Raw genomic sequence first — 144,179 nt, forward strand, 5'->3', positions numbered from 1 at the left:
CAACCTCTGAATCTGCACAACAACAATTCTTACATAAATACAGTAATCAAGAGAGTACACCTGGGTACAATCACATATTAAAGCAAAATGAATACAACACAATCATATTCCTCTCTTAGAAAAGATCCAAAGCTTTTAACAATCTTGGAAAATTGATTTGAATGATTTCTCTTGAATTAATTCAGACTAGGAGCATAAAACAACTTATTTAAACTTCAATCAGTTGGTCAAAGCATTTAATGTAAGAGCCAAAACAGTTTTAAATAAGTTAAAATAGATTAAAGCCACTTAACAAAATTTGGTTAAGATTTTCAGTAAAACAATCGATTGAATTGGTTTGACAATAAAGTCAACCAAAGTCAAGTTTTTCAAATCCTTTTCAAAATACAAGTGTAAAATAACTGGTTGAATCGAAATTTCAACAGGTTGATTTTTAACTTTCCTTTGAAAACACATATTTTTCAAAAGGATCAAACAACCTTGAATCATCAATTATAGTGGATTAGCAAATTCAATTACTCTAAACACACACACAACCAACAACAAGGATCTTCATTCATTCCACTTGGATTTGGAGACATAAAAGCACCTTGTTCAACACTAACTACTTATATCATCTTGTTGTAGAGTGTTAACACATGTTAGTTCATGGATAATACCATTAAAGGATAAAAATTTGCAAAACTCATAATTCATATATTCGATATATTTTGATTCTTTTTCAAATTGATTTTTGACAACACAAAAATTTGAAATACGTTAGACTTACTTTTCACAACACATGTTCACGTGACACGAGTACAATCATTAATAAAAATAAGAAACCATTTTTCCCCAAAGATAGAATCTAAAACATGACCACAAACATCAAAGTAAATTAAATCAAAAGTGAAATTAGTCTTTTTATTCATATTGGGGAGGCATGTCGGTGCTTTAACACTTACAAAAAATCATAATTGAAAAACTCAATAAACTCTTTGATAAATAGACTAAGAAACAAAAGTTGGATAAGACTAAGTAAGGAATGTCTAAGCCTTTTATGATAAAGCCATATTTGAAATTTTACCTATGTTTATGTTGTTACTCTTTCACTTATGACTTTCTCTTTTTTTTTGGTCATTGAAACTTAACACATACAACTCACTTTATTCCTTAATTAAAATCGTCTTTCTTATGGTAAGGTCCTAAAGGATACAATATAAAGAGAAAAAACGTTATTAAATAATTTAAGTTTTTGCAAGTTTCCATATAGAAATAGGATTATTATCAATAGCACATATCAAACATCATTTAATTCAATAAATGATTCTAACATTATATTCTCACAACCACAAGTATATCATCATTTATCATTTGCAACTGTAATGACTTGTTCTTTATTCATTTAAACATATGAATAGAAAAATACATAAGAAGCAAATTCATGTCATCTATTACTCTAGAATAAAAAATCCAAACATCCTAGAAGCAAAATACCGCGTACTAAACACATCTTGAAGGCAAATTTCCACTAACTTAGTGCAAATCCATGAAAGAGAACAAGGCAAAACCAATTAAGGCCTGCAAGTACCCATCATATTAGAACTGAACAGAAACTATCACCAAACATGCACTAAATTGCCTAAAAACTGAAAACGTATTTATTTGCAATTATTCAGAAAAAGACTTATTATTTTTATCTTCTTAAAAAAACTTTAAAAAAAATAATCACTTGATAAAATATAAGTATTGTCGTGCATGCACCCGGTTTAGGGGCGGCAAAGTGGTGAGTGCAGATATGATGATTATTATGAGCGAATGTGCCAACAGGGACCTACAGCACATGTTGCCCATTCTCCAACTCATATTAGTAAACATATTCTTCGGGAAGAAAAGGAATATGCTGCTACCTTTTCAAATCACAGTACTCTTAAGAGACTAAGAGTGTGGAGTTTATTTATCTGTAGTACACATAGGATCTTCAATACACTTTCTCATACACCAAGATATAAAGCAACAAATAGTAAAATATGACAAATTGTGGGTTTAATAATTCTTATATCTCATATGGAAACCAAATAAGATTAATAGTACAAGCAGATTATACCTCTAAACTAGCAAATAGAGCAAAAATCAATTATAAGTATACAAGGGCCATCTTAATCCAGGTTCATATACCTAAAAAAAGTTCATCAAGACTCTATAAACAGATTCATATTTTACAGGTATAAGATTTTGTACTCACAAATATTTTTTGTGATGTATTGAGTGTGGGATTTTTTTTTTTTGCAAACACACCACCCAGTCCTCAGTTTTTTTTTTCATCAGCAACCCAGTCCTCAGTGATACAATAAGAAAACTTTGAGGAAGTAAAGCCACCAGGTTCCTTCTTCCTTCATTTAAATGAAGGTTGCAAATGTTTTTCCTCGGTGTAGAAATAACAGGCTTCTTTTTCTAATAGAGTTAAAGCTAGACAAATGATGCAGAAATAAATATAGAATTTTGGACTAAGACACCATCCAAGGCAGAGATAGAACAAAAAGGCACATCTGCACAATAAATCCCTCAAATCCCCATGTGTTTTTTTTATTTATCTTATGAATAACATATCTGAAGATGCAACATTCTCAGGGATTGATCATTTTGCAGTCTGCATGATTCTAGGCTTCTGGCAACAGCATATTAAACTTACACAGAAGATGTTACAGAAAATATACAATATCTTATTCGCCAAATGTTGGTCAGAAGAACAGTGTCTTATTGTACCAGACCTTGATATATAAAAAATATACAATACGCACAAAGAAAAAGATGCACCAGCTCGGCTCAAGGATAGTCACTGTTATATGGATTTTCAAGTAGGTTGATGACGTCAGCCGAAATAGCATACATAATTTATTTGATTATGTGACTGAACCCATAATAGATCCGGTTTCCAATTTAACCGGTTGGACATACATATCCCATCCCAATTTAATACCATTCTTTCCATGTATCTCATGGAAAGAAGAAATAACCTATCAAATTTTTAAAAATTAGTATAATCAAAATTAAAATTCTTAAAAGTGTTATTTCTTCTTATATCTATTGCTTACAGTGATGGTTCTTCTCGCATCATGGAAGTTTAGTTTCAAACTCCTAAATATCGAAAATATAAAAATGTATTTATTTTATTGTAATAAAAAAAATGTATATGTCGTGTTTATATGTGTCTACGTATGAGTAATATTCCAGAGTCTTATTTCAGGCAAACAACTTATGATGATGACATCCCTAAGCATTTGCAGGGGAATTCAGAATAAGCAAAAAAAACTATAAAATTCAGTTCCTCACTAGTGAATAAGCATAAACTGATCCAACATTGATCTACCTTCCCCGAGTTAAATTATGATGACATCAAATGAAAAGACCAGATAGTCAAAGAACCAATTTAACAGCAATTACTGTCAACTATCAGGGAATACTGTTAGGTCTTCACAAGCAATCTATAGAACCTAAGAATTAACCAGATTGATGTAAATATAGCAGAAAATAAAATATTCAAGAAATTATTTTGGTCCAAAAGTTAAGAAAAAAATCACTTCTTTTTCTTAAGTTGTTTAACTTTGGCATTGGCTTGTTCTTTGGTCTTGCGTTTCCTGGTGAGAGCAAACTCTCCGAACTTATGACCTACTTTTCCCTCAGTGATCTTACAGCGGATAGTGGTTTTCCCATTGTAAATCTTGACAGTAGTATCAACAAATTCTGGCAAGATAGTGGATCTTCGTGACCAAATGGTCTTGTTGGACAAAAGACTTGGGTTCTTCTTCATCTTGTACAAGAATGCATCAATGAAAGCAGGTTTGCGTGATACTATAGTAGGTGGGGGAGGCTTCTTGGCGACAGCAGTAGCTGCATCACCAACAATTCCAAGAAACTGCTTGTTCAGAACCTTGAGCATCATTGTTGGCCTCATTCTTCCTGATCAGACACAAACGCAAATCATAACATTAAAATTCGGAAAATCAAACCAATTTGAGGTCACTTACAGATATACTAAAGGAAATGGAGTGCAGTGTTTGCTTCAATTTGGTTTTATCCATAAAAAATAATGGTCAATAGGAGAGGCCTGGGGTAGTTTGTTTAGGGTAAAAGATAAGTTGTTACATAGGGATTCTACAAATTTAATCATCAAAATATAACTTCATGGCGGGAAAACATGGCACTAGCATCCCAATCTTCACTGCTTGAAAGATTTACACTTAATTTAACAGATAGAATTTGAAAGAGAAAGCTGAAGTGGTACTCATATCCATGGCAACCTTGATTCCTAAAACTGACCTGGATCAACCCATGGAAAGCCCCTAGAACATACTCATGGACTACAATCCCTCGGCAATACATGCCAAAATTCATATATTGGTACACCAAAATTTATATCACACCATAATGACAGGGGACCGGAGTAAGTATCCAATCTTGGTTAAAAAAATTGACATGGAATTAGCTTCAAGCACAGCCCTGCAGCAACTTACCCATAACAATTCCCCCATCCATACATAACCAAAATTTACAGCAATAAACAAACCACGAAAACAGACCATCCAAGATGGAAGCAATAAACAAATAAACAAAGAAGCCTAGACTGAAAAACAAACCCACCACAAGGACAAACAAATCGGGCTAACAAAGCTCCAAATCTCTGTCTGACCTTCCAACTCAGTAACAGTAAAGGCCACAACAACACAATGAGATCCCAAATTAGGTCACTAAAGCACATATTTATCAAAATGGGGTCACAACACAACGAAAGTCGCGTCACCAATTTGTACGAATTGACTTCAGAATTCAAAAACTAAGTCATTAGAAATTGTTTTGAAAACTACTTTAACTCGTTAGTCCTAAGAACACGAAGTATAAGAAATGAAAAGAATCAGGACCTGATTAGAAATGGAGCAGCGCTAAACAGCGGCGACAGCGGGAGAAGCCGCCGTAAGGGTTGCCGGCGGGAAGAATCACAACCACGGGGGCAGTTTAGGGTTTGGGATGAAGCAGTGTTTTCATTCAATTGTACACAACAAGGACATTGTAGAGTGAAGTGACGAATCCAAATGCACGTTTAGTTTTGCTTCGGCATTAAATTAAAAGACAAATTATATATAACACGAAAACACTGCAATTGAAAATTATAAAAATAAAATTTTAAAATATAGTTTAATTTATCTTTTATGTTTATTGGATATGTTAAGATTTTTTTTAAAAATATAATAACTTTCAGAAAAAAAAAATCTCTAAATAAATCCAGTGAAATATTATTTCCTCAAATGAACCTGTTTATTGTAGAGATTGAGAATTCAGACAAAACTGAATTTCTCAACTGATTTTTTTTTTTATTTCCGATGTTGAAAATCTCTTCCGAATTTCACTCTACATAAAACGAATTCAGGGAGTTTTTAGTTCTTTTGTTTCTTTTTTCATAAAAAAATTAAAATTAAACAAAAATAATTAACTAAAAATGTTGAGACTAAATTTTAATTGCTTTGAAATAATGAACAAAATAAAAAATAATTTAAGGGTAAATACAGTGGTTTAAATAAAATAAATATCATTTTGGCTGATATAAAAAATTTAAATGAATGTTAATTAATTTAAAAAAAATTATTGATGTGCGTATGATATGATAATAAATTTTTTTAATATTCAAACAAATTTAAAGGAGTTTTTAAACATGTTAAACAATACCTTGAAAAGGTAAGATTATTTGAAATGATGATTAAAAATATACTTTATGATAGGGTAAACTAAAATAGCTACTGTAACTAACAAGTTCTCAAGAATTAACAATTAGGGTAAAGGTTATTCTCTCCTTTATTTCCAAAATACATCACTTGTATAAGTGATCTTTTAGGTTAATAAAACTTGAGCTTAGTGGAGCCCATTTACTTTTACTAATTGCACTACCCTTATTTCATTATGTCGTCATCCATCCATATAGGTTGTTTTTGTTGTCTATTGGGTCTTCCTATGACATTGGGTCTTCTCTAACAAGACTGTTTCTTCCTGCACCTCCATATCTTATTCTTCCACCTCCATACACAATATGAAAATACATTTTTATCCTTTTTTGTCACCCCCATAAACTAGATTCCAGATTATGTAATCCGGAACACATTTGAAAAAAGACTTCCGGATTACATAATCCAGAAGCTAAATAAGACTTCCGGATTATGTAATCCGGAAAGTAATAATGCATATGAAAAAAGGCTTTCGGATTACATAACCCATAAGCTAATTATAAATTTAAAAAATGACTTCCGAATTACGTAATCCAGAATATTATAGAGGGGCAAAAATATATGGAGGTGAGAGAAGAAGGTATGGAGGTGCAGGAATAAGCAGTCCTCTAACAATGTCATTCGCTGAACATTTCCCTTTGTCCTCAAAGTGTGAAGATGCACGATTATGAATTGGGCTTGTGGGGTTTGGGTCGCAATTAGGGTTTAAGTGGGTTTCACAAGTAAGTGTAAGGTTTTGGAGGTTGGGTAACATGTGGGGTGCAACGACCGTAGGGAACAAAGGCACATGACACTTCTTAAATGCATGACCATGTGGCGTTTGCGGATTGGGGGACACATACGGTGGTCTCAATGGGTTTGGTGGATTAGGGTTTTCGGAAGATGGTAAGTTCATAAGTGGAGTTTGAAACTAGAGTGTCCCCCTATTGGTGAGTGATGAAATTCACTGATGATGCGTTTGTGGAAGTCATGAGCTAAAGGAAGAAAAATCTTATGGCGGAAGAAAAAGCAATCCTTGTCTTGTGGGAAATTGATTAGCCAAAGGTTGGTCGTTTGTGTGCAAAAGTATTAAGTGTTGGCCTTCTGAAGTGGTAAAGTATTGTTGCAATTCCTTTAAAATGGTGGGCAGCAAGGAGAAAATGGCTAGGAACAGTGATAGAGGCGGCAACTCCTAGCGGGAGAGTAAATCAGCCACCACATTAGTTTTTCTAGGTTTGTAAATTATTTGAAAATCATATCCTTGAATCTTGGTTGTCCATTTCTATTGGTCTGGTGTTTGAATTGTTTGTGATAATCGTGTGTTGAGGCTTTTTTTATCTGTGTAAATTTTGAAATGGTTTCCTAATAAGTATTGACACCATTTTTTGATGACTTTTGTGATTGCATACATCTTTTTTTTTTTATGAGCAAAGAATGAAATTAAATTAAGAGGGATACAAAAGGGGTATCCCAACCCTTTTACATAAACCAAACCACATTAAGAATAAAGAGATGAACAGACACCCCAGAAGCAATAGATAGATAATGTTTGCTGCATAAGCTAGACATCCTATTCCAGCTAGCACCGTGCTCGTATTGGAATGCTATAAGCACTGCAAACTGCAACTACAAAATCATCAAAATACACCAAAATATTGGTTTTCTCCATCACCTCATTAACATTCCTTCTACCTAGCTTGCAGTGGCACGATTGTAGCACTTGTCACAGAATTAATCACTTCAATGCAGCATCTTCCATTCGCTTCTTTTTGGACTTTGGCTTCCCCCTGTTTGCTCCTTTTAAGCTCACTTTTATCAGAAACCAGCTTCCTACTTGCCAGGGTCCATCTCGCACTTAGATTGGTTGGAGTTTACAACTTCGACTTACACAAAACCCTGAACCAGCATACACCCTGCCTTTATTGGTCTGTTATAAGACACATCAAAACAGAATCCTCCATCATGTCCTTAACATTCCTTTTGACTCCCTTGCATACAAGCACATATGTCATTTCCATCTTGCACCAGCTGCAGGCCGTGACAAACCCACCAACACCTCCAACCAACTATAAATCCAATATAGGCCGTATTCTTAAAACTCTTGGCATCTGAGAGTCCTAATTATAACTTCTAATGCAAAGCATTGGATTAAGAATCCAGTCTACGAAAGAATAAGTAAAGGAATGCACCTTGTGCGTACATCTCTCTAACATGCATGGAGGTTGCTTGGAGGCGGGAACACATTTTTTTACTGAAAAAGGGCGATTAAGTGATTGGCCTGGATAAGCACTACTCCTACAGCGATCGCGGATGCGTCGGTGTCGTTAACAAATGGTTGGTTGAAATCAGGAAGCGTAGATTAGGAACCTTTGTTATTTCTGCTTTCAATGTCGTAAATGTCTGTTGTGTTGTATGTGGCCATGTAAATCTTTAACAATGTAATAAATCAATGAGAGGAGTGGCGGGAGTGACGTAATTACGAACAAATTTTTTGTAGAAAACGATGAGATCGAGGAACGCTCTTAAAGTCGTGAGAGAACGTGGTTGAGGCCATTCTTTGATTGCTCTTATTTTTTCTGGGTTAAGGGTCACTCCAACTAGGGAAATGATGTGGCTCAAGTAACTTACTTTTGTGGTAGCAAAATTACATTTAGAAAGCTTAGCAAAAAATAGTATGGTTTCTAACAAGTTTAGAATAAGGTTCAAATGGGTTAGGTGGTCCTAAATTGTGGGGTTGTAAAAAAGAATGTCATAAAAAAAACTAAAACAAACCGTTTGAGGTAGGGTCATAGGAGATCATTCATGGTTGCCTAAAATGTTGAGGGAGCATTAGTCAAACCAAAAGGCATGACTAGAAACTTATAGTGGCCATCAGTAGTTCTGAAGGCTGTTTTGTGAGTGTCATCTAGGTTGAGCCTAATCTGGTGATACCCTGAATACAAGTCAATCTTAGTAAAAATTGTAGTTGGCCATAATTCATCTAGGAATTCATTAATAGTGGGTATATGGAAGCAGTCACGTATGGTGATTGCATTGAGTGCTTTGTAATCTACATAGAAACGCCAGGTGCCATCTTTCTTTTTTTATGAGAAGTACTGGGGAAGAAAATGGGTTGGTATTAGGTTTGATGAACCTTTCTCTCAGCATCTCTTTAATTAAGTGTGTGATAGTATTTTTTTGAGAATGAGGATAACAGTATGGGCGTACATTAATAGGGGCGGTGTTGGGTAAGAGGGGAATATGGTGGTCATGGGGTCTTGGTGGGGGTACACCTTGGGGTGTTTTGAAGATGGACTAATGTTGGCGTAGGATAACTTGAATGGACGGGGGTAATTGGTATAGTGGGGATGATGGTGTCTATGAGTTGTAGCAGTGAGGGTGATTTGTTTGTTGAGGTGAGTGAATGCAACGTTAGGGATAACAAAATTTGCTTGAATGGGGCCCAGCATGTGCAACCACTCAATTCCCAAAACGACGTCCTCTCCTTCTATAGGTAGGAGAAAGAAAGGTATAGTGAAAACTGATGTTTGAAGAGATATTTGTACTGGGAGAAATGACTTGACATGTTATGAAGACGTCATTACCAGCCATGACTTTAAAAGGTGGTCTGGGTTGAATCGGGAGGTGTAAGTGTTTGGCAATGCGAGGTCAAAGGATATTGTGGGAGTTGCATGAGTTTATAAGAACTGTGACTGGCAAATTGTGGATGAGGCCTTAGAATTTTAAAGTTTGGGCGAAAAAATTCTTGTAAAGGTGTGGGGATAAATGGAAATGGACCATATTTGCATGGTGAATGGGATCAATAGGGTCTTCGAGAACCTCAAAAAATGGTTTTGTGTCATCTAAGACTAGCACAAACCGGGAGGTGGAACATTTGTGACCTAGGATGAATTTCTCATCACAATTATAGCATAGGCCTAAAGCGCGACGCTCTTGCATTTATGTGGGGCTAAAGCGTTTTATTGGGAGGTTACGGGTTGGGGACGGGTAGTGAGTGTATGGGTGGGGTTAAAAACATTGGTGTATGAAGGGGGGCGAGTTGTTCTAGGCTTGGAATCCTTGATTTTGTCTTTAGTGAGTTTAATTAGGTCAATAGTTTGGGAGATGAAATAAGGGTTCAAGATGGTAAGTTTTCTGCGGATCTCAGGGATAAGATCATATATGAAACAGTTGAGAATGGTTTTCGAAGTCAAACCATGTACACAATTGCATAATTTCTCAAATCTGGTTTTGTGGTTTGTTGGTGAAGCTTGAATAATTTTGGTTGGTGGTTTGTGTGTGAGAAAGGGCTAAAACGTAATTCTAAGGAACATGTGAATTTGCAATAGGAAACATTTATAAATGCATAAATTTATTTATTTAATATAAATTTAGTAATTTTACTTTATATTTTTACTCATTTTATATTTTTAATGTATATTTTAAATAATTTTAAAAAAAAATATAATCAATAACAATAGTAGTTTTATAGAATTTTATATTTTCTTCTATATTTCATTTAATTTATTTATGAAACATTATAATAATAACAATTTTTTTTAATTATATTATAAAACTAATATCATCAAAAACAAAATTAGTTTACTCTTAAATTATTTTTTATTTTGTCCCTTCTTTGAACCCATTAAAATTTAATGTTATTATTTTTTATTGATTGATTTAAACTAATTTTCTATATAATAATTCAATCCTTAATATGAATTTTAAAATTCTACTTTATATTTTAACTCATTATATATTTTTTATTGCATTTTTTATAATCTTTTAAAAACTTGTGATCAATAATAACAATAGAGATAATAATAATGTTGTAAAATTTTATACCTTTCTCTTATCTTTCATTCATTTTTTATACAAATCATTATAATAATAAAAATAATAAAAAGTCTAAATTACATTACAAAACCAAAATTTATTCATCCTTAAATTATTTTTTAGTTTGTTAATTCTATCAAAATAATTATAATTTAATCTCAACATTTTAATCAATGACTTAAAATTATTTTTCTTTAATTTTAATTTGATTTAAAATTATTCAATATTCAGAGAGGCGAATTTCAGAGGAATTAAAAAATTGTTTTTTGAAAAAGTATTACTCTAGGGAAAAATAAAAAAATTAATAAAATGATGGCAGCAAAATTAGAGATGCTTAGGTGAGGAAGATGATTCAAAAGTCTTAGTTCAAGTAAATCCATTCCGAAACCTAACTGCTAGTCTTCTTTAATTTTTTTAGTTTTATGTTATTTTTCATACAAATTAGATATGTTTTCTACATGAAAAATTATATTTGAAAATAATTTAAAAATATATATATACATACTTTTTTTATTATATTTATTATTCATTTGCATTATTTATTTTTTACTCTTACTCGCCTAAGGCAAATTATATCAAACTAATATTTTAGGGTTTAGGATTTAATAAAACGATAAAACGAGAAGATACACGAGAGTTTAGGGTTTTATTTACAAATAAAACTAATAATGTTTTTCACTTCAATAAAACGAGGAGATACACATAGATGAAATGATAACAGTTCTTACAAAATTATCTTTATAAAATATGACGAAATTAAATATACATTTTAAAGAATTTAAAAGTACTTATTATAAACTACTATTATTAAAACTACAATATATTTTTCTGTCTTTATTCATTAAAGTTTCATTTCAAGAGAGAGGGAGAGAGAGAACATGGGCGTGTGCCAACAGGGGCCTACAGCACTGTTGCCCATTGACCCAAGAGTAAATCTTAAGTTAAACCCATCAGTTTCAGCACACAATCTGATAAATAGTGGGTTAAATATGAAATTAAAGAAAGTGAGATATACAGATGGGTAATGTACACCCAAGATTCCAAAATTCTTGCATGGGTAAACTAGACTTTACAAACTCATGCTGTGACCTGAACACACTTTTGCGTGTGGGGGGATGGGGAAGAATATAACCAAAACTAGGCTACACTACACCTGAAATTTTAACATTCAACGTGTTCATCTAATCTACTCAACTTCACCTTCTTTTTTTTGGAAGCTGGGTCCCCATATACGAATTGTATAATCATCACTAGCAGATGCCAGCATTTGTGGTATTTTGGGGTTCCAGCTCACACAGTTCACAGTCATGGAGTGTCCGGATAGAACCTCTATCGGTGTCGGATTCCGACGGTTCCAAATGTATACCTGAATTAAACAAAATTTGAAGGTGATTTAACTAAATGTTTACTAACAAATAACAATAACAATGCCTTGCAAAACAGGTAAATGGTTTATAGGGAATGTCTATATAGAACCACAAGAACAGGGGATTACCTGTGAATTTTCACTACCACTGGCGATAAAAGTGTTATTCAATCCACCAAAGCATGACCTTATCACATACTTGTGTTGCTTGTGGCCCTTAAACCTGGATGGCATATCCCATTTCCCATCCACATCCCACATATGAATCTCCTGACTGTTGAGATTGACAATGAAGAACTTACTGTCTCCTGAAACTGAAAGGGATGTGATTGGGTGCTCCTCTGAAATGACTCGCTCTGAATTTGTTCCCATATGCAGAATACGAATTTCTTTATCTAAAAAGATGCTGATAAGATATTCACCGTCTGGAGTAACAGCAAGATCTACGACCTTGGGCATCCTCATTCCTCTCCACGATTTGATCACGTTTCCATCACAATCCCACATGCAAACACCCTTTTCAGGGTCAGAACTGCCACACGCAAACTGTTTTGAGTTGGGAAACCAGGCACAAGAGCTGACAACAAAGCCTTGATTCCCAAATGTACGCTTGCATGTACCTGTTTCAACGTCCCATAGCTTCAAAACTTCTGTGTTCCCACATGTTAGTAACTTGGTGTCATCAGGACTCCATGCTACAAAAGATACAGCATGTTGGTGACCATTAAGTGTATGTTTCAGTGTCAATATCCCATCCTCCAGCACCTGACAGATGTTTTCAGAACATTTGAAATGTTTGAAAGGGTGAGAGTTGTACTTTATTTGAGATGTTGGGCTAAACGCACGTTCCAGTATTGATTGATTGATTGATTTCCAAACAATTAGAGTGTTATCTTAGTTCACAAAACATTAACCTCTTCTATCACGCTAAATAATCAATAATTGATTATTCTAATTAATCAATAAATATAATTAGTTATATTCTAACACAAATGTTAATATTCTAAGAAACTGCACAGCTCCAATGCCAATGAACTTGTCCTTGTTAGACAAACTGTATTCCGTTAAGAAAAATAAACCTATCTTTATAACCATGAAATGAAACTATGACCTGCTTGTTCACGGCTAAAAGAACTACAATAGTGTGCTGTACATCCTCCTAGTATGGGTCAACTGTATTCACAGTCAAATGTCTAAAATGAAATTGAAACTGGAAAATTTAGAGGGCAGAATGACCCCACTTAAAAAAATGTCTTTTAATATTACAAAGTTTCAGCCATTATCAGCATTAGGAAAATTACCATCTGCCCCTACGAGTACTTTATCTGATCTCCAACAAATGAAAGACCCCTTAGACAACTTAAAAGAAAAACAGATTTGTTATAACAGAACTTCAAGCCTTTTTTGGTATTATGCCCAACCCGAGCCCTTACAAGATAGGATTTAGTGGATTGGCTATTGAAACAGACTCAGCAGGTGACCCAAAAAGCATTGATCAATTCTATCCAGTTACTAGTAAAATCAAAACTAGCATTGAACCTCAACCTATTATATAAACCCGTCCATCTAAATTCAAGATCGTATAATTTGGGTGGATATTCGTATATCCATGGATATCAAATCAGATAGGACATCAGTGTTCTAAGATAGATATTGAAGGATATTGCTGAAAGAATTGGTAACAAAATAAGTTACGGAGGATGGCACTACTCTAGTACCCTGTTGTGTGTATTGGGATCCCACATGAGTAATCTTATTGATAACCAATAAGAGATACAATAATAGTGAACAAAATCAATATCTAATAATAAGAAATATTAGTAAGATATTTCTCCATCAAATCATATCATATCTCCCTATTTAATGTAATTGAATCATATCTCTAACATAATTAACTCATATCTCTAACATACATAACTCTGATCTTATAGTATTTTAAGATGTAGAACAGAGACTTAAAATTTAATTTTTCAAATAGGATAGGAAATGTATATTGGTCAGATATCTCAAACACAATATGAACAGCTATAAATCGCCGAATTCTGATATTTCCCTAGCCATCTCTTACAATTAATGAATGTCCTACACCAAAAAGTGAGCCATAAGTATGGGCTTCATGCCAGTAAAGTACCCATGTTAGTTAGGGCTTTATATTAGTCTCACTCCACTCCTCTTTCCAGCCAACTTGTTAGTATAAATAAGACCTTAACTGGCCTATTCCATTCTCGTTTATATTATCTATCTGAACATACAAAAGTTTTTAGGTGTGAAATTGCCAAGAAACTGCCAGCTCATTAATTTTCCATAATTCCAGCTGTAAATGGAAAAAAGGTCACAACAATCTATAAAAATTCCCACCATTTAAATGAAGGTTGCAAATATTTTTCCTTGGTGTGGAAATGACAGGTTTCTTTTTTTAATAGGATAAAAGCTCGACAAATGATGAAGAAAGAAATATAGAATTTTGGATTAAGACATCATCCAAGATAGAGAGAGAGAGAATAAAAAGGCAGGTCTGCACAATAAATCCTTCAAAACCCCATCTATTTTTATTTATCTTATGAATAACATATCTGAAGATGCAACATTCTCAGAGATTGATCATTTTGCAGTCTGCATGATTCTATGCTTCTAGCAACAGCATATTAAACTTACATAGAAAATGTTACAGAAAAGAAAATAACATCTTATTCATCAAATATATGTGGTCCTACAATCAAGATTGTTTCTCTTACATCCAACAAAATAATGGTAATGTCACTCTTAGGGTTCCACCCTAATGTCAATAGTGCATGGTTAACTCAAAATATGGACATTTGGACCAATCACACTCATGTTCACTGCCCTAAAAAAATTGCAAATCCTGCTCCATTAACATTTTCTGAGAAAACACTGTCGCCTTATGGGAACACCTGCAACCTAGTACCACCACATCAAGACCACAAACCCTCAAAAGTAATAGTGATTTATGTACCGGATCAAAGATGCAGGCCATTCCACTTAATAAGGGGATAAGAAAAAGCATTGGAAATTCCTTTTAACTGCATCGTGCTATTCCCTTCAAAATCATCCAAATTCTTCACGTCCATGAGATCCTCAGTTTTACATAAATAAGCACCAGAATAAGCACCTGATTTGCAATCTTCATACCACTGACCATGGACAGCCTTGTCCAATTGAGGAAATAAGACACTTAAAATATAAATTTCAAATTTTGAAGTGATGCCAGTAATCCAGATCCCAAAATCAACAAAATACTAGCGTTCAACTACAATGATTTTGGAGCTTCTATTGATTATTCATTATCTGCCTATGCTATAATAATGAGAACTAAGGCATTCATGGAGCCTTATAACAAACCTCCAGTAACCAGGACTAAGAAATATATGAGCGGACAATGATGTAAAAAATCCATTTCAGTGATGACAGCATCCATCTTTTAATCCTTCCAAATTAGATTCTTGCAAGGTCCTGAAATCCACTTATTTCCTATTCATGTTAGCACCTGTTCTAGCTCAAATTTGTGAGTACTTCTAGTTCAAAGTTGCAAGTACCTTAAGCTAGAGCAGTACCAAACAAAACAAGAAACATATTCTTTCTTCTTTAAATAAATTCCAAAGTCCAGACATGATACTGAACCTTAAGTATCCTTTCCTTCTATAGTTTATCCCTTCCTTTTTTCCTAAGCTCCAAAATATTAAGCTATCAAGCTCAATAGATCAAACAATCTCCAACCATTAGAATAATATTATAAATAAAGTATTTTCCACTCAATCTAAATGATATTTAGGGAGGGTTTGCCATGAAATGAACCTAAATTACAGTGAATATAAATAGATGCGAGTTTGCTGACAAATTTTTTCGTACATATTAGGAGATAAAACACAAATTGACATTTCTGAAGAAACAATTTGGATGAATCTTATAAAGCTAAAATAAACACTTCTTCATATTACAACAGCATGATACCTTCCATATGATGGCTGTGCAATCATTGGATGAAGAGGCTAGGTACTCCCCATTATTCGAAAATTGAACAAACCAAACTTCATTTTTGTGTCCAGTCAATATCTGTAATGATAGAAAGAAAAAATTGTTATTTATCTAAGGCATGCAATATCCCACGTTAGAAAAGATTAATTTGGAATTTATGTTCATGATTCAAAATCTGATTTATCTTCTTTTGCCACGCAAAAAGCTTCCATACTACTCAATCTCTTGGCATATACCCAAAAAGAACTACAAATTAGGGATCAAAATGATCATGAAAACTGTGTCTTATCATACCAGTTCTTGATATATGAAAAACCCGTTACCAGACTCATGGCTGGCTAATACGTATTAAATTCTTAGAGGGGGAGAATATAAAATGAAAAACAAAATCTGAAAGTGAAAGTGTATTCTAATTATTTGATTTGACAAGGTGTAAGACTCTAAGAAGAGTCTGCAACAATCTATAAAATGTGCTGATTCAGAACAGTTACAACAGAAATTAAAAAACCCAACTAACTGAGAGAACAGAACAGTGATTGGTGTGGAGATTATATATCTAACAATATAGATATGGTATAGGAAATGCCAATAAACTATGGTGCAAGAAAAAGGGTGGTAGTTTCGAGTGAGCATAGTATATGCATTTTTCCTTTCCCTTTTATAATATTTCACTGAAACTCATAACGGGGAGTTGGCTTGACCAGCTACAAACTATCCCTCCTCTCCTTTGTATAACAATATTCCCTTTTACATAACTTCTAATGGGAAGTCCGAAAGATAATCTAAGCCCAAAACTGACCATAAAGGCAATAAAAATTAAGATTCTTAAAAACCCATAGCCAAAAAATGATGTAAATAGAACACTTGCACACGTCACACACACACACAACTCACCTGAGTCGTTCTAGTAGGAATCTGATCCCTGCTGCAGCAATGATCCTCATAAAGCGATATCCGATTCGACGAACAATGATACATACACGAATCGACCCAGGCCGTAACAGAAGATTCTACCAAGTGCTCCAGCCTTGCTTCAGGCACTGATATCGGAGGAGGCAACAAATTTTCCAAATCCGCCAACAACTTTCTTCTCAGACCATGTACAACAGCATCGTCATCGTCATCATCATCATCATCAACTGCAGCTAACTCCATATCCTTAAACGAAAGCATGCACATAGCCAGACTGTGAACTTTGCACTTGTCCACATCCAAGGCAGAAACCTGTTTCCTCAACACCCCTAAAGCCAACGCATCTTCACCGCAATTCAAATACTCCATAACACACTGTCTTAAAACAAGAAACATGGCAGATTCCTTTGTTTCCCCCAACACATCCTTTATGGAATTGAGATACTCAATGCCATCGTCCCAATCCCCATTCAATATAAACGATTCAAGCAACTTAAGCTCATTGGACCTGTACGAAATGCCAGATTCTAATTCCAAACAGGAGGCAGAGTTACTGTAACCTAAGGAATACAGACACTGAATTATGATCCTAACAAATTCATGCCTTCTAATCAACCCTTCGGTACCGAGTACCTCACAAGGATTCTCCATACACGAATAAGATGCATGTATAAAACGAGAACAAATCGAAACGCACACAATTTGGTGAAAAGAATTCGGAAAATCGGGAAAAAGAAAAGCAAAAGGTAAACCCTAGATGCTAGATGAGTGAGATGGTTTTGGAAAGGTTCAGAACAGTTGGAAAGTAGAAGCAACGGAACAGAGTATATAAATATACGTGTGCAGAAGATGGCGAAAAGAATCAAATGGAAGCTAAGAATAGGATCAAGCGTAGAACTCCGAAACTTCAAAACCAGAATACAATGAAAGAAATCATAGTTAACGCACGTGGTTCTTTTTTCTCCGGGCTCGGTCTCTCTTATCCGCAAGTGACGTGTGCCATGGCTCCAATCATCCACCACTTCGGATTTTAATTTATTTTTATCAACTAAACTCTAATTGAGTTGGGCTTTATTTACACACTCAACCCCAAAACTTCTATCTAAACCCCTAACTCCAACTACTTTTCTCAATGCATCTATTTGCTAATGATAACATGTGTTAAAATCTCATCTCTTCATTCAATAAGCTCTTGCAATAAATTAGATGTGAATGTTTGGTGAAGATAATCTATGGTGATTTGACTATGAAAGATTCACAATCTTTTATGAATCTAATATATTATCTGTTTTATTTTATTATTTTATTATTATTTCACAATTGCATAAAACTAGTATTTTGTAAGAAAACGCAATGCTTGGGATAATTAAAAGCATAACTCTAATTTGTCTTCAAAATGCATTAAATATATTTTAATGCATGTTTTAATCCATACATATTTTTCGTAGAGAAGGGAATGGATACATGTAAAATATATTTTACCTGACGTGGTTCCTTATTCTTCTGGATAGTTCCCTCTATTATCTTTACACTGTTTTTATCATAATGGTCTCAATCACAAGGCAAAATAAAATTAAATGAAAATAAATAAGGGAAGAGTGTAATAATATCGAGAAAAATATCATAAAATTAAAATAAAATAAAATAGGAAACTAAATCAAACTCATGCAAGAAATAATATAAAACAAAAATTTAAAAAAATCAAAAAGTAGCCTAAGTAAGCAAATTATATTAGGAGTTTAAACCAAAAAATAAAAAATAAAGATAAAAGGACAAACAAGAAAACATTTTCTAATAAGTAGCTTTCAAAAGGACAACAAAGTGAAACGATTGAATCTCAACAATCCAATCAGATGCACCCTTGTTTGCATTCAATAATGGTAATAAAATTCTATGATGGTGTTGCACATCATTATCATTTTTTTATTTAGTTGATCTGTTTTGAATGTCATTTTATTGACTTTCACTCTAGCTTTATGATGACGTATCGATCAACTGGAGGTTTCAACTAATTCATCGTCTTCACTTAATACTTCATCATTTTCCATCTTTTCACCCCATAACTTATAGACAAAATTGACTTCTTCTTAAAAAAATATCAGTCGGGATAGATTCAACTATATCTGCTGAAAAAATGGTCGAACATGACTATTGAGCCTTTTGTTAATCACATGAAAGAGATTCAAAACAATTTTGCAAGACTAAATATTGAATAAACATATTTAGAGTAACATGTTTGCAAACAACTAATTTATGACTTGTTGCATTATATGAAAATTTGAGATGAGAGAATCCTTCTAAAATACTATAATTTTTAGGAGACAGTGAGTTTTTTTTGTAACAAATTGTCTTATTCATGAACATCTTCCGACTATGGAACATAGCAAAAATATCATCTTAAGATCTTAAGTCAACCCATATATTTTCAACTGGTTTCTTAAACTTTTGACTAAGAATAGATGCACTCTCCTCCTAACCAATAACAACTTCAACAAGGATATCAAGATCAATAACAACTCCCTCAACTTCCACCACCCATTCATTACTAATAGTTACATCATATAATTGTACATCTACCGCATAATTTTGTTTATCTGTGAAACCAACCACTTCCTTGTGAGGGCCATCATTAGTTTCTTTTGTTTGTACAGTCACATGTTAATATTGTACAACAATAGATTTGGACAAAACAATAAATGATTTGGTAGTGTTATGGAGATTACCAGGATGTTGTATACATTTAAAAATATCATGTCCTTGCGTGAAGAGAACAAATGGAGGTAACCTCTCAAATTCAATATATGTAATAAAAGCAAAATCATGTCTTTCTACCAAAATTTGATTAGGCAAAGTAGATATCATATCAATATCAACCAACACTCTAGCAAAAAAAAGTCTCTACATTTATTCATGGTGCAATCATAAAGAGAAAGAGGAGTACCAATCTCTCTTGCTATAGAGAAAATTGCTTTTTGTTATCAATATTCCATAGAAAGACTATGGATCTTGATCCAACATTCAACTTTGGTGAGCTTCATGGAATATGACACAAAGGAAGAAAAAGTAAATTCATAAAATGTTTTTCCCATAGGAATATTTTTCCAATATCCTAAAGATTTCCAACATCCTAGATATTTCTAAGCAAGATCCAGTTTTTTGCACCCGTCCATATGAGTAAGAGGTTTGTCACCTTTAGATTTTCATGAAGGTGATTTTTACAATCTCCAAGACCATGAATATTTTTACAATCTTCCATGTAGATATTTACAATCTACGTGAAGGTAAAAAATTTACAATTTTTGCCACTCTTGACTAACCCGCTTAAAAGTATTATTTGAATAACAGTCACTATTGACTAATCAGGTGGTATTATTTTCCAAACAACACTATTGACATAGATAAATAAGTTATTTGAATAATATTCACAATCCACAGGGTTATTTGCTGGAGAGGGATAACATCTTTCTACATATACAAGATTTATGCACTTTCTTTTAATTTGCTAAGTGAACACGAGTAATGTTTTTATGAAGCTTTTTGGGTCCCATAAATTTGACTTTATTTCAATATTATGTATCATGGTCGGAGTGATTCCTCTCATTGATGAATGACTTTAAATAGACATTGAATGTTATAGTTGTTACAAATATGTTTATGTCCATTGGGTAGCTTAATCTCACTTGAATGTCGTACTTACATTTATTGAGCTTGATTGTGAATGATGCATCAAAAAATGAACTTCATGCAGTATTAATTGCTCTTTTTTAATATCCCAATAATTGCACGCACTTATCTCTTGTTGAACAATGTGCATTTGCTTGAATTTTTGTAGAGGTCATAGTCATACAAAACATACCATCTTTCCAAAGTTGACAATGTTAGTGTGAGGGGGATTTTGAAGAAGAAAAAAATTAACTCCTCATACAAGAGATCATTGATCTGATTTGTGTTTAGTTGGTTTTCGAGTACGTGTAAATCATATGAGCATATCAAATGCTTATCATATGTAAACTAAAACTAAACAATGTTATATCATTTGATAGATGAAACACTTGGGTCTTACATGACCATATTTCACATAATGTTGAACTTTTCCCAGACAATCATAAATTTAATTGAAATTCTAAATGATAGAGTTGTATAACAAAAATCAAATTACACTTCACTGAAAAAATGTATTAGTCATAAATTAAAATAAGAAAATAAATTGAGTTAAAAGTTATTGGATCAAAGAGTTACTTTAAACTGTAAAGAAATATGTTAAAGAACAATAAAAAGTAAAAAGACCATGAATTTTAAGACAATTATGAAAAGGGGTTTTTTACCATGATGGGGTTATTTTTTTCGCTTTTTACCAAAATGGGGTCCGTTTAAAAAAAATTACAAATTTAGGCAAGTCGTGCCAATTCGGCACTATTTCATATGCACAAATCGTTCCAATTTGACATGACTCTGCCATGTCATACTAAAGTCGTGCCAACTTGGCACGACTTCTGCCACGTCATAATTTTTTTTTTTAATTTTTATTGTTTATATATTGGGTAGTAAGTTATGTAATGTTAAAAACTAATTTGATACATAATTTTCTAAGAGTGTTAATTTTAAGGAACAAAAAATTGGATAATCATGTATGGATCATGTTTGAATTGAACGAATAAATACATAGATAAAGAAAATGAATGTTCTAAGAGTGTTATGAATGAATAAATACATAAATAAAGAAAATGGGAAAATTAATAATCAAACTTGAATTGAATTTATTATTAAGCTTCTATGTGCGGGCAATTGCTTCTATTGTGACCTTCCGTTCTACAATATGAACATTTTGTTGGCTTATTTGGATTTGAATCATCCATTTTGTTACGAATGCGTTGAGTGTTAGGTCTTCCCGATTGATGTCGACGCATGATGGGGTCAGGTAAGAAATTTTGTCCCGTGTAAGTAGACCAATAATCCTGATTTCAAACTGGATTAAATTGGACCTCATAAGCCTTTAAAATATTGTGCAGACTGTATATTGGGCCACAAATGTCGTTACCTGTAAATGACAAAATGAGCAAACAGTAATTACATGTGAACAGGGCAGATGTAAAGCTTGAAATTCCCCACAATCACACCACCATTCATTTAATTTAACTGTGTATGTCATTGGGTAGCGTCGATGTTCGATAGTTAGCATATCTTCAACGTCAAAGACTGAATTTTCTCGGTCATATCTTTGCACATGACACATAGCAGATTGTGCTTCATTCTTTCATAGCAAATTAATTTTTAACATTACATAATTTACTACCCAATATAAACAATAATTTTTTTAAAAAAATATGACGTGGCAGAAGTCGTGCCAAGTTGGCACGACTTCAGTATGACAGGGCAGAAGTCGTGCCAAGTATGACATGGCAGAGTCGTGTCTAATTGGGACGATTTGTGCATATGAAGTCGTGCCGAATTGGCACGACTTGCCTAAATTTGTAATTTTTTTTAAACGGAACCCATTTTGGTAAAAAGAAAAAAAATATGATGGTCAAAACCCTTGTGAAAAGTGTATTAATAATGAAACTAAATTCAAGTCACAGTAAAAAAAACTTGTATTTATAGTGTATAATAGTAAAAAAGTTGTACAAAGTTAGTCAAGAAAGTTTAGTCAATTTTGAGTTTGTTATCAACTTTTTCACATATTTATTAACTAACTAAATTGGTTATTGTTCCTTAAAATATTCTCTTTAGGTAAAATTATATTCACTAAACTAAGTAACAATTGTAAAATCAAACAAAACAACATATAATTATATTATCTATCAGTTAAACAAACTCTGTTATCTATTAATGTATTTTTGTTTTTTTCATGTACTCTATAAAATACTATATTTATTAGGAATGACAATGCGGGTTAACGGGTTAACTCACCCCGTATAGGTTTGTCCCGCGTTTGGTCCACAAAATGCGAACTAGGTTGTCCTGTCCCGCATAAGGTTAAGCCTGTGGGTTTGTAAGTCAGTCCGCATACAATTTTCTTTTTTTAAGAAATTCAATAAAAATGTTTGTTACTGAAAAAATGAATATAAAATAATTTAACTAAAATATTTAATACTTTTTGCATTGCTATTGAGAAATTAAATAATAAAATTGAATAATTATAAAAAAATTTGAATATAAATTGATTATAATTGAATAAAAAATTGAACTTATGTTAACATTAAACATCAATATTCTTTTCTTCCATTTCAAACATAGTCAAACATCAATAATTCAATTAAGATAAAACATCAAATATCAATATTATTCCATTTCAAACCATACCCAAACATCAAACAACTACATCACTACATTAAACATAGCCAATTCAAAAACATCAATATTTTGTCATTTGAATAAGATTGGATGAATGTTAGTACATTCTTCATCCATTCCAATTCAATTTGCAAATTAAAATTCTGTTGAAAATATATAATAAACATAGAATTAAAATTAATGATTCACTCAATATGGTCATTGTACAAAATAAATGGTTATCATATAAATTAAAACATGATATTAAGGGAGAAAAAAATGATGGTAAACTAGTTCAATCCAATTTGAAGAAACATTATTGACTTTATATTTTGAATGTATTCAAACATAGTTCTTGCGATAAGTACTCCACATTTAATTCATTGTCAACCATTCAATATGTACTACCAAAATCTTTAGAATCATAAAGGCATATTTCAATCAAATTTTGTTTTCATAAGATGTGATACCACGAGGTCATGTTTTTCGTTGTTTAACTGATTATGTAAATTAAAATTAATGTTTCAATCAATATGGTCGTCCTACAAAATAAATGGTTGTTACCGTACAAAATAAAATATGATCTTACTCCCACAATAAACGGGGAGAAAGAAATAATGGTTCAACTATTGACAAGTTAAATTACTGAGCCCTCTCGAGCTTTTTACTAGCAAGCTAAAGGTCGGCCCCACATGACCTGTTCCGCATTGTCATCTAATACTACAACCTCTACTGCAAACACTGCATCACATGTTTTCCGTCCCCGTATCTTTGCCAAACCCATTCATTTCAAACTTGATCATGATAATTACCTAATCTCAAAATAATAGGTGTTAGCCACAATTCATAGTCTTAATCTTTCATCATTCTTGGAACCTCCCATTGCTCCTTCCTTATCCACGGACGTACCCTCTCTTTCTCCCGTTTGTCATCAGCAAGATCAAGCCATAGTCGCTTGGCTTCTTTCTTCCATGACTCATTCGATGCTGACCAAAATGGTTGGTCTCAAAACTTCGTATGAAATATGGCACAATCTCACGGTATACCGCTCCTCTTAAACACGTGCTCGAGTTAAAAAACTCAAAATTCAGCTTCGCACACCAAAGCGTGATTGAACAATGTCTGCATATCTTCTTAATCTTAACACAAAATTGTTGATACTCTCGTTATTGTTGGTTACCCTATCTCTTTTAAAGACCATATTGAAGCAATCTTGGACGACTTGTCTGATGACTATGACTCCTTCATCACCTCCGTTACCTCAAGACTAGACCCATACACAGTTGAAGATCTTGAACCTCTTCTTTTGGCTCTTGAAGAACGTTTTGAGAAAAAAAATTGTCTTTCTACTGAACATCTTATTCAAAGCCATAATACCTTTGTCTCCTTCCGTTTTTGTTCTTATAATAAACAAGGTAGTGAACAGTCTCGTTCGTCTTCTTCCAAACCACCTCAACGTTCTTCTCTCAACACCCATATCATTCCAAGAATACATTGTTGTCTCTTTCTACTTTTTTCAATTTTCCCAAAATCATGTGTCAGATATGCAAGAAATTGGGTCACTCTGTTGACGAATGTTGGCAAGTCAATATGATTATCGTACAAAATAAAACATGATCCTACTCCCACAATAAACAGGGAGAAAGAAATGATGAGTTTAGTCCAAAACATTATTGACGTTATATATATTTTGAATGTATTCAAACATAGTTCTTGACATAAGTACTTCACAATTAATTCATTGTCAATCATTCAATATGTACTACTGTTGGAGATCCCACATCGACTAGAGATTAGAGCATTTCATTGTATATAAGTGGGTGCAAACCTCAACCCTATGAGCCGGTTTTATGGGGTTGAGTTAGACTTAAAGTCCACTTTGTAATATGGTATCAAAGCCATTTCGAGCCTATCCTAGCGAGTGTTTGTGTTGGGCCTATCGTGTCACCCGCTATCGGACCACCCAAAATATATAGTCCCACGCACGAGTTGGCAGTCTCGGCGTAGAATTTGAAAAGAATGCTACTGCACCGAACAGAATTGGAAACTAAGCTAGAAAACACAAGGAAACACTAAGCATTAAGCAACTACCGAATGAAATTGACAAGGGATCACGCCACTTGGAGCCTTGTTCCAAGATAAGTGAAGAAATGTCACTACTTGAAGCTCACAATTGGCACACAAGATAAGGCAAAGGAAGAAGAAGACAACAAGACTCACAATTTCTCTCTAAATTTGAGTATAGTCTCTCTACTACTAATTTCCAAATCTGATTTGTACAAGGGCAGCACCTTTATTTATAGCCTATAAGGTGCTGAAATGCAAAGCCAAATGTGCCTCAAATGACACTCAAATTCGGTGCCAACTAGTGCACGAAGGAAGTGTGACTTTCCTTCCTAGTTTGGCACCTCCTAACTCCTATCTACACTCCCCCTAGCATCCCTTACTACTTACACACCTATTTATTACATCCGCACCCCTACTCTATACAAGAAATAAGAAGAGCCATCTTTTGATACTCTTGTCCCAAAACTCTTGCCATGCTCCTAGTGATTCGTTGGGCTTGGGTCCCTTGTTGGACTTGGGCTTCATGAGCTTGAGCATCCTCTACTTGGTTTTCATCAAGTGAGGACTGTTTTGGTGGTTCAGGGGTGGAAGTTTATTCTCAAAATGAGAACGAGTTCTTAACTGATCCAGGAGAGACGTGAAGGTAAAATGAAGGTGATTGTGTTTGAATGTTGTTGATGACCTCTTCTAGGATTTTGGAGGCTGGTGTGGGAGGCATGATCGTGAATGAAAGCACCATTGTTATAATAGTAAATATGTTTTACGGTGATTAAGTATCTCTAAGTTGTACTACTACTAAAAACTAGGGTTTACTAACAATTTTTCTTCCTCATTCTACTTTCAAAATTCTCTCACTTATATATCTGAGAATTAGGTTAATATAGTTGTTGGGCCTATATGCTATTGGGCCTTTTACCAGGATACTCATGTTGTTGTTGGTTGCTCTATTTCTTTTAAAGAAAATATTGAAGCAATATTGGACGGCTTGTCTGATGACTATGATTCCTTCCTCACCTCCGTTACCTCAAGACTAGACCCATACACCGTTGAAGATCTTGACCTTTTTTTTTTACTCATGAAGAACGTTTTTAGAGAAAAATCGTCTTTCTACTGAACATCTTATTCAAGCCCATAATACCTTCGTCTCCTCCCGTTTTTGTTCTTACAATAAATAAGGTAATGGACAGTCTCGTTCGTCTTCTTCTAAACCACCTCAATGTTCTTCTCAACACACATATCATTCCAAGAATACATTGTCTCTTTCTACTTCTTTCAATTTTCTCAAAATCATGTGTCAGATATGCAAGAAATTGGATCACTCTGTTGATGGGGTTGGCAAGCCAATATGGTTATCGTACAAAATAAATAGTCATCGTACAAAATAAAACATGATTCTACTTCCACAATAAACAGGGAGAAAGAAATGATGATAAACAAGTTTAGACCAATTTGAAGAAACATTATTGACCTTATATTTTTTAATTTATTCAAACATAGTTCTTGACATAAGTACTCCACAATTAATTCATTATCAATCATTCAATATGGACTACCTACATCTTTTGTATCATAAGGGCATATTCCAATCAAATTTTGTTTTGATAAGTAATGATAGCACATCACAAGGTTGTTATCAGTTGTTCAACTGACTATGTAAATTAAAATTAATGGTTCAACCTATATGGTCGTCGTACAAAATATGATCATATTCCAACAATAAACCGTGTAAAAGAAATAATGATTCTAACTATTTCAGTTTAATTTGAAAAAATATGATTGCCTTATTTATCTTTTTATATTTCTATATTTTGAATGTATTCAAACATAGGTGTTTAACATAAGTACACAACTTTGCTTTTTTTTTTGTGCGAGTCAACGGGCCAATCCGCCCTTTCCCGTTGTTGGCCCGCACGGGATGCGAGTTATATGGACGGGCTTAAGCGGGTCGACAGGTTAAATTACTGAGCCCATCCATGCCTTTTGCTAACAGGTTGAAGGCCGACCCACATGACATGTTTCGCATTGTCATCCCGTACTACAACCTCTATTGCAGACATTGCATCACATGTTTCCCGTCCCCGTATCTTTGCCACACCCATTCATTCATAGTCTCAATCTTGCATCATTCTTGGAACCTCCCGTTGTTTCTTCCTCATCCACGGACTTACCCTCTCTCTCCTGACTGTCATCAGTAAGATCAAGCCATAATCTTCCTTCCTCCATGACTCCTTCATTGTTGACCAAAATGGTTGGTTTCAAAACTTCGTATGTAATATGGCACAATCTCATGGTATATTACTCCTCTCAAACACATGCTCGAGTTAAAAACCTCAAAATCCAGCTTCGTACACCAAAGTGTGATCGAACAGTGTTGGGATATCTTATTAATCTTAACACAAAATAAACATTGGATACTCTTGTTGTTTGTTGTCCTATCTCTTTTGAAGACCATATTGAAGCAATCTTGGACGACTTGTCTGATGACTATGACTCCTTCATTACCTCCGTTACCTCAAAGCTGGACCTATACACCCTTGAAGATCTTGACGCTCTTCTTTTGGCTCGTGAATAATGTTTTGAGAAAACCCGTCTTTCTAGTGAGCTTCTTATTCAAGCCCATAATACCTTCGTTTCTTCCCGTTTTTATTCCTACAATAAACAAGGTAGTGGACAGTCTCGTTCAGCTTCTTCCAAACCACCTCAACGATTCTTCTCAACACCCATATCATTCCAATAATACATTGTTGTCTCCTTCTACTTCTTTCAATTTTCCCAAAATCATGTGTCAGATATGCAAGAAACTGGACCACTTTGTTGACAGGTGTTGGCACATGTACTATAGGTCCTCTTAATCTGTGATAAGTGCTAATACCTCTCACTTTGCTCCTTCAGTTTGTGATGATAGTGAACCCTCCATTCATTCTTAGTGTACCATCGCTTGTTCCAAACAATCTCTGGTATCCGAACAGTGGTGCAACGCATCTTCTCGCTCATGAAGAATCATCCTTCACAAAAAAGACACCCTACACAGGTTATGATTCTGTAACCATAGGTAATGATGTTGCCTTGTCCATCAAACACATTGACTCCGCTACCTATAATGATTTCTCCCTCTTATTCAAATCTTTTTTCTCTAAATCAATTTTTACATTTTCCTCATATCACAAAAAAATCTTTAAGCGTTTCTTAATTTGCTCGTGACAATAATGTCTTTCTTGAATTTCATTCTAACGTATGTTATGTCAAAAAGCAGGAAACAAATGAAATATTACTTCAAGAAAACCTTAAAGAGAGTTTCCGTGTGTTTGATGACTTTGTTCCTCTTTCTCAGTGTTTTGCTAACATTTCCTCTGTTCAATATTTGCCACAAACTTTTACTTTATGACATCATCGTTTTGGCCATGCACATGCTAATATCATTCATAGAATATTGAAACATTGTAATGTTTCTCACAATATTAATCACAAATTTTGTGACTCCTGCGTGCTTGGCAATATGCATCAACTACCATTTTCTAATTCTACTAATGTTTTCTATGCACCTCTTCAACTTGTTTATCTTGATATTTGGGGTCTTACATCTGGGTTTGCTTCTAATCCTTCTTTCTACTACATTACTTTTTTAGATGCTTATTCCATATATGTATGGCTATATCTTCTTCAACATAAATCTCAAGCATATACTGTTTTTCAAACTTTTCACAAATTTGTTGAAAAACAAACTGGTTCTCAATTCAAATGTATTTAGTCTAACAATGCTAAAGAATTTCTTTGTTTTAAACCTTATCATGCTACTCATGGCATTCTTCATCACCTTACACGTCCTCACACCCATGAGTAAAATGGCTCTATTTCAAGAAAGCACCACCATATAATTGATATGGGTCTTACTCTGCTCACCACTCCATCTCTTCCAATGACATTCAGGGGTGAAGCCTTCACCACAACAACATCTATAATCAATGTTCTACCTTCTTCTACCATTCACTATGACAATCCATATCATAAGCTTTTCAATAAACAACCTAACTACAATTTCTTTAAAAAAAAATTATTATGCATGTTATCCTTTACTTCGTCCATATAACAAACATAAGCTTGCTTTTCGTTCCACTATTTGCATGTTTATTGGTTACAATCATGCACATAAAGGCTACCTATGCTTATCACCCATTGGTAAAATTTATATTAGTCATCATGTTTTATTTAATGAAAATGTTTTTCCTTTTCTCTCATATTTTTCTCCTATATCTCCTACTGAACATGATATGCTTTATTCTTCTCCTACAACTCCTGCTTTAATACCATCTTCTACTCATATTTCTTCTTCTGTTGTCACTCTTGATATCACTCATCCTCTATATGCATCTCCATCTCTAACCTCTTATGCTCATTCACCATCTTCTCCTCGCATTCAAAATAACCATCCCATGATTACACGTGGGAAATCTGGCATATTCAAACCCAGAACACACAATACATATGTCAATTCTTTTTTTGTTCCCACAACAGTTAAAAATGCTATTCACCAACCTCATTGGTATGCAGTCATGCATGAAGAATACAAAGTTCTATGCGCCAACCAAACCTGGAAATTGACTACTTTACCTCCTAGCATTCAACCCATTGGTTGCAAGTGGGTTTTTAAAAATAAATACAATCCTGATGGCACCTTACACAAACATAAAGCGAGGTTGGTTTCCAAAGGTTTTCATCAACTTAAAGGTTTGGATTACTCTGAAACATTTAGTTCGGTAGTTAAACCAACTACAATACACATTATTCTCACCCTAACTTTATCATATAATTGGCATATTAATCAAATAGATAGTAATAATGCTTTTCTTTGTGGTGCTTTACAAAAACACGTCTTCATGCTTCATCCACCTAGTTTTGAATATGCAAATTCCAATCTTGTTTGTAAGCTCAAAAAAGTTATTTATGATCTCAAACAAGAACCACGATCATGGTTTTAAAAGTTAAGTTATGTTCTTTCATCCTTTGGGTTTTCATCTACTAAATTTGATTCATCACTCTTCATCAAGTCTCAAAATAACGTTACCTTATTTGTCCTCATTTATGTGGATGATATTATCATCACAGGAAGTTCGTATACTCCTATCTAATCTCTTATTCCCTCCCTTCAATAACATTTTGGCCTAAAGGATCTTGGTAAGCTTCGTTACTTTCTTGGTGTAGAAACTTCGTGGACAACTGATGACTCTCTTCATCTTTCACAAAATAAATATACTGAAGATCTCCTACATAAATCTAGCATGCTTCTGTCAAAATCTCAACCCACACCCATGGTCTCTTCTCCTCGTTTATCTCGGGATGGCACCACTTCGTTTGACAATGCCTCGCCCTATCGCTTTGTTGTTGGCTCCCTTCAATATATTCTTACCACACATTTTGAACTCTCATATAATGTCAATAAGGTTTGCCAATTTATGCATCATCCTCAACAACATCATTGGAAGGATGTGAAACAAATTCTACGCTACCTTGCAGACTCTCAGACTCGTGGTCTTCTCCTTTGCAAGTCTTCACACCTTCATCTTCAAGCCTATGATGATGTTGATTGGGGTTCAAATCTAGATGGTAAAAAATCCACCACTGGGTAAACAATTTTTCTTGGTCTCAATCCTCTAACTTGGTAATCTTGTCATGAACTCCAAACACAAAACATTTTGATTTAGACCTTCACTTTGTATATGACTCTATTCAATAGAAACACCTTCATTTTACTCATATTCCTGAAACCACTCAAATCACTAATATTCTCACCAAGTCACTAACTACTACTTCCTTTCATTCCTCATAGTTATTCCCTATCCAACCATTAGTTTAAGGGGACATTAGTTAACAACAACAAACTTTGTTATCTTTTAACATGTTTATCTTTCCATGCAACTATAAAACACTATATTTATATTTCTTGTTAATAATAATACATACTCTATTTTCAGCTCTCAGTCTCATCTTCTTTGCCTTTTGCATACCACTCCTTCTCCTCTGTTATTTCTTACGTTATCAATACATCATTGTTAAGAACCACATTAATATCTAATAATACACAATCAAAATATATTTATTATTCAATAAAATAACTAAGTAAACAAATTATATTTACTATACTTAAAACTTAATTTAAATTCATAGTTTTAATCGTGATAACCAAAAGTTTAATTAAAACAGTATAGCTTAATGTTGAGTTATTCATATGATAAACTTTATCGAGAAATCAATCTTTAACACGTAACATCATTAATAAACCCACTTAAATTTAAATTTGAAGCATACAAAATCGCTTTTATACCTCAAATTTTAGTTGTGTAATTAGTTTGACTATAGTTGAACCCTTTGAAAATCTTAAAACTGCTAGACGTAATTTGGTTTTAATATAATGTATTTAGTTATTTTATGTTTCTATATTATTACACAAGTTTTATGTAAAAAAATTAAAATTTAATTCTAATAAGTAGACACATCAAATGGTCAACCCACATCTATCTTTAGAAAAAAATTGTAATAAAGTTTTATATTATCTATTCAACTACTTCTTCTAAAGTTAACATCTTATTTTAAGAGTATATTTGTGTAGGTATTCTTAAATTGATATGTGGAAGTCCTGAAAGGGCAGTGTAGTGATGAATGTAATCAAGAATAAAAGAATTAAGATAGTGATGATGGACCATGAGTCTTCTTTGATAAATGACATAATGATGTGGAAAATGTAGATTTAGTTGATATACATCATGTTGTATGTAGTATTATTATATGATGTTGTGACATTTATGAATGTGGACATTGAAAATCCATTACGTCATATTATTTTTAAAAGACTTACACTTATTTATTTTAATGTGTAAAATATTAAAATAAAAATTGTGGTATAATTTTTATATGAATAAAATTGTGACCACAAAGTAATTAAGACAACATTTTATAATCCCCACCTAATTTTTATTTGAAATTAAATAAAAAAATAAAAAAGCAGGGTAATATTGTTATTATTATACGGTACATGACAAGGAGAGTCCCACCACGAAGAGATGTTCCCCAATGGCGCGGTTTGAGGAGAGGAATTGAGAATTGAGAAGCGAATGAAACGGCGGGGGGCAGTGTCGTTTCGTTAAATAACCCTTTTGTCTTCCGCACGCTACGTGCGGAAGACATGCGCGAAGGAGTGTGTGTGTGAATGAGTGATGAAGTTGAACAACACAAAAACTGAATGCATCATCGCTCACTGTATCACTGTCAACAACACTCCCACAAGCATTAAAAGCTCTCAACTCCCCCACCCCACTCTTCTTCCTCTTCCCTTCTCCACTCACCTTCTTCTTCTCTTCCGTTTCAAAACCCTCTCTCGAGATCTCTCTCTCTCTCTAACTCTCCGCATGCACACCGCTTCCCTCGGCTAGATCTTCCACCGCGTTTCATGGATCCGGAAACGCACCCTCCTGCATTGTCTTCTCTCTCCTAGGGTTTCGCGTTTCACGTTTCGCGCTTTCAAGCGATGCGTTCTCTCCCTCGCGCTTCGGCCTGCTGCCGTATCCGTCATGACCGCCGTTGCCGGATGCCCTGCCCGAAGCTCGCCGTTTGCCACTCGCTCTTTCAGCCTTCTCTCTCCTCCTGACGATGCTCAGCGCCGGTGTCGCCTGCGGCTAAAGAGAATGCCGGTGTCGGTCCTCTTCTTCCTTGCTTTTCTCAACTTGCTTTTCTCTTCCCAGGGTACTTTACTTTCACTTCCTTCCTCTTTCACTCTCTTCACGCTCTACCAATTAAAATTGAAGTTAATGTTGAGTAATGGAAGAACAGCTTAACTTAAGGAGTTTTTCTTATATGGTTCTTTAGCTCTAATTCTGTGCTACTGTTGTTTTTTTTACTTCGTTGCTGCCACGTGTGCTTTGTTGATGAGATGCTAATGCTTTCTCTGGGCTCACTGGTAATTAATATGTAGCACTACCTGCCAGACTGGATTTGTACATTTTTGCTCGTTGTAGTATGGCGGCAACTGAATTCTTGAATGTTATACCTTTTTTGTGCTGTGTTGTTTGAATTTTAGCAGGTGGTTGTTTTTTGCTAAATCAGTTATTAATTTAGGCTTTGTTTCAATCCACTTATCCACAAGCACTTGTAGAAGAAAATAATAAAGTTGAGCTTTTATCATAAGCTAAAATCAACCTTTTGGAAAAGTGAAATGGGAGAGTCTCTGTGAAAGTTAAGTGTATAAGTTTGTTTTAGCTTGAGAGAGAAGCTCAAATCATTTTGCTTTCATTCTGTTCATCTGGCATATCATTGTTTCACCTTAGCATCTCATATGTCGACACAACCTGGACTTCACTTGCCAAACCTAATTCTTTAATGTAGCATTATGTCAGATTCTTTTTATTTGATCACTGTATATTTTTTCCTTCATTAGGTACGTAGTTCATTTAGTATTTTAATCCAATGGCTCCTTTCCATTAAAGCTGAGCTATAACAATTTCATCCACATGCTAATATACCCTCATGACGTCTATCTTCTCTATGTTATACGCTACTAAACCGGGCATTGAATTGCACAATCAAGTAACACATCTTATCCGCTTCTCAAATCTTGAAGAATGAATTGAGTGATCTAATCCCTTTTAATAACTATTTCTTTGTGACTAATCTGGTTATTATGTGTTCAGTCCCTGTTATTAATTGTACAAAAAGGTCCTTTTGTGAATTGGTTCTTTTATAGTATGTTGTGAAGTATACTTGAGTATTGGTTGACGGAATACTGTAAAAAATCTTTGCCTCTTTGGTTGATAAGCTTCTGTCAGAATGAGTCCAATGCGGTATTTATGTGTGCGAATGCTCCAGCATATGTTGAATTTTACTCTTTTTTGGTTGTACAAATGGTAAGAGAAAGAAAAGTAATCTCAATGTAACTACTAACTACAACCAGGAAAATCCATGGAAAACATTCTCTCATACCCAGATTGTCCAAGACACATCATGTTGAGCCCCTCATTTAGCTAGAAAATGTATAAACTGATTGTTTTCCTAGAAAACATACTTCAAACTCACTATTTATCACACTTTCTGTTATAAATGAAAAGAATTATCAGTTACCATTTTATTTTCAGGACATTCCTAAAGGTCCTCTATGGATGTTAGTGTTGAGTGTAATGTCTGACATAATAGGTTCTTTGCATGCAGTGAAGTCCTTTTCTTTGAGTGTGTCATTTGCTTCATCAGAACAAGCTAAAATGTGGTTCGTTAAACCTTCTTCTGGACCTTCTTCTGCACCCATTCCATCTCCAAATCATCAAGGTATATTGTTTTATCATATATTTGAATAGCTTCATGTTTTAACCATAAATTAGCTTTGTGTATAAGGGATAATATTCTCTTATTTTAGGTCCTTACATGACTCCAAGACAGAGACATCGTTATCGTCACCATCACCATCACAGCACGAGACCTTATGCAGTGGCTCCACCCCCTTCAAAAGACCAAGGTAGCTTTTGGAATTTAGACAATCATCCCCCCTTCCCCTTACACTTTTGAGGGCAGAAATAGTTTTAAGGTAATATCCCCACCTTTGCAGTGGTGGTCTTCTCTTTTCCTTAAAAAGAGAAGCTGGTCAATGGCCAAACAGAATTCTGGAGAATCTCTAATATTAAAATAGAATTTCTTAATGAAGTTTAAAGCCAAAAGCAGAAAAGTAGAGAATGTTTTTTGTCCAAACACTACTTTATTTTATAATATTTAAACAACTATTGTTCTTTACATTTTTGTGTTTATTATATTTTTTCTCTATATGTTTTTCTGAACTCTCTATTTACTCAAATAAGATGATCAACAGAAGTGACTCTTAATTATGTATGTAGTAATATAAATTCTATGATTATGTTGCTTTCTTAGTTTTTTTAGTGTATGTAAACCATGGTAAGATTAGGGCTGGCAAAGTGGGCTGAGCCACCAGCCCACCACTAATTTGGTGGGGCAGGTTGACATTTTGAACCAGCCAGCCGCTTTGACTGGTGGGACAGAGGTAGGATGGGGTAGGCTATCCCACCTGTCCGTTTTTTATATGAAAAGTTAAATAAAAATACAGTTTAACATATTGCATTTTTTTATATTGTATTATTTGAAGGATGTGAATATGCAATAATATTATAATTTAAATCATAACTTACAAAATTAAGTTCCAATTATTAGTTATAAATTATAATGGAGTAATTCAACATGTAAATGTTATAATTCTATTAATTTATCCAATTAGAGACATTAATTAACCAATTAAAAACTTAGAAAATGTTACATGATTAAGTGTTTTTTATTAAACAGTATATATATATATATATGCGTGTGTGTATGTATAACATTTAAAAAACAAATTAAAAAATAAGAAAAAAACTAGCAGGCTGACCTGCCTGCTCATCCTCTTGTGGGACAGTTCAGGACTCTCTGCCTGCCTAACCCTAGTGGGCCATCGTGCCCTGTCCTGGTTTTCATTGCTCCCAGGTGGACCTAATCGGGCTGGGCTGGTTAGTTTTGCCATCCCTAGGTAATACACTATAAACAGAAATGATTTCTAGAACATAATATTTGGTAGAAAATTCTTACTGGATCAGTTTTACTTTTCGATTAGACACATCTTATGTTAGGAAAATTTTATACAATATTTGCCTCTTGATGTTTTTGAAATTGTCTTGGTGTGTGATAATGATTGCTCAGCTCCCCCTCCCCCCATTTTACTGTAAAAATGAATTTATATGGTTTTTAATTTTGGATGTAGAGTAGCCCCCTTGCAATGTGAAAATTATGCTCTAGTTCTCAAAGTTGTAGGATGGTTTAATGATTTAACTAATACCATAGGCCTCATTTTTCGTGCAAACTCAAATTAGTGATTTCTGTTAAATAAAGCCTTTCACTGATTGATTTGGAGTTCTGAACTTAATGTTTGATGTTTTTGGCTCTCCCTTTTAGTGTCTCATACTATATACTCATTTATACTGAAATCTCTGGCAGCTTGTGACCAAATCTGTACTGAACCGCTTACATCAACTCCCTTTGGTTCACCTTGTGGTTGTGTATTTCCCATGAAGGTCCGGCTTACACTGGATGTAGCACCTTATGCTGTTTTTCCAGTAATGACTGAGTTAGAGAATCAAATTGCATTAGGCACGTATCTAGAGCAGAGTCAGGTGAAGATAATGGGTGCCACTGCTGACAGTCAAAATCAGGGAAGAACTGTTGTTGATATTAACTTGGTTCCGCTGGGAGAGAAATTTGACAATACAACTGCAGCTTTGACATATGAGAGGTTTTGGCACAAGAAGGTTCCTCTAAATAGGAGCCTTTTTGGTGATTATGCTGTTGTGTACATTACTTATCCAGGTATTTGTGTTTCTCCTCACAACATTTTACTTTAATAGTATCATGTTTCTGTTTGAGTCTAAAGCTGTTGGTATCAGGAATGCCATCTTCGCCCCCATATGGATCTTTTGTTGGGAGTGGTCCCAGCCAAAGTGTTGAGGGCATTCTTCCGGTCAGTGCCAACTTTGTTAGCAAGAACCAGAAAATGAATGTCAAGACCATAATCATCATTGCTTTATCTTCATTTGTACTCTTGCTGGTTTTGGTGGGAGCATTTTCAATTATTTTGAAATGGAGGAAGACTAGGAGACCATCGAGTGCTGTTGGCCCTGCATTCACATCATCTCTGAACAAGAGATCAGGTATACTTTTGAAAATATTTTCACATTTAAAAATAGTTGTATGATGTTTAAATTGGCAGATTGGCCGAATTTTTTGTTTGGTTATTAATAATTTGTTGTTTACACAACTATGCCTTTTGCCTGAATACTTTTTCTCTGGTTGATTGTTGCTGCTTTTGTAGTTTTTTTTTCTTACTTTCTATGCTACTCTTGTAATGTGAAAACAATTACATTTTAAGCTCTATTTTGGCCAAGTGAATTTATGTGATTTGAATACAATACGAGTTTGAAGTGTGGTGATCTGTTTTACCCGCAAGATTTTCTACTGTCATTTGTGTTACATTTGTACTACACATCAATTAGGTTGATTTATGCCTTAATTTCTGTATGTGTTTTAATTTTTAATATGAAAATTGGACAGCTGTAAATTAGACTTGTCATACCAAATTCATCCTATTATTGTCGTGTACAGAATCAATACTACTAATAATTTTCTCTGCCCTTGGTGGTTGCTGGTTTATATACATATCTGCTGCTCAAATATAGTAGCAAAGCAATGAAACATTTTATGTTTGCAAATTCCTTTTTCTCTAGTTATTAAACTTGTATTATGAGTGCAAGTCTGGTATTTACTTGTCCTTGTGTAATATTTAGTAATTTTATTATTTTCTTAGCTATATATATTCTGTTAGTTATAACATAGATTTAAACATAAATGGGTTGATGCATGCACTGCAGGCTTGGGGTCTATGTTGTCAAGCAGTATTACAAGCTCAACATCAGTGTCACTTATGTCCACAATGGCTACTTCCATTCTCTCTGTTAAAACATTTTCACTTTCTGAGCTTGAGAAAGCAACAGATAAGTTTAATTCAAAGAGAGTACTGGGCGAAGGAGGATTTGGACGTGTTTATAGTGGAACATTGGAAGATGGGGCTGAAGTTGCAGTTAAGCTGCTAACAAGAGATAATCAGAATGGAGACCGGGAATTTATTGCAGAGGTTGAGATGCTAAGCCGTTTGCATCACCGCAATCTAGTGAAACTGATTGGTATATGCATTGAGGGTCGCAGGCGTTGCTTGGTGTATGAGCTTGTTCGCAATGGCAGTGTCGAGTCCCATCTGCATGGTAGCATTTTCATCAGCTCATAACACTCAGCCCATGTACTAGTGTTGTGTTATCTGTTAAATAATTTAAATGCTTGTTAATGATCTTATAGGTGATGACAAGATGAAGGGGATGCTAGATTGGGAAGCACGGATGAAAATTGCCCTAGGAGCTGCAAGAGGATTGGCCTATCTTCACGAGGATTCCAATCCCCGTGTAATTCATCGAGACTTCAAAGCTAGTAACGTGTTACTAGAAGATGACTTTACTCCCAAAGTTTCTGATTTTGGATTGGCAAGAGAAGCAACTGAAGGAAGTAATCATATTTCAACACGAGTGATGGGAACTTTTGGGTAAGTAGTGTATGGACAGACTTTGTCTGCAGCATTTTGATGAAGTACAGTCCTAAACATTTTTTAGTGCCAAATTGTAAAGTTCTTCAATGATTTCCAGTGTCAATATTCTATTAGTTAACACAAATCTTCTACATACTTCATATTAACCATGTGGAGATTTATCTCTTTAAATAATTTAGCTTTATGAACTATAGTTCATTCGTCTAATAAATTGGGGTACAGTGCATTCTTTTTTCGTTCATTTCAAATTCCAGACTTTAATTTTGATGCCTTTTCTATCTGATGTGTTCATTTTTGTAGGTATGTTGCCCCAGAATATGCAATGACAGGGCATTTACTCGTCAAAAGTGATGTTTATAGTTATGGTGTTGTGCTGCTTGAACTTCTCACAGGCAGAAAACCAGTGGATATGTCTCAACCTCAGGGACAGGAAAATCTTGTAACTTGGGCACGGCCAATGTTGACCAGTAGAGAAGGTCTAGAACAGCTGGTGGATCCATCTTTGGCTGGAAGTTACAACTTTGATGACATGGCAAAGGTTGCTGCAATCGCTTCAATGTGTGTTCACACGGAGGTTACACAGAGACCTTTTATGGGTGAAGTTGTGCAAGCTCTTAAGTTAATATACAACGACACAGATGAGACATGTGGAGATTGTTGTAGTCAGAAGGATTCCTCTGCTCAGGAGTCCGATTTTAGAGGTGACCTTGCCCCTTCTGATAGCAGTTGGTGGAATGCGGGAGGGTTAACCCCTCGATTAACTTATGGGCAAGCATCTTCCTTCATCACTATGGAATACAGTTCTGGTCCACTTGAAGAAATGGAAAACAGACCGTTTTCAACATCAAGCTTGATTGGAGATGAAATATCTTTAGCATTTAGGCATGGGAATAGATCAGGCCCCTTAAGAACAGTCCGAAGCAAGCTGTCCTTACATAGATTTACAGGAAGTCGGAGTGAGCATGGAGGACCTTCTTCCAAGCGTAATTGGAATGATGGTTACTGGGTTTAAGAGGTTTGGGGGATTTTCCAGTGTTTTTTAAATGTACAGTTTCTAAAGGGATCAGAACTAATGATTGAGTGACTGATTTAGCTTAGGCATCTCAAATTTCTGCAGTTTTCATGTTATGGTTGGGGAGATACAGAGACTGACAAATTTTGAAATATTGATTCATTATACAAGGAGGAAATGTAATTTAAACTGTGTTGTAAATGCCTTGAATTGTATCTCATGGCGTCTTTCCATTTCCATGTCTATCAGAAAGGACGTTCCATGTAGTCAAAATGAACTCACTACGACAATTCCTTAATACCTATTCCATTTTCATTTGAACTCTCCTCTATCTCTAATACTAAATGTTACAATCTAATTTAACTTCTTAATTCTTTTATTCCTAAACAGGATTCAATTATACATATTAATTTCTATTTCAATGATATAATATTTGGATTCTTATCTTATTATCAGCGAGTTATATTTCTTTTACTTGTGCTGTGTAGGAACTCTAATTTTATTTAACATTAATAATTTATATCAGTTTGGCACCTTCATTTCATCTCTGCACCTCTAATCATCCTCAATTCAGTTTCTTCTACTACTATATATATTTATATATATAATCTCACTAATTAAGAAAATGTTGAAGTTAATTTTTAAATATTTTTTATATAATTTTTAATTTGTATGTAAATTAATTTTATCTTATGAAATTCGTTTATTCTTTTATTTTTAAATATATTTATAGAGGAACTTATTTTCTAAATTGTCTTAGTCTTTTAAATTTTCGTTGTCTTGTCTTTTACCCTTTATTTTTTTTTGTCTTTTTTATAAGAATCTTATTAGGAAATTCTCTTTTTAAGTTTAGAGTGTCAATTCTATCTTTTACACATATAAATAACCTAAAAATATTAATATAATATTATTTATTAATATAATATTTTATGTTAATTCTTATACAATTAAATTTGAGTAATTATTTTTTAAGTTAAAATATTTTTTCAATTCTTGTTCTAAATATAAATTAGTCATATCTTTTAGTTTAATTAAAATAATTATTTATATAGTGTATGGTATAAAAAGTTTTAATTATAATAATTAACGTTTAAAAATATTAAAGCAATAAATATATATATATAAATTTACGTCTATAATAGAAGGTTCCCTTTATAGTAGTTAACGTTTCAAAATATTATAACAATAATTTTATCTACTTCTCGAAAATGGTTAATATTAACATTCATACGGAATAATTATAATGATTTTATATGTTGAATTACTTAAATCAACATTTATCTTAGCTTATCAATATTTGTCTCTTCTCCTTGTTAATTATTAAAACATTTACTATGTCGTTATTCTTGTTAATTAATTAGTAAAAGATGATTTCAATTGGAATTCATTAAAAAAAAAGCACAATGGAATATATAATCATATATGATGAATATTTTTACATTAGTATAAAAAGTTTGAGGTAACAATGACGGGCAAATATTTTAAAGGAAACTGATGGTGACTTTGAACAATAGAAATTGGTCAATAAATAGCTTTCAGCATTTGAGATTCAGTTGGAGCCAACTAAGAGTGCCTCCCAAACAAAACCATGTCCCGTGACTGCGAAAACACCGTTGTTGTTCGTCTTCTTTCTTTACTCTACGTCTACCCTTTCATTTTAGAAGCTGAAAAAATGGAATCTTGGTTTGTAACTGTGTGTGTGTGCAGGTGGGGTGTGGAGCGGTGTCGGTGGATTTCTTGGCTACTGTTGCAGCTTATCCAAAACCAGATGACAAAATCAGAAGCACTTCCTTCAAGGTCTTTTCAGTTTTATCTTCACCTATCTTATTTACCAATAATCTCATCCTGTCATCATAATCAATAGCTATATATAGCACCTCTTTCTTTCTTTGGAGTTGAATATGTGCGTTTTTGTTTAGGTTCAAGGAGGTGGCAATGCAGGCAATGCCTTAACCTGTGCCTCTCGCTTAGGACTCAAACCAAGAATAATTTCCAAGGTTTTTATCTAACACACACAATGTGGGCATGTCTTTTTCTTTTCTTTTCCTTTTTCCTTTTTTGTATTATGTTGTTTCATTTCCACAAGGTTGCAGATGATACTCAAGGAAGGGAAGTATTACGTGAGCTAGAGGCTGATGGGGTAGATACATCCTTCATGGCTGTAATTTTCTCACGCTTTCAATCTTCTCATTTTTTATTTTTTCGCAATACAGTACCGGGGTTCGCACAGTTTGACTTTCACATGAGACTTTTTGAGTGGAGATGTTCACTGTTGAACATGTATTAACCTTTTAATGCTTGTAGAGTTTTGACCATACTGTTCACTCAATAGTAAAGAATGTAATGAACTGAAGAGTGTTTTTGTTTTATCGCTTGTTGTTAGAAATTGTTTGCATTGAATTTGCTATCATTGCTATAGGAGCCACTCTGTGATCCGAAAACTCCTTGCAGTTGCTTTTTTCATCTATTCACACAATCAGCATCTCAAAATCATTGGATGAAAGGTCAGAAGACTAATATTTTAGCTCACAAAAAGAACTTAGCTTTTGCAATATCAGCTGTGCGGTTTTCATCCAATAGTTAAATATGCTGACTGTGTGAATGTATGGAAAAGCTGACTACACCTATCTGATTCCTTCTATAATCTGCTGCACCAATATAGCCTTTTTTGAAGCTTACTGCACTGAGCTACTATATGGAATTGACTATGTGTGATCTTAAATTTTTAAACACGCTGTGGTCAAAGTTTACTGTTTGGCTCTTTTCCTATTTCTGTTTGTTTTTATATATATTTTTCATGTATATATTAGTGTTCACTTATTGCCATCAATATTATTTTATCCATTTACAGTGCTTGCTCTTATGCGCAGGTTTCTCAGGAGGGCACTTCACCATTTACGTATGTCATTGTGGACAGTCAAACGTAATGATCATTGACTTATTGTTCCTCTTATTTTGATGTCTATATTTTCATTCGTTATGTGAAAATCACCTGACATGAGGTTCCTGCTCTGGTTGTTTCTTTCTTTATACTTGTTTAGCCCATGCTTTTAACTATATTTTCCTTTTCCTTTTCAGTATTGTGGTTCATGAATGATTTTTTCTCTATAATACAGCGAGTTTTTTACTCTCTCCTGTGTGCAGTTTAATTCATAGTATCCCATGCATACATGGTTTCATCATCTTCCCTGTCTCCATTGAGTAATATAATTATCCAAATTTCAGAAGTAAAGGGAAATAGATTAGGTAGAGTGGATCTACTTGAGATTCTGGCTACAATCTCCTGCTTGGCATTGAACATAGAAGAGTGGATACTGCAGTATAATTTTTAAAAAAAAACTAAATGAACTAAACCTCTTAATCCATACTTCTCTATTTCCCCCTTTTTTGTCTGCTCGTCAACTTGAATACCTGAGACTATTGTTTTACTCCGCAGTCAGTGCATGCATGAGAAGGAAAGTAGTTAATCCTTAGTAAGGATAAAATATAATGGTTCATAATAGTAAGGATCTTCAAGCATTTTCTGATAATGAGAAATTATATTTGTAACTTGACTAACTTTTATTCTAATTTTTCAGTAAGTCCCGTACTTGTATACATACCCCAGGATATCCACCGATGAAGCCAGTTGATCTTTCCGAGTCAAGTTTATTAACTGCATTGAATGGAGCAAAAATTGTTTATTTTGATGGGAGACTGCATGAAACGGCTCTAGTTGTTGCACATGAGGTTATTCATTTTATATTGTGAACTCCAACTCTAATCATCACCATATGAAGTTTCTAATCCTCAATTCTCTTGAAAATAAGAAAAATAAAAGTAAGAAGGTGAAGCGTGCAAAATTTCTATATTGAATTCAGTGAAAAATCAACTTCGGTAACTTCTAATAATATTTTATTAAAATGGTTCCAATCATTATATCACTATTGCTTGACCATGATATAACGACAGCTTATATGATGGACAAATTTATAAGGTGAAAACACTGCAAGGGATAATAGATTTTTGCAAGTCCATCAATTGCTATAACATGTTTTGTTGTTTCAATTGTGTTGTATGTTGAAATTTCCACTTAATGTCTTTTAGTTTGTTTTCATCCGGTAAAGGAGATTCAGAATGAAAGAGAACATCATCTGATGGGAAATAAACAAATTCTCATATTTTTCAGTACAGGCAGTTAAGAAGAATATACCTATCTTAATGGATGCAGAAAGGCTGAGAGAAGGGTTGGATGATCTCCTGAAATTAGCAGATTATGTTGTGTGCGCTGCACAGTTTCCACAGGTATGTGCATTTTTTTCTCTGGAAGTCGTATACAATAAGAATGTGCAATATAGAGGTCTCCCATGAACCTTGTATTTGATGTTCAGAAATGAACTGATTTTAATATGCTGCCTTTTTTCATTTTAATTGTCAATCAATAAGTGTGTTTTTAGCCGAGTCATATATTAACTCAGTCTTAGCAGCCAACGTCTTTAAGTTGTCTTCTGAAATTGTGTTGTGTATTCTTCTATAGACATATTCTTGCATAAGCTATGTTTTCCTTAATCGTATTTTCCTTTTTGTGAAGATGAAGGGATATCACTTTCTGATACCAAGGATAAATGGATGTTCCTTTTCTACTTGCTTTAACTAGTATATACTATAGTTTTGGACAAACATCTCTCCCTTACTTTTGCTGAAACCTTGTTTCATTTTCCTTTGAGCATCACTATACACGTCTGATGTACCTTTCTTTATGACAGGCATGGACAGAGGCATCAACAGTTCCTAAAGCATTAGTTTGTATGCTTTTAAGGTTGTCGAACATCAAATTTGTGATTGTAACTTTGGGAAAAGATGGTTGCATAATGCTGGAGAGAAGTTTTAATGGTACATTCCCATTTCTTCCATTTTTTATTTTCTTTTAATGTTAGGTTTTCAAGGGTGAAGGGTGTTTAAAAGGTTATCTTGAAGAACCTGATCTTATGCTAACACTGGACAGAATTAGAATGTTTACATTGCATATTAAGTGAATGTTGTGTTTTCTTTTAATTTAAACAACTTCACACTTACTATGATTTATTTTTTTTCTGACAGAGGGTCCTTCCACTGAAGAAATGGATGTTGACCAATTACTGGAATCCCTGGAGATGAGAAAGAACAGAAGGACACACATCCCAACCTGCATATCATCAGTATTCACAATGAAACTTTAAACACTTTTAAAGTTTGGTATTAGTACTACTGAAGTAAAATCCAGTTTGCAAATAATGCAGCAGATACTCGAAACTGTGACCATTACCGATATGTTTTCTGTGGACAGGAATGAGGTCCTCATGGGTGTCTTAGGCCCTTAAGCACTAACAGACCCCTTTTTCAATAAACTAATCTTATAATAACCTGTGTAACTCATTATTTGTTTCTTTATGGTACTAAAAGAAAAGTCTATTTTAGTTGAAAATATAGAGGTTAATGATCTAGCAAATTCGAAAGACATTCAAGTGATACCAGTAAAACCTTTGCAAAAATAGTTGGTCCTTTTAACAGTCCTGCATTCATTTGCCAATATTTGACATGTATTCTGAAATTTGTGAACAGCTAAGGAAATCGTTTTAGAAAAATGTAAACATCATATGCAAGCTTAAGGAAATCCTTGTATAAATTAGCATTTATTTTTCCCTGTTATGGTCTTTGTTTTAGTATATCAATCGATTACAATTACAACTGTTTAACTTAATTATATAAATTATTTTTCCGAGCCAAATAGTCAACTACCTAAACTGATGAATGAGTGCATGACAAGAGCAAAATCAATCTTCTGGGTATTAGTTGTGATATTGTGGATTACTTGCATTTTTAAAACTATGGAAGGGGTTGTAATTTGTAACTTGAACATTATGTGCCTATGTGTTTGGTAAAAAATTTATTTATATCTTTCTTTTCCATTTACTTTCCAGTCAGTGACAAAATTGCATGCAGAAGGTATAGGAACAGTTTTTGGGAAGTTATACGTTGGAACAGCTGAGAATGTACCTCCATCAGAGCTTATTGATACAACTGGTGCTGGAGATGCATTTATTGGATCTATTCTCTATGGTAATTTACCAAATTTATTCTATATCTTTTCCTTGTGTCCTTCAAAGGGACACGTGCAAATTCTATACTTGCCATTCTTGCTACATCCTTTACCTTTTGATAGTAACTTGTCAGTCTTCATTAAGGTTTTCTGGTTCTAAAAGGTTGATTTGGAAATAGATGGATTCTTTCTTCCCCTTTGGTCACAGTGCTGTAAAATAAGTAGTTCAATTTTTTATATTAAAAATACAATAAACTGTTCTGCTTAAACATATATACTTGCTCAATACCATTTCAGTAATTGTGGTTCATTTGGTTTTGCTTTTATATCCTTTCCAATTTCTGTTCTCCAAATTCTCCACCACCTCCTCCCCAACATTTTGTTATTTGATTTTCAAAGTGGTTACAAGAAACATGATAATTAGTGAAATAATGTGTGCTGTTTTCTACTGGTTTCAGCTATCTGTGCCAACTTCACGCCAGAGAAAATGCTGTGCTTTGCTGCTACTGTGGTAAATACTCATGTACTCAAGTAATAAATAATTAATAGAAATGGATAGTACATGCCTATTAAGTTTATTGCAAGAGGCTTATGCATTCATGTTGTTGGTAATTACAGGCAGCTTCCAAGTGCCGAGCTATAGGAGCAAGAACTGGTCTCCCTTACCACACAGATCCATGTCTGGCATCCTTCATGAACTAGCATTCTTTACCACTGAAGTGCGCCATATGGTTTAGAATAAGGTTTTTGGTCAGAGGAAGTGATACAATATTGGACATTTCTTCTACGTTCTTTGTTTCATCAAATGTCAATTTAGAAAGCAAAGCCAACGAACTCCCTTGTTTGTGGTGCACAAAATTTACTCCAAACTCTTTTCACATAATTAATCCCTGCTTATGTCTATGCAAGTGCCAAGATACCATTCCACTTTTTTTATAATTTATTCCCATCTGAAGATTATAATGCTTGATGAAACTTTCCAAATTTCAATTTCACATTATTAATTAATTTCTTCACGAGGCTTAAGTTGGAAAAAATAACCGTATTGTAGAAAAGAAAGAACAGATAAGGAATTTTAGATATATTGAAGAAGAAAGAAAAAAAATCGCCGTTGCCGGGGATCGAACCCGGGTCACCCGCGTGACAGGCGGGAATACTTACCACTATACTACAACGACTTCGATGTTAGTCTATTTCTCATAACAGATGTAAAAGATAACTATTGCATGTGTTGAAATCAACCCATCTTCGGCACTCTCTCCTCACAGTTTGCATTGCAACGAGTCACAAACTCACTGAATTCCAACTCAATCATTTCTGTCATGTCGAAGCTCTTCGGCGTAATCAAAATGGCCTCCGACGCGCTTCCTCCTCTTCCAGAAAATGTCATCGTCGTGCGTTGTTTCCCCATCACACAGTCGGGTACGGAACGAAGGCTGAAAAAAGTGGTTGTGTTAGCATGAGTTGAAACACTTTCCAATAATGTAGTTTTGTAGAAGGGTGAGAGGGAGAAATGGATGGTTAACGTGCTTGCATTATCAACTTCTTTAGCTTCAATCACTCTTCAATTTTTCAACTTATTCTGGAATGTTATGTTGCTTCTTGGGATCTTCCTCATCAAAAAAACAAAAAACTTACTTAAATGTGCGAAAGGTGCAACACACGTTCTACAAATAACATTACTTATATTTCTTCAGAAGAAAGAAGACTTGAACAATAAAAAAATATGATGATGCATGATAATGATTATTGAGTACAAAAACACGTGTTTCGATGCAATTGTGCAAATATTGAACCACAAAACTCTCCTTTAGATAGATGCCCACACGTCGCCCGGTTGGTTTAAGGAAAGAAATATCACTTTGACTTCTTTTTAAAAAATGGAATCAAATTCAAAATATTCAAAATAATACAATGAAACTGAAAATTCATTTATAAATATGGATAGAATAAGTTGTTAAATATTATTTTTATTATAAAATGTAAAATAATTTTTTTTTCTAATATAATTATAAAAAAAGAAGGATCAAAACATCATCCTTCAATTTGTTAATACTAACTAATTAAATCTTAAGCCTATTTACCCTATACATAATTATAAAAGATATACACTTTGTTGTTTAACCAATAATAAAATAAAAACTAAAATTATATAATTATCTTTATTCAAAATAAACAAGTTAATTACTAAATTATTAACAAAAAATATAAAATATTAAATTGAAATAAGAGTTCAATAATGGAATTTTATTTAAGTAGTATCTATTTTGTCAAAAATTTAAAGTAAATGTTAAAAAAATCATAAATATTTAGAAAGTTATAATTTCTTAAAGATTATAATTTATTCAACAAATATAGAAAACAACTGTATCATAAGACATAGTATAATTGACTTACACATATACAATATTTTAAAAAAAAAAAATTAAAGAGATATGAAAACTCTCATCCTCCTAGTACATCATAGTATAGTAATAAACCATAGTTTAACACCCACATAAGTTATGACTTATGCCTATTCTGTAAAAAATTTAAAATATGTAAGAAATTCATAAATATTTAATTTAAGAGAAAATTTTATCCAACAAACATCTAAAACAACTAAATCATAAAGCATAATATAGATGACTAATTCAATAATTTCATAACCATAAAAGGAATATGAAACTCTCATGATAGTTTAGTCCATCCTATTAAATTACCATTCAAAATTTATATTAACAAACATTCTTGACCTGGTACCTAGGTTGCACTTTTGTCATTTAAAAAAGGAGAACTGAAATAGGCTTTCATTCAATATTGATATTTGCTAATCATGTTTTTCTCACATAAAATTGAGTACATTTATGTTTTGTTTGAATGAGGGGGAGAGTGGAAAGGGAAATAAAGTGAAAAATCTTGTTATTTGAATGTAGGAAAAATGAGTTGAAAGTGAATAGATTTGAGTAGGAATATTGTAGATGATATGATTGATATGATTTTATTGAAAAATGTGTTATTTAATCATTTACAAAAATAGTCTTGTCTCTAAATTCTCAATGAGTTTCAACTAAAATATATGTATAATATGAAGGTTGAAACATGTATTTATATATTGGAATAAAAAATTGTAAGTAAAAATAAATAATTTTTTGTAATACCAAACTTTTTTTAAACATCATAATTTTAAATTAAATTATAAAAATTATAAATTTAATGGGGAACACATTAAGGTTTGATAAATTTCTAATTAATATAGAAACCCCACAAAAGAATTTAAAAATTTCTCACAAGTGCAGGTATGTAAACTAAAACTACCTAAAAAATACTACAATAAGTCATATTAAACAATTGATTTTAAGTTTTTCTTAAAAGTTGTTGGCAATTCAAAATCTATTATTATTCTATGCAATATGTAAGGATTATATGTGTACATCATGTTTGTTCATAAAAAAATTTGGTAAATTAAAACAATTAATATGAGCTCCAAAACATCATAATCGATTAAGTTTGCCTTCAAACTTAATCGATTATGCGGTTTTGGGGACTCATTCAAATCTTAGTATTTTGCCAGGAAAATAATGTAAATTAATTTTTCATGTACCCCCATGCACATTCAAAACTAATTTTTCATGCAAAGGCATAATGGTCATTCACTATTAATATCCAAACTTTCATCCCAAATCACCACACCTTAGAAGGGTTGTCTCCTCCTCTTTCTTTATTTCTTCACAAATCATCTCAAATCGACATAACCGAACTGTTAGATGATATTCACTCTCTTAACCTTCAAATCTCGTTAAAGAATACTTCAACCCTAACCAAACACCAAACACAGTGTTAGATGTTTTTTTTAAACAAAAGACGGTGATAATAGAACATGTCAATCAATTAGTACAAATGTATTGCAAAACACATGTAATGTTATTAAGAAACGATATCTTATTTTTACCACTTCATATTTATGCATGATTACATGACACAATCACATTCACTATCATATTTATGATCTTTTACGAATTCCATTCTTAGCCACTTTTAAAATAAATACAAAAATCCTAAATGGAAGTTAGGACTTCAAAATAACCTAAACAAACTCTAATATGTTTCTATTAATGACATTATATGATTATTTTAGATTATAGCATAATGTATCTATTAGATTTTGGAAGCCACTTCCTCCCCCTTCTTTACTCCAATCATATTCTTCAACGAATAAAAAACATGGAAATTGTTACAAGTTTTGTGGGTATTAAATTGCTAGAAGATATTAATAAATATATGTGAGTAAAACGTTAAATTTGTTCTTTTAAGTATTATCGATCAATTTTCTTCCAATTTAAGTGATTGGAAATGAACTTTTGTGTGTGGCGAAATTTTTTTCTTATGAAAATTAAAGGGGCACTTCTATTCATTCATGCCATTTTACATTGAAAGGTGCAAACATTACTACTGTGCTGTAAAAAGTATATTTAATTATTGACATTCTGCAATTTTTTTACTCTATACAATCATCAACTAGTTAATCCAATTGCAAGCAAATATTTAATTTTAATTTTAGCTTTTTTATATTATAATCATGGTATAAACTTAGTCTCTCTTTTAAATACATTTTAACTAATCCAATTGTAAGTAAACATTTAATTTTAATTTTAGCTTTTTTATATTATAATCATCGTAGTGTAAACTTAGCCTCTCTCTGTATTAAATACATTTTCACAAATTTCATCTTCTAATTATTTTAATTACATAATCTTAGTCTATCCCTTAACTTGATATTTATTATTTAATAAAATACTAACACACAGAAGAAAAAAAATCATTAAATAAAAAATAATTTTAAATATCAAAATAATTAGTTACTATTTGACTAGATTAAAGATTATTTTATAAACTAAAAAAAATATAGTATTTAAAGTAATTTATATTATTAATAAGAATTTATAAAAATAACATTAGCTACCAAAATTTTAACTACTTCTTCGTGTTCGTCTCTATTAATATTTTAGAGATTAATTTAAAATATAAAATATTAGTAACTAAAACTTAGTTAATTAATTTCGAAACTAATTTGTAATTTTTTTATTAATAATAAAAATCACTTTAGATACCAATCATTCTTTACTCTTTAAAATAATATATAATTTAGTTAATATAATAATTAATTATTTTTAGTTTCTAAATTTAATATTATTTAATAATTTTCTTGTAGTGAGATCATACGTATACCATATAACTCAAATGACAATTTTGGAAAATAAAGTAAGATGTAAAAGAATATGACAATAGTTAAATCTAAAATACATTTAATCTTTAATATTAATAATTATTAATCAAGTTGGTATTTAAAATCACTACTACCATTTAATTTATAAACATTAGTTCTGCCCGAATTTTGGTTCTCAACCGCACTAAATTAGTGAGATCTATATTAGAATTTTAGATACTAAATCAATACTCTTCACTTTTGATTTATTTATTCATGTCTCCACAATTTATAAACGATTCGACAATTAGTGAGGGAAAGTAAAAAAATTTGAAATAAATATCTAGGTTTTTATTTACACACTACAATGAATTTATTTTTCTAAGGCTTAAATGTCTACTTTCTATTATCCCGAAAACTTTCGATTAATACTTTTAAATTTTTATTTATTTTTAATTTCTACAACATACTTGTGTCATGCTTCATCCTTTTCGTACAGTGTATTATTTTCCTATTAAAAATTACTTATTAATTTACTTTAAAAGTTAATTTTTTCTTAACATACATTCACAAATTTCAAATCTAAGTCTTAATCTTTTTTACATCAACATAGAGTAAGTCATGATATATGTTTAATTTAATTAATATGAATAGTTTATTATTTTTCTTTTACAAAAAGATTACCTTATGATCAAGTTAATTTTTGATTTTGGTCGATTAATTATCTTACATCCTGCATAATTTTATCTCTAATCTTTCTCTTTTTAATCCTATACCCAAACCACATATCGTACAAAACTAATTTTACTGGTAGAAATTATAATTGTACTTGATAAACATATTTTTCATGCACATTAAATTATATATTCTATTAAACATAATCACTCTAATTATTTTACCTTATGAATTTAAACACACAATCAAATCAACTTAAATTGACCAAGTTGGTGATTTGTTTACAAATAAAAAAAATAGATTATGAAGTAACTTTACAGTACAATAAAATCCTTAAATAAAAATTAATTTTAAATACAAAAGATAATTAGTTGTTATAGTGACTAAATTAGAGACTATTTTACAAACTATTTTTTTTTGTTTGTAAATTAATTTTTATTATTGTTAATTAGTTTTTAAGTTGGTATCTAATAATTAGCTACTAAGGTTTTTGCTACCAAATTTAGAATCTGAATATTTGGTAGTTAAAACCTTAGTAACTAATTAGATACCAATTTTTGAAAATTATTTAACAACAATAGAAACCAATTTAGAAACAATTTTTTTTAGTCTCTAAAATAATATTTAATTTAATCATTACAACAACTAATTATTTTTTATTTTTAAAATTAATTTTTTTAATAATTTTCTTGTAATATTATTAAATATAATTAAGTGTAAAATAACAAAAAATAAACCATCTATGGATCAAAGAATCTCATACGACTAAAAGTCTAAGTTATAAAAACGAAATCTAGGGAAAGACTTGTCTTAAATCCAAGTTAAAAATTCTTATTAGAAGAGATATTGTATTTAATGTTTAATTATGTCCAATACATAAATAATTTTAGAGAGGACGTGTGTGAAAAATAAAAAGTAATTCTTAATTTTCAATTTATTGCTACTAATTAAAATAATTAATAATTATCTGTAAGGCTATCTAAAAATAGCAAATAATTTATTTATAATAATTTAACAAAGCAACTAATGTGATGTGAGTTTCTCTTTTCCTTTTTTTTTATAATAATCATTTATCACTTTAAATAATTGAACTAACCCACTCTGTACCCAGGACTTTAATATTTTGATATTCGTATTAGTTTGAATTCAATGTATTTTATTTGAAAGTAGAACCTAAAATATTAGTGAAAAGATGGTGAACATAAAAAAAATAGATTCATATTGCATTAAAGTAGAAGTGAGATCCAGAGAAAATAGAAAGCTAATAACAGTTGTTGAACAAAGCCACTCATTGTTTTCTGAATTGTTCTCCAAAGAATTGGAAACTACTCACTACACAGAAAGTTTTGGCTTGATATAAAAGGAGAGACCAACTCCATTCAAAATGTGTCTTTGGTGTGACTCAACCACACCCAAATTTGTTCTTTCTACTGGTAAAAGGTCATTTTCTTGTTAGAAGAAAGATCTTCAATACAGTTAAAAAATGACAAATGAGTCAAAGAATTAGAATTGGTGTTATAACTTTATCTAATTTGATTAGATAGTTTAACAAAATTGATATATTATGAAGTTACTGTTTCAACTCCAATGTGAATTCTTACAATTTATAGACTTAACATTCACAATATAAATATAGTGTTATCCAAAATCTTGAATGTGGATAATATTGGTATTTCTGTCTCAAACATTATCATGATTAGAACTGTTAAAAGAAGCAAATATTTGTCAAAAATTTGGAAATTTGACTGCTAAAAAAAAATGAAAACAAAATCCATGCAAGTAAGGACAAAAGAAGAGGATTGAGGCCACTAAAGCGGCATCCGAAGATATTGGTGACCGCGATAGGCGCCTCAAATATTTTGATTTTATAATGTAAGATTGAGAGAGAGTAACGTTTGTCAAAGGTTTCGTAATTTCGTAATTCATTCCAACATCCAGGGGCATTTACGAAATGCCACCCACATAAGCAAGCAAAACATTTCATTTACCTACGATGCTGTGCTTCTAAATCCAAATGTCACCAACATCATCGTCTTCTTTGTTTTTTTACCAATAAACCATAAACTATTTGCCCTTAAAGCCAAAAAGAAGAGGAGAATACAAATTACAAACAGAGAGTGTAAACAACACAGCATAACATAAAACCCATAACCAAAGCAAGGTCTGCCGTTGAACCACTAACAGCAGCAGGCCAGGGGCTTAATCTCTTCTGCAAAAGTTTTGGTCTTGTTGAAGGGTTTTAAGCTTCTGTCGTTTTTTTTTTCTCGGCATTGTCTCTCAGTTGGCATATATATAGGAATATATTATTTATATATAGATACACCCTTTTGCTTTTTCTGCATTTGGAGTTGTCAAACACCTCTTTTTGTGGAAGTTGTGGTGAAGGGGGAGTGGCAAGATCTTTCATTTTGATTGGTGGAGTAGCCGTTGGGTGTATTGGCAGTAGATCCGGTTGCTAGCTGAGTTTTTGATCCGATCTCTCTCAGAAATGGTATTCATTTCTCATTTGTTTGGATATTGTATTGTGGTATTGGTCGAGTCAATTTCAAGTCTTGCGTTTGTTTGCTTTCAGTGACGTGAAGCTGACTTTGTTGAAATGAGATTGTTGTTTTTCCTTCTTTCTTTTATTAATGAAAATGGGGTTCTTCTTTATCTATGTTAATGGACTGATCTGCTATAGCATAGATGGTAGGTTTGGGCGATTCTTTTACTTAGAACCGATTACTTATAGTTTTTATGAACGTGTTCTTTTTGCCAGCTGACATTGTAGGAGTCCAATTCCATGGCGGATATTGTTTTTTATGTTAATTTTGTTCTTTGAAGAAACATGAAGCCACAAGGTCTAAATCTGGGAAGATGATAATTTATTTCAATTTGCTGTTATTTTAACTGGACTTGTAGGATAAAATAATCATATTGTGAATGCTGTCTTCTGATCTTCTGTTCTGAACTAAGTACTGCAAATTTGCTATCATTATATTGTTGCAATGTATCTTTGATTGATTTAGATGATTTTGCATTGATTTAAGTGGTAGGATTGTTTTGAATTTGGTTCAAAATTATAATAAGACATTACTGTTTTTTGTGTTGAGTAAGCTTAATCGAATAGATCTGACCTTACTTTGGCAATGTAGGTGCTTCACTTCAAAGTAGCGTATTTAATGGGTTAATGTGCCTGTCTATGTGATTTAGGAGGCCTAGTTTATTTCCTTTCCTATGCTTGTTACTGTCTGCGTGGTGTAGCTATTGCTTATTAATTCCCATTGGTTGATATTTTCAATTAATAAATTTAATTGGGTGATAGTAGCTTTTGAGTGCTTCCTGGGTTACTAATGTTCCAGTTAATATAAATTATTTCTAATCAGTGTTTCCTACCTTGTTATCTGAAAAGCTTGACTAGTCCATGAATCTTTAGTTTGTTTGTCTTCTATTTCACTTGCGTTGTTTTATATTTTGGTCAATATCGATATTGACTAAAGTAGTAGTTGTGCATATGTTTTCTTCTGATTATGTTGCAACATGCTTTTCATATAGCTGTTAGTTAAGCAACTTTGATTGACCTCCTTCATTAAATTCGTTATTTTCTGCTATTGAAATTGTAGTTAAAATTCCTTAGATGCTATTCCACAATAGAATGTAGTTAAGCTCATGTTTGATTTCAAGTCTACAATTCATGCAAATGAAAAAAATTCATGTCAAATCCTTCAATAATGAAAAAGTTACCCTCTTTTGCTTCTCCTTCAACTTGAATTCTTGCTTGTAGTATGTGCAACTAGACAAGCTATAATACGAAGATGAACTGTGAGGAAGAACTAGAATTTCAGTGGTCTTCTCAAACACATTGTGAAATACTGCTGAATGTTTCTAACAATGGGGTGTTTAGCTACATTTTCAACCACGTGGGTTTAATTTAAACTAAACCCATATTGCATCTTCAGTCTAAGGAAAATTATGGAATGGTTACTTTACATGCTGGTTGAGTCATTCTTGTTTTGACTTTCTGCAGCAAAGTCAGGGGATTGTTTATTTTGAGAAAATGTTTCTTCTTTTACTTTTAATTATAAAATTCCAACTTATTGTTTTCATTTCCTTTTTTTTTTTTTGTTTTCGAAGATTTGTATACTAAATAATAAGAATAACTTTTTTCTGTTTACACTGTTTTTTGTTTTTTAATGCGAAATTTTGGGAGAAGTTGTTTAAACCCGCTCTTTCCTCTGCAAACTTTGGAAACAGGAAGCAAAGTAAAAACTAGGTGACATTTGTAATTAAAATTGAAAATAGAAAAGGAAACTAAACAAAAAAAATTTCTCACAACAGCGAACCCTTACATTTTTGTAATAAACTAGCCAATTATGTTGTATGACTTCTTCTAGTTTGTATGGGTGGACTTATATTTCAATTCTGGGGAATTGAAGACTTTAAAAGATAGAATTTTACTTTTCCTTTTACCCACTGTTTGAGTCTCACTCTAGTTATTTGATTATGTGTAAACTATTATTTGATAGGTACTTAATTCTGTGTAGTTAGTACATTTAAGTAGTGATACTCTTCATATTGTAGGCTGCTACTGCCAATCCTATAGTTGGGTCCCAGATTTGGGTGGAAGATCCTGATGTGGCTTGGATAGATGGTGAGGTCTTGGAGGTTAAAGGAGAAGTAATTAAAGTCCTTTGTTCTTCAGGGAAGACGGTGAGTGTACTCTGTAATATTTGCTAAAATCTAATCCTCAGTAATGCATTTTCATGTTCTTGGAAACTTATCGTTTCTACTTTGAGTGCTTTGATTTCTTTAACATGAATAACTGGTGCAAATCTTTGAGGCATAGTGTAATGAATATATGTGCCTTATTGAACGTTTTAAACTATCCTTGTCTTACAGGATTGCACTTTTATTCTGTATGTTAGATATACATTTTTCTAAATTTGTAATTATCAAATGTTTAAAATGTGTGAAATTTTACCTTGCTTTTGTTTGTCTTGAAATTTGCAGGTTGTTGCTAAAGCTTCCAGTATTTATCATAAAGATACCGAAGTTCCACCAAGTGGAGTGGATGATATGACAAAGCTTGCATACCTGCATGAACCTGGAGTACTGGATAATCTGAGATCAAGATATGATATAAATGAAATTTATGTATGGATTACAGTTTCCAACTCTTCAAAGTTTGTGTCTGTTGCATGAGGCGAATGGTTCCCTTTATTTTGCATTTGTTAGTATCTACATAGTATTGATAAGTGCTGACTAATTTTTTTCTTCCAGACTTACACTGGGAATATACTGATTGCTGTGAACCCTTTCATAAGGCTCCCTCATTTATATGATAGCCATATGATGGCCCAATATAAAGGAGCAGCTTTTGGCGAGCTAAGTCCACATCCCTTTGCTGTTGCAGATGCAGCATATAGGTAGTTTTCATATCTGTCCTGCAGAAGGATCGTGCTAATAGGATAGGAGTCTGACTACACTAATTAATATGTATTTATTTATTTAGGCTTATGATAAATGAGGGAATCAGCCAATCAATATTGGTTAGTGGTGAAAGTGGAGCTGGTAAAACAGAAAGTACCAAGCAACTCATGAGGTATCTTGCTTACATGGGTGGGAGAGCTGCTGCTGAAGGTAGAACTATTGAGCAAAAGGTCCTGGAGGTAAGAGAATTTGACATTTAGGAAGCTGATTTATCTTGTTAACCTTCTTTCTGCATCTAAACTTCTTACAACCTTAAATTCTCTTCATCAACTTAAGCCTTATGTTTTCCCTTCATTGATTTGCAGTCCAATCCTGTTCTAGAAGCCTTTGGCAATGCGAAGACTGTTAGGAACAATAATTCAAGGTGGGAAATAATAGTAAGTTTTCTGCTTATGTAGTTACATCGCAATTATCTTGGTATCGTGTCTTATTTTGTTTTCTCACCTGTGACTTCCGCAGTCGTTTTGGTAAGTTTGTGGAGATTCAATTTGACCAGAAGGGAAGAATTTCAGGGGCTGCTATCAGGACTTATCTGCTTGAAAGATCACGTGTTTGCCAGGTGTCAGATCCAGAGAGGAACTATCATTGTTTTTACATGCTCTGTGCTGCACCTCCAGAGGTTCTGAAGCTATTTTTTCTCAATTAATTTGTTTCTGGATTCAATAATAAATGTAATTAAATTACGATTAGAAAAAACTGTCTGAAAATTGACTTATAGAGGACGTTGATAGAAAATAAGAGCTGATTTCCTTTCCACTCATAATTATTATGTATGCTCTTTTATGTTTTTTTTTTTGTTGTTGTAAGATATGTGTTTGCATTGGCAAAATGCTTTCGAAGTTATTTATAGGTATAAGTTTGTGCTCAACTCTTTTTTGATTTTGCTTACTTCTAATTATCTGGTCCTCTCTTTCTGACAGGATGTTAAAAAATACAAATTAGGAGATCCAAGAATGTTTCATTATCTGAATCAATCAAATTGCTTTGAGTTGGAGGGGCTCGATGAATCTAAGGAATATAGGGATACAAGGAGAGCAATGGATATTGTCGGAATAAGTGCTGAGGAGCAGGTACTTTGTAGAGATTTTATTTATATTTGTTTTCAGTTTCTTAAAGCTTGACATATGATTCAATGCTTCGTTTTTCCTTTTCCCCCATTGCTCTTTAGGATGCAATTTTTAAAGTTGTTGCTGCGATTTTACATCTTGGAAACATCGAATTTACGAAAGGGAAGGAGATAGACTCATCTGTGCCCAAAGATGAAAAATCTTGGTTCCATCTGCAGACTGCTGCTGAACTTTTCATGTGAGAAAGCATTGTGCACTTGCATTGTTTCACGGTTTTGCATTGCATTTCGGCCTTGGCTCATAATTTTATTCAGGTGTGATGCAAAGGCACTTGAAGATTCTCTTTGCAAACGTGTAATTGTTACTCGAGATGAAACAATTACGAAATGGCTGGATCCAGAAGCTGCTGCACTCAGCCGAGATGCCTTGGCTAAGATTGTGTACTCAAGATTGTTTGACTGGTAAGCCTGTGAGCAGATTGCTTAAAAATATATATATTTTTGAACCCTATTACAGTTACCATGTTAATCTCTGTTTCTTTAATTTTCTGTCTTGATTCTGTAGGTTGGTTGATAAAATTAATAATTCTATAGGTCAAGATCCTGAGTCAAAATCCTTAATTGGTGTGCTGGATATTTATGGTTTTGAGAGTTTCAAGACTAACAGGTTTGTAATCGCACACCTTTTGTTATGTAATTAACCTTGGTGAATCTTGATGTTAACACTTGCTCCAAGAAACTTATAGATTGTTTGGGAGTCAATGATGTTCTCCTCCACTAGTTGTCTTATTCTAAGATGCTAGATTGAATTTGTTAGCCATTTAGTCCATCCTTAGTTCATTATTAACTTGGTTTGTACTAGGAATGCTTGTGATAAATCCATTTGTTATTTTGGTTTGTTGTCTACCTTTTTTTTATTGTAAAGATGCTGATTTTGTATGTTATGCCTGGTTCTTATGTGTACTTGCAGTTTTGAACAATTTTGTATTAATTTGACCAATGAAAAGCTCCAGCAACATTTTAATCAGGTTTGTTGTTGAAATTATTTTCTTTATAGTTGAGAGCACCTTTTGCTTGTATATTTGAAACTATTGGAAATCTTACATCAACTAGCGATATGACCAAAACTATAGTATATAAGTGGATACAAACCTTATTTTATAAGCCGGTTTGTGAAGTTGAGTTAGATTTAAACTCCACTTTTTATGATAATATTGGATTGTGCCATCTACTATCAGACGAATCACAAAATCTAGTCCTTGGTATGATTATGTGTTGGAGATCCCACATTGACTAAGGATTTCACTAAATAATAGTATATACGTGGGTGTGAACATTACTTTATAAACTGGTTTTGTGAGGTTGAGTTAGGTTTAAAATTCAATTTTTTAAGAGAAACAAAGAATAATCTCTCTCTTTTAGTTTACTTTCATGTTCTTGTAATGCCCAAATATGTTTTTCTGCAGCATGTTTTCAAAATGGAGCAGGAAGAATACAAAAAAGAGGAAATTGATTGGAGTTACATTGAATTTGTGGACAATCAAGATATTCTGGATCTCATTGAAAAGGTTTCCCATCTAACTCTGCAATCCTTGGCTTGGTCTCTTGTAGGTTGCTTGGTTTTGTCGAAGATATTCGTTCATTTCGGTTAAAAATTATATATTAAATGTCATGGTGAACACGACAGAGATGTAATTGGTAAATTGGCTTATGGACAGATGGTGCGGTGGCACATTTTCATTGGTTGAGACATCTTGAGCTTTTGTCTGGAAAATGCCTTTGATGTTTCTGTTGCTATATTGGTTATTACATTCTAAACAGTAGTTAAACTGAATAACATCAAATGTCAGTCATGTGAGATGTGAACTAGTACTAGCTTAAGTGAAAATAAAGTATCATGACATAGCATAAGTTGCTTGATTTAGTTTTCTTAGCTATATCATTGTTAAGTGATATCAAAATAAAAGGTGTAAACCTCGTGAGTCAATTTGGGTGGATGAAATGTTTTAGTTGGCTGGCATTGCTGATTGAAGTGTCCCTAAACAGTACACTTTTAGAAAATCTAATTATTATTATACATAATGCTGGAAATCTTAACAGCCTTGTGTTCAAACTGTTGCAAACCTAATTAATAGGTTTGTGGAGCATAAGCTAAGTGTTGTGGTTAGAATATTGCATCGGTGGGTGGACATACAAATCAAGGTTATAGAGAAAGAAGCAGTAAATGAGGGGAATCATTTTGAAAATCAGTTGATGTGGAAAGCAGCTGCTTGAAAATTTGCCCTGAAAGCAAAAGAGACATGAAAGGGAGAACGTATTTTGTTTATAGGGGGTTAAATGAATGAAAACATTGAAGTTATGATTTTTCTGTCTTTTCAGAGACTAGGTTGAATTTATGAATGAATTAGAGAAGGCAAATCTGATTACCTTGAAATGATAATTGCTAGTTGAGTGCACCCAAATTGACCCTTGTTTTGCTTCCCCTTAAATAGAAAAAATATCATGTACTTTTTCAATGCATTATTTTTCCATTATTTCTGTTAGCACACTGATATCTTAGTTGTCTTTGTGCAGTTTGCTATTAGTGAATTTATGATTTACAATTAGAAATTTATTTTGAGTCTTGAATTATCTTGTATTCATTTGCAGAAACCTGGTGGCATTATTGCTCTTCTGGATGAAGCTTGGTATATTTTATGCTGATAGCCCACATATTCTATCGATTATTTTACTGAGTCTCTGATAGCTATGTTTTTGTTCTGTGCAGTATGTTTCCTAGATCTACACATGAAACTTTTGCCCAAAAGCTGTATCAGACCTTCACAAACCATAAAAGGTTTAGCAAGCCTAAATTATCACGTAGTGACTTTACAATTTGCCATTATGCTGGAGATGTAAGTTGGTTATTTTGCTATTTTTTCATCCAGATATAATAAGTAAATAAATAAGACACATTTATAGTATAAGCACATGCCGGAATGCTTATGTGATTTAATCTGTCATTTGTAGGTCACTTATCAAACTGATTTTTTCCTCGACAAAAACAAAGATTACGTCGTTGCAGAGCACCAGGCACTTCTTTATGCTTCAAAATGCCCCTTTATATCGGGTTTGTATCCTCCTTCACCTGAGGAATCTTCGAAACAATCAAAGTTCTCCTCCATTGGCTCACGATTTAAGGTTGGTTATTTGAAACCAACTCTTTTGTTTTTCTTGCCTAACCTAAGTGTTTGAGAAAACAATTTAATATGTCTTGCAGCAACAATTGCAATCTTTACTTGAAACTCTCAGTTCCACTGAGCCACACTACATTCGTTGCGTTAAACCCAATAATCTTCTCAAGCCAGCAATTTTTGAGAATAAAAATGTTTTGCTGCAACTACGTTGTGGGGTAAGGCTGCTAGTATTTTATTGTTTTTCTTTTATGATAATATTATATCGCACTGAAATGGAAGTTAAACCTGATATCATGCAAGTTTATACTTATTGATGTAGTTCGTCTGATTGTAGGGAGTTATGGAGGCAATTAGGATAAGTTGTGCTGGATATCCTACAAGAAAAACCTTTGATGAATTTGTGGATCGATTTAGTCTTCTTGCACCTGAAGCATTGGATGGAAGGTATCTGAATCGTGCATCCTTATTAGTCATTATTCTGAAAGTGCTTACCTTTTTTGTATTTTTACTTTTAGTTCTGATGAGGTCACTGCTTGCAAGAGGATTCTAAAGAATGTTGGACTTGAAGGTTGTCAGGTAACTACTATGTGAGAGAATCTTTTATCCTTTGGGAGTCTTTTTCTTTCCACTGGGAGAAGTGGTATCGTTTCCTTTTCTCCCATCCTTGTGTGATTCACTTATACTACCATTATATCGCCAGTAAATTTGGATGGTGTAGTTTAGGTTTAGGAATGATCACAAATGCATGTGTTTATCAAGCATATACAAAAATGAAATGCTATTAATGCTCATCTGTACTCACTGTAATGATATCCACCATTGCATTAGATAATTGCATATTGGTGATACAAGGCTTATATTATCTTTTTCTAATTTAGTGGTTTTGTTTATTGCCACAGATTGGCAAGACAAAGGTGTTTCTTCGAGCTGGTCAGATGGCAGAACTAGATACCCGTAGAAGTGAAATCTTAGGAAGGTCAGCAAACATTATTCAGAGAAAAATTCGTTCATATTTGTCACGCCGAAGTTTCATATTGCTTCGTCTGTCGGCTTTGAGGATTCAAGCTGCATGCAGAGGTATCTGCTCTTTGCTTCTTGAAATATTAACTCACATGTTGCAATTGGGAAGAAATTTTTGTACTTTGTGAAGTCTGATGACTTTCTTTGTACTGACTGCAGGACAACTTGCTCGGCAAGTATACGAGGGAATGCGGCAGGAGGCTTCTAGTTTGGTGATTCAGAGGTGCTTCCGCATGCATATTGCTAGGAGGGCATACAAAGGTTTGTATACTGCTGCTGTCTCTATCCAGACTGGTATGAGGGGAATGGCTGCACGATGTGAGCTCTCCTTTAGAAGGAGGACTAAAGCAGCAATTGTCATTCAGGTATTTTGAACATTTTTACTGTTTCTGTTCATGCATTCTAATGCAAAATCATTGTTACCGAGCTTTTGAATTTTTACTTTGGGTTCAAATAGAATGTTATTTCAACATTGATGATTGTGTATTGTAGAGCCACTGCCAGAAATACTTGGCACAACTTCATTTCACCGAACTAAAGAAAGCAGCAATTACAACACAATGTGCATGGAGAGGAAAAGTTGCTCGGCAAGAGTTGCGAAAGCTCAAGTTGGTATGTACTTACTTATGATTTACTCCTTAATCCTTGGCATCCATGCATGAAAATATGTTTTAAACTTGTGTTGTGACCTGTGAGCTCATAAATATCATCATGATAGTACCCAGGGAATAGTTTTTATGGAAATTGAATTTAGATTTCAGTGAATTCATAGGTGTATTGAGACAATTAGTTTGCGGTATATGCCCTTTAGAATTTGTAGCATAATGTTCTTTAAGTAGCAAGTAATTACTAGGCAGTATTTTTTACTGCTTTTGAGCCACAGTCAAAAGAAAAACATGTTAAGTTTTGATATGTAGAAATTGACTTGTACATGAAAGCTTTGTAATGGTTCCCTCATCACATTCCAAGCTAACCCATAATCATTGTAGTACTGTACAAAACTTCATTATCCTGCACGAAATTTTCACTTCATGTAGCAACATTGTAAAACTACATTAATTATACTCCTCCAGGCAGAGGTTTTTCCTCTTCATGCATTTATCATAGGTACTGCCTATATTTTTACTGCAAGGTTCTCATTTTCACTACTCTATGCCTTCAGCCAATAATATCCCACTTCGCTTTGATCAATTGTATCTATGATATGGATAGCATGTAGTTGACTACCTCATTTATGAAAAATGCATACCTAACCTAATATTCCCATCTCAAACTACTACATGCTTATTTGAATTAAAGCTTCAAAAATACTTTAATTTCAAAAGCAGCAAATATTTCTTTTCCTTTCATGCATTGAAATTCACAAAAGCATTTTGTAACTTTAAACTAAGAATGTATTACCTATAAAACTTTTGCAGAATGCAGTAAAATAGCATGCATATTAGGGATATTGTCTGAATCTGTCTGCCTTTTCATTTCGAGTTTCTAGTTAGCAAATAGGAAATGTATAAAATGTTGACGAGGGAGCTAATCTAAGGATGCATTGGACATATTTTAGGGCTCTATTAATCCTAAATGCCAAAAAGGAATGGAATCCTTATACCAGGAAAAATTTCACAGAAAATGTGGATGTCAGTAAAATCTACATGGTACACCATTATGCTACTAAAAATCTGGATTCAACTTCAGCTTCAGCAGTAGTATTATTTGAATATTCCTCTTAAGCTGTTGATTACTCAATTTCCCCTTCAAACAGTTTTTATTCTCTTGCTTTGACTGCCACTGGCATATACTTCACTTTAAGTAATTGAACAATGTTATCATACTTCACAAAGTCCAAAGTAGATCAACCACTGACCTTTTCTCATCTTTGTCCCTACTCTACTGTATGCTTGCACCTAACTAGATGTATAATCAGATTGCATATCTCAGCAAGCAGTATGGTTGCATATATTGTTTGGGTTTACTTTTTTGTATGAAGAGGTAATATGTTAGGATCAACTATCTGTGATTGTTGGGCCTTAAAAATGCTAGGTCAATTTTATACACTTTTTTTGGCGAGGGGAACTTTTTCAATACTATTACTTCTTCAGATTGAGTTTTCACCACTTTTTGTGTATGATTGAGATTTTTATTTTTATTGCAGTCTGCAAGAGAAACAGGAGCTCTCCAAGCTGCCAAAAGTAAGCTTGAAAAGCAAGTTGAAGACCTTACATTAAGGTTGCAGCTGGAAAAACGTTTGAGGGTAAGATACCATGGATTTTTCTTTACTAACTTCTAATAAAACAAAATGTCGTAGTGCGCTTTTTAGCACCTTAGCAATACTTGTTTTAGAAACTTTTCTTACTGGAGTGAATTTGATTTGTGTAATTAATGAGAAGGAACTTCTTTCTGCACTTTCTGAGAAAGATGTAAGAAATTGATAAACATTATTTAGTTAGTATCTTGGAAAGCTTCTTAAGCCTGCATTATTGCATATAGGTTGACATGGAAGAATCAAAAGCTCAAGAAAATCAAAGATTACAATCTGCTTTGCAAGAGATGCAACTTCAGTTTAAAGAAACTAAGTTACTTCTTGAAAAGGAGAGGGAGGCTACAAAAATAGCAGCAGAGAAAGCTCCCATTATACAGGAGATTCCAGTTGTTGACCATGCTTTGTTGGAGAAGCTCAATAGTGAGAATGAGAAACTCAAGGTAAAGTGGTTATGGCATGGATATCCGTGCTTCATTTCAAGAAAGTATTTGTATATTGATAATATCATCACATTTTGTGGAAGATCTATTGTCATATTGTATTATTAAGATAGTATTTCATGGATTCTGTTACAGAACATGGTGAGTTCACTGGAAAAGAAAATTGATGAAACAGAAAAAAGGTACAAAGAGGCTAACAAAATTGGTGAAGAAAGGTTAAAGCAAGCTTTGGATGCGGAATCAAAAGTAGTCCAGTTGAAGACTGCTATGCAGAGGTTGTATTTGTGATTAAACTTTGTTGATATAAGAGAAATATTTAATTGACATCGTTTGATGTTTTGAACCCGTTTTTGTCTCCTGAGTTGTAAAGGTTATCATTCATACTCTATTTGCTGTAACAAGATGTCTGTCATCATGACCATTTTTTAATATTTATAGGCTTGAAGAGAAATTCATAGACATGGAATCTGCAAACCATATTCTTCAGAAACAATCACTACTAAACTCATCTGTGAAAACAATAGCAGAGCACTTGTCTTCCCCAGTGGACGAGGTAATTTATTGTTGCTAAGGTATACAAGTTCTCATGCTCTCCATGTAAATATACATCTACTGAAATGCTGACATTTTTTTATGCAGAAATTAGAAAATGGTCACCATGTGGCAGAAGAGCAGAAAGCTGTTGTAAGTATTCTTTACTACTACTGTTTTTGTGTGCCTTCTGTAACACTTGACTGTGTCCAATGGATAAATTGACTGACCTTTGCAGGATACATATGTCACGCCTGTGAAACAATTTGGTACAGAATCTGACTTCAAACTGAGGAGATCTTACATTGAACGACAACATGTATGTACTTAAAATTAGGAATTTAATTCTGTTTGTTGTCATGGTACTTCATGCAAAACATATCATTCTCAATGTAAACTCTTGTTTACTGTAGGAGAATGTTGATTCGCTTGTTAACTGTGTTATGAAAAATATTGGCTTCAATCATGGAAAACCCATTGCTGCATTCACCATTTACAAATGTCTTCTCCACTGGAAATCATTTGAAGCTGAAAGAACCAGTGTATTTGATCGTCTGATTCAAATGATTGGTTCTGAAATTGAGGTAGTGTAATTACATTATTCTAAATTATATTTTATGGCACATGATAAGATAATATTAGGAGAAAAGCCTAGTTGAAAATTTTGAGCATAGTACAGGAGGATTTAATTATGTTAAAGATAATATGATTTATCCCATGTATTTTCACAATTTAAATTGTATATCATGTTAAAAATGTAAAAACTTACTTTTCTGCCTTTTTTTTAAGCATTTGTAAGTTTGATATAATTTTTTGGGGTGCAATGGGAGTATGATTAAAAATTGAGTGTATTTTTTGCTGTTTGTTTTGGGGAAGGGGGAATTTAAAAGAAATTCATTACTGCTGAGAAGATGATTACAAAGAGTTTGGAGGATAGCAGATTCTCTTTCAAAAGGAAAACAAGCTGTAGAACAAAGAAAACCTAGATGAAGCAAAGCTACTCAACATATCTGTTAAAGAAACCCCTAAAAAATATTTGTTTTACACCAATTAGAAGCCAAATCTGCTTGTTCAAAAAATTGCTGAAACATGTTAGACTTAAATTCCTTCGAAATGTGCCGTAGACTATGCATTACCACAAATGGACGATTCTTTCTTTCTTTCTTCCATAACCAATAAAACTAACTAGTTAATAAGAAACTCGTAGAAATTAGACTTTAAGTCTATTGGAGATCCCACATCGACTAGAGATAATTTACAATATATATAAGTAGGAACAATTCTCATCTTACAAGTCAGTTTTGTGAGAATGACTTGAGCTTAAAGTCCAATTTTTAATTTGGTATCAAAGCCTACCCTAGCGAGGACCTATGGTAGATTTGCATTTACTTATATATTATAATTTTTTAGTATTTCAAGTGTAAGAATAAAGGGAGGTTACACGATGATAAGTACAACAAACCTCTTAAGATAAATTTGATACTATCATAGTAAATGAATTTTAAATTTAACTCAACATCACAAAATCAACATGTAAGGTAAAGTTTGGACCCACTAATATAATTTCAGACATATATCTAATTTATGTGTAAGATAGAAACTGGTCACTTTCAGTGGTTATTTTAATAATATATGTTTTCTTAATGCTTTAAATTAGAGTAGGTTTTGTTAGAAATGTAGGTTTGAAGATCTAGAACTTCTAAAGATGTTAAAATCTGCAGCAAGCCTAGATAATCCAAAAATTAAAAACTTCAATCCAGGGAAAGCAAGTGCATCCTAGTGAGAAAAATCATACTTATACCAAAAAGATTTTGTTTTGTCATCAACTCCTCATCCTGCTAAGGGTGTTTCATGGATTAATGCAGCCTACGGAAAACTGAATTGTACATCATAACTACGCAGATTATTTTAATGTGGTCTATTACAAAAATTACTGAATATGCAGTCTAGTGGAATGTAATGTTCATTATCAGTTAATAACTATTGTATTGGAGGAGGGGATGTCTCGTTTTTTAGTTTAATTCTTTTTCCAGGATATTCTTACTGTGAAATTATTGGTGTAAGAAGTAGCATGTAAGCAGGCTTGAATGCTTCTTTGGCAGTTTCATAGTTTATTGTTGTGGTTATTCTTCCCTCCATTTCTTTGTAGAGTTTATGTTTTTATGAACCTGTTTGTATTATTCATTGAGCGATGAATTATTTTGTGGGTACTGTAATGTTAAATGTTTTTGAATCTAATTTTTTGTGATATTCAATATTAATTATGTTTTTGTGATAACTAACGAAAGTGTTAGTGCACTCTTCAAAAGTAAATAAATATTTGACTTTCTTCTTCCTTGCTCTCTCTTTTACGTTACAGAGTCAAGATGGCAATGATCATATGGCTTATTGGCTGTCGAATACATCTGCGTTATTGTTTTTACTTGAACAAAGTCTTAAATCTGGGAGTTCAACAAATTCTACCCCAGTTAGAAAACCACCTAATCCAACATCCCTCTTTGGAAGAATGACTATGGTAATGGATATTTCTTAAATTGTATGCAAACTGATTTTCATCTAGCACTTGAACAATTACAATGATTAATTCAAGGGTATAAATTGCAGAGTTTTCTTTCATCCCCCTCTTCTGCCAACCTTGCTGCCCCTCCATCCGATGTTGTGCGCAAGGTAGAAGCTAAGTACCCCGCCTTGCTTTTCAAGCAGCAGCTCACAGCCTATTTGGAGAAAATATATGGCATCATTCGGGATAATTTGAAGAAGGATTTAACTGCAGTTCTTGCACTATGCATCCAGGTGTGTTGAAATCAATTTATCAATTGTTACAACTCAAGTTTCCTGGACAAAGTATAATACAATGTCTTGTTCATGTAGTTATAATTATTTACCAGATATTTTCTATAAATTCCCAATGATTCTGAGCCTAATATTATTTTTGTTGTATATTTTTTCATTCTATATGTTCTTTATGCAAATCTCATGTTGATATGTAGGCACCAAGAACATCAAAGGGAGGGTTACGTTCTGGTCGATCCTTAGCTAAAGATTCCCCAATGGTTCACTGGCAGAGTACTATTGAATCCCTAAATTCCCTCCTCTGTACATTAAAAGAGAACTTTGTAAGAAGATAAAACTCTATTAACTTCTGATTACTGAGCAATTACCTCTGTTAGCCACGTCCATTCCATTTCTCAAAATTGCTAAAGTGTGGTATATTTTTTTTCTATTTCAGGTGCCACCAGTTCTTATTCAAAAGATCTTCAGTCAGACATTCTCATATATTAATGTGCAACTTTTCAATAGGTAAGTAGTTTTTGCATACATGCATAACATTTTCTTTTTGCATCATAATTTTTTTTTCCTTAAAATGTGGGAAGGCTAACACCTTTTTTCTCAAATGATTACAGTCTTCTTCTTCGACGCGATTGTTGCACATTCAGCAATGGGGAATATGTGAAAGCTGGATTAGCTGAATTAGAGCTTTGGTGCTGCCAAGCAAAGGAAGAGGTAAATTGTTTTTGCTTTAACTGTAATGCGTTTATCTCAAGTTATGGTATTATATTACTTGGCTTTACTGACATATGGTGATGATGACTTGTTGTTGTTATGCACTTCTACGTCCTTTTGAATTGTTGTACGCATTTTAATAAAAGCTCCAACTAATTGCCTCGATCACAAACTTGCAGTATGCAGGGTCATCATGGGATGAACTCAAGCACATAAGACAGGCTGTTGGATTCTTGGTAAGTGTGTCTCATTTGATAATTTAGAACCTTTTCATGGTTTTAATGTGCTCATATTTTGCTGGGGCTTCACTATTTAATGGTGAATGATGATTTTGTGTTGCATTTTCTTTTGTTTTTACCTTATCAAAAAAATCTGGAAGTTTCATGAAATGAGTAGTTTTGGTGACAGGATAAATCTAGCAAATATAAAGGACAGAAGACAGATCTGCTTTAACTTTTAGATCAAGATTATCTTTAAATGCTTTTTCATGTTTGAAGTAACTACTATCATTGTAAAATATACTATATTGGTCACGGAAAGAAAATTATGCCCCAACAAATCCCTAGGAGACTTAGTCAGATTTAAATTTAACTAAAACAAAACAGGATGAAGGATAGGCACGAGACAGCTGTTGGAAATACATGGATTATTCATCAAATCCTTATGCATCTATGCAATATGCTTTATTTCATGAGAACAGTACCATATTATATACAAGACCAAGAGAATCAATCCTGTGAATTTAGGAATTAGAATCATTTTAGAGACAGAAATAATAGAAATAGAGCAGTTCTAGTTACATAAATGGAAAATATTTCCCTTATTATACCATATATCTCAACAATATTTCTCACAATAGCTGCACACTAGCTAAATTTTTCTAAGATCTAAGCTTGTTACAATTAAAGCTATTTTTTAATAGAAAACAAACAAGCCCTAAACACAGAGGTTGGGGCAAGAACAATTCAGAAACTGAGCACAACCACCAAACACCTAAGGGACACAACAAACCAAGTAACCTCTAAACAAGACGAGGAGCATAGCAAATTAAGCACAATAGCCAAACAAGATGGGTGTAACAGACCAAGCGTAGTTGCAAAACAAGTAGAAGAGTTTTGAAAATCAAGTGCAGCCACCAAACTAGCCACCAAGCTATAAGAGGGGGCCAGCAATCTAAGTTCAAGTACCAAAGAAGAAGAGGAGCAGAACAAACCAAGTGCAGCCTCCAAACAACAGCAAAATAAAAACCAAGAGCACGGCCAAAAATCCATTGGACGCAGCAGGTTGTTGAGAGAAATAGATATGAAAACTTGTTGGAGGATACACCCAGATCAACAATATTTCCATGATCATACCAAATTTCTTAACAATATTTCCCTAAATATCTTCAGGGAAACCTTTTTGGAAACTCTAACGTACTTGTTTATAACCGTGCACATCATGTGTGTTAACTTCAAGAGATAAACATTAGACCTTGTAACAGGCCTTGGAATAAATATGTTGAATAAGACAAGAAGATGTATTTTATTTTCTTTTCTTCATGAATATTTCTTTTATATGAAGTGATTAAGATCAAAACTGTCTTAATTGTTCCCATCTTGTTTAATTGTTGTCTATGTTTATATATACAGGTTATTCATCAGAAGTACAGGATTTCCTACGATGAAATCATCAACGATTTATGTCCTGTAAGTCTTTATCTATCTCAAACTTCCATGTGAGTGAGTGAGGCCTGTATCTCTCATCAACATAATGGTCTATGGAGTTTTTTTTTTATAAAATATTTAGAGATGCAAGCCACCTGGGTAGCAGGGTGGTGATGGGGGTAATCGCACCTGAATCTTAAAGCTTGCCCTAGAGCCAAATTGAGCTTTTGACTATGGATTCACTTGTCTGTTTCTTCTGCTAGTAGCTGTTGAACATGGTTGCCCAGGTTGTTAGTTTGTTTAACCTGGGGAGTGAATGAGGTTACTTCTGGGACTGAAATTCAGATGTATGTTTGCATTTAGTTGCTATAAGAGGTGGATTAAAGGAGACTAGGGATATTGATATGTGTATGGTCGCAAAAGCTTGCTTTTCTTTTGCTGATTAATTCTCAATGTCTTTTATAGTGTATATGTTTCTTTTGATGCATTTTCCTTCATTTTTCACCCCCTTATCTTCTGCTTCTCCAGGTCTTGAGTGTCCAACAGCTATACAGAATATGTACACTTTACTGGGATGGTAACTACAATACTCGAAGTGTATCTCCAGATGTAAGTTTGTGTGTATATTTACCAATATCAGCAAAAGTCATTGCTGAAGTTGTACATGCTTGACTAATGCGCTCAAATCTTCCTCCAGGTACTTTCAAGCATGAGGATGCTAATGGCTGAGGACTCCAATAATGCTCAGAGTGATTCTTTCTTGTTGGATGACAGTTCTAGGTAAGGGCTCTTTTAATAACATTAACTTTTGCCATTAGAACATAGAACTATGTAGTGGGGAAATATGATCTTTTGATTTTATTGGATAATTTTCTCAACAAGTACAAGAAAAGAAAATAAGAAGGTAAAATAAATTAAGAAACTTTTATTCACAAGGTATAACTTTCGCGTTTCATATTTATGGAAGCTCACTTCTTTAACTTCTACAAAAGTTGTATTGCATAAGCTGATTTTAATTTTAACAAGAGGGAAGAAGTTTGATTCACTTCATCTTACTTTTCCCTCCTGAAGTAGTACTTGAGGATAAATTTATTCAAATAGGGCCCTTAGTTTATTTGTAGTGTAACACATGCCAAAAGTAGGTGATATTCAATTTGTGATCTTTTGATACTTGGTCAATTATTATTGCAATTCTTTGATGTCAATCTTCTGGGTTTGTACTTGACTAATTAGAACAAACGTTTTTTGCTTCTTTACAGCATCCCTTTCTCAGTGGATGATCTTTCTACATCAATGCAAGAGAAGGATTTCTCAGACATGAAACCAGCGGATGATCTTCTTGAAAATCCAGCCTTCCAATTTTTGAATGAGTAGGCCTAGAAAACTTGGTATACTTCTAAATTTGTCTTCTCAAGCCTGACAACAAAATCAGTTGTTGGTCCTTGCCATTGTTGGTTGTAAATGCCTTTCATTTATTCTCTCTACACCAGAAAAAGAAAAAGAAAAACTTTACACCCTTTTGGCCATATCCCTGCATTCTGTAAAGTTATTTTTTTATTCTTTTGTTAGCATTCAATTGTAAAATGTTAATTGTTAATAGGGGCAAGGGATATTTTTAGCATCAGTGAGCTTGCCTTGTATTTTCCTTTTTTTCCCTCTTTTCTTGTCCTTCTGATCAATTGAAGCACTTGTACTTTTTTGTTTTGTGGGGCCAAGCTCACTATAATTTTTGACTTTTTTATATGGAAACACTTGCATAGTAATGAATCCTATGATCTGAACTCTAGTTATTATTTTCCTAGCATCGAAGTGTCACGTTACTAGTAACTTCTGGAGGTGACATTTACTACGTCATCGTTAACTGAGATCTATTATATTTCATGTTGATGAAAACTTGCCTAACTGTCCTATAGCTGTTATTGAAGAGTACTTCAAACTGTACTTGTGCTTTATTCAAGTTATTTCTTTTTAAAGCTTTTGGTGTGTTTTGTTATTCATATATCTATATGGATATTTTTGTCCATCTTACGTTAAAATCAACTATTTGGGATTGTCCTTCCGTTATTTTATTTGTCTTATAACCACTGTTTCATCCTGTATGGAACCTTTGGGATTACAAATTTGACACCAGTTAGGGTTTTCGTACCTTAACTAACTAACGTTGGTCAAATCATGACTTAAAAAAGTCAAATTTGATTTGGAAGTAAAAATGAACAAGTGGGGTTTAGATAATTGATTTAAAAGATCCACCAATGTTATACCTTAAATTGAAAGGGTTAAATATGTTTTTTTATTTTTTCATGAAATTAATTTTTTTTCTAAATTTTAAATTTTCTAATAAAAAAATTATTTGAATTGGATTGTTAGTTTTTTTTATGATATAAATTTTTAGTGTGAATTATAATGTTAAAATATTTTATAGTGATTTGACATAAATATTATAATATTATAATACTGTTGAAAAATCGTTTATTATTTAAAAAAACATTGGACTCATTCTAGTCATTTCCTTATTATAAATATCTAATAGATTGAAGTTTTAAATAGAGACTAAAATCAATTTCATGTAAAAGACACGAATATATTTAACTTGATTAATATTTTTTGGTTAAACAAAAAATAGAATAAGTTCATTCCTAACTTGAGTGTAGCTAAAAAATAACTCAATTTTAGGCTTAAAGATGCAGGCTTATGTACATTATTTTTAAGAGTTCAATTTTCATGTATACTGTTAACGTAAAAGTGTAAAATTTCTCCAGTTTGAGGCATGCATTATTTTTCACTATTCCAAGAGTCAAGTACGCTAGAACTTGTGAACCATGCAAACAAAATTATGCAAAATTTGAGAATGGAGTTTGAATTTTTTGAATAAAATTATGGTCCGATATTTTGAATTTGCACAGTTGAAACGAAAAGGTGGAGTGTGTTGGTTTGCTTACGCGTTGTTTGTTCGTAGGAAGTCCAAACCCTGATTTTTGCCCTATTAGGGAGTCAACACAAGATTAATGAAAGGAACCCATTTGTTGTCGTAGAACATGTTTGCTACAATAATTTAATGTTTTTGAAAAAAATAATTATGCAAAGTCTTTGGATTGAAACTTTTTTCGGCCAACCCATTTGGAATTCACATGGCTCTGGCCCCAAAAGTTTCCACCTATAGTGCAGGCACAAGGGTTGCAACCCTAGTAGCTCTGCCCCAACAAAGCCTTTGGGACCACTCTTCAATTGGACCACCCTATGGCTACATTTCATTAATTTTTCTAATTGCATAAACCAATGGTCACAATGATGGGGATTAAGATTAAGACATTGGATTTTTTTGATTTGGATAAGCTTTTGTGAAGGAAAAATTGACAAGAGTTGGGTTTGTTCTAGGTTAATTTTCTGGACCACCATTTTTGTTCCACGAGGTTCCCCTGAAATGCTACCCAACATTTTGGTCCCTTCCAATGCTTTCAAGGTCCTCCCCCTATTCTACCTATAACTTCAAAATCTCTCACTATCCTACAACCTCTACTTCTTCAAACCCCTTCTACATTCATCCTTCACATTATCATCAATTCATTCGATGCGTTGTTGTTTAAATTGCAGACTGATACTTACTATAATTACTCTCAATGGGTTGATAGTGTAGAAACTCAAATTGAATCAATTTCACATATAGAAGGACATATTTCAATCATTTCCATACTACAACTTGATGGTTAAAAGTTTGGATTAGAGACGAAAACCAATTTTGTATAACAGTTGTGTTGGAGATCTCATTGTATATAAGTGAGTACAAACCTCACCCCATGTGCCGGTTTTATGGGGTTGAGTTAGGCTTAAAATTCACCTCTTAATATGGTATCAGAATCATTTTGAGTCTATCCTAACGAGTGTTTGTTGGGTGTATCAAGCCTCCCACTATCGAGTCGTTATCGAACCACCCATAATATGTTATCCCACGCACGAGCTGGTACTCTCAACGTGAGGGGTGTGTGTTGGAGATCCCACATCAACTAGAGATGAGGAAAATTCATTGTATATAAGTGAGTGCAAACCTCATCTCATGAGCCGGTTTTATGAGATTGAGTTACACTTAAGTTGAGAAAAAAAACATATTTAACCCTTAATATAAATATAAATACTTATATTATAATAATTATACACATAAGAAATACAAATATACATACGAGAGAACGTCCACTTTTGATATAAAAAAAATTTAGTTCTACACTAGCTAATAGTGCAATATAATTTACATTCTCATTTAATCATAAAATTATGATGGAGTTAAATTTGTTGACGTTTATGATAAATATTTTTAAAATTACGACAACATGTGCAATTTTCTAAAGATATTATGGGATTAGAATGTTCCTATTAAAAATTTAGACAGAAAATGATTACGGGAAACAAATGTCGACAAGTCTTAAATACTATCCATTCATCCAATGAAGTTGAACAAACCATAATTATCTGTAATAATTTGTTGTCATTGAATTAGAGAAATGGGAAAATTACATGGGCCAATGGAAAAAGATTAGACATTACATCTATCAAAAAAGTTTTCATATTGGTCGACATGCTATCGACAATTTATCATTCATAAACGATGAAATTTCTCGACTTGGACCATCATAGATGTTCAACCTTAATTTGACGAGGATAAACAGTTTTGTAAGCATTAAAGCAAATCGCAGAAATTAATGATAAGGAAGAATAAACACAGGTTATGAAAATGACACCGATTGTAACATTATATATGTTTTTCTAAACTTATATTATTATTTGTTCAATTAAAATGTAAAAATTCTAACAAATAAAAATCGACTACATAAACACGTGTCATAAAGCTTTTAAAAGTATCAAAATTGAATCTTCAATGTTAACGTGTATAGATTCTCAACAATCAAATAGTACATTATTGCAATAAAAAATTAAAAAATGAGTTTAGACAAATTTTACTGGTAAATATTAGGTTTGATAATGACTCAGCGATTAGTTTTAATTAAGAAGCTAATTTTGATTCATTTATCAACGCAAACTAGACAGAAAACACTCTAAATGTAAAAAAACCTTTAATTAAATATCATTTTAGAAAACTATTTTTGTCAGCATGTTCTAATTAGTTCACATCTATATAAGTGGAAAAAAAATCAAATGCATTTGTAAGTTAAAATTAATTTAATTTATGCAATTTAACATCTGTAACTTTTATTAATTTCTCCATGAATTAACAATGTATTTAGGAAAAAAAAAATATTTCACCTCTACAATGCATTATATTTTTCCCAATCATTAAAATTGGAAATTTGACATCAACTAAAGATAAAAACATTTTATTATAAAAGTGAGTATTAGTAGGAAATAGACTTTAAACTTAACTCAACCTTATAAATCTAACTTATGAGGGGAGGTTCGTACCTCTCTATATACTATGAAATGATCTAATCTCTAGTCAATGTGGGATCTCTGGTGTAAATCTGGATCCTATAAATCAATTTTATAAAATTTAAAATTATTTTTTTAAAAAAAATCAATTTATTTTGATAGTGGATTAAAAATAAGAGCTACTGTAGTAGCTGTTTAGCAGATAACAATGAAACCCTAAAATTCTGGTATGATGAAAGTGGAATATGATTAAGTAGGTAGGTATAGTATGGTATTAATAGTTATGTGCTTAGGGTTTGTGAAAATGATGGCACCATAATCTATAATGAACTAGGTAGAGAGAAAAAGCAATCACTGTCATGAAATTCCTTGTCACAATAATAAGAGAAGCAATCCTTTTGATCACTTAGCTTTTGTCTTATTCGTGATATTAATTAATATGGTGATGGGAAAGTCCAACTTGGTCATTTTCGATCTCCACATGCCACCAAAAATGCCTCTCCAGCTACGACTTTCCAGAATACATTTATGAAAGATATATCCCTATCTATATAAGCACACACACACATCTTATTCTGCATTCACACAATTTGTGGCTCAGCGTTCAAAACAAAATCACAAAGTGAATGTGTTCCCATTTTTTTAGTGTCAGGATTTGACTTGGAATGCCTCAAGAGTTCTCCATCTGGGGGGCCATCGTGCTTTCTCATCCACTTTCATGAACTGGTAAACTTTTTTATCAGATACAGTGATGAATCACTTTTTATAATATTCACTTAATTAAGAAACAAAGACTGTGAAAGGTGCATGACATGGTATCACAGATCAGTTACTTTCTCCATGATTTTCAATTACGTGTATTCAAATTAGTTATGATTAGAAGGAAACTGAATTTCTTCAACTAAAGTTAACAAAAAGGTAAAGACACATGCATAAAGAGGTATTTTTAAAACTATTTACGTAATTAAGACTGTTATAACGTGGAATTGAGAATTTTGGAGTTTATAAAATCAATCTTCAGGTAAGGTTTTGTTATAAACAGTATATATGAAAGTATATTTCAATGCAACATTAAGTATGTATTCTTTATTGTTGATAAAAAAAATATTGGTTTAATTATAACAATATTGTGCTATATATTTTTTCTATTTAAGGTGCATGTATTTGAATGAAAATCAAGTCGAAGCAATTTCATGTCTAAATATTTAATTAATTATTAATTTAGTTAAGTTTGAAGTTCCTGATATATTTTTGAAATTTTTTATTCGAGTCTTTAATTAAAAAAATTAGTTTTGTATAAATAATATTCATTTATTTTTATTAATATTGATTATTTATATTTGTTTCTGTGAAAAATGAATATTAATATTAATGACAATAATAAAGATAAATATCTCAATGATAGTGCAAATATTCATGTAAGTATTAAGAATAAAAAAAAAATCTCTAATGTGATGAGAAGACATTGTTAGTACTATATTTAATAATACAATTGAAGTAAAGAACATGTTATCTATTAACCAAACTAAATTTGGTGTGTCGTGAGGCATTCAAGATCTTTTATGATCTAAAAAAATAGTTGAAATTTTTAATGAAATCTCATTAAAAAATTAAGAGATTCTTCATTCCAAAGATTTATTACACAATTGAACATAAAAAAGTATCGAGAATGAATATATTACAATGAAAATGTGCAAGGTGATATTTCTGGATCAATACACCTCTTATGCCATTTATATATTTTATGATTTTAATTGATGCACAAACTAAATAGTAACTTGCTTGTTTGTTGTTAACTCCCAATCAATTTCCCATATGACTATTAACATTAATGTTATTATTATTAATATTAATAATACCACTATTATTAACAATACATTATTAGAAGAAATTAAACCAAACTTTATTAATATTATGTTATTAGAGGAAATCAAATCCATGTCTTATGAATATACATAAAACTAATAACTATTATTAATATTATGATTAATATTATTATTCTAATTATGATTATGACTATGACATGATTATTAATTTTAGTAATAATATTAATATTAATAAAAATAATTTTAATAAGATTAATATCAATATTATTATTAACCATAATAATAATGATATTAATAATAATAATATTAACAAAAGTTATGAAACGTATCTATGATTGATATTTCACTATCGAAACATCTTGAGAGTGAGAGACAAGAAAGACTGTGATAAAGAGTGAGATATCGTACTAAGAGTGAGAGACAATTGATAGGAGATTGATAAACGAACAATGAGAGACTGAGAGATTAAATGAATTAAGAGTGAGAGACGAGACAAAAATATGAGACTAAGAGTGAGAGAGATTATGAGATTATAGTGAGAGAGATAATATGAGATTGAGAGTGAAAGATACCATGGTACTGAGAGTGAGAATCATTGAGACATTGACGAAGAGATTGAAAGCGATTGGGGAGCACCAAAAAAACATTATTTAGATACTAATTTTAGTGACCAAAATAAATTGGTCACAAATTGTGACCGAAGACCGATTTGGTTTTGGTCACTAAATCAATACTAATTAGCGATCAATTTTATTTTAATAGTTAAATCAATGCAAATTAGTGATTAATTTGATTTTGGTCGCTAAATACAAATAAATCACTACAATTAGCGATTGATTTCATTTTGGTCGTCAAATCCCTACAAATTAGCGACCAATTTGGTTTGCATCAATCAATACAAATAAATCACTACAAATTAACAACCAGTTTGATTCTAGTCACTAAATCACTACAAATTATAATTATTTTATAATTATTATTATTATCGTTAATATTATTATTGTTTTGATTTATTAATATTAGTAATAATATTAATTATAATAATACTTAAATCAATAATAATATAATAGTAATCATCATAATATGATCACAAAAATTCTTTGTCTAATTGATACTATAAGTTCTATGTCTACTCACACCACCTAAATTACATTCCCTCTAATACATTGTTAATTTTAATAATAATAATAATAATAATAACATTAATAAATTTTAATAAATATGAATAATAATAATAATACTTTTGAATTAATCACTATATGTTATTTTATTTTAATTATTAATTTTAATTCTATTAACGACCAAATTTCTCATCAATTTTGTTGTTGTTAAATTAGACTTCTAGAATTGGGTGACTAAATCTTCTATGACCAAAATAACAACTAATTTTTTGGGTCACAATTTTTGCAACCGATGAAAAAGTGGTTGTTAAGTGCTTTGTGACTAGGGTTTTTGTTACCACTGTGTTTGATCATTATTTCCGTAGCAAATCGATTTAAGGATCAATTTTTTAACTTCAGCAACCGATTTTGGTGGTCACTAAAATACTTTTTCTCTTTTTTTTTGTAATGGAGCACAACTACAAAGATAGTTTTTAGCACATATTAGGTTTTGCATTGGAGTGCTGGCGGGGTTTGAAGATATTAGTTTTAAGATATTCTTTATGCCACACTTTTTAATGTGTTGGTTATTGGTCAATTACAAGCAATGTCTAAAAATGTTTAACTTAAAACATCCATGACTTATTATCCATGGCCCATAATATCTATAAATCATATTTATAAAAATGTTGTCTTTTCATTTTTATAGTTGAGAAGAGACCAAATTTTTATTATTTTAGACAATACTTATCTTAGTGTCGTTTATTTATTTCTAAAGACAACACCTTAAAATTGTGGCTTAAATTTAAAAAATCATTAGTATGTGATGGTTCATATGTCACACTTAGAAAATTGTTGTCTCTTTCACGTTTAGGCAACACTTATTTATCCAAGGAGAAGTTTTGTCCAAGAAAAAAATGTTACAATTTAAAAAAGTGAACTAAAATAATCACATTTTAATGACGGTTGGCTATATTAAGACGGATTTAATTAAATATGATATAAAATATCCACAATCAAATGTCACATTTTTATTTATTTTAAGTCATACTTTTTTATGGTAGTTTATTTTTTTTAAAAGACAAACTCTAAACATTCATTACCAAAAAAATATGTTCTAGAGTAATTCTTTAGTCACATTTATAAATTTTTTTGTAAAGTAATAAATAATGTAGCTAATGTCACAACTGGACAAGCTAATATAAAAAGTAAATTTCAAACTCTGGAAGTGTAATGTACATATTGATTCAAAAAAAATAAAATCCTCGTATAAGAAAAGTAGCTAAAAGAAAAAATAATCCAACAGAGAATATGTACTTGAAACCCCTAACGATACTAAAGAAATATATTGACGTATAATTACACTTGAGATATTTAATTAATATAAATGGACGACTTTATTTACATTTCTTGAAAATGATATTTATATGGTACTTTATCTAGAAGTGAAAATTATAAGAAAAGTAGCAAGTGTTTGTTAAAATAAGGATATACAAATTACCCTATATGCTCTTGCATGAAAAAAATTGAAAAGGAAAATTTCATAATTAATGTTTATTTTCATAGACCTCATTAGATCTTCTAAAAGCTGCAAAGCAAATTAAATTTTCAAAGAATGACAATGTTTGTTTAGGGTTTAAAATTTGAGTATTTAAAAAAATGTCACGATACTAATATAATATTGGAAGTGCTTAAAATGTTTTATATGAAGAAAACATGCCCATTACAGACTCTAATGGTTATATATATGGTCTTAAAATGTAGATAAAGAACCTTTTTAGAGAACTTTTTGACCTAAAATATCGTATCTTATTGCTATAGGAGCGAGCACTAATACAGCTAACTACAATTGACCTTATATAACATTTGCTGTGAATTTATTAGCAAGATATAATTTTTAATTTATAAGAAGCATTGGACTCAACTAAAACTTATATATATTAATTGTCTTAAGGATACTAATTAAGAATGAGTTTATTTTTTTTCAAATGTTTCAAAATTAGATATATTTGATTATACTTATGCATGCTATTTATCAAATCCTAATAATGAAATTTAGGTGAGATAAAGTAAGCTGTGCGTGTATCTGGTTGTAATATTTTGTTCGACGTATACAACAAACTTGTGATTTATTTTTTAAACAAAATTATCAACAATTATATGGGAAGATAATTTCGTTTGCATTGCTCAACTAAAAGAAATATAGATTGAAAGAATTGTACTTTTTTTAAAAAAAAATTCACTCATAATCTTTGAAAGATTGATGATATATACAAATTCATTCAAATATCATTTAGTAGATGTTTATTACAAAGTCATTGCTAATAAATACTTATGAGAAAAAAATATTAAATGAGATACATGATAATGTATTGAAGGATAATATACTACTTTTTCTTTTGTAGGTTTTTAGTCCTCTAGCTTTCTCAAAGATTTTATGAGACATTTATCATATAATCAACATCTAAGGAGGAATATTATGAATAATTATTACAACCTATTAGCTTTTCATATTTCGAAATTTAATAATATTAAGTAAATGATAGATATTTGAATTGTTTACAACCTTTATATAATTTAAGTTATATTTGTATATTAGAGAAGTTCCATTTGGATGAAGAAAATCATTTGAATGGATTCTAAGTATCCATTTAAGTTTATATCTTTTATATAATAATTGTGTTTGTTTTGATGTTGAACAAATTATTTAAAATAAATTTAATTTAAATATTGTATTATATAGTGTCGAAACGTTTTAAGCAACATCGTGAATATTTTGAATAGGTTAACTGAAAGTTACTCTTAGTATTTGACTGAGTATACCTTAGCATTCCAAAGACAAAGTTACTTAAGTATAAGATTAGCACATAAGTTATACTTCGAGTCAAACTAACACTAAGAATAATCATGAAATTTGTACTAATCTAGACCCACTAGCACGAGGGTACAACTCATCTCTATAAATAAACATTAATTACCTATAACTATCAAACATTGACTAATGACTTAAGCATTAGAGGACCTTTTGCAGTACCTCCACTCCTAATTAAAATAAAAAATTGAGACATACTAGACATCGTCACCAAAGAGCATTCATAATTGGAGGGCGCAAAGTCCTTAATTCAATCTATTTACTCTTCCTCTTCAAACCCACTCCTTTTCTTTCCTTCTCATTCTCAAATCTAATTTATTCAATTCCTCTTTCTTCTCCAACAACTTAGATTTCACTTCTTAATATGGTATCAAAGTTATTTATAACATATCCTAATAAGAATTTGTTAGATTGATCAGATCACCCGTTATCGGACCACCCATTATTTAGTCTCATGCATTAGCTGACAACCTCGGTATGAGAAATTGTGTTGAAAATCCCACATCGACTAAAAATATAAAGACATTTCACAATATATAAGTGAGTGCAAACCTTATCTCATAAGTCAGTTTTATAAAATTAAGTTAAACTTAAAGTTCACTTTTTACTACATTACCTTAATTTATGTTTGACTTTATCTTAATTTATGTTTGACTCGATCAAATTGAAAATTAAATGTACAATATAATCATTAATAAATATATTATTTTTCTTTGATATATATATATATATATATATATATTAAATTTGAGTTGAAAAGAAAAGAAAAGTGGGAAGATATGCAAGGTAGGTCATAAAAAGCAGAATATTTTATGAGAATATTGGAAGTAGCAACTGCACATGTATAGTTTCTTAATAAATAAAAATAATGGTTTATATTAAGTTTAAATATTCCAAATTGTAATTTAATTAAGAAGCTCTTCCATGTGATATCGTGTTTCTCCGGAGAGTCCACACATTTCTCCACTCATCAAATCTTCTCATATGTCTCTGAGGTCAAACAGGTTTCATAATTAACATGCATTTAATATATAATTAATTACTTCACAACATCTAATCCTTCACCCATGTTCTTTCTTTTCTTTTGGTAAACGCCTGGTCATCTTCTACCCATATTCAATTCCTTTCTTCCCAATTAGTTCAGACATGTATCATTAAATACTACAAAAATCTTCTTCATGCTTCTTTTTAATTAGTTTTGTATAAATCTCTTTGCCGTTATGGTGGTTATTTCGTGTTTAGTAGACACTGTTCTATCATTAATCATACTGTTCCCGGGAACCCCTTCTAATTCAATTAATTAATGCAAGCAAATCAACTTCAAAATTTAATCAATCATTATTATATATGCATTTTTATCCAACAACTTCGTCTAGCCATTAATATTTTCTGCCAATTTGAATATATAAAATTTAATGACTTTTCATAAAATCAAATTATAATTATATATATACCTAGCTTAGTGTGGAATGAGAAGAGAGAAAAAAAAAAGAAAAAGTAATAAGTATGGCAATAAAATAAAGAATAAAGTTGTACTGGTACGACCAAACGACTCGGTGAGTCGACCAACACTTGAACCAAGTCACCGCCCACACAATGTCGATGTGGCCACGTGACGACACGTGGCCGACCAACCCTTGACGTTTAGTCAAGGGTTTAGGGTTGACCAAGTCAGCATGATTAATTTGTGGTCAAGAATTGTTTAGCGTAACCCTAAACACGAACCAAATCTCTAATCCAGTCCATCAATGAAGGCCCATTATGTGCGCATTTCAAGGAGAAAGATACGTCATTATGTGCAGTACTCTGACATCCGAACGCTAACACCCCAACTGACTTGAGCGTTGGAATGTCTTCTGCAAGTACCCTCCCCACCTGTGGAGCCAAATAACCAAGAGAAGGAAAGGTGTAAACAGAAAGTTTAGAACATCGTAGATCAATCGAAGGTGGAAGTTGAAACAATCGTTTTTTAAGTTCCAAACCCGTTCGAAAACAAAAATCAAAAGAAATTAAAACACAAGACATATAAATGTTATTATTATATAAATGTCGGTCTATTCATTTATATTTGCATACCTTTAATATAAAGGAAAATTATGAGTCTAAAGTTTGACCGTTGAACTATATATCATACACAATTTTGTGAATTTGAGCTTATCTCCCAAAGTTAAGGGGTCTTTTATTAATTAATTCAAAAGATGTTGCACTATTTATTTTTCTTTGGTTATTTAGATCAAAAGTTGCTTTCTTATAATTTGTCTTAAAAGCGCGTTAGGAGTGTAAAAGCAAAGAAATTGATGGAATAAAATAAGAAGAAAGAATGAAAAAAAATGTGATAAAATTTGATTAGAGTGTTGAAAAGTGATGCGTTTACAATTATATTCCTGTCGGTTGTGTGGATATGATATTATTATAATTATAATTATTATTGTTTTTTTTTTCATTACAAATTTATTTTAGAAGAAGTTTTCTATTAGGACGCATTCAAGTATTTATTATATTGCCCACATTTCTCTTTCGTTTTGATAATGACTCGATATGAGAAGTTTCAGTGTATGAATTCATTCATTCATACTACCTTTTGTCTCAAAAGAAGTTTTTACTTTTATTTTTTTTAATCCATTTGAAATTTTCAATTTTAGGGAAATATTAATTATTAATCTTTCATTCAAAAATTAACTTATAACGCGTTTTACATATTTAAAGACACAATTATGTACATATATTCCGTTTCCGCAGATAAATGTTGTACATGATTTTAATATTATTATTGATGGAAGAACTAATTCGTATTAAACTGTATGCATAATGACATTAAATTATGTACGCATTAATGGAATAAAAAATTGTGACAGGATGACCAATTATAATGTTTTTGAACGAAACTGATTATTGAATACATTAATTCAAGGTTTGGTTAAATATTAATTAAATTTAAATCGAATTAATCAGTATTAAGAAAAACATTATAATAATTACATAATATATGATACAGTATTAAAATAATACAATATCATGATTTTATGATGTTACAAATTAAAAGAAAACATAAATATATATATATATATATATATATATATATATATATATACACACACACACCATTAGATACATTGATAATTTATCTTTTAATTGAATAATTTTTATATTTTGATAAAAAATAATTTATTTATTTAATAAAATACGTAATAAAAAAATTCTCTTTCAAAAGAATTAAATAACTTTTTTAAAATAATCACTACATACTTTTGTCAACATTAATTTTATAAAAATATATTATTTTAATGTAATAAAAACATAAATATACAATATTTTTACTAGTATATATAATTAAAATATTATCGTCTTTAAATTGAAATTCAATTTTAAAAATAAAAACTATAAGTGGTGACTATATTCTATGACAGAAACTAATCCGCATATTAAGACAATGCTGTGATTAGTATATTTTATTTATTTATTTAAAAAAAAAACTGTAATATTAAAATAGCTTGTAAAAGAAATTATGTTAATTAAGTTTGTAAGTTGGGAAGTGTGAAAACAATGGTTTTGGCAATTGCGAAGGAAATGGATCGCATGCATTAAGAAAGTGAAAGGACGGTTACGATTGTTTCTAGGCCACCACACACATTCCTCGGATAATGCCCTTCCATGTGCTTCCAAAAATTACGCCTCCTCCTTCTATATATTTTTTTACATGTACAAATTAAGTATATAACAAAGTTTACATAATTACAAAAAAATAATTAAAATTATCTTGATAAGAGAACCTATGTAAATATCAATTAAAAATTATTTTTATCAAATAAAATATAAAAGCGTCAATTAACATTATTCAAAACTAGCGGGAAGATATGCGTTTTCCCATTCATACTTTTTTAATTATGTAAAAAATTAAAATAATAAAAAGAGATAATAACTAAATCAAATGATAAAAAAAACAGTTTTCAATTAATTATAAGAATAATTAATTATTTAGCAAATAACTTAAAAAATAGAAAATGATTGAAATATTTAAAATAAAACAATAAAATATTAATAAAAATAAAATATGAATAAATTTATGTATACCAAAAATAGATATAATGGAAAATAGTTAGAAAATAACGTTAAATTATATTAATAAACATTCTAGATAATATTAACTAAAAATAACTCCAACAAATTTAACTTTAAATAAAATTATTTTGCATCAATCAAAAGATATTATTGATATTAATTAAAAAAATTCTTACCAAGGTTAACAAATAAGTTATTTTAATCTGTTTATCAAGACGTAGTTTTACAAAATCAGTTTGAATTTTTTTAAGTGATAGACTGAAGAGTTATGTCCTACATATACGGATGAATCTATCATATTGATATTTTCTTATAAGAAATCAAAGTATCTAACACTACAAAACTATTAAATAGAAACTATTTAAAAACTGTTGAATATAAACTATTTAAAAATTATTAAATAGAAAATACTACTATTTAGAAAGTATTTATCAATTTTAGATAACAATAATTGTTTTAGTCTCTAAAATATAATTTAATTTAGTCAATATAGCAATTAATTTATTTTTTATCTTTAAAATTGATTTTTATTTAATGATATTTTAGTAGCGTAAGTTTTGGACTGGAAAATGAGAAACCATTAAGTAATTATGAATTAGTTCAAACCTTCAAGAGACCGAGATGTCCTCCTAAAGTTTGAGTGAAAGTCAATAAGATGACCTCTAACACAAGTTAACCTAAGGAAAAATAATGGTAGTAATATGCAACAATATCATAAGATTTTATTACCGTTGTTGAAGACCAATGAGGGTTTATCTAATTTGATTTTTGAGATTCAATGATTTTTTGTTGTTATTTTGAAATTTTTTATTTTTTGGAACGAGAAAGAATGAATAAATCAAATGGAGCGATGCTCCGATCTGTATAAAAAAACATTAGAGACATGTGTCTCTCTCAAATTATAAAAAGCATCTCCAATTAACAACATTCATGTAACAACTATATCTGATGAAAATAGAAAACTATTACAACTATTACAATGCCTACGTCGATTATAGAAGTAGATCCTACACTATTATTATATCTCCAATATATTCAAAACACTCATCATTGTTTCTTTTGCACACTCAAGACCAAAGACAATTTACTATGATATAGCATATTTACTGGAACTACTCTTTGTTGTTTTACTAAGATCTTTTAATTCTCAATTCTCTTTAACAAATATTTCTCTTAAGCTATATTTCTCTTCGAACTTGGGTTCGTCTTGTATCAACTTGTCTTTTTAGAAGCTACGAATCAAAGAATATTCTTTTATTTGTTTTCTTGTTTCTATTTTTTTTTAACTTCCAATATAACTGTTTAGATTATTATTTAAAATTTCTTTGATTTTTGTATGAATTGCATTTCGTCTTTATATTTTTATTTTTATTTTAGTTGTACACTATTTTTCATGGGACGACACATGCTATCTTACCTAAGTTTTAGTAAAAATAAAAATAGAAGAACAATTATTTGATGGTTTAAAAAAAATACAACTTTACGAAGATGGATTCAGAATTCACCGAAATTATATTTTGATAAAATTGTTTTTAATTCGTGTGAATACGGAGGTATAGAAATAATAAGTAATATATCTCCGAAAGCTTCTAAACATTTTACCTATCATAGTTTTCTGCATCTTGTCACGCCATATTATAAATATATATATATATATATATATATATATATATTATAACTGACTAATAATAACCCAAAAAAGAGCAAAAGCACAATATATAGCCTTTCACACTTGGGTTGGTAACGTCACCACCCTTTCTGGTCAACTCCTTTCATCTGTAATCTTAGCCACTCTCATCCATATATATTATTATTTTATCATAATCTCAATTGACTCCAATATACATATATATATATATATATGTATATTTCATAATAAATTCTCATCTTTTATATATATATATATCATCATTTTTGTTGAGTTGCAGATTTAATGAGAGTAAATTAAATGACATAAGTAAATACAAATCTCATTTTAAAGTCTATTCTATTTAAAATTAAATTAAGTTTAACATTTATATTTTTAATAAGTTATTAAGAAATATAATCCTCAAGTTTGTTGGAGATGTTGTGTAATTAATATAATATATACTTGTCCTTTTAATTAAAAAAAATGCTTTGAATAAACCACCGAACAAAATAATGATCATCGTGATAATAAAAAAGTAAACCAAGTGCATGAAAGTGGGTAGTGATACGTGGAACGTGCATGAATCTTCTTGCACTCATAACAGCCACGTAGACATCATAGAGTTCCAAACTTTCCATCTCTCAAAACACAGCCTAGAGATTCTATCATCTACGTGTATTGAATCATGTTTACTTACTCTCTTTCACTGCGTTGGCTCTGACACACTGAATTTTCTAGGGAAACAAACACTAAAAAAAAAATTCTTACGTTGCGGATCGAGAAAGTATATGACCTACAATAATCTCGTTGTTTCCGATAAAAAAACAATAATCTCGTTGTTCAATGAGTTGGTAATAGTAATAAGTAAGGTATACATCGGTCTTATGGAACTGCACATGTTATGAACAACTTAACCCAATGTTGTACCAAGAAAATATACTAAAAAACATAGATTAACCAAAGTAGATAAAGCTTAAGTACTGCTCCCGACATGCGGGAAGATTAATCAATATTAGGCTCACAATATAATTAAGCTTTATGTAAATAGGTCTTTGGTATTAGGAAAAAAAAGGAATGTATTAGTTAATGGTATTTCTTTTCATGTATTCTATTCTTTTTTTAGTTTAATTATTGTACTTGTATAGATTGATAAGATCTAGATATTATCTGTTATTAATTGGAACAATTGTCTTTGATTTCTCAGTTGTTTCTCTTGTTTTTTTTTTCATATTCATTTTTTGATGTTTTCGATCCTTTTTTCTCTTCTCGTACTCGCTCCTTCGTATTCAGTTGGGAGTTAACATGTGGGAGAACCTTTTGCAGGTTAACTATCAACGATCAAGATGCATTTGATAAAAACGTAATTTACTCATTTGTAGAGTGTTTATTTATAGTATTGATCATGAACTGTCTGTTGTGATTGATCAAATATTAGTGTTAATTTATTTTTAATGAGGTTCTTTGATTTTCTAAGATGTTACCCAGATTTAGTAGGATATGCTTCTGATTCTTAGGAAGTCTCTGAAACTACCTTAACTATTATTTATTATAACTGTTTTAAATAATGTATTTTGATCCAATCAGTCGATCATTAGTGACATGACTTATATAGTACCAATCGATATCATTATTAAGAATAAACTTTAAAATAATTTTATAAAGTGAATTTGTATTTAGTTATGTATTATTAAATTTGAGGATGGTCTCATGATATACTCTAAAATGTAGGCTTGAGCAACTTAAATGTTTCCATCTAAATTCAGCTAGGTGTTTTAATGTTAGACTTATTTAAAAATCTTCCTAGTAAAAAAGGTTAAATATTGTATTTATGTATAAAAGTTGGACCACATCAGGTGATTCATATTTTAATAAATATTCTAGGTAAATACATTAAGAAATGAAATATTAATTAAAGTTTAAACAAGTAGTTTAAGCTCAAATTAATCGGAAAAAGTGGATGATTTGAAATGTGTGTGCATGGAACGTGAGGATTTTGGTACAGCCATGGAAGAGAGTCTACGAGGGCGGCACCTAGGATGTTGTGACGGTTGATTTAGAAAAAACAAAATAAAAAAAATTATGAATGAAAGCTTAAAATGATGGGAATGGCTGCCACATGCAAAGCCATGGTTGTGCCAGGTGCAATGCCCCTAACGTGCTAATGTATCACTAACTGCAACAACACTTCAAACTTACTTCAAACACTAACATTAATTACCATATGTCACCAAACTCAATACATCTATAAATTATTATAATTATGAAAGAATATTTATTTTAAAATATCCACTCTGACATCCACATTTCTTTTCACTAATTTTCTGCTGCTTATGTCATATGCACCCATATGTCATTCGTCAAAAAATTGCCGACACATACTATTATAATTTTCTTCACCTTTTTTTTACCATTTTAGGGGAATATTACAGAAAAATATATTTAAAAAATAACTTATATACCAATGAGAGAACTAAGAAAGTGGAATTTTAAAAAAAAAATACAAGTATAAATAAAATTTGCTGCCATTCCCTAACTCGTAAATGAAACCTGACGGCGGAATAAAGTCACTCTGACTAATTAATTAGTCGTTTGAAAAATAATTTAATTTTATATATAAATTTATTTTATTTCTTATTTCAGGCTGCATCACTTCTTTCACGTCTATCTGGTTAAAAAATGAGGAGTTCCTTTTGACTTTTGCAAAAATAATGAATGTCAATATTGTGCATATGATTGCACAAAGAAAGTATGTAGACAACTTTATTTTAAAAGAGAAGAAATTTTGAACAAAAGAATCAAAGACTACTTTTACTAATATATGTTGGAATTGAATATTTACGAAGCATTGAAATGGGAAACTATTTTGATGATGACAAAGACTTTAATAAGTATGAGAATAATAATTGAGTGTTAGAATGAGAGTCATGTAAAGAGAATTTTAGCGGAACTTTGGGGATTTGAAAGGAAAATAGAATTATTTAGATTGAATAAATATTTATTTTTATATTATAGTCATTAAAAAAAGTTATTAATGTTATATATAGATATATTAAAATATAATTTTATATATAATCAGTATATAGTTTATTAATTTTTATAAAAAAATAATGTATAATTAATTTTTTTAAGTGTCTTCATGAATGGAAGAAAGTTTGAAGTGATTAAGCTGTCTCGTTGTTTCTGCTTTTCAATATTTTTGTTTCTCATTTTTTTCAACTTTTATTGTAAGTTTTTCATCTTTGTATATTTTTGCACCTTGATATAGAGAGGTAGTAATTAGATCTAATATAAAAAGGAAGGATGAAAATAGAAACTTAAAAAAAAAAAAAACAAAATATTAAAACATGAAAAATAAAATAAATAATTTTTTTTATTAATAATAAATAAAATAAAATAAAATATTTTAAAGAAATTTACTTATAACCAAATCATATCTATTGGTCCCCAACAATAATAATTATCTTCAGTTTTGTATGTATTATAAAGGAAAGAAGGTATGTATTATAAAGGAAAGAAGAGGATTTGAAATCAATTCAATCAAAATATATATATATATATATATATATATAATTTGTTTATTAACTATTTAATTATTTATATTAAAACATGAAAAATAAAATAAATTTATTTTTTATTAATAATAAATAAATAAAATATCTAAAAAAATTGATATATTTTAAAATTTAAGATTTAAAATTTAAATATATATATATATATATTTATTGAATTGATTTCAAATCCTCTTCTTTCCCTTATAATCCTACATACAAAACTGAAGATAATAATAGATCCCCTCCCCCACATTTATTCCTCCTTATAGGTTCTAAGATATAATTTGGTTATAAGTAAATTTCTTTACAAATCTATTATATATATATAATTTGTTTATTAATTTTTACTATTTTATTTATATATTAAATGAATAATTAAAATAAAATAAAATAAAAAAATTGAAATTTTTTATATTTTGTAAAAATATTTTAATTATGATTTTTTATAAATATTTTATAATTCCTTTTCAATTTAAATTTTATTTTATTTCTAATTTATATTATAAAATTAATTATTTATATTAATTTATTTTATAACTTTATTTTATCACATCAATTGAATTATCTATAAATTTTCATATTATTTTTCACTTCAAATTCACTCACTTTTCTTACAACGAAACAAACTTTTTAAGATTTTTTCCATTCTCTTACAATTATCACCCTCAACCAAACAAAACTTAAGAATATATATATATATATATATATATATATATATAAAAGTATATATTTTTACTATCTCATAATTAAAAAATTCTTCACAAATATATATAATGTTTTTTTATTCAATACTCTATTTTTGTCATTTACCGTCGTTGTTACTTTTTCTATTTGTCTTCTTTTCGTTTCGCACTAAACTTTTTTTTTTTTTTTACTGTTCTGTTTTTTTTCTTTACAAACTTAGTTTTTCATCCTTTTAAGTTTTGCATTTCTCTTGTTGATCTATCTAGCTTTTCCCTTTTGTTGATTTTCCTGCATATTCATTTCTTTGTTGGTATGTTTTTCAAATACTTGCAATTGAGTAGAGTTTGCTTTTGTGATTCTGAGATATAATGAAAACATCCATAAAATGCTTCTTTATAATTAAAGTGACAATGTAGTTAGGCATTAAAAATATTTTATTTTACAAAAAAATACCTAAAAGAGTATACCGTAAATGATTTTTCTATAGAGAGCTCGTTATTCAATATTTCTTATATGTGAAATAAAGTTATCATATGAGATCAAATCTTAATGTGTCTTATTAAAAAAATACCATAAGTTTTAAAATATATCTTGTATTTTTTTCAAAAATATTTGTGACATTTATTGAAAAATAGGTTTTACTCTTATTTAATACATTTCAAGAGAATAGAGAATATTTTTTTAGAAAATAGTAAAAAAACAACTCAAAAAGGGAAAAGGTAAGAGTGTATTTTATGCGTGTAAGGAAAAAGAAAAATCATTTTCGTAAATGATCTTTACGTGAAAATTTCTCTCTAGCATTTTATGTTTTTGTGATAGAAAAGAAACTTTTTCCCATGATTTTTTTTAGATCAGATATGTTTATAGACTCCTTCTTGTACCGCACTAACGAAAAAAATAATATAAAGTTGGCATATTTTATGACTATTTTTCACAATAAAAGTTGTAATTAAAAGCTTATATTATTGTTAAGATGAATTCTAATTTTATTTCGAAAGTAATGATAAAATTACTTAAAACATTTTATGTAAATTTGGTCAATAAGTAATTATACTTTACTTAATATTTTTTATTCAAACGCTAAAAATAATTAAATAAGAGAAAAAATGAGACCCGAAAATACTTCAAATTAAAAAAAAAGTCGTATATAGATGGCAAGTTTATTTTTATATAGACTATTATCTAAGTAATAAAAAAAAATCTTATATGCTGAAGATAGGAAATAAAAATGAAGATATTAAAATAATTAGCCTTTGAATTTGTTTGACGACGTGGTCTAATAATAAGCATTACATTAATAATCTTCATACTAATCTCATTGATAATGGACAAAAATCCCACCCAATTATATTTTAATAGCAATCATATTTACTAAGATTTTGTTCTCTCATCTCACATATCCAAACACATGCCACAAAATATTCCATTTGAAAAAAAGTCGGTATAATTTGTCACTATAACAAACATTGTAAGTTTTTAGTTTGTCACGAGATAAAAGAACAAGAAAGTATATTTTGAGAAAACGAAGATCTTCTAAAATCTTGTTAAGGTTCTTATTATGACCTCATAGATTTCTTAAGATCTTCTTCTTATTTGTTCTTTTGGTTTTTATATTTCACTTCTCATAACGATTATGGTGGTCTACCATGTGAGACTCTATTGCTTCCCATAATAATAATTTTTTTTTGCTGTTTGCTCTCACCACCATGAAACAAGGACGTGAGATTCTCTCTTGTTGCCTCCATTTTTTGATAAATAAAGGTAAATAAATATTAGCTAAATTGTTAATTTTTAATTTGCCTATTTTTATTCTTTTTCTTTCAAAGTAAGTTAATGCAAGTTAAGTTCGATAAAGTATTTTTTACAAGAGTAGACTTTACATAAGGAGAAGAATTAAAGTTTTTCTTTTGTCATTTGAACCAATGGATTTTTTTTATATCAATCTTTAAGAAGTTTTCCTACTTCTCGATACTAGACTTTTTTTTTTTTTTATGTTAGTTATGTATTTATAATTGTTATTTCTATGTCTTATAATGTTGATTTCTATTAATTAATTAGAATTATTCATGTTTTTTATTTTTTCTTTTTCTTTCTCCTTATTCTTACCAAAAGTTTACGAATTATTTGTTGCTTATTTAATATTATTATGTTACTGTATTTCATCTATTCTGTTATTTTATCTGTACTTATACAAAATACTTTATATGGTGTTAAAGGAGATAATGAGAATTTAGAGGAATTTTTTATGGAGGTGGAGGTCTGAAGGGAGGAATATTTCTTGGGCATCTTGGAAAAAAATTTGTGAGTCACATTAGGTTGGCGGTCTCGGAATCCTTGATTTTAGGGTTTTTAATGTGGCCTTACTAAGAAAATGGATTTGGCGTCTGGGAATGGATAAGGACGACTTGTGGAAGGAGATTCTTGAGTCTAAATACGTTAGAGAAGTCTGAGAGAGCGTGGGAAAAACAACAAGGAATCTCTTTGGTGGAAAGACTTGAAGGAGGTATGGGAGTTGGAGGATTGTGAAGGAATTTTGAAGACTATTTCAAGTGGAAGGTTGGAAATGAGAAGGAAATTAGTTTTTTGGAAGATAATTGGGTGGGTTTTGGAGCTTTGAAGAGCGTTTTTCTGACCTTGAGCACTTATAAAGATTCTAAGTTGGTTGTGTTTGGGGATTGGAATAACAGGGTTTGGGTGTGGAATTTAGCTCAGAGAAAGAGACTTTTTTGAATGGGAAAAGTTACAAGAGAGTCAACTTCTCCAGGAGCTACAAGAGTTGAGGATTGATTTGGAAAAAGAAGATAGTTGGATTTGGAAGGATGGTGAGAATTCAACATACTCAATGAAATATGCTTATGTTTTTTTTAAGGGGAGATTTAAAGGGGGAAAGCACATTTGTGTACAAAAAGTTTTGGAGGATTAAAGCTTAGCCCTCAGCCCACGTCACGGGTTGGAGTGTGTTGGTAAATAAGATCGCCACTAAGGCTAATTTGGAAAGACGAGGGGTAGTGGTTGATAACATTCTGTGTAGTATGTGTGGGGAAGAAGAGAAGTTTTATTGCCATTTGTGTTTTGAGTGTAGAATAACTTGGCTTGTTTGGAGCCAGTGCTACACTTGGACAAGTTTGGTGTTCGTTGATCATCACGACTCAAGTCATCACTTTCTATAGTTTAAGATGTGTAATGCATTTGAATCTGTTAATGCAGTTTAGGGGATGATTTGAATTGCTGTAGTAAGTGAGATTTAGAGTCATAGAAATAATTTTATCTTTAAAGGTGGTGTGATTATTGTTTCATAAATGTTCACATTGGTTCAATTAAAGGTATGGTATTGGGTAACTTCCAAGGTACCTTCTGCTTGCTTTTCTTATTCTGATTGGTATCTTTAATCCTCAGTTTGTATGAATTTGATTAAGTGATGTTTTTAGTGTTGTTAGTTAGATTCCTTGTTGTTCATTTGGTGTTTGTTGGTATATTGTGTTGGTTATTAATTCAGATTTTATTATTATTAATTATGATTTTATTACCCTTAAACTATTTTACCGTTATATTGCATTAATGGTCAGTTTACAGGCCTCTGTTAGTATTCCTATTTTATAGCTTCCAGTAATTGTAATTTTATTATATATATGATTGAGTAAATCAAAATGAATAAGATCAGTTTTACAATTTTGTGCAATTACGTTCAATCAGTTGCTACAACATTTTGCCTTCTCTTATTTCTTTCCTTCAATTAGTTCCTACAATTGGTATCAAGAGCTAGTCTGTTATCATGAATTCTACCCAATTATTAGTCCCTATCCTTGATGGAAAAAAATACAATCGGTGGTGTGTGCAAATGAGAGTTCTATTTGATTATCATGAGTTATGGGATGTCATTGAGAGTGGAGTGTCTGCATTAGCTGCTAATGCAATTGAGGCGCAACGAGTAGCGCTTCATGATAAGAAGAAGAAGGACAATAAGACTTTGTATCTCATCCATCAAGGGATGAAAGACGAGACATTTGAGCAGATAGAAGGAGCAACAACTGCCAGTGAGGCTTGGACAATTTTGTCAACCAATTATAAAGGTGATGATAAGATCAAAAGGGTGCATCTTCAAACCCTAAGATGTCAATATGAACTGTTGCAGATGGAAACCACAGAGACTGTTGATGTCTATATAAATAAAGTTCTTGCCTTGACAAATCAGATGAAGACCAATGGTGAAACACATTTGGAGCAGGCAAAGGTGGAAAAGATTTTGAGATCTTTAACTCCCAAATTTGAATATGTTGTTGCCGCAATTGAAGAGGCCAATGACATTTCAAAAATGACAGTAAGGTTATTGTTTGGTTCTCTACGAGCGCATGAGCAGCGAATGAATGACAATAAGATTGAAAAACCAATTGAACAGACTTTACAAGCACAAGCCTCAATTGGTAGCTCATATCATAAACATGGTAGTTATTCCAGAAAAGGTCGTGGTGGCCAGAATCATGGAGGTGCTTTGCGCGGGGAACGTGGTCGCATAGGACGAGGAGACATTTATAATAAATTAAATGTTGAGTGTTATAATTGCCATAAACGTGGCCATTATGCAAATGAGTGCAAATCAAAAGGTGATAATCATGCTTCCAATTGTGCTCAAGAAGATAGTAATCACGAACAAGATGAAGAGAATCATGAAGTATTAATGACAACCACATCAAATGAAACTCCAAACAACCAGACTTGGTATTTGGATACAGGTTGCACGAATCATATGTGTGGTCAGAAGGAGCTATTTTCATATTTGGATGACTCATTTCGCACAAAAAGTGAAATTTGGTGATGGCAAATTCGTTCCGGTGACTGGAAAAGGGCGAATTCTTATCACATTGAAGAACGGTGATCACAGGTACATCTATGATATTTTCTATGTACCTAATATGAAAAGTAATTTGTTGAGTATGGGACAGCTGGCCGAGAAGGGTTAAGTGATGCACATAGTTGAAAATAAATTATCAATTTTTGATAAAAAAAAAGGTAGTTTGATTCTTAAATCCTTTTTATCAAAAAACCGCATGTTTCCAGTAGATATTCATATGGGTGATTTCAAGTGCTTGAATGCAATAATGAATAATGAATCGTGGTTATGACATTTACACATTAGGCACTTAAATTTCCAGAGTTTGGAAAATCTCTCCAAACGAAATTTAGTAAATGGTTTACCCCATATTCATCATCCTGATCAATTGTGTGAGGCTTGCATTTTTGGAAAGAATCACAAATACCATTTGTTAAGGAGCCTTGGCGTGCAAAATTTCCTTTGGAGCTTGTTCATATATATGTTTGTGGCCTAATGAACATATCATCAGTTGGAGGTAATAAGTATTTTTTAACCTTTATTGATGATTTTTCAAGGAAAACCTGGATTTTTGTATTGAAAAGCAAGGATGAGGTATTCCACTGCTTTAAAATATTTAAAGCATTTGTTGAAAGACAGAATGACAGACAAATTAAGATGGTGCGTAGTGATGGAGGGGGTGAGTACAAGTCTAATGAGTTCAAGAGGCATTGTGAAGAACTTGGGTTGCAGCATAACATAATTTGTCCCTACACACCTCAGCACAACGGAGTTGTTGAGAGAAAGAATAAAACAATCATGGACATGGCGAGAAGCATGCTTAAAGCGAAAGGTATGCCAAATTATTTTTGGACTGAGGCCGTAACATGTGCGGTATATTTGATAAACAGATCACCCACTCGGAGTGTTCCTAACACAACTCCGATTGAGGCATGAAGTGGATTCAAACCCAATGTGCGGTCAATTACTTATGCTCATGTCCCCAAGGCAGCAAGATCGAAGTTGAATGATAAGACGAAGAAGACAATTTTCATTGGATATAAGCATGGGGGATACAAAGTGTACAATCCAATGACAAAGAAGGTGATTGTTAGTCGTGATGTTACATTTGTCGAAGATGAGGAATGGCAATGGAATGCAGCAGTTGAAATAGATTCGAAAAAACGATATATTTATGTTTTGAACGGTGATATGGAAGATGAAGTCACTCTTGAAGCACCTGCAGTTCAACCTGAAGTTGCAACTCCAATTGCAACTATGATGGAGCGACCAAGAAGGCAGCATCGACAACCTGTACATCTTCAAGATTGTGAAGTAAATCTTGATGATGAAGTTGATGACAATGGCGATTTAGTTCACTTTGCTTTTCTTGCAGAATCAGAACTTGTGAGACTTGTCGATGCCATTCAACACCCCAAATGGCAAAAGGCTATGAATGAAAAATTGATGGCAATTGAGAAAAATAATATCATGACTCAAATTGGGAAGGTTGTTCCAAATCAGAATTAAGGGAGGATGTTGGTTATTAATTCAGATTTTATTACTCTTAAACATTGGTCAGTTTACTGTTATATTGCATTAATGGTCAGTTTACAGACCTGTTAGTATTCCTATTTTATAGCTTCCAGTAATTGTAATTTAATTTTATTATATATATGATTGAGTAAATCAAAATAAATAAGATCAGTTTTACAATTTTGTGCAATTACGTTCAATAAGTTGCTACAACCTTTTTCCTTCTCTTATTTCCTTCAATTATTAGTTCCTACATATTTTTAGTTGTTGTTGGTAGGAAGTTAAAGTTTTCATTTTTTTTCTAGGGAAAGGCTTTGGAGGTCTCTTTCAATTTGTATAAGGATTGTACCATTCCTGAAATGGTTCACATTTATTTATTCTTTCTTGCTAATAAAAAAAACTGCATAATCCATACCGCACGATTTCTACAAAATCAAGATTGATTGTTCTTGGTCTTTTCTTGTTCTCCTTCTTCATCACAAAATGACTTGGAGTTTGATATGATATCAGAGTTATTATTAGGAACAACTCTGTTGCACATTCACTCTGGTTGTTGGTCTTTCTTTCTTTTTTCTTTTTTCAAATTTCTTTCTTATTGTGTTCTTTTTTATTTGCATGGTCGAGGAATTTTAGCAAATACTTGGTCTATACAATTCCTAGTATTTACTCCCTAATGAAAATTTGGCTACGCGTCTTGTTTCCACCGATCTTGATGGAAATAATTACCATTCTTATAGTAGGTCAATGATCATAGTCCTTAATTAGTGCCAAAAACAAATTGAAATTCATTGCTGATAGCATTAGTGAACCCACTAAAATTGGTCTAGTTTATGTTACTTGAAGACGTTGTAACAACATGGCGGTGTCCTGAATTGTCCATTTTATGTACGTATCAATATGGCAAAGTGTAAATTCAACATCTTAATTTGAAGTCTTAATACTTTTAAGGGAACATGTTTCATATAGTTATGAATGAATGTATTAGCTCTTAAATAGAGAAACTTTTCAAAAAATTTCACTAAATTGAGAACATTGTGGGATAAATTGGATATTTTAGACCTGATTTATGACTATTAAAATAAATGTTCATGTAGAATATTTTTTATTCTTCTTCAGAGAAAAAAATGTTTTCTATTACTCTTCAGAGAGAAAAAGAAAAAAATCAAGTAATGCAATCTTTAAGTAGTCTTAATAAACAATACTCCAATGTTAAATCATACATTTTGTTGATGGATGTAATTTTTTCTATATAAAAGAATCTCATATATTTCTCAACGGGAAAAAGACATATTCTTGGAAACAATTTTGGAGAGCTGGTTGAAGGTAACGTTAATGCTGCAACATCTACAATTATGAAATGTTAAAGATTATTTTTGTCAATCGGTATATTATTTTTTTAATAAAATTTGGAACGTTGTCTCTAGTATTGAAAATTGACATGAATACTATAATGTATTATTTCTTAGAGAGAGAGTTTAAAAATATTAAAAGAATCTTAATTATGCATATGTCTTCGAAGGAGAGAGAGATTGATAAAAACGTTATTGCATTTGCAAAGTGTTGGGACCCTTAGTTAATCATGAATTGAACCTAACCCTACTCTTTTTTAGTATGTTCTCATTGAACTCTAACGTTTAAAATATTATACGTCATGTCTGTTTTCCTAACTATCATATGCCTAAAAAACAGCTAAAATGGGATATTTATATTCCCTAGTTGACCTAGAATAAATTTGTGGTGTATGATAACCCTACCTAACAAAATGTGACAAAAATAAGGGCAAAATTTATAAAGCAGAGAAAAAAGACAGATATCGAATTGCCTCAAAATTCACTGGATCTACACACCTACTACTTACTGTTTCATTCTTCAAACCATGTCACTGTTCACAACTTTTTTATGTATAAATTATAACATTTTTCATAAGTATAGTCTCAAGGATACATTTTTCTTCATATTGGGATTGAAGTTCACTTGAAAAGCTTTTACTGTTGTATCTGTATATATCTCTCGTACAAGATAGTTTTTTAAGAAACTATCTTTGTGAAAATTCAAAAACTCTTCATCTCTTAACATGGAGAGTTTTCTTTTTTTATTTTAAAATACATGTTTTACTATTGCTTTTACATCAAACTAAATTCGGTTTTTAGTTATTTATTTAATTGTGATATTTTTTTATTTTTATTCACTAAACATTGGTGCAAAAATGCAAAATAACGGTGAATATTTTCAATTTAAAACGGCGGCTAAATAGTCACATTCGTAAATTCGATTTATAAATGTGATTATTTACCATATCCGCATTTATAAATCTCATTTACGAATGACGTTTAGGGTTTTTTTTTCAATGTTATTTGAGTTTTTAATCAAAGTTCTCAACTTTGATCTTTTTCGAAGAACATATCATTATTTTAATATTTTTTTTAATCTCTTGGTGCATCCATATCATACCTCTTCACATTCTTAGCATTTCATCCCAATTTGAATATGAATCTGACACGTTCTAAATAAAAAAAACAACAATACAAATAATGGATTGAAGCATGATAACCAAGAACATAAATAATTTTTTTCCAATGAAACGCAAATACACGACGGAGCAAGGTGACAACAGTGACGAGGAAGACACAGTAGAGAGCAAACAAAAACTTTTCCAATAAAACAATGACCTTAGCAATGGCATAAGACAAGACATAAGAGAAACGAAAAACATACAAAAATCAATGGTGAAGAAGAAGAGAGGAAGACAATGCTTACCAATAGCACGAAGACAAGACAATGCAAAGAAGAAAGGAAGAAAAGAGGAAGCACAGAAGAGAAACGAAGCGCGAGAGAAAGGAGAGTATGAAAACGTAAGTGGCGCACTTCTGAGTTAGGGTAAGAAAAGGTTTTAAAAAGGCGACTATTTGTAATAGCCGCATTCTTAAACCAAGCGCTTTGATTTAAGAATGTGGCTATTTTTAATAGCCGCATTCATAAATAAAGCGCTTGATTTAAGAATGCGGCTATTACAAATAGCCGCCTTCTTAAATCAAGTTAATTTAAAAGATTTCATCGCATTTTGAAAGACAACGTCTGATCGTAAAAATGTATTAAATAATGGGTGTTGTTTTAAACTTTTGTACTAGTGAAAACTTTTAAACTTCAAATTTTAAGCACTTATATTTTTGTTTTGGTATTCATTCGCTCAAGGATATTTTCTTTCTATACAAGTTGGTCTATTCCTTGAATGGATCATTTATATTTATTATTTTTTTTATGATAAACATATCCTCACAACACTAATTTAATTTTGTATTCATGCAAATATACAAATCTTAGTTTTAATTTAAGATTTAGTAAAAATAATTAAATATTAGTCCTTTTTATTCTATCTTGAATTATTTGTTTAGAAAATTTAGAAAGAAAAAATCCTAGTTGGTTAACAGGTAGAGATTAAGTTTAACTTTAAATTTGATACAGTTTTGGTTTACAATCATTTCATGTTGTTCTTTAGATGCATACTTGACTATAGATCATTTTAGGTTACCACTTTCATTTCATATATTTTGAATACTAACGTGAAATTCAATCAAAATTGTGCATAATCATATTAATGATACTGATGATGAAGTTTTGAATATACGTAGTTAAATATCAAACTTAAATGAATACATATTGTATATATGAAAAAAGAGTTTATAAATTCTTGCAATTTACTTAAAAATGAAAAACTTATGAACGATGACAAATGATTTTTTCATATGTTTATTGAATAAAAAATGTCATGTACATAACCATAGCTATTTATTTCATTCATGATTATTAATATTTAGACATACCAATATTACATAGCTAGAGAAATATTATATATGTCACAATTGAAAAATGTTGATGAAGAAGTGAAAAATCATTTAGAGTATAACTAAAGTTGGAGAATAATATTTTGAAAGAACACCTATATACGATTCTTTGAAGTTTGAACAATCATTCTATACACAATTCACTAATTTGACATGATTGACAATAATTCTAAAATAATTGGTCTTCTGTTGTGAGTCATGAGCATACTTGAACCACCACAATATAATCTATGAATGCATGATATTCTTTTGTAGCTAACTTAGCATCTTCCACACCCTTACACCCGTCACTATTATAAAAATGTCTTTAGACAATGGTTTTTAAATGCCTTACATGATGGTCTTAGAGTTGTAGTCTATACACACGTCTTCTATAGTTTTTGAATTATAGACAACGATCACGCAATTGTATTCTATTAGACCATTATAGGCGACAATTATGTAAAGAATTGTTGCCTATAGTATAGGTAACGCTAAAATGTTTTCTTTTATCTAGTTCTTACTTTTCTTGTTGAAGTTTGATGTCAAGAAATGTTCAAGAGAGAACGACTTTGGATTGTAGAAACTCAAGATTGTGGATAAAAGTTACGGTAAAGAACATAGGTTGTGGAGGAGCTCAAGAGCTTCAGCGATGACGCACAACAACGACGACAAGGAGAACATGAGAAGCAATTTCAAACTTCAGGACTCACTCGTTCAACATTGAAAATGGAGAAAAACTCATCAAGAAAATTGTTCAAAATGTTTATAAAACGAATTATGTTGGACAAACTTAAAACTGACCCGTCAGAAACAAGAGTTGGACTTGATACATTATGTTTTATTTTCTTAAAATGACTTGGCATAACACTAACCTTCCATGCCAGGATTTTTGCTGCCATTCCACACCTGTAATGGCAAGATACCTTCCCTAGTGTATTAAACTAGCACAAAACATCTTGCAATAAAGTTAAATTCTACACATATATAGTTTGCATAAGTCAGATAATAACTTCTCTAAAAACATATTACTCTAACTTAGGATATCTAATCTAAATAATTGGGTTGAGGTACCAATCGGAGAATGAGAAGGTTACAACTTTATTTTTGCTCTTCAACCAAGACCATGTCTTAAGTTGAGCCAAATGCATAATATTTCCTCTACATCTACCACCCATTGCTTAAATACTACCAAGTTCTTATGTTCCCGTATTAGCCAAAAAATTGCAATCCACATGGCCTTCCATTTTAGATTTTTTTATGGTCTAATTATGGTAGACAAAATTGTTCAAAATGTCTATAAAACAAATTATGTTGGGCAAACATAAAACCGACCTGTCTGAAACAAGAGTTCCAAACTTTCCCTGCCACACCACAATCTAGGAACAAGTGATTTAAAAATTCATCTATTTGTAAGCATAGAGGACATAGAGAACTTTCTACATTGATCCCTCTAACAATTAAGTTATCCCTTATAAGGATTTTTCCTACAAATTCTTAACGAAACCCTAAATCCTAAACCATAACTTTTCATAAAGAGAGTTATTTTCATTCTTATTTCCATTCGTTAGAATATTGTATGGAGACTTAATTGAATACTCCTTCTACTTCACCTAACCAAGTCCATGTATCATATATGTCCCTATTTAAGTTCATATTATTTATTTGAACAAACAACTCATCTTTCAATGCTCTTTCCCACTCAAACATATTCCTTCTCCATTTCAAATTCCATTTTCATCCTATTTCTTGTCAACTCACTACTTCCCCCATAGTTTTTCCTTGATCTTCAAATATAGTGTATAATCTAGGATAAGAGTGTGTTAGAAATTCATTTTCCACCCATTTATCTTCCCAGAATCTGATTGTATCTCTATAACTCCTAATTTTCAAACAGTTGATTTTTTAAACCAATTTTGATTTTCACCTACTCCACATACTTTATATATGTCCTACCACCATCAAGACTTAAGCCTATCAGAAATTCTACTATTCTAACCGCTTATAGACCCATACTTAGACAATATATGATTTCTTTCCACTTCTCATTAGTTTGAGTTCCTAAACGCCACATTCACTTGGCTAGCATGGCTAGAAAAGCAACTTGAACAGATTTTTGTAGATAGATACATGCTTGAAGATCTAAAAGCACCATTGTTAATTGAGCTTTTTACAACACTATATTCCTGCTCTTTCTTCCTGTTTTTCTGCAACATACAAAAAAATGTCCTATCATAAACAATGTTCAAGCTAGCTTCAAAGTGAAAAAAAAAAAGCATTGCAAGTTAATAAACTTTGAGGTTGAAGTTTAATTAATTAGATGTCTTTCTGACATGGGTGAACAAAACAATAAAATGATACATCAAAATTAAACAGATATTCAAGACTCGAAACCAAAATACACATCCTCATAGTTATTCATAAAATACCATATGAATGAATCCAACAAATACACGATTAAATATTTTATAGAATAATATAAAAATGACACTTGAAGGGATAACCACATTGTTCAGAGAAAATAATGCATGAAAGATATATTCATCACTTAACTAACACCTACTGTTTTATTCTCACAGCAAGTACAATATCCTTGCAGCCATGTGTCTGCACACTAAATTTAGTTGCTTGATAAAAATGTTGATGACATCAAATCTGGTATGCTAAAGTTAAAATTGAAAGGAATGGTCTACGAATTTTGATTTTATTTTCTCCTAAGCTATCTTTATATCTTCTGAGTATATGACTAATTTTTTCAAATGCCGTGTTGTTTTGGCCACTTGCACTTTTGGTTATATTTTTAAAAAGTTTGATTGAGGTTTACCAAATTCACAATTTCCATCCTTTTAGTCACTGACATATCCCTTATTTTCTTGTTATTATAAATAATTTTTAATAAAATCTAAAAGTATCCATTAATTGTTACAAATTTAATTTATACATCTTTAAATAAAGAAAAAAAAAGACCTAAGTACATTCTTTAAATTTCTTTTTATTACTTTTCACTTAAAATATAAAATTATGTAATAATATATGACTCACATTAACATTAAGAAGTGAACTCTAAAAACCCTAAACATATGATCCGATAAATTCAACTAATCTTCGAGATTTACATTCATTTTATATATTATGATTTTTCATTATTTCTAATTAGTTAATTAATTTGAAATCTCCAAACTATCCAAATTTCTAAAATAAAACTTAGAGATAATTAGACTCTTATAACAAGATATTATTTCCAAAATTTACATCAATATTATAACTAACACTTTGACCTGTATCTGTTCAACCAAAGCAACCTTTGGCTATGACTAGGAACAAACATCCACCTTGTACTTTTTGGAAGAAACACAGTATACAACCCATAAACCTTTCGGTGTCACACCTTTCTTCTCATCCTTCTCGAACTTCAACATCGATCCACTCACCCAGAAATTTCTTGGCAGCACAAAACTATGTAGCACTTGGGAAGTGGGACTAGGGACTCCTAATATTTATAAAGTGATAGTATCATGCACCGCCATAGCCATATTCCAATGCAATTTGGTTAACTTTATGAAGGTGCCATTTGATATTTCAGTAATCAAAAGTGATGAGACCTTAAACTTCGAAGAAGCCAGCTACATATGCATATATATATATATATATATGATTTCGCCATTCTTGACATTTTCTTTAATTCCGCGTGACTCATATCACTCATTATGGTCTACTTTTCATGCAACTATACTTTAATATTACTTAGCCAGTGGCCTCTAGCTATTATCACACCAAATAAAGCTTATATTCATATTCCAAAAACAAAAACAAAAACGCGCTTATTTTCTCAGTGAATTAATTATTAAGTTGTTAAGGAGATGGCCCCGCCGACTACTACATAAAGTTTCAATATTAATGAACTTGTTAATTACAAAAATGGTAGGAAGAAATGAAAATGGGTTAAAGAGAAAAAGTGGAAAAAGAGAATCAATAATTGGAGGAAGAAAAAGTGGAATTTGAATCACACATAGTAACAGAAGAAAAGGGTTTGTGAAATATGGGGGGGGCTCCCAAGGGTGGTGTGGGAAGCTTAGGGATAAGAAATATAAAAACACACATCCCTATCATATCATGCATGAGATATGGCTGGCTGGCTAAAAGGAACATATATAAATCTCTGCATATTAATTCCTCTCTCTCACTCTCTCTCTCTCATATATCTTTGGTGTGTAGCCATTTGGAAGATTGCTTGTTGGAGCATTATATTTGATATATAGGATCATATATATTTGTAGCAGTAGCAGTACTGCAGCAAGATTGGAATGAATAAATGAATGAATAATGAATACTGAATAATGAATAATGAGTGATGGTTTGAGTCATTCATTCCAAAGCAAATTTAATAATATACACACAAGAGCTTTAGAGAAACGCCAAGGTCGTAGCTTACAATCTTTTCATGAAAAGGAGAGACTCCTATGATGTTGAAGGGCTCATGCACATGCATCCCTCTCTCCCTCCCATGAAACTTTAACCACTTCTCAAAGTGGAGCCACTCCCTATGATTTTCCCAAATAAAGCTCTTCATATGCAGCCTCAAACTTGTACTTCCCCTCTCTGTGGCCCTATACTACTTAACATCAATTAAACTAACTATAGAGGTGTAGTTAGGTATTAGTTTATTAACAACCCTTCTCTGTCAACTCATTAAAGACCCTTCTTATTTGTTAATTAAACCTACTCTAACTTAATCACCACCACCACTACGTTGAACTATACTATATCTATGCATTATAATTAGTTAAGATGTTTTACAGGACACCGAAAGTCACAGTGTTCAATGATTTCTACACTTCCATGTACATGAGAAGTTTGCATATATATATGAAGCTCATTAATTAAGAGATTCATATGTCCTTTCAAACCCAAGTACATGAGGGAGAAACTATACGTGCAACTAGCCCATAGGATAACTGGATTATGTCGTAAAAAGCTAATAGTCCAAAATCCAAACTCAACAACTATCTAATTCACACTGTACCACTACTGGTCTAGTGCTTGTTTGTTTTTAATCATTTTCTTCATTTTCCCACCATCAAATCAGCTATATACTTTCTCCACGCGTATACATATACCTTTTACATAAATCTTCTTAATTACTACTTCCTAAATAATCACTACATAAACATGTGTCTACTTTTTTAGTCACCAAAATTATATTATACCATCAAAGAACTAACAGAATTAAATAACAGATAAATAAAAGAGAAGATGTATTAATTCTGAATGAAGGGTATTTATCTATAGTTGTATACAAAAACTACTAACTAGAGTTAACTAATAATATAGCAGAGTAAAGAAAATTTTGTAGCTAAGTGAAACAGAAAAGAAAGAGGAATTAGAAAGTGTTGTAAAAGAATGAAGAAGTGAAGAAAGAAAAGTTAGGGTTGGGAGAGTGGGGAATGGCAATGGTTTAATGCATTCGGGTCCAGCCTAGTAACACTCCTCCACCTGCCTCAACCTCATCATTACATTCTATAATCTCTATTTATCAACATTTTTCTACAACAATGCTTTTATGTATTTTAATTTCTAATCATTTCTATTTTACTTAAATAAATCTTTCATCCTTGAAATTTTGCCAATTTCTAGATGAGTTTTAATATTTTTTTCTTATTTTGTCCCTGCATAATTCTTTTTATTTTAGTTTTTAGTGAAGATTGTTGTTTAGTGAAGAATATATTACAGAGAATTGGAAAGGTTGACGGAAAAAGGTACAAAAATATTTAGGCGTTATTTGTTGAATAACCAAACTTAAACTTAATTAGATTTTGGTGTGAATTAAGGTATATATATTGTATTTATTGAATTATTTTGGTGATTCATTGAGGTTTGTTTGAGTTGTGGAGCCAAAGAATCAGATGAGGGTGACATGTCATCATCATTGCCTCCTAATTCTCCTTCCATTATGTTTGGACATTTGCTTATTACTAAACACCCCTTCCCTTTCAAAAATTAATCTTCTAAATCGACCACTTATATTTTCGAATTTTACCCATTCACCCTTGCCAGTTGCTACCTAACTTCATTTTCATACATTGAAAACACTGTTTTATTTTATAAAAAAGAAAAGGAAGCCCTTGTGAGAGTGATGATGGAAGAACAAAATGCACATGATTATTTGCCAGTTCTGGCTCAATTTTATTTAACAATGGCCACATACTAGGATCTAATAAAATAATGGCACAGAATATAATGGTGTAAACTATAAACCCAAAACAAAAAACAAGGTTCTAAAATACCCAAAAGAACTGCCTTATCATGATTTGACAATCAAAAACGATATTTGCACATTAAAAAGTTTAACACCAGAGTGATAAATAAATAAATAAGAGTTGAATGATAAAAGAAAAAAGTAGTCTAAAACTAAAATGTAGCTTTTTGATTATTTAAAAATGACGTAATAATATTTTAATGTAGAAGAGAGAAGAAAGAGCATTAACTCCCTCACTCCATCACATGCACCTATGATGTCCAATCCCCTATTTAAGCTCCTCAACTTCTCCTCATTCTCCATTCATTCCAAAACTCACATTCTCATTTCTAAACCCAACTTAACCTTCTCTATCTCAACCTTGTTCAAACAACCAAAACCAAACCACTTTCAAAACACACAACACAACACAAACACAACACAAACAATCCAAATACCAGAAAAATGGAGAACTTGTTTCGCCTGGTAGACCACGAAGACTTCTTCTCTCGTCGTTGCATTTGGGTGAACGGCCCTATAATTGTAGGGGCAGGTCCCTCAGGGCTTGCCACAGCAGCATGCCTTAGAGAACAAGGGGTGCCCTTCGTGCTTCTGGAACGTGCAGATTGCATAGCCTCACTGTGGCAGAAACGCACCTATGACAGACTCAAACTTCACCTCCCTAAGCAATTCTGCCAGCTCCCCAAGCTCCCTTTCCCTGAAGACTTCCCCGAATACCCCACAAAGAAACAGTTCATAGAGTACCTGGAGTCCTACGCCAGGCACTTCGAGATCAACCCTCAGTTCAACGAGTGTGTTCAGTCCGCAAGGTACGACGAGACAAGCGGATTGTGGCGGGTGAAGACCGTTTCCTCCACTGGCGCCACACGCAACGAGGTGGAGTACATTTGCAGGTGGCTCGTGGTGGCCACTGGGGAGAATGCTGAGTGTGTGATGCCGGAGATTGAAGGATTGAGTGATTTCAAAGGTGAGATCATCCATGCTTGTGATTACAAGTCAGGGGAAAGCTTCAGGGGAAAGAAGGTCCTTGTTGTTGGCTGTGGCAATTCCGGCATGGAACTCTCTCTTGATCTTTGCAACCACCATGCTTCTCCTTCCATGGTTGTTCGCAGCTCGGTAAGTTCAATTCTCATGCTAACTGTCAGTATAAAAAGATTTACACTGTCATTCAATCACAAATCGTTCACCATATGGTATCTTGTAGAGCTGTTAATAAACAGATATGGATGACATGTGTTTGAATGACAGTTGTTGTTTTTGTTTGTGAAGAAAAAGAACATGTTTTGAGTATGGAATCTAACAGGGGTGTTCTGTTTTTTCAATATAGGTTCACGTGTTGCCTAGAGAAATATTTGGGAAATCAACGTTTGAATTTGCGGTTATGATGCTGCAATGGCTGCCCCTTTGGCTTGTTGACAAGATTATCTTGATCTTGGCATGGTTTGTTTTGGGGAACGTGGAGAAGTTGGGGCTGAAAAGGCCTGCAACGGGTCCTTTGGAGCTGAAGAACACAAAGGGGAAGACCCCGGTTTTGGATCTTGGTGCCTTGGAGAAGATTAGATCCGGTGAAATAAAAGTGGTGCCAGGAGTCAAGAGGTTCAATAATGGAGAAGCTGAGCTTGTCAATGGTGAAAAGCTTGATGTTGATGCAGTGGTGCTTGCAACCGGTTACCGCAGTAATGTTCCTTATTGGCTTCAGGTGAGAATATGTTCTAGATCTTTTTTAAAACTTGAAAAAGTTTTTTTTTCTAATATTTTCATCACAGAAGATTGTCAGTTCAGAAAGGCTTTTGGGGCAGTTTGGTTTTTGTCCTTTTTAAACTTTCTTTTGAGGGGGGGGCTGGCTGTTTTAGAAGCTTCTTTTTTTATAAATTTAATAGTTAATTTTTGTATACATGTGGAGCAGTGAACTAATGTTGTTTGGGTTTTGTTATGAGCAGGAAGGTGAATTTTTCTCAAAGAATGGATACCCCAAGACGTCATTCCCTCATGGATGGAAGGGAAATGCTGGACTTTATGCTGTGGGGTTCACAAAGAGAGGGCTCTCTGGTGCTTCTTCTGATGCTTTGAAAATTGCTCAAGATATTGGCAAAGTTTGGAAAAATGAGACTAAGCAAAAGAAACAGCGCACTACTGCTTGTCATAGAAGATGCATTTCTCAGTTCTAAATTGCTAAAATAAAACCAAATGACATCGTGACATGACATGACCACTAGCTAGTGCTGCTTTCTTTCTTTTTAGTCTCAGGAATTTGTTCTTGTATAAACAAAATAACAGTATCTTGTAAAAAGAACACACACCAGAAGAAAAAACTAGCACAGAGATAGAGCCCTCTCCGATGACCAAGTTTTTTATATGGTTGGTCGTTTTTTTTAAACTAAGGATGATGAGGCTTTTCCCTCGGTTTCATTTCATTTCATTTCATTTTTTCTCTAATGTTCCAAGTCCTTGTGATGAATAAATATGTAACAAGTACATCACGTACTTCACTGATCAATTCCAATGCTACAATTTCAACTTTTCAACTTCACTTCCAATCTCTCTCTCCCTTTTGTGTCAGTAGATTTTCCCTTTTTAGGCAGAGAAGTTAATGTCATTGATTAATCAGTAGCGAAAGTTTTTCACTTTGATTCTCATCTATAGCCAACATGGAAGAATATAAGGATCGAATATACTGTTGGATACTACGTGACCCTGCATTCGAGTTTAACAACGAATAGTTTTTTTTTTATGCAAATAGTAATTCCAACATTTGATGAAGAGAAGTTAGAAAGGTCATTAACTGCATCCTACTTTGAGGCCTTATCTTAGATTATCAAATCGTTTTCTTTCTATTTCTGCACTTCATTCCAACTGGTAAGACCCCAATAAGTGATCCAAAAGCAAGGAAAGTGTTGAATAACTGCTGCAAAATTTTCTTTGTGTGTTGGATGAGTATTGCATTAAATGGTTCATGTGATGTAAGGTTTATTATCCTGTTCATCTGACACAATTGAAAATATAGATGTTGTAACTTACGTTGTCTTTTCTGAAAATAGCAGAGGTGCTATATCCTGCAATGGCCCACAGATTCAATGTTTGTGATTGACAACTCCTTGAACAAAACTTTCTAACATGAGATGAGTGGGGCTCATCAGAGATAACCCTTTTCTTTTCTCTCTCTCTCTGTCCAAAGATGGTTTGCACTGCATTCATAAATATTCCTTTTAAAATTGCTATATTGGGTTAATGGATTCAATCCACGTATAGAGAAATGGTGTTGCTGATATGTTATAAACACTGCTACGCTGCACATGCCTAAACAATGGAGCCACAAGTATGTCATAAATTACAGTGAAAAATCATTATTCTACACTATAATTCCATTCCAAACTGTAACACAGTTCACATGGAAACTAATTATTAAGCCATATGAACACAATAAATTGCTTCAGAGCTTCTTTTCAATATCCTCTTATTCACCAAAAAATTAAAATAAAGTATTCTATCTGAGTAAGGTTTGTTTTGAAAAGAGAGAGAGATGCAACAGAACCAGAAATGTGAAAGAAAAAAATTGAGATAAACACAAAACATTATATATAAGATATCTTCTCTCATTCTAATAATGCCCCATATATTTTACTCTTTATGCTGTTTTCTTATTCCATGAACAACTTTATCTTTTAAGAAAAAGATACATTATTTCTTTTTTTTTTCCATTCAACCAAAAAGTTTGGTTAAATTTTTGAGAAAATTTAACCAAATTATTTTTATAAGATACATGTCAATGGTTAAGAAAAAGATACATTATCTCTATTTTTTCTTAAAAGTTTTTATAAAAAAAATATTATTTAAACAAGGAAAGAGTAGAGCAATAAGAAAAATAAATGTGTAGCAAATAATAATGATAATAATGGTTTAAAGAAACAGTTATAGATTCCATTTTTGGAGAATTTTAGTCTTCTTTGACAAATAAGCTAATCATGGTGTAATAACCAGAGTCCATCAACCTTCCAACCGCAAATAGACAACAATGGACACCAACAATAGCATCATCGTCAATTATTTGTTAGAGATAACAATTATTTGAAGATTTTATGATTAGGACATTTTCCACACTACCTCTGCTCAATCATACTGCTAAAATTACTAATTAAAGAATAATATAAGTAAATCATAATCGTTCTTTTAATTTTAATCCTTCTTTTATAAATTATATATATTCACTAATTTACAGTTAATTATATATATGTTCTTTTCTGGGAGGACTGCTGGCTAGGTCAAGATGCGCTAAAGAGAGTATTTCCGAGACTGTTCTCCCTGTGTCTGGTCAAAGATGCAAAGGTAGCTGAGTTTGGATCCTGGTCTGATGGCGTGTGGGTTTGGCATTTAGCTTGGCGTAGATCTTTGTTTGAATGGGAGAAACCTTTGGTGGATCAGTTATATCAAGCTTCACTTGAGGTTAGGTTGGTCTTGGGAGAAGCGGATAGGTGGGTTTGGAAGGCAGGGGGTCTTCAGACGTTTTCAGTTAGTTCTGCTTATTCTCTTCTTAGGAGGGATGGTGAGGTAGTTTTCTCCCCGACATACAGTAAGTTATGGAGTTGTAAAGCCGTACCTTCTGCTTTAGTCACTGCCTGGAGGGTGTTGGAGAATAAGATCGCTACTAGGGCCAATTTGGAAAGGCGAGGTGTGTTGGTTGGTAGCCCTTTGTGTTGTTTGTGTGGGAAAGAGGAAGAGTTTTACCGCCATTTGTTTTTCGATTGCAAATTTGCTTGGCGGGTTTGGTGCCTTTGCCTTGAGTGGTTGGGGGTGGCGTTTGTGTCCCATATTGATCCGGTGTTAAACTTTGCATAGTTTAGGATGTGCCAGTCTTCAAAGTCGATTAATGAAGTGTGGTGCACAATTTGGGTTGGGGTGGTGGGTGAAATTTGGACCCATAGGAATTTTATTATCTTCAACAGGGAAGTGGCTGATGCGTCTGAAGTGTGTGCACGGGTGCAAGCAAAGGTTTGGTCTTGGATTAATGCTAGATCTCGATCCGCTTCGTTTCCCTTTTCTAGCTGGTGTATGGTACCTTTGGAGTGTATGAGAATGGTTGTTTGATGTAGTTTAAGTCTATGTTCGGTTAGTGATTGTGTTTGTTAGTTTGAGAATTCTAGCTAGTAGTTGGTTTGATATCTCTTGTTTCCTTGTATAAGGGTTGAACCACCCCTGAAGTGGCTCGCATTTATTAATTTGTTATTGCCGATAAAAAAAAACAGTTAAAAATCCTAAACTAACACACTTTTCTAGTTGATTTGGACTGCATTAAAAATGTTATAGAATATGAAGCATACAAAAACATAAGAAAAATGAATTGGATGTTAAATAGGAAGGAAGCACGAGAACCACTGATTCAGAAAAGTCAAAATAATTGCGGTTATTTTCAATTTAAATTGACGGCTATATAGTTGTATTTGATATACACGTGGTCTTAAATTAGATAAGAAGATGGCTATTTAGCCACATTTGTAAATTCGATTTATAAATGCGGTTATTTATCATAGTCGCATCTATAAATTGAATTTACGAATGACGTTTAGGGTTTCTTTTATTTTTTTGTTGTTGTTTGGGTTTCTAATAAAAGTTCTCAACTTTGATATTTTCCAAAGAACAAGTCATTGTTTTAGCATTTATGTTGATCTCTTGGTGCATCTATATCATTCCTCTTCACATTTTTAGTATTTCATAAATCTGAATCTGACCTGTTCTGAAGAAAAAAAACAATACAAATAATGGATTGATATTGGAAGGTCCAATAACCAAGAACATAAATAAAAGTTCAAAAAACACTAAAAATTTCTTAATGAAACGCAAATACACGACGGAGCATGGCGACAACAACGACGAGGAAGGCACAATAGAGAGCAAACAAAAACCTTTCCAATGAAACAATGATCTTAGCAATGGCATAAGACAAAACATAAGAGAAACAAAAAACATACAAAAATCAATGGTGAAGAAGAAGAGAGAAAGACAATGCTTACCAATGGCACGAAGACAATGCAAAGAAGAGAGGAAGAAAAGAGGAAGCACAGTTAATGACGGAAGCATAGAAGAGAAACGAAGCGCGAGAGAAAGGAGAGTATGAAAACGTAAGTGACACGCTTCTGAGTTAGGGTAAAAAAGGTTTTAAAAAGGCGATTATTTGTAATAGCCTCATTCTTAAATCAAGCGCTTTGATTTAAGAATGCGGCTATTTGTAATAGTCACATTCGTAAATAAAGCACTTGATTTAAGAATGCGGCTATTACAAATAATCGCCTTCTTAAATCAAGTCAATTTAAAAAAGGTTACCGTGTTTTGAAAGACAGCATCTGACCGTAAAAACGCATTAAATAATGAGACGTTGTTTTAAACTTTTACACTAGTAAACAAAACAATCTATGAACAAGAAAGGATGTAACTTGAATAAAGTTTTGCATAGGACAAATAGACGTTAGTTAAGTAAGAGTGAAGCTTAAGTATGTAATCAAAGTGGAATTTCAAATGCAGAGTAGTATCAACTTCTATAATAAAAGTGAGGAAATATGAAGATGAGGAAACATGTATTAATTGTTGGATAACAATACCATAATATAATTTCAGTTCTCGTCTAGTTGACTTGTTTTTTGGGTTGCAAAATATGGAACTCGTTCTATTTGGACCAATTGGCCTCATATAGTTCTTAAATTGTAATTTATGTTTTGTTATTATTGGATTGTTGTTTTGTTATCATTTGACCATTGTTTTGTTATTGTTGAATTATTATTTTATTATCATTAGACCGTTGTTTTATTATTACTAGACTATTATTTTACTATGATTAGACCGTTGTTTTGTTACTATTATAGGCTATAATAGTAACTTGTACTCTTTTAGTTTTAGTATGAGGATTGAAGTAATTCTTAAATATGTTACATTAATTTATTTATTTATTTTTATAGAAAAATAATCATAAAAAATAATTAATTTAATTATATCTTTGTCTCAAATTTGATACAAACCAATATGCGAATTGCCTACTGAGAATAGTGAAGATAAGAATTGGTCTTAATGCTAAAACCTAAAAGTGTGACCAATTGCACTAGCTAGGCAATGAACATGAAGTTGTGGTAATCAAACCTCATTTTACCTATTAATATAACTTCCTATCAATGAGTCAAAAGAGTGAATCAAAGTCAAATAAACAGTAAATATTTAAATAGGAAGAACATACAAAAAAAGAGCCAATACACTGCATGTGTATATATTATAAATAGCCCGAAAGAATTTACAGCAACCCTAGAAGTTTGTAGGGTATATGACTCAGTTCTTAAAACTCCAATCCTTTGAGAGTTATGAGTTTGCACGTAAAAAAACAATTCTCATTACATAACTCACGATCAATTATGTCAAATCACCCACCTTTCAACCATTCCTATATCTTTACTTCGTCAATGCTAATTCTAACAATTCCTTTTACCCACTCATTGCTTTAGGGAAAATAAGATAAAAGTATTAATTTTTATTATTATTATTATTATTAGAGATGGAAAAAAAAATTGTAAATTTAGGAATGTCTCTCTTAGGAAGTTTAACATTATGAAAAATAATTATTTTTAGAATATTGTTAGATTGAGTACAAGGCGAATTATTATCAAATTATTATTGATGTTTTACACATTTCAAGGGACTTAATTGAACCATAAATTTATTAAAAAAAATCATTCAAAATTTCAAAATATATTTTCAGGATTGAGTATCAAATTTTGCAGTTATACAAACATTGTTAATATAGAGATAAAAATATTGACATTGATATATATTTCATTATTTTTTCACATTGAATACTGAATTTTTTGCTCATGCATTTTGATATAATGTTTGTTTTTCTTACCAAAAAATACAATATTTTTCTCCCTGGTTTACTTGTTACAAAGATGAGCACAACATTCATCCCAAAAAGCGTCAATTATGCAATGTGTTAATCAATTTGTTTTCTTGTAGTTCATTGAAAATAGTGTCGTACATTCCACATAATTTGAACTCTACAGTTATTATTAGAAGATATATAGCAATCACGCAAGTATATAACACCTAAAAATTCAGCTACACAAAGATAGAAACTACAAGATTGATATAAATCGAGGAAGAAATTTGTTCCGGTAAGCGTATAAATATAGTCTCAGATAGGAGATAGGAGGAGGGAAGGAGAATGATAATATATATATATATATATATATATATATATATATATATATATATATATTGGTATCGGACGAGTCAGTTTCGATTTTTGTGATTAACCTCCTAAGTCAAAGAATATAGGGAACATAATAAGTAGTAACAATTACAGGTAGGGTTGAATAAGTCAATGACATCCTGAAATATGTGAAAATAATTGATTAACTGATAGATACACATTCCTAGTATGAAGGAACGGTTATGCTTCTATTAACAACTGATATTCGAGAACTGACTTCAACGTAGCAATTCGCAAGTACCCGACCAACCGAGCATTAGCATTGAAGGAAAGAAACTTGAAGGAATTTGGAGATTACCGACACGTTAGTAATTGTATATCTAACTATCTGATCCCCTCAAACTATACCGGTACAATATTTTTTTTATCTTATTATAACTTTTAAAATCAAAATTATAACGAAACTATGAAACTCTGAACTTTTAAAACGGATAATATTCCAATGCAATAATTGATTTTCTAATTTTATCTTAAAAGAATTGAGATCGGGACACAATTATATATACCAAAAGAAAAAAAAATTGATAATAATGAAATTTAGACCAGGATGATGCTTTTAAAATTTATGTACCTACACTACTATAGATTAAGCTTCCATAGGCCATAGAAATAATGTAAAACGCCTAGCGGAACATTTACACTTTGATCATATCTAAAATTTTCATTCACAACACTTGTATAAAATATAATATTGCAATTGAAGTTTTATTTCTTATAATATGGTAGGCTATAGGATAATATGATCATATTAGATTTTAGTTTTAAGTAATTTTTTTTCTTATATCTTTAAGATTTTTTTATTGAAATGTAAGATTAATAAGGTGGGATGCTAAATAAACTTTCCTTTTATATATTTTGGAGTAAATAATGATAATAATTTGTTTTCAAAAATTAAGATCATCTAGTTATCCTAACATAACTCAGATATTTTAAATATATACTTTCATATATTGTAAAAGAACGATAAGAGAAATGACAATTTAAAAAATCAGAAACATCAAATTCAAATTGTCAAAATTTAAAATTTAAAATTTTCAAATTAATTTATTAAATTCATAGCTAAATTAATCCATTGTATAAAACTATTTAAAAACAGTTTTCAATTCAAGGTAATCAATTATTTGGTATGACCAAGTTCAAGGAAAAAGAACATTGAAGCCGTGTGTCAGGAACGTTTCAAAAAAGAATCAAATACTGGAATTCTTTTTTCACCAAATTAATTTCATTTTGCACCAGATATATTAAAATCTCCACTTTTCTCTTAAAAATTGACTTTGAAAATGGGTAACATTTTTTATTTTCAAGATGTGTAATTTAAAAACTTTTTATTTTTTATATTGTTCAATCTAAAAGTTTTAATGATTTTTTATTGTCTTTTTTATTTTTTATATTGTTCAATTTAGAAGTTTCATTGTTTTTTTATTCCCGAATTTGAAAGTATTTTTTACTTCTAAATTATATAGTTCAAAATTTATTTTTATGTATGTGAATAAAATTTTAAAATAGATCAATTTGGAAGTTATTTTTAATTTAGAAGTCATTTTTTATGAAGAAAAGTTTCATATTATGTAATTAGAGTTTTTTTATGGAAAGTTAATTTAAAATTACACAACCTGAAATTTTTTTATGAAAAAAACTAACTTAAAATTACAAAATTAACTTTTAGATTGTACAATTTAAAAATAAAAAAAAAATCTTTCACATATTATAATCTGAATAATTTTTAAATTGCTTTATGATACGACGGATAGACAAGGATGGTAGTGACAGGCAAGACACTTGACAAGGGATGTGTTGGCAAAGAGGACAGTTTGATCTTTTAACACCCTCGTCAGGGTGTATATGTAAACTGTAGGGTGCATAAAGAAATGGCCTGAATACTGAAAAAATGACCCAATTTAAATGGGGCAATTTCTCCCTACACCATATCATTTTGGAGACTGTTTCTTCCTGCACCGCCATATCTTCTTCTGGCACCTCCATACACAACATGAAAATACATTTTTATCCTTCTTGTGCCACCCCCATAGAATAACTTCCGGATTATGTAATCCGGAAACGCATTTGGAAAAAGACTTCCAGATTACATAATCCGAAAGTTAAAAAAGACTTATGGATTATGTAATCCGTAAAGTAATCATGCATCTAAAAAAAGACTTCTGGATTATATAATCTGGAAGCTAGTTACAAATTTAAAATATGACTTCCAGATTATGTAATCCGGAATATTACAGAGGGGTATGGAAATACAAAAATCTATGGAAGTGAGAGAAGAAGGTATGGAGGTGCAGGAAGAAGCAGCCCATTTTGGATTTGCACCCAACAGAACATTTAAAATAACGTTTTGTCCTGGTCTTCTTTGTTATGAAAAAAGGTGCAAAGGAGCTTAGTATCCGTTTAAGGTTAGTCTTCTTTGTTCTTTATTTTTTGAATACAAAAACTTATGGGGTTGGCACAAGAAAGTAGGTTGCTTCTTCCTGTACCCCATATCTTCTTGTGTCATCCCATAAGTTTTTTGTATTTCAAAAATACTCTTTTTAATATTCTGGATTACATAATTCAGAAATCTTTTTCTAGATCCAGAATTAGTTTTTGGATTATATAATCCGGAAGTTTTTTTTATATGTGTAATTAGTTTCCGGATTACATAATCCAAAAGTTTTTTCTAAATATGAGATTGATTTCTGGATTATGTAATCCAGAATATATCCGGATTACATAATCTATAGGCTTATTATTTTAAATTCAAAGAGGTGGCACAAAAAAGGATAAAAGAATATTTTCATATTTAGTATGGAGTGGCACAAGAAGGTATGGAGATGTAGGAAGAAAGAGGCAAGAAAGTATGGAGGTGCAGAAGTAGTCTTTACCAAGTTCAAATTAGTCATCGGGCCTTGAGCCCAAACTTATGGTCTACCTCATATATATATATATATATATATATATATAATACTAATTTCTGTACGATACAATATAAATTTACATTATTGTTTTAGAGAGTAAAACTCGTACTATTCTCACTTACAGTTAACTCTTTTTAAATTATTTTTCTTTCCCCTCGTCCATTGGTGAATCACGGCATTACACTTACATGTGTGGAATAAAGAAACAAAAATGAATAATAGAATTTAATTTCATATAAAAGGATAAAAAGTATACATAAATCAAATAATGTATGATTTTATGTTAATATGGAAATAAAATAATGTAAGAAGGAAAGAAAATAAGTAGGAAAAAATTGTTAATATGGATAAAAATGAAAAGAGAAATGTTTACTTATTTAGATAAATGAAAAATAAATAAATAAATAAATAAAACTATTCCAATTAAAAAATTAAATTTAACTCGAAGTATGGAGTTGTAAGATAAGATCTATCATCTTTGTCTATTTTTTTCTTTTATTTTCTTCCTACCTAAAGGCCCAACTAAACAATATATTACAGTTTTTTCTTCCTCCACTCTTATAATTTATAATTGCAGTTCTATAATTTTTAAAATAACATTATAGCTCTTTAAAGGTGACTTCCTTACTTCTTATGGGAATCTTCTAAAACAAGTTTTCTGGAATTTCCACATAAGTAAAGAATTCCTGGATTAGAATTTTTGTAACAAGATTTTTGGAATAAATTTTCTGGATCATATGAAAAATGCATTTCAAAGCAACAAATTTTGAAACAAGTTTTCTGATGAAATAAGCTTTTCAAAATGTATAACACACTTTTCATAATGAGATTTCTAAAATATAGCTCTCACAACAAGTTTTTTTAGAACATGTATGATACTTTTGGAATTAACTTTTAAGAACAAATTTTTTCTAATACTGATTTTTTTCTCTTCTTCTTTTTCCTCTCAAAGAATATGGTTGTTTCTTCCTACATCTCCATATGTTCTTCTCACACTTTCATAAGTTTTCATATTTTCAAAAATATTCCTATGTAATATTCCAGATTTAATATTTCGGATTATATAATCCAAAAGTCTTTTTTTGAATTCGTAATTAGTTTCTGGATTACATAATCTGGAAGTCTTTTTTCATATGCATGATTAGTGTCCGGATTATGTAATCTGGAAGTCTTTTTTAGCTTATGGATTATGTAATCCAAAAGTCTTTTTTCAAATGCGTGTCCGAATTACATAATCCGGAAGTTACTCTATGGGAGTGGTACAAAAAGAATAAAAATGTATTTTCACGTTTTGTATAGGGTGGAAGAAGAACCTATGGAGGTGCAGGAAGAAACAATCAAGAATATAAGTGGGTAATGTTCTCATAGTGTATAGTGAGAGAAGGTTTTTTTTTATTATTAGTATGGGGTGCAGGTAGTAAGCATTGAAGTGTAGAAAGAAAAAAGAAAAGCCTACATTATAATTTATTACGTTTTAGCCCTAATCCATTTTACACCCATAATTAATTATCAACTAACTACTTGTTCATATTTCAACCCGCAACATTAGTTCAGTTATATATATATATATATATATATACACACACATATATAATCCTTTATTTTAAATGATAAATTAATTTTAATATTTTTTATCTTTAGTACAAAATAAAAATAACAATAGTTTAACTTGAACTTTGAAAACAAATTAAATAACTTGTACATGAAATATTTTTTTGACACTACTATTCACAATCACGATGACTAAAATGTGTCTTTTTCATGTCCTTCACTTGAATTTAGTTCAAATTGTTCTTCGATCTAAACAATAGTAGCTGGTGATCTTCCAAAAAAAGAAGTGATTATTACCGTTAATGTATCATAATTACTTCTCCATAAGAAGACACAATCCGTGTTTGAAAGTCTAAAATCATAATATTTATTTTAATATTTCAAAAACATGAATATCTTTATTAATATTATCACCACCCCAACTTTTTCCCTTTTGCCTGAGGCTACTGTTATTTTTCCATCAATTATTACTAAAAAACTTCATAATGTTAGTGAAGAACAACTATTATGGATACTCATTGCGCTGTTAATGATTTACTTTCTGCTTCAATTACAACCGTCACTTAAAGAGTCAACAAATACAAAATTATTGAAAATCACCAAAACACTTTTTCACATATCCCTGTTGAAAGTGTTTCCAGGGGATTAGGTAGGATAGAATTCAATGATTAAATATACCATTATATTAAATATATTAATAAACAGTATATGGATAGTGATGTATTGATCATGAAATATTAATATTTTGTTAAAAAAATAAATTCAATTGTACAACAAGTAAACTATGATTTCTTTGTAAAAAAAAAAATTATTAAATAAGGGTTGTATCTAAATGATGAAAAAACTCACGTGAAAGTAACACACAATCACGAATCAACTGCAGGAAAATAAACGACATAAGATTTAACGTGGTCACGCAACCTATATCCACACGGGTAATTAAGTTTTCATTTATTTCCTATTACGTACAAAATTACAAACATAATGATTTTTTAAATATAGATAATAAAGTGACACAATGATTAAGCTCAGTTAAACACAATTGGTCTTATCTTCATACTTAACCTTAAATATATATAACGGCTATTTTTTCTCTTAGTAAAATAATAGAAGGCGAAAAGAACATGATTAGACAAAAACTTTGCATGTGGATCAAATATACGGAACACGAAAAAGTGGAGATTTTGGCGTAAATGAGTGGTTTTTGTCTTTGAATTAAGGTAGCAATGATGTATTATTAATATTATTAATGGAGTTTAAAGGGTGAATGCATGTGGAACTCTTTGAGAAAGACAAGAAAGTGACATGTATAATATTGTGGCCCATTTCAAGATTTTCTCTCCGGATTAAGGGCTAACTTATGGTCCAACATTTTTGTTAAGGTTTTGGCGCATTACGAAAGGTAACATCAACTAATAATCATCGTAAAGTCAAACAATCAAAATTAACAAAGTTTTCGGGTTCTCTGTTTTTTCCTTATCTTCTTTGGATCAATATGTTGTGTGGAAAATAAAATGCCTTCATTATATAATGCTAACCATGACCTAATCATTTATGTATTTATGTTCTGTGTGGGGTGCTCCAGATTGAGATACCACATTTTGTTGTGATTTTGATAGAACCATGTTTTTAAGGTCCAGAATGTACCAATAGTGACTCTTCTTTTTATGTGGTTGGGATTATGCATACAACTAATGGTGAAGATAATAATGGTTTTATTATACTGCCAGTGGCTCATAATTGTGTGTATGGTTTGCCGTTGGTGATATTTATAAGATCTAGATATTATCAAATTTTATAATATTATGAGGTTAGAAATGTTTATTGACAAATAATATACTTTAATACACTTTTATAACTAAGTTAATTGGTAATTAAAAATTTTACACTTAAAACCTTGCGAACACGTATTAAAAGGATGTTTATGTGTTGCATAAATTAATATCTATGAGTTAGACATAATATATTATGCAGGAAAGAACTACTAGATCACATGTGTACTTATATTTATATATATATATATATTGTTTTTATTTTATATTTTATATTTTATATTTTATAAAAAATAAATGGCATATAAAAAAATACATAAGTGAGAACAATTATAAGATAATAAGATTGTATAACATAGATGATACATATATAACTTACAATTAGTTAGACTCACTGATATACAAATATAATTAGTCTGACTCAGATGATATAGTCAGTCAGATTCAAATGATACAACTAGAGATGGTAATATTAGTCAAACTAATTGATATAGTGAGTACAAATGATTAGTTAAAATCTCTAATTGATTCACGTGCATTAATTAAAATTATTTTTTGAATCACTAGTCAAGATAGATAAATGAGCTTATTAAATCCCACTCATTTCAACCTCGAATGTCCAACCTTATTATACATATAATTTAATTTGCATTTATTTATCAGAATAGAGTTAACCATCAAGTATAACATACATTCAAACTCACTATTTGATTCACACGTAATAATTTAAATCATTTGTGTAGTGACCAGTCAGGATTGACTCATTTCAATCCTCAGGGTCCAACCTTTAGCTACCACTAGTACAAAACAGTGCTTTAACGACGGTTAAAAAAATCATTGGACAGTTCAAGAACCGTCGTTACTTTGGGCATTGTTATAAATCAGCTATTTAAAACGACGGCTCTAGAATCGTCGCTATAAAATCACATTAATGACACGTGTAAAAAATTATCATTATTCTGCCAAATAAATTAAAAAAATCTAATTATAACGACGATTCCAAACTAGAACCATCATTATAACCTTAAAAAACATAGCTTTAAAGGCGGTTTAATCATGAAACCGTCGTTATAAATGTATTTTTTAAACTAAAATATTTTATTATTATATATATACTCTAATCCTGTATAAAATATCAAATTTCCATAACAGAACAATCATGCATGTAATATCATGATTTAAATATAAAAGTCTACATACAATAAATTAGTACATATAACATTCTACAAAAAGTTATACAAATATATAAAAAAGTTCTATTTGATTCTAAACCCCAAATTTTAAAGTGTTTTTGTATTAAGGTATTACCAAATCCCAACCTCTATCAATTTCAGGTCGCACAATAGTCGACATTCACTGCATAACATAGTAATCGTATTCGTTACCTCGTTTCGAGTAACTTTCATTTTTTACGCGTCTCCATCCGATTTCTCTCTGTCAAAAGTTATGATCGTTTGAAGTTTTTTCATGCTAAATTTTGGCAACTCCAAATCTATCACTCTTCTCCTCAATGTCAGGACTCCTCCATCAAATATCCACTAAATGAAGTTCTCACAAACCCTAAACTATAAACTAATCAACACATACATTCAAATATTTATTAAAAAATTTAAAACCCTAAATCCTAAAAATACTAACCTTCTATGGGGAGTTGTGGGTGCAGCCCAGCCTGCGGTGGTAGTGTGTGGTAGAGGTTTGTGGAAGGTGTTGCCCGCGTGCAGAGGTGAAGGGTTGGCGCATGGAGGCAGAGGCAGTTGTTTCCTTGCACACACGAAGGAGAGAAGAAGACGCTTGGTGGCGCAAGGGTTGGGGTGGACGCTCGGAGACTTTGCGCGAATAGAGGAGAGCTCGAGGAACGGTGTCGACGACAATGGAAACTCAGTGGCAACAGTTATGGAGTTGCAAGTGACACTCAATGGAGAAGAAGAGTGCGGCGATGCAGAAGAGAGTGAGCGTGAAGGAGAAAAAGAGTGAGTGTGAGCGTGGGTTGGGGGGATTTTGATTTATATTCAGTTTTATAATGACGGTTCAATAGAGTAACCGTCGTTATTTTTGCCCAAAATCATTTGTAACGACGGTTTAGTGTACCAACTGTCGTTATTTTAGTCCAAATTTATTTGTAATGATGGTTATAATTATAACCATCATTATTTCTCACCAAAAATTCAAAAAAATTACAGAATTTCCATCGCGCTTTTTTGCTACGACGATTTTCTGTTAAATGTCGTTATTCTTAATCGTTATTTAGGATTTGTGTACTAGTGTACATTTAATTTAAATATGCATTCCCTTAAGATAGTGTGACATCATGTGTAAGATAAAATAAGAATGCCCTTCTTACGCCAAAGGAATATCAATCAAGTGAAATAATGAAATTAGGAACACCTTAAATAATTTTATATAAAAACATTAGACGTTTATCGTAACGAATAATATATACAACCATAAAAGCTGACTTCTACTAATCTATGGAAAATATGTATATTAATCACATGTATAATTAATTAGAAGTACACCATACATACCCTAAACTAATAAATAGAAAAGGTCATTGTTTTCTTTGAAATATCATCAACACAATCTAATCAATGAGGGAGTGTTTTCTACTCATGAACCACTAGGACCAATTTTATTGCAAATATATTAAGGTTTCAAAATGTCAAACAACTCAATGAATGTTACACGTCAAGAAATAACCAACAATAATTGAAAATATACACTAATTTAAAATCATGTTTTGATTGTGAAGTAACAATTACCTTCCTCCGATATCCATGTAGCTTATATATTCCAATGGTACTCGATCACCCCTAGATAGCTTAGAAATAACTGTTATTAGTTCCTCAAGATAAGATATTTCTTCCCCAACAAATCATATTTCTTCATTCAAACAGCCACCACCTCCACCCTTTGAAACCGTAAGTCAAATCATATTCAACTAAATTGTCTCTAGACAAGAGTATAAAAAACAGTGCACATTCCAATTTCTGAGTAAAGTCCAACTAACCTGCTGATAAGAAAAGGCAAAACTTGTCATACAAAAGAGAAGGAATTTTAGAGAAGAAAAGTGAAAAGTGGCCATCGACGATCAAATGACATAAGAATATTATCTGAATTGAAGAGTTGTATTATTTTAACATGGCAATTGTTGACTTCTTAAATTGCTAAAAAAGGAGAAGTATTACTTTCAATATTTAAGTTTACTAGTTGAAGCAATTCCCACAAAGTTTTTAAATCAAGGTTGCTAAGAGAATGTGGTATTAGCATTTCTATCTCACTAAATGATATTTATAGTGGAATGATTTATGATGCATTAAGCTTATTGCAACACTTATTCTATTGGTTGACTCAATAGAATGGTAACAATTAAAGTATGGGTTGTTTTGGCTTTTAACAGATCTCCAACTTCTTTACAAGTCTCTTATTGAGTGTTGTAAACAACTTTGGGATCAGCTCTATGTACTTGGGTTTCTCACCTATTTTTCCTGTAAACAAGAGAGGTATGAGCACAAAGAAACAATTGAAAATGAATAGGCTATCATTTACATTCCACTCAGCAAAATCTTTTGTCACACTTTTGGATGAAAAGTGTAATGCCAATAATGCCACAAAAAATTCTTACTGGTTCTTCTATCATACACTTATACATAGAGAACAATAATATCATTTATCAGTAAAATATATTTTCATCTACATCCACGCTTTTAACAGAATAAACGAAAGTGTTTACCATTTCCCCCATTTACACGACATAAAGAAACAGTAATAAATCTTTACCCACCACTTTCACCTTTTCTCTTATCCCCCATATCTCATACCAACTACCAAGCAAACCCCAAAAAAGGCAATGACAACGCAATCTTATATGGTAGCATTCTTGTCTTCATTTACAAGTTCCAAAAATAATTGATGCACAAGTTAGTTAATGGGGTGACGTTGGCTATAGATTAACAACAGAGCAACTATAAAGCAATCTTCTTGAGAAATAAGGTTTAAGAACAAAATGGGGGAACAAAATGCAGACCTTCATTTGTGCCCCTGTTCACGCCTTTGCTCACACCTCCGCTCTCCTTCGTTCGCGTCTCTGTTCGTCTCTGCTCGGGCCTCCGTTCCGGTCTCCATTTGTCTCCGTTCGCGCCTCCGTTCCCGTCTCCGTTTGCGGCGACGCCTTCCACCCGCAGCTTCCTCCTCCTCCTCTCGCACCTTCACCTTCGTTCGCACCACAACCACGACCTGCAGCTTCCTCCTTCTTCTCCAATGGTTCTTTGTTTCAATGCCCTAAAAGCAAACACTAACTCTCTGAAGCTTGAAGAAGAACAGAGTGAGAAAACTTTTTTAAAACAATAATAATAATATTCAAGAATTTATTGTAAGAAATTATGTAAATTAATTTCTATAAAGTGACTCACATGACTTAGAGTTTGGGCTTTGGGCCCAAATATGATTTAATAATAATAATAGAATTAAAGGCCCATTGGTTAATGTGAGAAATATATATATGATGATATACCTAATGAAAACCTACATCTGATGGAGATTGGGTACTAAAAGCTATAGGGTTCTGTCTCTGCAAATAATAGTTGTCTCACTGTTAACCATCACGAAAGTGTGTGACAAGAACGGAATTGCAAGAGATAGATTGGGATAAAGGAGATAAAGTAACTGCTCAATTAGGATCACCCATGGATCAAGGTAAGTGCCTATTCCTCCTTGATTGTATGATTGTGTGAGAATCATGATATGATAAGATCTATTTGTGAACATAAATTGTATGTGTTCAATTTACGTTTATTCATGTTTTGACTTACAAGTGGTATCAGAGCCTTGTTGCTCATTTTTGTGATTCTCCATTAATGTTTTTCCAAAATTCAAAGAACCCTAATTTTAAAATATTCCCAATTTAAGAACACTAATTTTAAAATTAGGATTTATAGATTAAGGTTTCCATTCCTCTATAATAGATCCCTAATTGTCCTAAACCATCAAAATTAAAGAACCCTAATTTTAATTAATCCCAATTAAAGAACCCTAATTTTAATTAATCCCAATTGAAGAACCCTAATTTTAAAATTAGGGTTTATGGATCAACGCCATTAACGGCGTAAAACCTTTTGAACCCAAACGCAAGAACGGTGGCTGCTGCGACGCGGTGGTTCGCACAGAACGGTGGCTGCTGCTGCTGCGGCACGGTGACTCATTGTGAGAGGGGTGGTTAACGGCATCCCTGCAGCTTAAGCAATTTTGCTTCATGAAAAAGAAGCAAATTTGATTTACTGTGCCTTAGGTTATCAATTTTATTAATATTATATTATAATATAATATAATAAAATGCATGAAAAGAATCCAATTAGTGAATCCATGTATGAATTATTCTCTGCCATCATGAAATGCATGAATTCTTTGTTGCACCCCATATTAAAGTTTAATCGATTGTTACTTTTCTGTAATTTAGGTTATGTTATAATGTAATTAAATTTACATTTAAATTAAACTTTAATTAATTAATTAAAAGTGAGTAACGAAAAAAATTATTTTCTGTTTTATGTATCATGTTTTAATGTAATTTTATTTGCATTAAATTAAAGTTTAATTAAAGTTTTAATGAAATTTTATTATGTTTTAATGTAATTTTATTTGCATTAAATTAAAGTTTAATTAAAGTTTTAATGAAATTTTATTATGTTTATTAAATTAAATTTTAATTAATTGACTGAAAGTGAGGAATGAAAAATTATAATTCCGCTTTATGTATTTAATTTTAAATTGAAATTTTGAAATTATTTGTATGATAGATTTGTAATCACCAAAGTGATCAAATCTTTAAGTTTTATTTAATTCCAAATTATGGATGAAATTTTATTTCATATAATGATATTATTTATGGAATTATTTGTATGATAGATTTGTAATCACCAAAGTGATCAAATCTTTAAGTTTTATTTAATTCCAAATTATGGATGATGAAATTTTATTTCAATTAATGATATTATTTATGAAATTATTTGTATGATACATTTGTAATCACCAAAGTGATCAAATCTTTATGTTTTATTTAATTCCAAATTATGGATGATGAAATTTTATTTCAATTAATGATATTATTTATGGAATTATTTGTATGATAGATTTGTAATCACCAAAGTGATCAAATCTTTAAGTTTTATTTAATTCCAGATTACTGATAAATTTTATTCCAATTACCTATAGAATGGATGCTAAATTATTTATATATATGGGTAAATGGAAATTCATTATTATAGGGCATTATGGATCACCCAAAGGTTGATTAGTTGTCCTTATAATTAATGGATATAATTGTTGGTAGTGAGTATGTGTTATTAGTTTTGCTTGTATATCCAAAGATAACAAGTGTTTCTAGTTAATGCATACATCTTGCCAAATAAAGTTAATACTATTAGCATCATTATGTTTTGTGTATTAATGAATCTCCCAAAGGAGAACATTAGTATACATAGAATGTTTTCTGAATCTGTATAGTATGTTTAGTTTATAACTCAAAGTATTAATGTTAAGCATGTGTAATCAAGTATTGTTCCTGTATCTTTATGCGAATGAGCATAGCAAGTAATATTAAGTCTGCTCTTCCCAAAACTAATGGTGCAAAAGAATTTATGAAATTTGTGGAAGAGCGCTCCCAAACTACTGATAAGTCTCTTGTTGGGACATTAATGAGTATATTAACCACCATGGAATTTGATGGTTCTCGTACTATGCACGAACATGTCATTGAAATGACTAATATTGCGGCAAAACTTAAGTTTATTGGATCTGGTACTCTTTATGATGGATTATATAGATTGAATCTCGATAAACTATATGCTGAAACTCTTATGACCTCGCATCATAATGTTGGCACTAAACGAAGTTTGGTGAATGAATGTTTTGCTTTCTTGTGGCACAAACGTTTGGGACATATTTCCAAGGAAAGAATGGAGAGATTGGTAAAGTATGAAATACTTCCAAGTTTGGATTTTACTGATCTGAATGTATGTGTGGATTGTATTAAAGTCAAACAAACAAAACACACAAAGAAGGGAGCCACAAGAAGTACTCAGCTTCTTGAAATTATACACACTGATATATGTGGACCTTTTGATGCAAGTTCTTTCAATAAAGAAAGGTATTTTATCACCTTCATTGATGATTTTTCACGTTATGGTTATGTCTATTTACTGCATGAAAAATCGCAAGCAGTGAATGTCTTGGAAGTTTATATAAATGAAGTGGAAAGGCAATTAGACAGAAAGGTGAAAATTGTCAGGTCAGATAGAGGTGGTGAATATTATGGAAAATATGATGAAAGTGGACAACACCCTGGTCCGTTTGTTAAGTTCCTTGAGAGACGTGGTATTTATGCTCAATACACAATGTCAGGTACACCACAACAAAATGGTGTTTCAGAAAGGCGTAATCGAACCTTAATGGATATGGTTAGGAGCATGTTAAGTAAGTCAACTGTACCTATTTCATTGTGGATGTATGCTTTAAAAACGGTCATGTATCTGTTGAACAGAGTTCCTAGTAAGGCAGTTCAAAAGACACCTTTTGAATTGTGGACAGGAAGGAAACCCAGTTTGAGATACCTGCATGTTTGGGGATGTCAGGCAGAAGTTAGAATATACAATCCGCAAGAAAAGAAATTGGATGCAAGAACAATCAGTGGATATTTCATTGGTTATCCGGCAAAGTCAAAAGGGTATATGTTTTACTGTCCTACCCATAGCACAAGAATTGTTGAATCTGGAAATGCACGGTTCATTGAAAATGGTGAAACCAGTGAGAGTGATACTTCACAAAATGTGGAGATTAAGGAAGTTAGAGTACAAGTTCCTTTAACTAGTACCTTTACTTCAAGTATTGTTGTTCCTAATGTAGTTGAGTCACTCAACAATGAAGAAGAACAACAAATTAATGATCATGAAGAGAACAATGAACCTGTAGTAGAACAACCACAAGAAATAGTATTAAGAAGATCTCAAAGAGAAAGAAATTCTGCTGTTTCAAATGATTATGTGGTTTATCTACAAGAGTCAGAAAATGACTTAAGTATTGATAATGATCCAGTTTCATTTTCAGACGCCGTCAATGATGATAATTCTGATAAGTGGTTAGATGCCATGAAAGATGAGCTTAAATCAATGGCACAGAATGATGTATGGGACCTTATAGAATTGCCAGAAGGATGCAAGAGAGTCGGGTGTAAATGGGTCTTTAAGACTAAACGTGACTCTCATGGCAATATCGAACGTTACAAGGCCCGACTTGTTGCCAAAGGTTTTACTCAAAAGGATGGCATTGATTATAAGGAAACATTTTCACCTGTTTCTAAGAAAGATTCCTTTAGAATTATCATGACATTAATAGCTCAATATGATCTTGAGTTGCATAAGATGGATGTCAAAACTGCTTTTCTGAATGGGGATTTAGAAGAGGATGTTTATATGGACCAACCAGTGGGGTTCATTGAAGAAGGAAAGGAACACATTGTGTGTAAACTTAAGAAATCAATATACGGGCTTAAACAGGCTTTTAGGCAATGGTATCTTAAGTTCAATAATACTATTGTGTCCTTTGGGTTTAAGGAAAACATCGTTGATCGGTGTATATACCTGAAGGTCAGTGGGAGCAAGTTTATATTCCTGATTCTGTATGTTGATGATATCTTGCTTGCAACTAATGATCTTGGTCTATTAAGTGAGACTAAGAAGTTTCTCTCTAATAACTTTGAGATGAAAGATATGGGTGAGGCATACTATGTGATAGGAATTGAAATATTCCGTGACAGATCACAAGGACTGTTAGGTTTGTCTCAGAAAGCATATATTAATAAAGTTTTAGAGAGATTCAGAATGGATAAATGTTCATCTCCTGTTCCAATACAGAAAGGAGACAAATTTAGTCTCATGCAATGTCCAAAGAATGACTTGGAATGGAAACAAATGGAGAATATACCTTATGCATCTATTGTTGGGAGTTTAATGTATGCTCAAACTTGTACACGACCAGATATTAGTTTTGCAGTTGGTATGCTTGGTAGATACCAAAGTAATCTAGGATTGGATCATTGGAAAGCTGCAAAGAAAGTTTTAAGATACTTGCAAGGAACGAAGGATCACATGATTACTTATAAAAGATCTGATCATCTTGAGGTGATTGGATATACAAATTCAGATTTTGCTGGCTGTGTGGATACACGAAAGTCTACATTTGGTTATGTGTATCTTTTAGCTGGAGGAGCGATTTCATGGAAAAGTGCGAAGCAGTCAGTCATCGCTGCGTCCACTATGGAGGCTGAATTTGTGGCATGCTTTGAGGCCACAGTTCAGGCTAATTGGTTGCGGAATTTTATTTCAGGACTTGGAATTGTTGACAGTATTGCCAAGCCGCTGAAAATTTATTGTGATAACTCCGCAGCAGTCTTCTTTTCTAAAAACGACAAGTATTCCAAAGGTGCTAAACGTATGGAATTGAAATACTGCCGTTAAAGAATAAGTTCAGAAACATAGAGTGTCAATAGAACATATTAGCATTGATCTTATGATTGTTGACCCTTTAACAAAAGGGTTACCGCCCAAAACATTTACTGGTCATGTTGTAAATATGGGCATTATGTCTACTAGTGAATGATGAATGTTGTTATTAATGCTTATTTGACACTCTGAGCTCATTGATAAATAAAGTTTCTGAAATTTATGTTGTTTTCTACTTTATGTATATGCATGCAAATTATGTTATTATGGTGTGGAAAATAAATTATGTTGTTATTGATGACAATGACATTATGTTTGAACCTATTATGGATTTCTCACTATAAAGTCATATTAATGAGAAAGAATGATATAGTAGTACATGGAAGGAAATGTGTTGATTCAAATGACATGTAACCGCCATGACTCTTATCATTTATGTATTCTTGATTATGAATAATGATAGAACCAATTTATGTAAGGCATTTTAAATGCGCATTTATGTCATTATTAAATCATGAAAGTATTATAACTCATATGAGTCAAGTGGGAGAATGTAAGAAATTATGTAAATTAATTTCTATAAAGTGACTCACATGACTTAGAGTTTGGGCTTTGGGCCCAAATATGATTTAATAATAATAATAGAATTAAAGGCCCATTGGTTAATGTGAGAAATATATATCTGATGATATACCTAATGAAAACCTACATCTGATGGAGATTGAGTACTAAAAGCTATAGGGTTCTGTCTCTGCAAATAATAGTTGTCTCATTGTTAACCATCACGAAAGTGTGTGACAAGAACGGAATTGCAAGAGATAGATTGGGATAAAGGAGATAAAGTAACTCCTCAATTAGGATCACCCATGGATCAAGGTAAGTGCTTATTCCTCCTTGATTGTATGATTGTGTGAGAATCATGATATGATAAGATCTATTTGTGAACATAAATTGTATGTGTTCAATTTACGTTTATTCATGTTTTGACTTACATTTATGACATACAAATTTTTCAATAAATAAAATAAAATTGATTTTGAATCAACATCCCAATGTTTTATCTAATTACATTATTTACTTTTTCAATACGTAAAATAAAATTGATTTTGAATCAACATCTCAATATTTTATCTAATTACATTATTTATTATTAGAAATGAATAAAACTAGATAGCCATACACATTAAAAAAATAAATATTAAATAAGTATTTAAATACTCATAATAATAAATATGGATATTTTAATCATTTAATTATTTTTCATATTAATACAAATTTCATAGTTTCTAACTTGCATATACTTATTATCTCTATTAATAATTTTTATTTAAACAACTTTTTTTTTATAGAAACAAGTGATAAAAGTGCTATTAATAAAAAATATTAATAATTAAAAAATTATTTACAATTTAATTATGAAAATATATTTATTTTTATAAAACTAAAGTTATTTTGAAGAAATAGTTTTATTTAAATTTAATTATGTGGCGTAATTTTTTTTTAAAGAATTAATTTTATTAATAATAATTTTTTGTTACGTAATTTTATTTATAATTTTCATTTGAGCTGATATTTTAAAAATAATATTTAATTAATTTTATTTAAATTTAAGAAATTACAAACTCATGACCACTCATGAATATATAGAGTGTGATCCTTATATAGTTTTTTAAAATAAAAATGAATTATTATTATTATTAATAGTAGTAGTAGTAATAAAATAAACAATTATATTTAGCGACCAAAAGAAATTCGGTGACTACGAAATATATGTATTTGGTAGCTGATTTGGTGAACAAAATAAACAATTATATTTAGCGATCACAAACAAATCGGTGGCTAAAAAATAAATAAATTTGGTGGCTGATTTAGTGACAAAAATAAACAATTATATTTAGCAACCAAAGAAAAATCGGTGGCTAAACAATAAACATATTCGGTGACTAATTCGGTGGCAGAAAATAAGCAATAATATTTAGCGACCGAATTAAAATCGGTGGCTAAAAAAGAAACATAATCGGTGGCTAATTCGGTGCAGATATATTTTTCCAAATTATTCAAAACAGTCACCACTTCAGCGACCAATTATTTTGTCACTCTCAATTTCGGTCGCAAAACTAACTAACATCATTAATAATTCAGTTAGTCACTATTTCGGTCGCAGATTTGACACTACGGGTATTCGGTGGCTATTTCGGTTGCAAATTGCGACCACTTATTTTCGATCGCTAAATTCGGTGACTAAATTGCTATTTTCTTGTAATGTATACTTAAAGAAAAAAATGGGTTCCTTACCTAAATCAATTATATATCCATCAAATAGAATAAATATAGGGACAAACATAATAGTGAGGTTAGAGACACCTCCCTCGACAAGAAGAATATAATAGTTTATATATAATAATTGTTTCATTCACTCACTTTATTATTTTTGAAGATGAATGTATTGATCTGGTGTTGCTATTATCTTTTATGATCTCGTCATTTCTCTTGTAATAGTGTGTACTCATCTTACAATGACGCTTTTATTTACAGTGTAACTTTGTAATGATTACACTTTTCTCAATTTGAATTCTATTTTTTGTATTTTTGTTCCAATTGAATCATGACTTCAATGGTTAGTTTGTAAAAGATAAATCATTCATGTCATTGGTAGAAAGATAATTCATCAAATTACTCCTAGAGAATTTTTAATGGGGTAGAATATTTTTGCATTTACATTAAAGTTGTCATATCATAAACAATAATTTTTATTCTTACTCTAATAAGTGAATTTTGTAATAAAGATTCTAAGTTATATTTCATCTTATTCATTTGTGATATTAGATTATTTGTAATGATTAGTTAAGACTATGATAGTCTTATTATATTTTGATACTTAAATCAAATAATCAAGTTCAAATAAGGATAATTTTCATGATAATTTATTTTTTTACATTATTTGTTTTTATTATATAATTTTTTTTTTATTTTATGTATAAGGGTTGAGTCTCACCTCTTTAATGATTTATATTTATTTATTGTTTCTTATTGATAAAAAAAAAAAAAATTGTTTCTTCAATCTAATTTGTTTTATGTTATAGTTTATTCAGAGTGTAATAAAACATTTAATGTACCGAATCAAACTCAATATTTTCAATGAACTTGTACTCTTCTAGTTTATTCTCGAAATATTAAATTCTCTCGCTTGTAAAATATTAAATATTTTATCGTAAAAAAAATAATTTTAGAATTTTGAGAAGGTTGCAATGCTGACTTTATAGGTTCGCCTACATGTTTACGTAGCCCTTAACAAAACCGCGATTAGAATGATAAAAAAGTTTGGCAGTGGAAAGTTGTTAGGCAGAAACCTTTGTTGTATTATTAAAATTGTCGACTGAAATTAATAGTTGTTGTGTTGTTTTTCTTTTTCCTCAGTGTTAAGGTTTTACAGTTATGGAAATTGAAAGTGTGAAGAGAAAGAGGATGACGAAGTCCACCTCATTATGGTCATGAAAAGGTGCTAGTAGTTGGTGGTAGGTCGCTACCATGCGAACACATATACTATTCTTTTTCACATTTTAACTACCCTAATTTCTTTCACAAAAACTATTACCAAACTCCTCCTATTTCAACTTCCTGCTTCAATCACCACGTGAGAGTTCCTTAACTTGTATAAAAAAAAAAACATGTTAATCGACATTTGAAATAAATACCTAAAAAAATATTCATTTTGGACAAATCTGCACTTTCTTTAATAGTTTTTACTATATTAATGGGATTGATTCATTTCAAACACTTTACGAGTAATAATATTCATGATGATTTAAAAAAAAAAACTAATAATAATATTCAAAAAAAATTTACATAAACAGAAATTGTTTTTTTTTTAAGAAAATAACTAACAAGCGTATTCATGGATACACACTGTGGGTTTGGTTGGTTTGGTTTTTAGTTTTTAACCTATACGTATATTGGGAGATGGAAGAGAGTTAGAAATATTAGTTGGTTCTTTTTCATTTTGAATTGTTACTTATATCATAAGAGAATATGTCCGAATTTAGTTATAGTGAAAAAAACTAATTTAAATTTAAGAAATTACTATTTTAAGAGGATAAGATAATTAATTTTGTAGATTCTCTTGAAGATATTAGACTGATTAGAGATAAAAATGTTTCGTAGTATATAACTGTTGCAAATCTCACATTTTGAACCAGTTTTATAAGTTTTGATTAAGTTTAAAGTACATTTCTTAATATGTTATCAAAAGTTCTATAGAGTTTATCCTAACAAAAGTTGGTTCGATAGATTAGGAAATCATCCATAAATATATAGTCTCACACACAACTTGGTAGGTGTCATTGTAAGATGTTGTATTGGAGATTTCACATCAATTAGAGATAAAAATGTTTCATAATATATAAATGGGTGCAAACTTCATCTTATAAACTGGTTTTCTAAAATTGAATTAACTTTAAAGTTTACTTTTAACTATCTTTGTCTAAACAATATTTAAGTAAAAGGACATAGTGATTTAATGTTGGTGGTGTTTGATGATAATTTGAAGAAGAACCATTTTTCATATATGAGGAGGAGTTTGGTAGCTAATGTGAGTTAATGCAGCAATTCCAAATGTTAAATGACATCATATAATTTCCATGGGTCAATAATGGCTTATATAAATTCAGCTGGCACATTCCTCATTTAAATATGAAAAACATTTGCGAACGAAGTAGAGTTATAATAAATGATAAATAAGTAGTAAAATTTTATTCAAATATTCAGGTTCGAAAAAGGAGAGGTTAATCACTTTTTAAAATGTTATGTTTATTTTATATTTGATAAGGTGCTCATAACTTCATCTTGTTTATTTATTGTGTATCCTTTCTTAATATAATGATTTCATGTAATGTTTTTAAATATTATCAAGTAAATATAAATGTAGCAAGTAATCATTTTATATATATATATATACTCAATGAAATAGGAAATTTATTTTATAATTTATTTTACATTGTAAACTAAGGTATGGATAATTTATAATATTTCTATTAAAATTTGTATTAAATTTAGTTGAAGGTTTTTTACTTGTAATAAATTTACCATCTAGTAGAAAAAGTTCATTGTACACGTCATAAACAATAATCTATATTTGTATCTCAATCATTCTCCAACTATAAATTCAAGTTTCCACCCACACATCATTTTGAAATCATTTAGCTAACACAATATATATACAAATTTTCCTTTCTTTACAAAATTTTTGTTTTCATCTTCAAATGGACTATAGTTGCATAACATACCATGAGAATTTTACAATTATAATCTTGTTGTCTTTGCAAATGGTCAAATAATACAAAATGATGAAGGCGTCCACCTCCTAAATTTGTTCGCATCCCTCATAATAATAATTCTACCTTCTCCCATTTAAAGGTTAAATTTTGTGGCGCTTTGGGAGTTGTACTGTCGCCAACCTCAACTAACTACACAAGGGCAAATTAGGTACAATGTTGTTCAGATAATAACAGATGAAAATGTTTATGAATTGTTAACTTGGAAGTCTCAATTTTCATTTCCTACAATGATTGAAGTGTATGTCAAGTTAACAAGATCTATCGAGAAAAAGTTACATATTCTAAACGCATTGAATGCTTCAAACTCTACCATAAATAAAGACTCCATCAATTCAATTGAAACAATAATCTATTGTGGATGACTTATTCAACGGGTCACCATAATATAAAGTTCAAATGGTTATGGTCTAACCTACACATGTGTCAACCCTAAGAGAATGTCAATCCTACATAACTACTATTTTAATAAATTATTTCACAATATATAAAAAATACTACAATATGGAGATAAAAAAAAAGTTACAAAAATAAATTACTATCATCCAACTAGAGTTTTCAATCAGAAAACTTGTACACGACACCATACAAATACAAAATGATGTTGACGTCCAATAAATGATTAGCCACTGAAGAAGTACTCAACTTCTTAATCTAATTTATGCAACTTGAAGATTCAACTACAAAAATAAATTGTTTGTCTAAACTAAAAATTTACACAATAGAAGACTTAAAGAATTAGCTCTCAAAATAGTACATCAATTCATTATAATTTTTTAGTCAATTTAAAGTTTATTAAAAAATAATAGTTACAAATTTATTATAATTTATTCTCCCCAATTCAAATTTGTTATAAAAATACAAAATCAAAATAACTTTTCATTCCCATTATAATTAGTTAGTTTGAAATATCTATAAAATATTTCATTTCATTCTCTTTGTATTAATATTATTATTTATAGTTTTAATATTTTATATTTTTTTCTATTTTCAATTTTATAAATATTTTAATTTTCTACACAAACAATTCCAAAAATATTTTTGTTGTGGAAATGAAAAACATTGATGAGAATTCACTTTCATGGCAACTGGTCTCACCTGGCACATGCACAGTAATCAATTATAATATAAAAATAAAGATTCCACGGTTCCAGTTGGGAGATTAATTTCCATGTCCGTAGTTAATTCTGAAGTCCTGTGTGAAATGTCTTTTTCTAGCTTTTTATCCAACTGTATCACTTGTCAATTTTTTTATTTTTGATATAAAGTATCATGTTAAATATTATAACATTTTAATTAGACTAATATTTTAAATAACAACAATCAGAAAAAAAATATTATTAAAAATATCATTTGTCAATTTTATACTTCTTTTCTTTTAAGACGCTTTTCAGATTTTTTTATATTAGATCCATAATCATATACAACGTAATGTGTTCCTTTCATTAGATAATTAACATGGTAAGTGTTAAAATAATAAATAAAGTAACGAATTATCTCAAAAATTGGTGTAAATGAATATAATTATTGTTCTTTTGTAAATTTTCTGACGCATCTTTTGATGACTGGAGTCCACACGTTCTTTTAACAAGATAACCTTTTTCCGTTAGGTGTGATTTGTGTAGTACAATTATCAAGATAGGAGAGAATATTTTATTAATTATCGAAATAAGAAATAAGGTTAGAAAATGAAGAAAAAAAAAGTATTTTGTAGTCAGAGGGAATATATTGAAAAAGTAAAACTTGTAAAAAAATAATAATATATAGTTGTAAATTGAAGATGTGTATTATAAATTATTATTATATACTGAAATTGTCAAAATATTGATTTTCTGTTTGATCTGGACCAAAACATTCCCTGGTTTACATAGGCTCCAGCTGTTTATAGGATAATAAATTATCTTCATTTTTCTATTCCTTCTAATAATGAAAATCAGGCTTTCAATAATTATAATTGGACTAAATACTGTAAAGGGAGACTATACCTTTTTATATAATTTTATTTATTTATTCTTTTATCTTCAACAATTTTCTGTTTTTATATTAAGTGTTTGTGGCATGACTCATGCAATATCTGTATTTGGAGTATATTAATCCCAAAAGCTCCGATTCAGATGATATGACTTAGTATTTATTTTATTGTGAGGTGTCAACTATTTTTTTTTTAGTTTGTTCCTTATTTATTATAAAAAAGGTTTGACAAATTATTATACTTCACATTATTATTGTAGGTCTATACAGTATCCAAAAATCGTTACATTTAAAATATATTTAATATTAATAACAAGATTAAAATATAAATTAAAATGTTAAAATTGAATATATATATTAAAGTAACGTCATAAAATTTAAAATTCATGCATAAACAAATAAAAATAGATTATAAAATTCTCATCATGGCACACTATTATACAAGGAAACGTATAAAAAGTTACTAATAACTTATTAGAGAAATTACTAGTAACATATAAAAATATAAACTTATTTAATTAAAAAAATAAGCAAAAATGAAAAGTGTTTATTAGAAATAAAGAATTATAATTTGACTACGCAGGACTTAGCATTAATATTTATGGTGAAAAAAAATATTATTTAAAGAAATAAACGGCAAATAAAAAAACCTTATATAAGAATGCATATAAAAATAACTTAATATTTTTTTATAGATAAATTATAAAATAAATTATCTGCCTCATAAAAAAATATATTGATTATTATTCATAAATAATATAAAAATGTTCATATATTTCATTAATTTTCTCTAAAACCAATATAGAAAATATCATATATATTTTATATAAATTTTGACCATAACGGGTATAGTATTTATTGTTTTTATCAAACAAATAATTTGACTTAGATGTTTTCACAATTTGTAATTGAAAAAAAAAAACATTGTGAAACAATAGGTATATATATAGTTAAATAAATTAAAAAAATATTAAAATTCAATAATAATTATTTTATTCTTTTAGAGTTAAATATAAAACATAGAAGTAATATTTTGGTTTACTCTCTTTTATCTATATAATGTACAATATATATTTTTAAAGAAAATTTTAATATTTGTTAATCTTATATTATAGTTTAAATTATTTTTTAATATTTAAAATACAATTTATAATCCAAATGCATTAATTTGTATTAAGTTTTGATTAATATAATTTATATTTAAACTATTTACAAACTTTAATTATAATATAAGTTAAATATTAAAAAATATTTCTAATAATTTGATTAGAAAAAAAAATCAATTATCACTTGTAGTGGAATACAAATATCAACTAGTTAACATTGTCTTCAGTACATCCTTTTTCATAATTTAAATTTCCATTTTTTATATTTTTCTCTTTTACCAAACAAGTAATTAACCATATTATTATTATTATTATTTGTTTTGATCTCACTTCCTTTCCTTTAATAGTGTTTTATAAAACAAAATACAATGTCTGTGCTTACCTAAACTTTGGTTAGGGTATTTGTTATCCTCACCCATAAGTCTGATATTTAGTGTATACCTTTGTCATTCTCTCATTGCCTGTAAATAAACAAGGTAAATACTAATTAGGACATTGGTAAAAAGTTATTTTTTAAAAAATTTATAAAAATTATTTTCTATAATCTTTTAATATGTTTTGATGTGACCTATAATACAAACTTTTACAATAATACTGGTTACCAAGAGCCAATTAATAAATAGGAATGAAAAAAAAACCTACCATTGCAACTCTCCAGTTAGTGGTTGTAGCTACAACAATCCCTTTGCACATTTGAAATTGTTGTCCTTCAATCAATCTAATTTCAAGTGAACACTACAAAACATTAACATAGATTGTCCTTTCATGAGACAACATTTGAATTTGGTGTTTCCGAGTCTGCTTTACTTACCTACCTCAACAATAATTAACAGACATTTTTACAAATGCTCAACTGCAACATTCAGTTTTGGTTTATTGTCTGCGTTTGGTGTTTTGAATATTTACTCCCTGAAATGTTTGGATTGGTGTTTTCAATATTTACTCCTGAAACGTGAAATGTTCTGGAGAGAATAGTTAAGGAAGTTGATTTGAAGTAATCTGAAAAGAAAGAAAAAGGGGAGTTGTTTGGATGGTGATTTCTTATAATAGATTTGTAGATAGTTGATTAGAATAGGTTTGTAAGTGATTTGATATTGTGATTTTTTTTTTAAATGTATATAAATTTGATAAATAATAAATTTTTAAAAAATTATAAAATAATTTATAAATATAGATTGGAATTTAAATAAATTCAAATTAAAAAATTAATATTAAATATTAAAAAATACGTATTAATAATTATAATTAAAATTAATCTTTTATTTATTATTTATTTTATTATAATATGAAAATTAATATTAATAATTAATAAATAATAAATAAATGTTATATATTAAAATATAATTTGTATATATAATTAGTATATATTTTATTAATTTTTATAAAAAATAATATATAATTATCTTTCTCTGCAAATCTCTTTCATAAATCTCTTTATGAAAGAGAATAATTTTTAAAAAAAAATCTCATCGTTTTCTATATTTTTATCTTTGTTTTTCCAACTTTGATTGCACTCCCTTTTTTTTCGCCATTCTATGCTTGGATACAATTATAAAAGTTAGTTGAAGTCTGATATTACAATTGAACTTAGTTAAGATGTCTTCTACATTATTTAAATAATTTCTTTGTTATATTCTTAGATTATCAATTTCCAATGAATCAGAAAGTTTTCCGCTTTCTTTTATCTCTCACCTAACACTTTTACTATTTTCATAAGTTATTTTGATCAATTTATTGAAATAAGCAAATTTGCCATATATTGTTCTTATAAACGAAACTTTTCTTCTAGTCTTCTCGCTAGGATTTTTGCAATTTTTCAATGATATTTTAAAGCTCAAGTTAATATTAAAGTAGGAGTATTGTATATTAGGATAAGAGTTTTATGAAGTAATTTTCTATTTATAGTTTTAGGTTTTAGGATGTTATGAACTAATGCGACCTAATTGAGTCTAATTTGTCCATTAATAATAATTTCTATGTAATTATCATGTAATGTCTATCTGCTAATGTGTTGCTAATTACTGATGTGCAGTTGTGCTAAAACATGTGTATGTTGACTGGTGTCTAAAACCTTTTAGGTGTTTGGATGTTTGGCAAAGTGATGGTAGATTTAAAGAGTTAATGAGTTTGAAGTGGTCTAGCTACGAAGTCTATGATTCACAATGATCTTGTGTATAATTTTTTTCAGCTCGGGATGTGCAATGCTTCAGATTTGGTTAATAATTTTTGGAGAACAATTTGGGTTGGATTTGTGAGTGAAATTTGAAAACACAAGAACAAAGTCATTTTTAAAAGGAAAGTGACTGATGTGTCAGAAGTGTTCGCAATGGTTCAAGTCAAAGTTTGGACTTGAATTTATTCAAAGTTTCACTTCGTTCTCTTATGCTAACTGGTGTTTGGACCTTATGACTTGCATGAAATTGATTTTTTGATGTTATTTTTGAAATTTTGTTTCGTTAGTATTTTTAGTTTCGCCTATTTAATAGTAGGAAGAAGATTAAAATGGAAAGATATTTGATCACGTGAAGTAATTCATATTTATTAATTATTTATTACTTATAAAAAACAGTAACTAGGTGCTTGTGTGTATGGGGTAGGTAATACATATTAAAATTATTTCAATAAAATTTTCTGAAATACTAACCTATGTTTTTTTCTGTTATAAAATATGTCTTTTTATAATCAAAGAAAACTTAATCATTTCTCCATATGAAGTCAAAATGGTTTTGTATTCAAAACTAAATACTAATTTTTGGAAGGTAATTTTCTCCATAATAATTGCATAATATTTGTTTTATCCTCTAAATCGTGTTTTCAGTGGATCTCCAAATCATCACAGTACCCTCGGATTTCATAAAATAAAGACAAACAAAAACTAGAGCATTTTTAATAGTGAATATTGTCGGAAACTTTTAACTTTTTTTTATGAATCCTAATAATTAACTTTACCACGGGTAAAATTTATGTCTCTCCTCTATTTAGGTTGTTCAGTTTAAGAATCCATGTAAAATTACTGATATATGCCTTTATTTTTGGACAATTCATTGTAAGGTAAATGTTTTATCTACACTGTGGATGATAACATGGCACAATCATGCAACAACAAAACTGGACCCTAATCATATACACAACAACCAAATATGAACCTAATAGAGGAAATCCTACCAGATCAACCATGCATGTCACATATCCCAGGAAGAGGAACCTAATGAAAAATTAACAAATATAAATAAATTTGCATAATAAAAACTTCATAATCTTCCTGAATTTTAATTTGTTCTGTCACCATAAAATTAGGTATGAAGTGTTTAAGAATTATGTGTCAGGGTACAATCTATATTTTATAAATTTTAACAATTTAAGTGTTAATTTTTTTTTCTAACTAATTTTATTGTCACAAAATAAAAATAAAAATAACTTGATGAGATTTGAGAAGATCTCATATTATTTAGATATATAATTAAATTATATATAGGTAGAAACTTCATCTTATCAAGTCATGTTTATGAAGTTGAATTAGATTATAGTTTAATTTATTAGACTCATATTATAATATATTGATGTCGATTTTAATAAAATTTATTAGGTCTATTGATTTCTTATAAAGATATGATTAAATAAATGATTTTTTTTATTAAATCAGTTATACCAAATTATAAATTAGATTTAAATTCTTTTTATTAAAAGACAAAAAATTATAATACGATGATTAAGTGTAGATATTTCATATTAACTTGTTTTAATGAATTTGAGAATGTTAAAACTTGTTATGATATGGATGGATACTATGTGAAGTTTTGAATATTCTTTTAAATTAGAGAGATACTTAATAAGAACAAAGATCACGATAGTAAAAGAAAAAAAATTGCTAAGGAAAAAAAAACATTATATAAAATAAAATTAGACTAGTAATTATTGAAATTAAAAAAAATATTGTGTTTT

The 144,179-nt window shown here is 31.1% G+C and overlaps 6 protein-coding genes and 1 non-coding gene across 20 annotated transcripts; 4 read left to right on the plus strand and 3 right to left on the minus strand.

Moving 5' to 3' along the window:
• Positions 1–3,393: 3,393 nt before the first annotated feature.
• On the minus strand, positions 3,394–5,039 carry LOC137814352 (small ribosomal subunit protein uS19m). 2 transcript variants are annotated; one of them, XM_068617045.2, is made up of 2 exons: positions 4,899–5,039; positions 3,394–3,939 (listed from the first exon to the last, which is right to left on the minus strand). In XM_068617045.2, exon 2 carries the CDS (start codon positions 3,932–3,934, stop codon positions 3,557–3,559), a length of 378 nt encoding a protein of 125 aa, XP_068473146.1. In that variant the 5' UTR covers positions 3,935–3,939; positions 4,899–5,039; the 3' UTR covers positions 3,394–3,556. The 2 variants fall into 2 exon arrangements, with proteins under 2 accessions (XP_068473146.1, XP_090159991.1); XM_090303865.1 differs by lacking the exon at positions 4,899–5,039 and adding an exon at positions 4,302–4,490 and having other exon boundaries at positions 3,394–3,942.
• Positions 5,040–11,516: 6,477 nt separating this feature from the next.
• On the minus strand, positions 11,517–17,914 carry LOC137814353 (transducin family protein / WD-40 repeat family protein). Of its 2 annotated transcripts, XR_016521748.1 has the most exons (5): positions 16,801–17,835; positions 15,883–15,984; positions 12,534–12,678; positions 12,043–12,445; positions 11,517–11,913 (listed from the first exon to the last, which is right to left on the minus strand). XR_016521748.1 is itself a non-coding variant. In XM_068617046.2 (4 exons), exons 1-4 carry the CDS (start codon positions 17,467–17,469, stop codon positions 11,734–11,736), a joined length of 1,587 nt encoding a protein of 528 aa, XP_068473147.2. In that variant the 5' UTR covers positions 17,470–17,914; the 3' UTR covers positions 11,517–11,733. The 2 variants fall into 2 exon arrangements, 1 of the variants encoding a protein (XP_068473147.2); XM_068617046.2 differs by having other exon boundaries at positions 12,043–12,678; positions 16,801–17,914.
• A 14,298-nt stretch (positions 17,915–32,212) lies between these two features.
• On the plus strand, positions 32,213–39,650 carry ALE2 (Protein kinase superfamily protein). The gene is made up of 8 exons (XM_068617047.1): positions 32,213–32,889; positions 34,348–34,461; positions 34,550–34,648; positions 36,166–36,534; positions 36,612–36,875; positions 37,593–37,982; positions 38,074–38,314; positions 38,618–39,650. Exons 1-8 carry the CDS (start codon positions 32,718–32,720, stop codon positions 39,327–39,329), a joined length of 2,361 nt encoding a protein of 786 aa, XP_068473148.1. The 5' UTR covers positions 32,213–32,717; the 3' UTR covers positions 39,330–39,650.
• Positions 39,651–40,771: 1,121 nt separating this feature from the next.
• LOC137814355 (uncharacterized) lies at positions 40,772–46,290 on the plus strand. 12 transcript variants are annotated; one of them, XM_068617049.1, is made up of 12 exons: positions 40,772–40,947; positions 41,037–41,126; positions 41,249–41,326; positions 41,416–41,469; positions 42,200–42,252; positions 42,908–43,058; positions 43,503–43,613; positions 44,075–44,201; positions 44,409–44,506; positions 45,269–45,407; positions 45,846–45,898; positions 46,006–46,290. In XM_068617049.1, the coding sequence occupies exons 1-12, from the start codon at positions 40,918–40,920 to the stop codon at positions 46,087–46,089; spliced, it is 1,068 nt and encodes a 355-aa protein (XP_068473150.1). In that variant the 5' UTR covers positions 40,772–40,917; the 3' UTR covers positions 46,090–46,290. The 12 variants fall into 12 exon arrangements, with proteins under 12 accessions (XP_068473150.1, XP_090160010.1, XP_068473149.1 ...); XM_090303884.1 differs by having other exon boundaries at positions 40,808–40,947; positions 41,416–41,490; positions 45,846–45,918; XM_068617048.2 differs by having other exon boundaries at positions 40,808–40,947; positions 41,416–41,490.
• A 203-nt stretch (positions 46,291–46,493) lies between these two features.
• On the minus strand, positions 46,494–46,565 carry TRNAD-GUC (transfer RNA aspartic acid (anticodon GUC)). Its single transcript has one exon. It is a non-coding gene; the product is annotated as a tRNA-Asp (tRNA).
• A 6,672-nt stretch (positions 46,566–53,237) lies between these two features.
• LOC137814356 (myosin-6) lies at positions 53,238–72,157 on the plus strand. Its single transcript, XM_068617050.2, has 39 exons — positions 53,238–53,738; positions 55,808–55,936; positions 56,237–56,380; positions 56,507–56,652; positions 56,739–56,895; positions 57,022–57,080; positions 57,176–57,335; positions 57,637–57,786; positions 57,885–58,021; positions 58,098–58,244; positions 58,348–58,449; positions 58,753–58,810; positions 59,249–59,350; positions 60,432–60,469; positions 60,550–60,676; positions 60,792–60,962; positions 61,042–61,173; positions 61,293–61,402; positions 61,474–61,534; positions 61,858–62,035; positions 62,138–62,343; positions 62,471–62,590; positions 64,125–64,223; positions 64,460–64,672; positions 64,808–64,947; positions 65,111–65,225; positions 65,312–65,356; positions 65,442–65,522; positions 65,617–65,787; positions 67,563–67,718; positions 67,808–67,996; positions 68,194–68,319; positions 68,433–68,503; positions 68,608–68,707; positions 68,887–68,943; positions 70,339–70,395; positions 70,882–70,962; positions 71,051–71,133; positions 71,613–72,157. The coding sequence occupies exons 1-39, from the start codon at positions 53,736–53,738 to the stop codon at positions 71,725–71,727; spliced, it is 4,536 nt and encodes a 1,511-aa protein (XP_068473151.1). The 5' UTR covers positions 53,238–53,735; the 3' UTR covers positions 71,728–72,157.
• A 36,013-nt stretch (positions 72,158–108,170) lies between these two features.
• LOC137814357 (putative indole-3-pyruvate monooxygenase YUCCA8) lies at positions 108,171–110,396 on the plus strand. The gene is made up of 3 exons (XM_068617051.1): positions 108,171–108,987; positions 109,199–109,570; positions 109,812–110,396. The coding sequence occupies exons 1-3, from the start codon at positions 108,316–108,318 to the stop codon at positions 110,037–110,039; spliced, it is 1,272 nt and encodes a 423-aa protein (XP_068473152.1). The 5' UTR covers positions 108,171–108,315; the 3' UTR covers positions 110,040–110,396.
• The last annotated feature ends 33,783 nt before the right edge of the window (positions 110,397–144,179 follow it).

Source organism: Phaseolus vulgaris, chromosome 1, assembly GCF_051622355.1.
Source record: "Phaseolus vulgaris cultivar YP4 chromosome 1, ASM5162235v1, whole genome shotgun sequence".
Classification (NCBI taxonomy): Eukaryota; Viridiplantae; Streptophyta; class Magnoliopsida; order Fabales; family Fabaceae; genus Phaseolus; species Phaseolus vulgaris.

Excerpts from the sequence above, each read along its gene's own strand:
- LOC137814352 (XM_090303865.1), bottom strand. The coding sequence starts at position 4,374 with ATGAATTTTGGCATGTATTGCCGAGGGATTGTAGTCCATGAGTATGTT. Across the intron at positions 3,943-4,301 it reads GGCTTTCCATGGGTTGATCC|CAGGAAGAATGAGGCCAACA; the intron begins AGGTCAGTTTTA and ends TTTGTGTCTGAT.
- LOC137814353 (XM_068617046.2), bottom strand. The coding sequence starts at position 17,469 with ATGGAGAATCCTTGTGAGGTACTCGGTACCGAAGGGTTGATTAGAAGG. Across the intron at positions 15,985-16,800 it reads TTCCTACTAGAACGACTCAG|ATATTGACTGGACACAAAAA; the intron begins GTGAGTTGTGTG and ends CTATCATTACAG. Across the intron at positions 11,914-12,042 it reads GTGGTAGTGAAAATTCACAG|GTATACATTTGGAACCGTCG; the intron begins GTAATCCCCTGT and ends TGTTTAATTCAG.
- ALE2 (XM_068617047.1), top strand. The coding sequence starts at position 32,718 with ATGACCGCCGTTGCCGGATGCCCTGCCCGAAGCTCGCCGTTTGCCACT. Across the intron at positions 37,983-38,073 it reads TGTCGAGTCCCATCTGCATG|GTGATGACAAGATGAAGGGG; the intron begins GTAGCATTTTCA and ends ATGATCTTATAG. Across the intron at positions 38,315-38,617 it reads CGAGTGATGGGAACTTTTGG|GTATGTTGCCCCAGAATATG; the intron begins GTAAGTAGTGTA and ends TCATTTTTGTAG.
- LOC137814355 (XM_068617048.2), top strand. The coding sequence starts at position 40,918 with ATGTCCCGTGACTGCGAAAACACCGTTGTT. Across the intron at positions 42,253-42,907 it reads GTCATTGTGGACAGTCAAAC|TAAGTCCCGTACTTGTATAC; the intron begins GTAATGATCATT and ends CTAATTTTTCAG. Across the intron at positions 44,202-44,408 it reads GCTGGAGAGAAGTTTTAATG|AGGGTCCTTCCACTGAAGAA; the intron begins GTACATTCCCAT and ends TTTTTCTGACAG.
- LOC137814356 (XM_068617050.2), top strand. Across the intron at positions 57,081-57,175 it reads GTTAGGAACAATAATTCAAG|TCGTTTTGGTAAGTTTGTGG; the intron begins GTGGGAAATAAT and ends TGACTTCCGCAG. Across the intron at positions 65,226-65,311 it reads TGTCTTCCCCAGTGGACGAG|AAATTAGAAAATGGTCACCA; the intron begins GTAATTTATTGT and ends TTTTTTATGCAG.
- LOC137814357 (XM_068617051.1), top strand. The coding sequence starts at position 108,316 with ATGGAGAACTTGTTTCGCCTGGTAGACCACGAAGACTTCTTCTCTCGT. Across the intron at positions 108,988-109,198 it reads CCATGGTTGTTCGCAGCTCG|GTTCACGTGTTGCCTAGAGA; the intron begins GTAAGTTCAATT and ends TTTTCAATATAG. Across the intron at positions 109,571-109,811 it reads ATGTTCCTTATTGGCTTCAG|GAAGGTGAATTTTTCTCAAA; the intron begins GTGAGAATATGT and ends TGTTATGAGCAG.